Source organism: Falco peregrinus, chromosome Z, assembly GCF_023634155.1.
Source record: "Falco peregrinus isolate bFalPer1 chromosome Z, bFalPer1.pri, whole genome shotgun sequence".
Lineage (NCBI taxonomy): Eukaryota > Metazoa > Chordata > Aves > Falconiformes > Falconidae > Falco > Falco peregrinus.
The window spans coordinates 51,401,259-51,543,453 of record NC_073739.1 but is presented as its reverse complement, the minus strand read 5'-3'; the positions used below and the strand labels follow the sequence as shown (position 1 = coordinate 51,543,453).

Genomic DNA, 142,195 nt, shown 5'->3' with positions numbered 1-142,195 from the left:
TTTTCCACTGAAGTCACTTGCTGGCACTAGTATCTCCTGGCAAACACCAAAAAACCAGTGGGTGCTCCTTTTCTGTATTCTGTGAAGAGCACTGGGAGTGGGAGAGTCTGTACTGCTGCACTCCATGTGGATATAAACTTCCCATTACAGTGTTTGCCATTGGTGACATCCTGCATTCTTGAAAGCAAGAATGAAAATGATGGATCTCTCCCTCATACAGTACACCCAATGAGATTTTTCAACCTGTATATATGAATCATACAGAAGGGAGATGAAACTACTCAAGCAGAGCCCTTTTCCAGCTAACAAGGACATGCACAGTTGCACCTTGCCAACTGAAGGTTGCAGGAGATGTACTGATTCAGGGAAGTGCAGCATAACAGTCTCTTCAACCCATTTTGGAAGAAGACTGAGACAGATCATGACTATGGCTTCCACGATGACAAGCCACTTACAGGATTGTCTCAGAGAATCTCTGAGATCACAGTATCTGATCTATGAAGGCTTTTTGCAAGGCTATTCTCAATATTCTCAGTGATTTGGTATGCCCAGATTGTAAAAGGACCTAACTCCATTTGCAAGGCCAAGGCTGTCATGTCATGGCTGTCATGTCATGCAAAGCAGAGCTCGGGAGCAGAGGAACACAGGAGACACCATGATAAACATGTATGCTTGATACCCATAAATATTTATAGCTCTCTTTCCACAGTGCTGAAGTGTAGCAGCAATCCTCATCTTTCAATTTAACATGAAAACTAAAAGTGGGATGAAATTCAGCAACTGTGTATCCAAGAATACACAGGAAGCCTAAGAACTCAGATCTCAGAAGTGTTTCTGAGAGTTAGCCCAGTGACTTAAGCCTAAGCCCATCATCTGTTCAATACATCCCTTTGGTTATAGGTAGTAAGAAACAAATCTTTTTTACTCCTTATGGAAATATTTTGAAACCAACAATCTTTTTGCCTCTGGATGTCCCTTTCTTAGCAAGAACTTCTGAAAGAGGAAAGAAAGAAAAAAAGTCTTACTGACTTGGAAATGTGTGTTCTTATTTCACTTGCACATTTGTAGGAGACTACCCTGTGTATAATGGCAACATCATGACCACCGACCAGTGTATTTGTTTCTCTACCTACTGCCCTTTTTTGCCTTTTATCTTCCTTGTGATACATGATGTCATGACTTTTGATTTTTCAAAGTTTTCTTATGAATCCAGTGTACCAAAGGATTCTATTGTTCTCCCAAACAAATTCTCAGAAACACCAATAGTAGCTTAAATTAAAGAAAGAAGAACAGATGAGCATTAGTATGTATAAGCAGGAACTAACCAAATAGAACAGCTCATTCCTTAAAACTCAAAGAATAGAAGGGGTTAAGAAATTGTGTTTTCACTGACAGTCAAGTCCAGAGCACAGTAAAAGTTCTGGCAGATACTCTCTCAAAGCAAGGTGGACTTTCACAGCCCGGCTACTTTATTTCTGTGTGTGTTACCAATTAGTAGCTGCCTAAAATCATTATTCATAGATTAGAACCCAAGCATTAAGACATCTAGAGGCTGCTGCACATTTGCAGCCAAAAGGTGGTTCCAGCTGATTCCCACTACGCCACTTGAGTCACCATTGCCCCTAGAGATGGCCATTTTCTGTTGTTGTTTTGAATACACATGGTGATCTCAGCTCTTGGCTCAAAAATTTCTGCATTCTTTTGTAAGCTCCTACACAAAGGCTTTTTTTGCTTTAAAACAGATGCTGAAGGGACTGTGTCATTGTCTCAGGAGGCTGGGCTACAGAAAGCCAGATGCCTGAAGAGAGACTGATGTCCTTGTGATAAGTGTGGAAGCTGTGTCCCTGCTCTTCTGGGAGACTCTGGGGAGTGCCTCCCCATGAGCCACCATCTGTGTGGCGAGTTCACACACGGGCTGGCTCACTGACAAGAATGAGCCAAGTATGTTCTGCAGTGGAGGGCTGCTTTCATGCATGTACTTTACCAGTCTGTGACCCCACATATTAGCAAACAGAGCAAATCTTCCAAATAAGTAGTAGTAATCTGGACAAGCAAGGCCTCCAATCCTCTCAATTTTAACAAAGGAGAAAGTATTAATTTGCTTTGGATGAATACATCACATCCAGACCAGGTAGATGGATGCCAGAGGGACAGAGAAAGGGACTTCCTCAGAGATGATCCAGTATCACATTACTGCTTTTATCATAGACTTGTCACTTGTAACTACTGACATTTATTGAACCCCTTCCAGTAAAATGGTCTAAGAACAGAATATTTATCTTCAGGATGGCAGAGGAATGAAGGTCATAACCAGTTTTGAGAACTGCCAGACAGTGACAGGTTGCTCACACCATTTCTCCCTCCTCCCACCACCTCATAGTTGACATTAGGTGGGAAATCTGGTCTCCCAGCGAGATTTTAGCTACATCACCAGTTTTACCAGAATAAGGCTGGATCTGTTCTTTTAAGATTTGTTCACGTGACTAATACCAGTGTTGCCAGCAGGACCATTAATACAAATGAGCATTACTCCACACACAAGATGTACTGGATTAAGTCCTTACATGACAATACCATGGCAACTCCAGTCTGGATTTGCCCAGACAAACACACTAAGGAAGCAATAGCTAGACAGCTGGCAGTAAAATAAGAAACAAAATAGAAAAAACAAAATGCCACTCCATATTAGGTAGTGCTGGTAGGATGTTCCACGCCTGCTGTTTAACAACCCACCTTTGCCATCTCACATGTATTTGGCACCCTTCTCAAATCAAATACATACTGAATCCATACTGAACAGTTAGGGCACAAAAACCCCATCACTGGTCAACTGAGCCTATGTGTAGGTACAATTTTTACAAGTCCTAATAAAAAAGTACACCACGGTCACTGCTGGTTAACTTTATGCAACAGCTTGGCTGTCTCTTCACAATGAAGAAAGCTTCATTTTGTACTACACTTGTAGGAACAGGGAGAACCCAGAACTGTTTTTCTTCCCTCAGAATGAAGTTGTTTAATATTCTTTTCTCTCTACTTTTAAATGCACTTTAGCCTACCCAAGTTATTAAGCATGAATATACAAGATGAACACAGCTACACAGCATTCTGTCAGAAATTTTCAAAGTTTTGGAGGGTAACATCATCAGATACAGGCCAAACACAAGGTACCTGCTATTTCTTACCTTAATCGTTTTTTTATTTACCAAAAGTTAGCATTTGCCAGCATCTCCTAAACTCTGGAGAGGCTTGCAGGAGTTGTCCGGCCAGCATCTAATCCCTGCCACCAGGAGGTAGTGATAAATTGCAGAGCACTGTCACTGATAGCAACATCATCTTATCGCTACATCCAATACTGGAGAAGAATATTTGCTTGGAATACCACCTGAGATGACCAGCCATGCCATGATTTTTATCATAGTCCAGTCTGGTAATTCTTCAGCAATTTTGCTCAGTAATCATGAGTAACTGAGGAGAAAAATGTTTTCAAATACTTTTGGGTAAATACAATTCCAGCTCAAGGCAAGAAGGTTCGAGTTTTTCTCAGTTTCCATAAGGAATGATTCTCACAGTAGGAAGGGCAAACATTTGCAGCTTACCAGAATTAACATCACCTGCTTGTTATCAGTAAAATGCAAAATTAAGCATGTGCAGTGTTTTCTGCTATCGGTTTTCCAGGGCCGCTGCAGGAACAGAAAGACAGCACTGCAGTATGTGATATTTGGACATTTTTCCAAGGAACAGGAAAGGCCAGAAAAGACACCTCTTAGGCTGTGCCTAATGAGGGGAATATAAACACATACTTCAAGCACGAGACTAGCAGCAAGCCAAACAGCAGGGAAGGGCAAAGAAAAAAGCATGTTTTGCATCAGCACTGGGAAGAAACAGAACTCACTTTCCTGAGATCTCTTCTGACTCCTGAACTCTGATATCTCATTTACTCAAATTGTCCTGTGTGAAAGAGGAAGGATAACAAACGAGATCTCATCAGCTAGCTGGGTTTCAAATCATTCAGTGGCCCCACACTAATAACACACATCAACAGGATGCAGGCAAGGCCAGCACAGAAAGTAGTTCGGACTACATTCTTCTTGTGCCTCAAGCTTTGAGTCTGGCTCCCAAATGCTGGGGGCAACACACAGACACCCAAAACTGTACTGCAAAATGCAATGTGTTGAGAGATAGTCCAAGCATGGATGGCACATTTTTCTACCACAGTGCAAAGCCCCACATACATACTGCATGTTCTGGACTGAGTCTTTGCCATATTCGACCTAATCAGGAGAAAGCTCCCCAAACCTAGAGTCTCGAGCATCATCTTCTCAACAGCCCAGCCCAGAAAACAGATTGAGTTAATTTGTTTCATCACAAACTTCAAACTTTGTCCAGCCAAATATTTTCATTGGGTTATCTTTTTGTTTTGGGGGTGGGGGGTGGGGTGCACAGTGGGGAGGGGGCAGAGGGGAAGAGGAAGACTTACTTCAGTATGCAGGTATCTTACTGCACCTGCTCAGCCATAGGGAGTATAAGTGAAATGTCCAGCAAGTAGGAAGGGTGAAAGAGGCACAGCTCAAATCCATCCTGGCTGTAATCTGCAGTGACAGCTTTCTGCTATGGATTTACAATAAATTGACATTTTTTCTAATTTGCTAGTATATTTACAGGTCCAGTTTTTTAACATTCCTTATAGGAATATAGATAATTTATTTATTTATTTATTTATTTTTTAAAAAAGAGGTATTCCTGGGACATACTGGGGCGCATGGACTAGTCAATACAGCTACAGTAATTTAAGAAGATTTATTTGTTTATGCCTATGTTGTAATATATTCTACCTGCTTTTCTATTACAGGTATTTTAATTCAAACTTGGTCACTGCCATTTATATATTTTAGGAAATTTCTAAAAAAGTGACAGTGGAATGCATAGAGGTCAGCTAAAAATATTCCAGACAAATTAAAAAATCAAATGAACAGGAATGCATCATGCATTGCAACTTCATTTTAACTAAACAGATCAATGGTGTTCTGTCTGTAACCTCAGCATGGAAGGTAACTGATATACAATAACGAATCAATGTCCCTTGAATTTTCTGACAGTTTAACTGATGCTTTCAATGGGGATCATTTGCACTGGTTTAGTAGGAGACAAGAAAAGCTGTTTGCCTCAATTAATTGTAAACCAAGAAAATGGAGCATTATTCATACACCTAGACACAAGGAAGACCCTAAAGTAGCTTTGAGAAGGAAATACTATGTTCAGTTAAACAGAAGCTACAATGAAATGAATATTTCATACCACTGATACAAATTGGTGTGTATAGCTCTCCGTAATTAATTTGTCAAATATAATTTATGTGGTAGCCTTAAAGTAACGTACAACAGCCACTAGTAACATGCTTGATTCTTTAAAAAGTGCTTGTTTCATGTGAAAGATGACTTTTATTTTGGTTTGGGTTAGGGTTTTTTTTTTGGTTTGACACTTACTTAACAAATCTTCCTTTCTAAAATCCATCAAGTGTAGTACCTGCAGGAAATAAATTAATTTCCTAGAAGAACAGTACTGTCCTTGTATTGCATGTGCACGTTCACATGCCGGTATCACCGTGCTACACAGGTGATCAAACCATTTGACAAACCATGGAAAAAGTACTTCCATCAAGTTCTGAATACCTACAGACTGGTAGACTCCAGCAATAACTTTGTTGGCCCAATTCACTAGAAGAGAAAAAACTTTTCTTGTTCTAACCTGTGATATGTGACTGAACCAAAGAAGGAAAATGTGATTTCTTGATAGATACAAGCTACCAGAAAATTTAAAGTCAAATGAGAGCCCTTTTTCCTGAAAAAAAATCCCAATCCTAAACAGAAGAAAAAGATCCATGTCATGTCCCTCAGATGTCATTTGTTTCTTTAATAATGAAATACAACATGAGTAATTAGTTCAAAGAGAGGCAAATACATAGGTGTAGACAGGCATATATAGATATTTGTGTTTGTTTATGCACATGAAATAGGCATAAATCAACATTTTATGTGATTTTCATTATTCAAAAAATACCTGGTGGAGCTGAGTGGCAGTTTGACATTGAATTGAATGTTGGGGAGAATTTACTATTAATTCTGAAAGTGATCTGTGCTGTGGACAGGAAAGAAAAAAGGCAGTTAATGTAATAGAATTTTTTAAATGGACCATGCAAGGAGCCAAATAATACAAATACAATAGGGAAACCACACTGATTGCTTGAAAAATCCACGCAACCTACACTAAAATGAACAATCACTACAGCAATTAACCTACCACAACAGTATGAACAAACACTGCATAACACATGCTGTAGGACAATGCCACAAGTCTCGAAGAAAAGCAATGTCAGTGAAATAATTACCTAGTAGAAATCACTTTCAAGAATATCAGGAGTGCTTTAATGCTGAATACCTCCCTGTTCCCTGGGAAATAAAAGTTAATATGCAAAGGCCTGGGTATGTGTGGAATTTTCTGAGTGCTCCCATCTGTCTTATACTAGTAACACAGGTCGTGTTTTGAGAGCGTAAGTGTGCCACTGAATTCAAAATGATCTGAGTTACGGCCGTCATTGAAACTGTGTTTGGCAATACATCATGTTAATCGACACTTTGTTTTCACACAGCAGCGGGAAACCGCTTCTCAGAATGGGCAGGCTGCTCAAGTTAGATTGAAAGATCTGGAGCTGAACATTTACATGAACAGACTATGGTTCCACATTAAGAGTCATCTCACTAAGTTGTTCTTTAACGTCCAGAATCCAAACCCAAGACCAACAGCTCTTGTTTTCTTCTACCTCAGCCTGTAAGAATGAAAAAGGTTAAACATACAGCATTTTGAATATGTCATGTTGAATTCTGCGAAGCATGTACCAGAATTAATCCATGAGTTCCTACCTGTTAAATCCAAACGTGAAACCTTTCTTGGTGCAACAGTCTGAACTCATGAGTCTGTATGAACATAATATGTTTGTCACAGGTAACATAAATGCATCATTAGAGAACAGTTACAAATTAAGTGATGGAAAAAAATCAAGCAGTACAAAACGGAAAAAAATGGTTTTTATAGCCGCAAATCACCAGGTTTCAAAAATACCATGAGGGACTGCCAGAGTCGCACCAGCTGCTTTTAATACATGAAGCCGGGAAGACTTTGATAATAACTGGTAAGGTACTAACAACAAGAAGATAAATCTGAAGAATTAAATAACCAAAAGAGAGAAAAAGAAGGGGGACAGGGGGGCGGGGAGGGGCTGGGGGTAGAGAAAAAGAGGGGGTAGCCTATTTCCATAGAACAATTTTTAAGTAAAAATGGCAGTTATTGCCACCTGACTCGTTACAGAAACCTGCCTATTAACATGGTCAGAGATAACAACTCCTAACATATTTTTGCTGACCCTATATGTCTACTGTTGTTTCCACCCTGAACTCATGTATTACGAGCTTGCTTCAAGCAATGTGTTTTCAGCAGTCACACAGTTCAGACATTCAGTGTATTCAAGTCTGGCAAAATTTTGCAAATAAGTAACAATTCCTTAAAAAAAATGAAATCTTTATTCAAGTTGATATTTACCTTTTATAACAACGTTCTTCTGGGTGACTCTGGTTGGGCCTTCATAGCCCTATGAAAAGACCCTTCAGGCAAGACAAACCACAACTAAAAAAATATGAAACAGCTGTTTCTCAGTTGACACACACAAGAGAGGTAGGATTCAGGTCTTCTTGCCACCCTGATAAGGCACTCAAACATCCTTTGCTGGTGAGGCAAGCATTAGTGACATGGGTAGGGGAAAAGAGCCAGTGCCTGAAGCTCCCTAGGCTTGATCCTCAGTGCTGCTGAGCTGCCTCTTCCACCAGCTCCATCCACAGGTTTTACACTGATGACTTAGTCACACCAAGCAGTCCTTAGAGTGACCCTCTCTGCTTTCTTTCTTTAGACCTTACAGTTCTCATGTAGGTGCTTTCCCTCTGGCATCCTCGCACAGCTGATGATCCTGTTCCAACCACCCTCTCTCTGTCTGTAATGTTACCAACCTTATCTCTCAGTAGATATTTTTTCTGCTCATCCTTGCACCCTCTTAGTGCTCTTACTTCTCTGAGACAGGGTTGTGCAACTAGGTGGGATCAGAGCTAGACCCTTATCTACTAGGGATCCCACCTCAGCAGCAAGGGTTACTGTGAGCCAGGGATCAGTCCTCCTCTGGAATAGGCACCTATCCCCAGAACACGGCACACTTTTCTTGTGAGTGTCAGTAGATGCATACCCAGATGTTTGCTTCCAGAAATCCTATCCGGAATTTTCTTCACTAGCTCAGGGGAAGTCAGACTTGGGAGTAACCAGAGAATCCCTTGGTGAGTGAATATGAATTGACAGAAACCAGGCCAGACTGCACACTGCTCTTACTTAGACAGAAGAGTGACCCCAGGGCTTGAATTCAGGTTTTAGGAACTGTAAAATGTACGCCCCAGACAAAAGGCAAAAGTTTTTTGCATAACACAATGTTATTATTTACTTTACCTGGCAACCAAGACTGCATTAAAAGTTCAATGAGCTGTCTGTTTTAGAGAGTTCAGATCTGCAGGAACAATACACAGTCAAAATGATTACAGGTAGGAGTGGCTGTAGTTTTTTTCTGCTGACTCATTTGACTCTCTCAAATTCCTGATTCCTAATCTTCTTTTCTTATTATTTTATTGCTTACACTGTCCCTTTTCATGCATTTAATGTTCTATTCTGTAAAAAGACTCACAAGAGACCTACTTAAATAAGCCAAGAGAAGAGAAGAAAATCAGTTACCTGCTAAAGTTAAGATTTAAGAGCAATGAACTCAGCAAGGCATACCTGTGTAAACCTAAATGTGTGAATAGAGTTCAGCGAAGCTAAAGTGCTTCCATGAATTGGAGATAAATTTCCACAATCTCATGGGTTTATTTAGGCATCTTATTAACCTTGAAATTAATGGGAAATCAATTGAATTCAAAATTGCTCCATCCCTAAATCTGTACAAGGAAAGCAGGCTGGGCATAGACAACAATCTAAAATCGGTATCATGTAGATAATGGGCCCCCCATTTAGTACGATCCTAGGTGGGAGCTGCTATCTTTTGGCTATTGATACCTGTGCTGTTTTAGTATTAACTAACAAGACTTGCATAAACAAACATTCAAATCCTACACACCAAAACCATCAGACTGAGTGCATGTGCAGACTGCCTGTGAAATGACAGGCATGGTTTCCTTTCCCTGCCAGTGATGCTGCTCTGAAATGTAGTTAGAAACAGATGCATTCACAAGGTAAATTTCAGGATGATTTCTGCCTCTAAGGAAATGAGTAGGAAGCATCAATAGTTTCCTCTTCACAAGACTTTCAGATTCTTCAGTGGGAGGCACAGCAAAGCCTTGGACAAAATAAACCCAGAAAATTGATTTTCTTGGGTTGGATTGTCTCTTCTGCCCCAGTGGAGATGTCTCAGATAAAGCACCTTAAATGACACTGAATAGTTGTGTTTAAGCAGCTCAGTTCCACCTGTACCTTTTTATCACTGATTTTTAGCAGATAGGTACATTTTTCCATGATTCAGAGGAAAGAAACTTCTTTAGTTTGGACTTAAGCTAGAAATTGCCAAAGCACTGAGACCTTCAGTTGAGAAAAGGAGAACAGACTCAAGACAAAAAGTTATACTCAGTTTCATGAGTGTGGGAGAGAGACAGAGCAAATCCTTCTATGACCTCCTTTTCAAAAGCACAGTGCAGTAGCTAAGCATTAAATAACAGCTCAATAGTTTTCATCAATGCAGCAAAATAATTATCTGTGGAAAGTTATATAACCTCCAACAAACAAGGGCAGAGATCAAGATATTATTATACATGGTCTGTAAGATTCCCTCCTGCATGAAATAACTTCTTGGATAGAAAAAACCGCATCACCTCTACAGTGCTGGACACAAATTACCTATTATTTTAGCACAAATTAAGATTCCTTCATGCAGAGACTAACAGGGGAATTCGTTATACAATCCCATTGGTTATTCTATTTCTCTGCAACAGGCATATCCGTAATTCCACCCTGAACAAACAAACTGCATCCTTCTTTATTTCAGGAACCAACTTGAAAGAGCTACTTTTTGTTCTTTAGTTGAAACAAAGTACCATGGGCCTATCCCAGTCTGTTCCACTGTCTTGACTTTCCTCTGTTTCCTGGCATGTGTAATTACTGTCCTTTTTAACTGAAGAGATACCAGGGCACAGTTAATCAAACTGATTAGGATCCAGGTAGCAGTCAAAGATCCAGATATGAATAAAGGGCTGAACAATGTGTCCTTGCAACAGCAGCTGTGAGTTTCAATTATTAACCCATCACAGATACTGTATTAAATAGATCATTACTGTTCTCAGCAACCATAGCCAAGTCACCATCACATGGCAATTGTAAATGCAACTTATCTGAGGACTGCTATTTACCTGGCTCTGTATGTTACATCTTCAGGGTGGATATGGGAAAAATTCTGGCACAACTTCCTATTTCTTTGGAGTGTCTCAGCTGAAGAGGTTTTATTTTCCTCTTGCCGAGATTCTGCAGTTCTGACACTAAGCAGCGGGCTTCCCAGCTGAAATGCTGCCTCTCCTAAACCCAGCCAGAGTATCGCAATCAGGCTGAGAGCAGTCAGGATTTATTCTGCTCAGCCTGGGAATTCCCAATCAAGTGTGTGCAGAGTAGTAAGTGCTTTCGTATATTCCAGAGCTGAAGGACCTAGAACAAGGGCAGGGGTTCTGTCTTTCAGAAGGCCTCTGACAGGTTTGGGGCATCTCTGGAAGCTACATGGATAATTCCATTTTAAGCCTAAGGCTGCAAGCTGACAAAGAGAAATGTTTGGATGACACGTTTCGAATGCTGTCCTGACAGTCATTTCCCACCACCTCCCTCCCAACCTTGAGGTCCTGACAAATTGCAACTGCCTCTTAGGCTAACAGCTTGGCCACACTGGTAAAGCACAACATATGGAAAATTCCCAAAGAAATAGAAAGATTAGAGCTCCCACCACCACTCACATTTGTGTACTTACTTGAAGCATAAGGTCACAGGATTCAAGCTTAAGAACATTTACAATGGATTTTTTAGCCTATATCTGTGATTCATTTTCTATGCCAGCCATATCAAAACCAAATCCCATCTCAGTTTGTCAGGAGCTGACCCAAAGTTTTTGGGAACCCTAGATATGACCATCAATTTTTAAACTGTGCTTCAAGATTCCTTGAGTATTTTGGCACTTTTCTTGTGATGATATTCTCAAGACCAAATACAGCTTCCCTTGTCAAATCTTCATCAGATCCAGTATATTGTAACAAAGTTTTATGTTTTCCCACTTGAATGCTTTATTGAATCACATTGCTTCTCGTATTACAGTCCTTTCCAGTCCTATTTACTATTAATTTACTATTAAGGGGGAAGAACTGCATCCCATTCCTACACTGAACATCTTACAGTAGCTTATGTATTTTAGATTTGCTAAGCAATTTATATAGCTTAGTAATTCTCTCCTTAACATTAGTGATGCAATTAGTAAGCAACACAAGCAGTATCACACTATACAAGGCGCCAGCCCAAAGAAAATTTCAGTACTTTGTGCAGAGCAGGACATGATATCCTTTGTCTTTAAGGCAGCTGTGAGCTGTCCCCTGATAAGTACTCCAGTAGTGCTGTTGGTAAACAGCTTAGGGTCAGCCCTTTTCCTTACAGTGCTGGGAAGCAACGTGTTCCTGAATGAAAAGTATTGCATGTCTGCCCAGACAAAATTATTCAAGATTTTGGATCCTGAAAGGACTGAGGTTCATAAACTAAACGGGCTGAAGGGTGGGTGAGGGGTAAGATCTAAGAAAGCAATTTGGTTAACTAGTGTAGGTGGCTAATTGACCTGTAAGCAGCCTACCTGATTTTTCCCATATTTTTGCACAGAGACATTTGGTAATCTCAGTGCATGTACAGATAAGTAAGTATTTAGGCTCCTGTGAGTCAGAGCTCTTCAAAGTTAAGAAAGTGCCATTTTGAATAAAATTCCTCCTTTAAAACATCCTTTTACACATGTATATAAACACACACACACAAAATATGTATTTATATATACACACAAAAAATCTCTCAGGAAAACAATATACTCTACTAGTTTCTAGAGCTAAAATAGTTTTGCTGTTTCTTTGGTCTCTTTGGCTGAACTAATTTTATTATCTGTATTCTCCAGTGGAGAATGTGGAGCCATGTGGAAAGGATCTGCTTCTGTCGACATCTTCCTGCACATCAAGTGTGACAAGTGGCAAGTTCTCCCTTGTCCACGAGATGTGTTTTGTGGTCACTGTTGTTTTTTGAGGGGACAAGGGGAGTGGGGCCTGGGACCTCAGATCACCATAACCAACATCAGCACCTTCTTTTTAACTTTACTCACAGATCACTGCTTATTTTCAGAATGCCAGCTGTCACTGCATGGTGCCTTTCTGTGTCCCATGCCTCTGCTTCCATTGCCTCTCTGAAGGAGCTGCCCTGTCAGGTGGCAAGCCCGTGACGGTGCATGCTGCTTCTCATCTCTCCTAGTGCACTTGATCCCGCCCTGCATAGTCAGCACCACTGCCATGTGACCTGCCTTTGACCTGTTGTGCCCTGCGACGCAGAGCACCACAGGATGGGATCTCTGGTGACACCAAAAAACAACACTGCTGATGGCAAATGTGCATCAGCTGATGGGTTAGACCAGTCCTGTTTCTCCGATCCAAGGTGTAATAATGCCTTTTGAACAGAACCAAGTGGTCCACACATTTTCCCTGGCAAGTGGAGGCCGTTATCTGTTCCTCTTCATTCCCCTAAAGGAAGAAGTATATAGAATATGTTTGAAATTATCATTATAACTTTTGAGTTTTCACAGTGTGTTAAAATGGAACTCTTGCATGCAGTAAACAGTAATGATGTAACAAGACAAAAAGGAGAAAAGCTTTAATAACATGCAAATATGTATGTATGGCAGTGAACATTAAGAGAGCTCCTGAAAGCAAACACTTTGAGGGGCTTGGAATTAGGAGAAATTATTTGGAGGTTTGTGACAATTAAGTGTGTGAGGACCATCTGACTTTAAAGCACTGTGAGAGCTAACAGCCATTTTGTGCTCAAGAGACAATGAGACATTGCAATTTGCTTTATATGGTTCCATGTTTCTGTATATTGCACCCAACAGCATCCACGAGGATAAATACAATTAAATACAATTAAAAAACCCACACACACACATATAAAATAATATATGTACTATACATGCTTTTATATATACATGTAGTGTGTATGCTATTATATACTATATTTACACAGCAGTATACTATACTGTAAATATAGTACATATATATACCACCTGTACACTAAATATACACTGGATATTATATGTATTATAAATAAACATTATTGTATTCGGTTTGTGTGGGAAGCATTTGGTGAGGTGGGTGTACAGGGGTGGCTTCTGTGAGAAGCTGCTAGAAGCTTCCCCCATGTCCAATGGAGTCAATGCCAGCTGGCTCCAAGACGGACCCGACACTGGCCAAAGCTGAGCCCACCAGTGACCGTGGTAGCGCCTCTGGGATAATCCATTTAAGAAGAGGAAAAAAACCTGCACAACAAATGGCGGCGGAAGAGGGGAGTGAGACTATGTGAGAGCAACAACTGCAGACACCCAGGTCAGTGCAGGAGAGGGGCAGGGGGTGCTCCAGGTGCCAGAGCAGAGGTGCCCCTGCAGCCCATGGTGAAGACCATGGTGAGACAGGCTGTGCCCCTGCAGCCCATGGAGGTCCATGGTGCAGCAGATCTCCACGTGCAGCCCGTGAAGGACCCCACACCAGAGCAGGTGGGTGCCTGAAGGAGGCTGCGACCCCATGGGAAGCCCATGCTGGACCAAGCTCCTGGCAGGACCTGTGGATCCATGGACAGAGGAGCCCATGCTGGAGCAGGTGGCTGGCAGGACTTGGTGACCCACGAGGGACCCACACTGGAGCAGTCTGTGCCTGAAGGGCTGTGCCCTGTGGAAGGGACCCACGCTGGAGCCTGTGGGAAGGACTCATGTTAGAGAAGTTCATGGAGAACTGTCTCCCATGGGAAGGACCCCATGCTGGAGCAGGGCAAGAGTGTGAGGAGCCTCCCCTGAGGAGGAAGAAGAAGTGGCAGAGACAGCGTGTGATGAACTGACTGTAACCCCCTTCCCTGCCTGCCTTGTGCTGCTGGTGGGGAGGAGGTAGAGGGGCTGGGAACGAAGTTAAGCCTGGGAAGAAGGGAGGGGTGGGGGGAAGCTGCTTTTAAGTTTGGATTTTATTTCTCATTACACTACTCTGATTTGATTGGTAATAAATGAAATTAATTTCCCCAAGTCGAGTCTGTTTTGCCCGTGATGGTAATTGCTGAGTGGTGTCCCTGTCCTTATCCCAACCCACGCACATTTCGTTGTATTTTCTCTCCCCTGTCCAGCTGAGGAGGGGACTGACAGAGCAGCTTTGGTGGGCACCTGGTGTCCAGCCAGGGTCAACCTGCCACAACTATACACTATTACATAGTATATATATTTATATATAACTATACATATATTTATATATCCCTCACACCTCTGACTCAAAAACCTAATTCAGGATTTGCATCTTACTACCTTAGAAATACTGAAGTGAAAACACAAGGATTAACCTGTGGTTTTGTGACTACTCACAGAGAAACAGTGGAGAGGAAAATAGAAAATATACCATCTTCCTATGATGTCTCCATTAAACAAATGAAGCATAAGATGCAACATCAGAAGGTACTGATCTCAGAGGCAGCAATCTAATGAAGATTGTTCCACTTCACTAGATCTTCCCTAAACGGTTCCAGCAGTGTCTCAGTAATACCTTTACAGCTAATGAGGGCAAAGTGACACACAGAGCTAACAGCCCTTGAAAAGCTCTTGCTGCCATGATCAGCAGCTGTTGAAAAGCACAGAAACTAAGGGAAGGGTAGGAAAGCCACAATTTGTGTTAACCTAGCACAGCCCACTGGCCCTTGTCCCGTGTATCTGCAGCTACCATCTGTGAAACGCTGCCCTGCATCAGAGCACAAAGCCCATTGTCTGAGCAGGATGCGAAACCCAGTGCATGGCAAGGCCAGGCTGGAGCACGGCGCTTGGAAAGTCCTCTCACCCAAGAGTGGCATGGCACTGGTCCCTCTCAGGGAAACGCAGTTTCAGACTTTGGCAGCATTGACATCTGCACTACCTCTACCCACTGTGGGCAAAACAGTGCTGCCCACTTAATCTGTCTGAACCCTCTTGCTCATTCCTTCACCATCTCTGACATTCTGGCTAAAGCACATAGTATTATTTCAACCCACACAGCTCTAAATAAAATTCATGCTTCGCTGATTTCCCCATTGCTCCTCTCTTTAGCATTGCAGCTTTCCTGGATATAAAAGACAGGCAAGCACACCTCAGCAGCTCTACATTACAATCTTGTATGTGAACCTCATTCCCTGTACAGGCCTTTAAATAAGTTAGAATTCTTGATAGATTCAGTGTAATTGGTAATAAGTATAGGTCCTAGGTCCAGTTCAAAGAGAGGGTGATTAATCTTTGGCAAAAAGCCAGGAATGCCATGTCCCAGGTGCTCTTTATGATTCAACATAGTGGCTTAATACATTAAGTTGAGGACTGGTTTATCAAATTGCAGTGGCCAAGTAGTAACTTGGAGAGAGACTCTACATGTTGTAGAGATGTTTATTTCAGTGGCGTTTCCTAAATACCACCTAATATTTCCTCCCTAAAACATGTGCAAAGAAAAAAATACTTTTTTTTTTTTAATATCCATAAAACATGGAAACATCTGTGTTGAGGACTAAAGCACATACTTCAATCTCATCACTCAAATGCTGTTCTATCTAAAAATGCACAAGCTTTACATAAGCCACAGCTCAGTTCCTCCCTATTCGCACACAGCCTCTTACAGGCAAACACACTCACTATGTGCTTCATGTGAAACAAGTTAGACTCAGACCTCAGGTGAACACTATCTCTCTTTATCAAGGCACAGACATCGTAATAACAAATCTGTTGGTTAAAATGGTTTCCAAAACTATCAAAATTTTGAGTGCTAAAAACTACTGTGTATTGCCAAAACTTTATTGCAAGTGTATATATTTTTGTCTGGGTTTTCCTGCATTAGCACTTCAGTCTGAATCAGGAGTTTACTGCTGAAGTATGATACTGACCATACTAACTCACTTCATGTAGTGAATCACCCAAACTGGACACCTTTTGGAGGAGACTAAAGCTGAAACTGTGCCACAAGAACACATTAAATTGAGAAGAACTACACTGAAAAATAAGTATGATGGATATCTCTTCAGAAGCAACATTTCAACCCTAAGAAATTCATTTTTTTGGAAATGTGTACCTTGTAAACGTGGTCTCCAGTTTACTTGCATCTCCTGTTGGGAGTGCCTTCCCAAATCTCCTAGAATAATCAAGTCACAGCTGGACAGCATTGTGGGCACATAAATCCCAGCAAAGTCAAGCCATCGGAATAAACTCAACTGGTAGCTGTGCCTGTATTTAACTGTATGACTTCCTCAGGATGATAGCTGAAGCCTCTATCAAAACTGAAATAAATTCCTCAATACCATCACGTTGCCTGGAACAGCAGACAGTCCTTACCTTTTCTGTAAGACTTCTAACTTCTGTAAGACTTTTCTGGCAGTTTTAAATCCTATTTGTCCCAGATAAATACAAGTATTTAGTAAGGATTTCCTTTATATTCTATTGAGGTATTTGAACAAGTTTCTCCATAAAGTTCATGAATTTACACCTCTAATTGGTGTAAATGGATTCATATCAAAACTACATTTTGGCTTAAAAAATGTACATTTGGGTTCAAAATGGGCACTTGCTTTGGCCTCCTGAAAGCCAGGGAGTCCTGATGCCACCCACCAGCCTGATCATTCCATAAAGCATTTGGATAGTTTGTCAGTAATTTTTCCATAAAAGTAGTTCCAGGGGATGTTTGCAGCATGACCGCTGGGAACTTTCACTGAGAAGACAGTAAGGGGTATGTTACTTCTAGTTGGTTTGTCTACCAGGTAAGTTTATGCTTTACAAATCTAGTTCAGATCTGCCCTGCTTGATTTAACCACTAATGTAAAGACAGCTGCTTAGCGTAGTTGCCTTAACTCCAGTTACAGGTTCTATCTGCTAAAGTAGTAATTACAGGTCTGGAAAAAGCAAGGAGGGAGACAATAATTACACAGATGGAGAAGGAAGATTTTCCAGCTGAAATTCAGATTTATTTCCCCACATCACCTAGTTTAGGAGCCCGACAATAAAGCATACATATACTGCTTCTCTCTAGAAATTATTCTGGCTTGAAACATTAGCCTTCTTTCAGACTGACTGCTGCTTGCTTTCAGCTTGCCTCATCTCTGGTCTGAATGCCACAGAGTAACCTGAAGAGAGTTTTTCAGGGTGACAGCAATTTGCAAAAGGCACCTCCTGTTGTTTTATTTTGGTGGTGTCCCTGCTTAATCTTAACTGGGCTTTAGGGACCAGAATACACAAATCTGAATCTCTGGAGTGTCTGTAAGACATATGGAAGACAAAGCTTGCTGTTATAAAACAGAGAGGACATTGTTTTGCAGATCTCCCCACTGACTCTTAAGTGATAAAGCATAATTCTCCCAGCCTACCTGTTGTCAGCAGGAATACCTAGGTAGGAAATTTCTTGACCTTTTTGAGCGACACCTTACTCAGGTGCCCTGTAAGCACTAGAAAAGTGACTATAAAGCACCAGGAAAGGCAATCCCCAGCCTGCTTGTGCCTTTCCTGAGACATGATAGCATAGTGTGTGACTCCTGGAGTTTTCAGTCAGATACCTTTGCTCTTCCTCACTTACTGGGTTGTCAGCAACCACACATGCCACCACTTATGCAGTGTTTTACCACCTGTCTTTCACACACTTTCACTCAGCTTTCTTGGGAACCACATGGGTTGTTGACAACAATTCTTTCTTTTCCAGCTTCCACCTCCCTCCTGTCAAGCACATTTTCCTAATTAAATAATGCTGGGAAGTGTACACAAGCAAACAATTACCCTCACAATTTTGATGCAAGCAAGTTTCAGACCACATGCACAGTGGAGAGGAAGTTCGTTTTAATCATCACTGCTCAAATATGTGAAGTGTAGGTTTAACAATTGTTTTTGGTCAACAAACCATACGGTTTTATTGTGTGACTGGCTTTCCTGGGCTGGGTCTTGAGCATAGCTCCAGCTTTAATAAAAGGCACAGCTGCTGTGACAAAATGGTAGGCCATCTCCCTATTTCTGACACTCTTTCCCTGCTCTGATCCTTCTCCACAGATGAAGACTGTGTTGCCCGTCATTCTGACATGCTACTGCATTGAAGACAGAGCCCCAAGTAACAGCCTTAGCTGTCTTTGGGGACTGAATGCAATTAACAAGGAGGATGTGTGACTTTCCAAAGACTTGCAGCAAATAGGTTAAGGAAAATAAATTTGGCCCTCCAGCTCTTGAGGTTCTTTTGTATTGTGTTGCTTCTGATGCCTGTGCGTGTATCATTCTCACCTGGCCTTACCACTTCACCCAGCAGCTGGCCATTGCAAATCACTTGACTGAACTTTTTGCTACAGCACTGTTCCTGGGATTTTGATTAACAGTTAATTCCCATGGCAAAAAGTCAATCACCAAAAAAATTCTTCATGCTGATTTAAGAAGCAGTCTTGCATGTAAGTGAAGTCATGCCCAACACTAATGGAACAGCATGTGAAACCAAAGGGGGAACCAAATGCCCTGGGCCATTTTACCATCTGAGGCACAGAGGTGTAAATATGAAAGGTCTCTGATGTAGATTAATAGGCATCACAGGTATGTAAATGACCTCTAAGTTTGGCACACTATAGAACTTACTTGTTCTTAGACCTTAATACAACCTGAAGTGTGACTTTACAACACAGAGAAAACTAGTCTTAATTTCTTACAAAAACTCCATGTCCTTTTAAAACAGTTAATTAGAAGAGAAACTTTTAAATACTTCTAATATTAAAGATCAGAGGTTATTTACTTGGGAAAATTCTTGCTTCACGTTTCACTACAGATAAGAAATACTATCAGAAAATTAAAAAATAAAAAAAAAAGAAGAAAGTAAAAAAGGAACTAAAGCACCAGACTGTCTTCTCATTTTTCTTAGGCTGCACTGGTGCAACCCTACAGCTCTCAAGAGTGGTAGCTTGGTTTGTCTAGGCACATGTGTCTTTAATTGCTTCTCCTGCAGTAACTCCAAGTCCTTCAGAAAGAATAGCATCCATCAGCACATACTTTTAAAAACAACTACCTCGAATTGTGCATGGGCAACTCAACTAAATATTACCACCTGTAATAAGCTAAATGCATGCTGTCCTTTGCCTGAGTATATGTTGCATCCCTTTGCCCTTACTTAGGAATCCTCTCAGCTCAGGCCACATGCGGGCTTCTGGGCACAACCTCACTACTGCTCTAAACTTGCATGAACAAGATCCTCAGTGTGTTGACAGCACGTCCCCAAAACAAGGACCCTTCACCCAAAAGACCTATTAAATTACATGACTCTTAGTCTGCAAGGCACCATCCCCCCGTCCCCATGAGGAAAACCAAAACATGGCAAAGCCAAAATGCTGCAGAAAGGTTTCCATGATTCTACCCTAAAAGTTGTATATATACATATGTACAAACACATACACACAGAGGTTTGACATGTCTCTTGATCTTTTCACTTTTCAGCTGCAAGTTAATGAGTGTGAGAACAATGTCCGTATACGCTACTTTAAGAACAATCTTTTATGTAACCCAGATTAAAATTTAACTGGCCTGTTTCTCTATTCAGTACCTGTAGCCTTTTCAATGGGATCTGATAAAGATCAGTTTTGCTGGAACTTGTTTACAGAGCACTTAGAAAAACAGCTTCCCTACCACTAGCACTTGGAGCAAAACAAATCACAGAACAAATTGCAAAATCTGCATTTGAGAATGAAGTATAGCAGTACTATGGGCATGCTTAGTATAGTTTCACATGTGCAATAAATAATAAGGCCAAAAAGGGGCTGGAAGGATTTGTCATGCAATGTCAGTCACTAATCTTGCTTTAGCTGCACTATAACGCTAGTTCACCTTCCAGTCTTGTAGGCAAGTGCTTTGCTGACCTGCCAACTGCAAATAGCTGTTGACTAGTGAAGAATGCCTGAAGCAGGCTGGAAGTTCGATTGACAAACCTTACTCAGCTCTATGTTCGCATAATTGACTCTAGCCACCAGGCAAGTTCAGCCCCCCAAGCTGCAGCCGAGGGACTGGAGTGGGAGGGAAAAGGAGGGCTGCAAAAATCTTCCTTTAAATTGTGGAGAAACAGATGATCAACCTTCAGTGCTGTTAAAATCTTTTACCTTGTTTAAACATACACCTCTCACATACTGACAGGAAAAGGTGAATTGCTATAGAAAGTGGTAGGTGATGATATTCTGGATGTACTGTTAAGTGGAAGCAAGCCTCAAAGACAGCCCATGCATCTCTTGATAACAGGCTGTCACTTCAGCAAGAGACAGCTTACTGGCCGAGAGCTCACATACACATCAGCCCAGTCCACTGGGAGTTCCCGTGAACTTCTATCCATGACAGCCAAGCCTGCAGTCCTTGAAGTCCCTGTACCTAAGCTGAAGCATGCCTATAGGAAATAAAGGCCAGTACAGCTGCAAATTTTGATACAAGTCTGTTCAATGTACTTTAAGATGCAAGCCACAAGATCCAGATGCTCTGAGCTGATTATTAATCTGTCCTTAAAGAAAAGAATTTAGGTGACATTACTCCAGGATTTCAAGACCTTCTAATTTCCAATTTTACATCCCTGCCAAAACTCTTGAGACATGTTATCAAAGTAAGTTGGGCATAGAAACTATGTTAATGAATAAGAGAAGAATTTGTCATTACCTAGAGAGTATGGAACAAAACACAGGAACACAGTTTTCAGAGATCACCAAGTTTCTTACCTTACACAGCACCATGCACACCTGTGTATATTTCTCAGGACTGCCAGAAAAACTATTCATGAAAGTGCAGATCAAAAGTACATATGTGCATTACATGTATGGTTTGCAAGAAGAGTGCAAAACCTATGAAAATGCAATGCACGGCACAAGCAGCAGTAACCCATGCCTTTCTCCCAAAACCTTTTTGTGTTTTCCAGTCCCTTAGAAAAAAATTCATATGGTGCTTCTTGAAAGGCTATCAGTAAGCAAGTTGTACCCATATTGCTTTTCACAATTGAGATTAAAAACATGAGTTCTTGGCTTCTCACAGAGATGGTCAGTAATGATTTCTTCACTACCTTAAACTCTTCTTGGAAAGCTAAAAATGCCAAGTCATTTTGCAAGGGATAGAGTAAACTTCCAGGAAGTGACAGGCACAGATGACTTTTTACTCTCTCTGCAAATGAGTTCTGTTGAGGATATGTTTTTGGAGGCATAATTTTGGAAAGCATATATCCATAAGGAATTTTTTAGACGTGTATTTTTACCTCAGTTTTTAAGTGTTTATTTTGTGATGCCCAGTATGAAAAATTTTGGGTTTAATGCACAGTTTGTTGTAGCTTGTGGCCTTCAATAAAGATCAAATATTTTTTTTAGAAATAATATAGTAATAGAAAGAGGGCTGGAGCAGAGTAACCTGTTCATGCTACTTCTATGAGTGGTGGTGGGTTGTTTTTTTTTTTGCTTGGGAATACATCATTGAAGACATTTAAAGTAAACCAGAATTTAAACTAACTTTCTCCAGATCGAACAATTTCCATTAGGTCGCTGATCAGAGCTGAACATCAATGATGGACTTCATTGCTTGTTAGTTTTGGAGTGCTCGAGTTTGTTCAAATCTTTGCAACCCATGCTGTTTGAGATTTACCTTGATTCTCTAGTGCTATCTAGTGGCTAGTACTGAAAATGATCAATGCATAGAAATGCAGCTACAAAACAGTCTGCATCTACAGACAAACCTAGGTCCCTTTTCCATAGCTAGTCTGACTTCAAGGTGTGTGTGTGTGTGGCTGGGTACTAAAGACAAATAGAGTCTCCCACATAGCTTCAGCACCCCAAGCTTCCAGTCTAAGTGCCCAAGCTGAACCCAGCAGCTGACTGCATAAACATTTTTCTTGGTCTTGAAAAACCAAAGCAACACCCATGCAGGCAGTGTTACCTTTGTTGGTGGTGGCCTATTTGTACCTAAATGGGTGAGGACTTCACCTCTCCTGTTCCCATTCACTTTTGAACTGGAAATTCACACTAGGGCAGTTCCAGCCAGCTTTCACTACAGAGAAGAGCAAACAGGCAAATGCCTCTGTCTCCTTGCCGCCTGTCACCCAATATTATTTTTTTTTGTTCATCTTCTCCTTGACATTGAGAAACCAATTTAATTCCAGGTTGCTGCTTCTAGGCTTGGTGAAAGAGGTTTGCTAGCTTTGTTAACAGGTTTAAGCTCAAGTCTGAGTGTCAATAATACATACAGGTGCATGTGTTCTATCAGCTGGGTAAAACTGAGTACAGTTCCTATATATAAAAGAAGCAGTCCTATGAATGTGAGATCTTTGACATGGGCCTAAACAAAAAGCTCTGAACAGTAAGGAAGTCTGAATTGCATTCATATTTCATGAGGCACTCTTAGTCCCACAAGGACTGCATCATTATCCTAGTCCCAAACATTTCTCAACTTCAAATAGGATTTCATTGCCCTGAAAACACAAACTGGAAGGTACTTCATTCTTAAACATATCAGGCTTATAAAAGAGATGTATGCTCACATTAGGAAAAGATTTATCAGGAATCATGATAATCACAGTTTAACGGAGTTGAAACAGATAATCCCTCTGCTGCAGTTTTTCCTGACATTAAAATACATCAAATATTCACTCCCTTTTTTAAAAATCCTTTGAGACCTATGGATAAAGAAGGATTAGAGTGCTTGTTTTAATTTCTTCCATAAAAAAAAATACCATGCCTGGAAGGAAGTATCTACAGGCTAACAGTTTATACTTACACAGTACTATTCCCCAAACTACACATATATATGCATATATACACACACAAGAACACAAAAACTTTGACATCCTCCCCTCACACATAATACCCTCCCCCAACACACACATAAATTTAAAGAAATGGGAGCAAGGGTAGAGCAGACAGGAATGGTTTGGCAGCTGGCAAAATAAATCGGTCTGAAGAGTCTCTGACTTCTGAGGGTGGAAAGAACAGGATACCATATGATTGCAAAGAGTAAACTGTAAATGAGTTATTTCTACCAAATGCTAATAATCCATAAATATGCACTTAAGACAAAGGTACAGTTATATTTTTATTTCCAGCTCTAGTGACTGCAATAGGAAAAGTAAAGGCCTTTTTCCAGAGGGAGACTATATACACAGAATTCTGATGGTCAGCTGCCATTTGACACAAACAAAAGCCAAGTTGTACCTAGGGAGGTAAGGCACAGACCAAAAACAGAGCGTGCTTAGTATAATGGGAAAGTCAGCTCAGTCCAGAAGGCTCCCACCTTGTCTCAAGCAATTTTCTTTCCTGGCCAGGACAGACTAATACTTCTTGCAAAGACTTTGTTAGACATGTAATTTAACGCAAAGGCAATCACTGCTGTTGTTCAGTGTTGTGAAAGGGGTTGTAAAAACTTCGCCAGAAGACTTGCATCCACAAACATTTTTGTAAAGTAATTAACACATACATCTGATTAGAAAACCTCTGATTCTACATTAACAACAAATCTGAGTGGATTACTTCTCCTTATGTATATGCTTAAAAAGGGAAGTTACAATAGAACTGGAGTTAAACGTAGAACAAATGCAGGGCCTCTGCATAATCTTTAAATTAAAGCCAAGACATTCAAGACTAGATTTTTAAAAGGCCCCACAACCAAAGAACCGAAAAAGCCTTGACTTCTAGGACTGCAAGTCAAGTTTGTCAGATTTACGGTACTCACCTGTATGCGAACTGAGGAGAGCCAAGCATGCACTAATCCAATCAGGGAGTGACCCTGGAGCCTGCTATGCCCAGGGGTGGGCTTCTAGCCACCACATCTCTCAGAGACTAAGTCCATCAGGAACAGAATCATAGATTTTGTCTGCAGGGGACCTAAACCTCAGAATTTCTCATACAGAGAGAAAACTGCAGTTACTCTGTCAAAATGCTGCTAAACCTTATTTTCCATTAAAGCATGACTTGCAAGAGAAAGCCTTCTCTTTAGAGGAACTTCTCCAGGACACAGGAATTCAAGCAGTTAACATCTAGGTGCATGCAAAAAGCAGGAGCTGCAGATGCAGCTGGTATTATCCAGCATTTAAGATCACCATGAAACAACAAAAAATCACTACATTAAATGTGTCACTTGTCCCATTTAAATCCAACTACCAACATAAAGTCTCCGGCCCAGATACTAGGTTTGGAGTTGCCTGGATTTCCCAAGAGAATTCTAATGTTAAGAGTGACATTTTCCTTTGCTACTTGTATTTGTATGTATTCAGCAAAACCAAGAAAAATGACATAGTTGAAACAATAACTGAGCAATTTTTTTTTTTTATTCCAAGAGTATCAGAAGAGTAACAACTTATTAGCTCTTTGCAGACACTTTACACTTGGGAGAAAACATAAAATCTGGGAAAAAGAGTTGGTGTGGACTTACTAAAAAAGCAAGACAAAAATATGAACACTATCACTTGTAACCTTTTTCTGGTCTTAGTGACAGTAACAAAGGTTAATGCTTTCCCCATATGACAATCTTTATTATCACCTGAGCTCAGTGGTTCCTGTCACAAACAGGAATTTCAGTGAACATTTGCTGCTTTAACCATTAGGATTATATTCAAGCAACTCATCTGCAACACTGACCTTTCTACTCCCAACAGACATATTCACATTTAGCACTGAGTAATGAAATTTTTTTTTTTCAAGCCAAAACAAAGTATATATGTCTTTGACAGTTTTAGACAAAAAATCTCCCAAACCAGAGAATAACTAATTTCCTTCAGTCCCAAGGTGCTGCTCCCATTGTTTTTTGTAAAATCCCCAATAATGTGAAAGTCTGAAGTGCTGGATGCCGTGGCTATGGCACTCCTATGATGAGAAGGTACTTGAAAGTACTTCTTGAAAGCCTGCAAAGACCTTTAATATGCCTCAGCCTAAGCACTCATGTGAGATGCCCAACAAGAAACTCCGGCTCTCTTATCTCCATCTGGTACAGTAGTAGAAACCTGATAAAGCCTCCTGAGAATGTACCCTGCGGTCTCAGTCTTCCTAGTCCTGGTATCGTGCACTCTTCTGTGGCTATGAACAGTGAGCAGCATAAAAAAATGTAATGAAAATACAGCAAACTGTGACACTGTTGCTGACCAGTGCTGAGAGTCTCAAAAGGGTAACCCACACCCCACAGAAACACTCACTAAGAACATTCACTCCCTTTTAGCTATAATGCCTACCTTGCTCAGTCAAAAGTGTGCTCTTGCTCTCTAACTAAACTGAACTACACTTAACAACGTATAATCTAAACTAATAAACTGCCAAAGGATGAAATACCAGAAAACATTAACAAGTGCTGACAAATTAAAGGTCCCATCTAAGACAAACACCTCTCACTTTTGTCTGTCTATAGGTAAACTGGACATCTAACTGCAAGCACTTAAAAAATCCAATATAGCACTCTCAGCAAAGAACACAGCTAAAATTTATGGTACATAAGTCAAATACTCCTTTTATGTAATAATAATAGTAAAAAATGTTACTACCTACCTATCTGAAAATCAAAAAAATTGACTGACCAGAAAGCAGTATTAAGCAGGTGCTTTAAGGTTCACATAATGAGTAATGCCTTTTTTTTTATATCAAATTGTTTTGAATTAATCTTTCACAACAGAATGAACAATGCATGCATGCCATTGTAAAGCAACCAGAAACACACCTGTGACTTTATTTCTTCATCATGACAGTTTGCAATTTATTCCAAATCCTCCATTTAGACACAACAGCAGCAACAAAATATCTCTATGCTACTTCTGTTACAAATATAGATACTATTTAAGGTGACTTTACAAACTATAATGTAGGCATTTCTCACTCTAACCAAGGAATAAGTATAGAAGAGCAATTCAGTAATAACAGCATCTAGTAATGACCATCTGTTTTCTTTTGTCTTAGCCTGCCACATTGTTATCTTCTAGAATAGTTAAAAAGACAAACACAGTGAGTTTTTTTAGTAAATTCAGTTAGATGAAACTATGAATTTGTTAATAATATTTCATAGACATTCCTAATACTGTTCTGGTGTCCCACTAAAAAAAATGTTATTCTTTTGTACCTTCTCCTAATAACAGCCTGACCATTGCCTGCATTTTCAGTTCAAATTTCTCTTAAATGACAACTGACATGGTGGCCTTCTTGCTACAATTGTTTTTCCTAACTAACACAAGGGGTCTTGCTGCTAATTAGCATGCTAATTAGCTAGGTATCTTTCTCCCTCAAAAGACTTGGTAAAGTTTTCCTGCAGGAAGGTGAATCACAGGCAAGGTGTGTTTTATCTGCCAGATTCCTAAGAGCCACTTCGAAGAAGCAGAGGCAAAGGCAGGCTACAATCAGCTGAGGGTTTCAGTGGGTGCATTTTTTGGATAAAGTTTTAGTGAGGATCCCAACTTATAAAACTGAGGTTGTTGATAAATTTACAGACCACACTGCTGCCCAAAGAATAGCTCCATGGTTGCATTGTACTTACTAGTCACTGTATTTTATTTGTGCCTCTAAAATTAAAAGCCCCAAAACAATACTTGTGGCCCTCAAATCTCTTCTGCTTAATGACAGAATCACAGAATGTTCAGGGTTGGAAGTCTTAGTCCAACCCCCTTCTAAAGCAGGTTCACCTACAGCAGGTTGCACAGTCACATCCAGGTGGGTTTTGAATGTCTCCAAAGAAGGAGACCCCACAGCCTCTCTGGGCAGCCTGTTCCAGTGCTGTTACTCTCAAAGTAAAAAGGTTTTTCATTCAGGTGGAACTTCCTGTGTTACAGTTTGTGCTTGTTGCTTCACACTACTGAAAAGAGCCTGGTTGCATCCTCTTGCCACATCATCTAGCCCTTAAGATATCTGCATACCTTAATGCTGATGCAGAAAGATCTTAACTGCTGTCTTCCTATGCAACTGCACTGGGACATTTTTTCATCCTTTCACCCACCTCAGCTCCTGGTTTCAGTCCTCCTCAGTCCAACAAGGACTCTACCTTTGCGGGTAATGGCAGCAACACTGTAACATCACCTTCCACCTTGGCTTAACCAGTATCCACAAGTGTCTGTCTGCAGCTAAGTAAACCTGCCCTGAGCAGTTTGTAGCTCTGATTCAAGCAGTTCACTGAAACGTCTGCACTGAGCCTGTAGTTAATCTTGCACATGGGAGGAGGACAGCCTTCGCTTACACACGTCATGTCAGGAAGGTTGCTTTCACACCCATACAGGCTACAAAACAGTAGTACTACGTAAGTCTAGTTCTTCTAATACTGCAGTTGCTGGGCTCTCTCATTCACCAGGAGTAGTTTGCGCTAGCAAACGGATTTTGCCCTAAGCCCTGAGCACAAGTCCTCTCCCTTCAAAACAAACACACACACACACCCATTCACACACCCACTCGCCCACCCACACCCACACCCCTTGCCGCAAAAAAAACACCCCCAACCAAACCCTCAAACCTAAGCCAAACTAAACCACAGTTTTCTCTTTCTGGATATACCATGACTTAGGAAATACAAACACACAAACAGACAAGCAAAAAATGCTACTCAAGTTGCCCACCTAGCTCCTTCTACTTGGCCATTGTGAAATAATACAAAAAACCATCTGAGTTCATTAATCATCTGCCTCCAAATTACACACTTTACCTTCTTTTCCCAAAATTCCTTATTTTGTTAATACTTTATTATTTCTTCAATAACCTTATTTCTGTTTTCTGACTACTGCTGCCCATGGCAGCCCCTTGTTGACTTGGTGACTTTACCATTTTTCCAACATACTTCAAATATCCAAAGTCTCTTAGCAAAACATTCCAGTTTTGTGGCATGGTTATGAATTCAAACATTCCTTTTTCGTTTTGGTGGCTTACAAGCATTCATTATAATACTAATAGGAAAAATATCCATGTCTTTCCATAGCTGACATAACTCCATCCCAGTGGTTTGACAGTAAAAGAAATACTTCTATTGTATATAAAAATATGGTCAAACATTATTTTTCTTCAGTGTTGTGTAACGCAATCCTGTGAAGCTGGAAGCGCAAGAAGGCTATACAAACACTTCCATTCTCTTTGCTATGCGGAATGTAAATAACATAGTCTTACTGACCCTACTCCTTTGGGCACCCAGTTCATGACAAAACAGTCAAAGTGACTGTTCCTTTTGTCCTTTTCAGAATAGCCACCGCTTCCTCATGGGTCACCCCTTCTAAACTCTGCCCATTCACAGCAATGATTTGATCCCCCCTCTTCAGGCGTCCATCTTCTGCTGCTGCACCCTGAAATGATACAACATGTAACTGCAGACTCATGCATTTCTTCTCCCTGCCCCACTGTTCTTATGGTCTGAATAAGATTGGTTCAGTGCACAAAACCCCTTATATTTTTTTAATTTTCAATGATTCAAATACAGTCAATTTTAGTAGTCTGCTACTGTCGCAGTATGCCCTGCTCTGTCTACATTTCACAACATGTAGAAATCAGATCTACAGGACTTTTACGTTCTCTTAACCCTGTTTGTCCAGCTAGTGTAATATTTTAACTCTGCTATCACAGAAGTCAGATTTTCAAGATCTAAAGAAGTTTTCAGCAACTGGTATAAGAAATTCAGCAATCAAAACCCAGGTTTGTACTTGGATTTACCATAAAACTTTATGATTCTTGATTCCACTTTTCTCTGACTGTGGCCTGTTTCTTAGGACAGCCCAAACTATCAAATCCAGGTCAGTACCTGAACTTCTCCAAACATCCAGACTGAGTTCAATTATTTTATCTTGGTCTACCTTTCAAGCCCTCAGTCACAGTAAGTAAAACAGTCCCTTCTACTACCTGAGGAAAATACACTCTGAATGTAAGGCAAGGGGACTGTTTTTCTATGTATGTGCACAATTCCCATTTCGACAGTTTAAGAAGAATGTCCATAGGCAGGGTCATACACGTTTGGAAATTCTGAATCTTCCTAACACCTAAAACCTTCAAATGCTGCAAGCACATTTTGACCAGCACTTGCACTAAGGAAGAAAAGCTGTGAGAAACTGTTAACAAACCTTCAGTTTCAAACTCAGGCCATGATTTGAGATAGTGGCTGCTGTGATCTAACTCATTAATGGACTGACTGAACAAATTAACACTTACCTTTGCAAACACCGTCTTCACATAAATGGGTAAGTCTCCATGGGGACTGCCATAACCACCCACAATACTAAAACCTAGGCCATCTGGTCCTCTATCCAGAGTAATGGTCTTGTACTGAGGAGGTCTAAGAAAAAGGAAAAAAGGGTATTGAGATTCTGAACTTACAATTTAACATGTAGAATATTCAACAAAAAGCATTCTTCCTTTCAAGCTAAGTAGCACGTTCCCTTTCCACTATAACACCAATGCTTTTATTATAATGAACTTGCTATTTGAGTTTATGTAAAACACTGTAGCAGTTTCATGCCCTCTTTACTACTTAAAGGTAGTTACTTCAAACACCTCTTCCACCCATCTCGGGTCATAGTTACAGCTGCAGTGTCCCACTAACAGTGCTTATGTCCCACTTACAGTGCTTAATATTGCTCTAGCAAAATAGAGATGCAATACCAGTATCAAATCTTCACAACAAACATTTACTGTAAAAATCCTGTAACCCATCACGCCTCCTAAAAGAAATCTAAAATTAGCCCCAATAGTTTACGTTGTACGGTTTAATTGCTTCATTTATAGGTGTATTTCCCCACATATACTTTGACTGTAAGAAATTTTGAAGCTCTATCTTTCAAAGTAGACCTCTGTGGCTGGAGAACCCCACCCCTTCTTTCCCTGTTCCTAGAAGAATGTCTTGGATTCATGACACAGTTTAAGGCAAAACTTGCTTACACAGTTGTACCTTGCAGTATACTAGCAGCAGTATACTTTGTACACCAGAAAAGTTTGATGCTCCCGATAGCCCAGTGCTAGAAAGGACGTTACGGAAACACAGGTACCTCTGTGGAAAGGGCCTTGCTGTTTAATTCTGACAAAAGACATGTTGGGTCTATCAATTAACCCCAGCTACAAAGGCACAGTGAAACAAAGGTGGCTTATACTTACAAAGAAGAAATGAAATGATATTATAATTCTACAGAGGGCCAAAATAAAGCAGCACAGAAAATCACATCATGAAAAATGCAGAAAAGGACCTATGGCCTCCAAGTCTGATGTATACCAAATGTGTAAGTCATGATTACGTCAAACAATTTGTACATTATTTGCTAGAATTTTTAAGTATTTTAGGTTGAGTTCCACCTAAAATAACAGGCTACAGAGGTTGTATATTCTGCAGTTACTGACCCTAAATCATCCTGAAAAATGCCAGTTGAAGTTAGTCCCACAAAGGAAAGATTGGACGTAGGTGGATCCTGCTGCTGACCAGTTATGACAGTCACTTCTCCTCCAGCTACAACCTAGGAATAGGGTTTTTAAACAGTATAATGAGAATGCTGACACTAAAATAATTCATTGTAGCAGCTGGCAAAATAGTATTCAGAAAATATTCCCAATGTCACTGAAGATTTTTTTACCTGCAACTCAATAGTGCCTGAAGCATTTTTTAGGAGACTAACAGCTTGGGAGTGAGTCATGCCCTCAGTAGATGTTCCACAGATGCTAACAATCCTGTCTCCAACCTGCGAAAGAAAACATAGAAAACCATACAATCATAGAATGATTCTATGAATGCAAATCATCTTTGAACTACACAATGACCCTATAACAAAGGCAGAAAATTCTACATCACAATTTGCAAATTACACAGCAAATTTAATACACTAAACTGCAAGTTTAGTATATTCAGTGTAAAAAAAGTAATGATGCTTTACAGAATTGATCCTAATACTCTAGAAGACACAGCATGTGAGAAATGCATTTTGCATGTCACCTGAAGATAGGGCAGACTGAAGCAGTAAATTATCATCAGAGATTGTATGTTTGAATTAATCCTGAAATAACACTGTTCATTTTCCAAGGCTCACGAGTCAAATTCAACCACCTTTGGTAAAGACTGGATACAGTACACATGTAAGTGTAGGTAAGACCTCCCACTGTAACTCAGAACTTAAAAAGCACTGTCTCTATCCTAAGACAGGTAAATAAGAAAACATAAGAGACAGACTGCACAGACACGGTTGCAGGAATAACCACCATGTTCACCAGTGGAGCTCACACAGAATCCATCATTCTTAACCACTCTCTCTGCTTTTAACTTTCACAAACTAACTGACTACCTCTGTGATCAAAGACTGCTTTATGACTTCCTTCCCAAAGTTAGTATCTTTGCGTAATTACCTTTTACCATGCTACCAATCTGAGTTAGTTTCATCAATCCAAACAGCAAAAATTCTTGTCACAGCCAGAAGCACTTATGACTGTATCATTAAACTGCTAATTAATTGCCTACCTAGAGTAATTAATGTGCATTAACCATGCAATCTTTACGACCTTCTTATCAATTAACTTACTCTCAGTTTCTGAGTCTGAGCTGCAACTCCATTTGGATGCATCATGGCAATAAATATAGGTACATCTCCAAGAGGACTTCCTACACCTCCAGCAATGCTCACTCCTAGTGAATCTGCAGGGCCCTGTTATTGTCATGAAAAAAGATTAGACTTTTCTGGAAAGAAAAACACATACAGAGAACTGTAGACTTATATCAAAGAACTACTAAAGCCCCTGTCTTAGAAAAATCAGAATTCCTAGGTTTCAAGCCATTTTTTAAGCCAACACACTTTGCATCATTTCAGGAAAGTGAAGAGAGCACAGTATATATGATTCTTCCTATCAGTGGTAAGTGACAGTTCACTGACTTAGTTGTATGCTTTATCTTAAACAATAATTAAACACTTACAGAATTTAGTGTTAGACCCTTAATATCAGCACAGAAAGTCTGGGCAAGGAAAACTGGAGTGAAGCGATTGCCTGTCCTTAATACTGTCTGTATCAATCTCCTATTATGAACCTCCCAGAGAGCAGAATTAATCTTTATGCTCCCCCTAGTGTCCTACTCTTGAAGAAAAACTAGCTGTTCACTACTGCACAACACCCTACTATCTAACTGCAAAAACTGCTATTGTAAACTGGTATTTGCAGATTCTACTGTAAACAAAGAATATCTAAACACTATCCATGCAATCAAGTGAACTAGATGCCAGGCAAAGTAAAAAAAAACAACCAAAAAAAACAAGTATTCTGGATAATCAGCAGTCTGTTGACTCACATCTCATGCCCTCCTATAAATACGGAAGTCAAATGAATTTCACAGTTGAAAACCTAGCAGCATGTACAAGCCTACCCCTTAAAAATATGAAATACCCATCAATGGGTTTGCAACTCTGGTACAGTTCCTCTGAGTTCACCAGAACAGAGTATGGATTTAAGTGAGTCTGACAACAGTAAAAGTAGGACCCATTATCTCTCACTAATCCTGTCTCCTTTTGCTTTCAAAACAGGTCACAAAATGTGATAGCATAAATCACACTGATTTTACATAAAAATAGTCAGTGATGATCATACCGTCTTGACCTGAAAAGACAGACAAATTAACTGATTATTGCCAATGATTAACAGGGCCAAATTTCTTCCTTTCTGTAAACACACCTATTCACAACATCTACAAAGCCTGTTCCTGACACATACCACTTCATGTGTAACTTACCTTTTTTATTTCAACTGTTCTCAGTCCCTGTATTTCAGAAGCTGCTGTCGAATGAATTAGAAAAAAGAAAGTTAAACTAGCATTTTTAGGAAACTTTTCCATTAAAAGTTATCCAAACCACTATGATAACTCTGTTGGCTTATTACAGACATACATTTTAAGCAGATTTTGAAAGTGGTTGTCATTAAATTAATAGGATTGAAATACTTCTAGAATGGGTGGAAAAGTCATTCATTCACTCCATGTAAATAACTTTTGGAATAAGACCGCTAAGCATACTCAAATACAATAGAGAAAGTTATTATTTGCTATTAATACCTTGGTCAGAAGTAACTTTGTTCTACATTTGAGCATGACACAGCTTTTTCACATCTATTTTAACTACACAGTACCTGAATGAGACAGCTTGACTGAAGGTGTATTTAGATTAAATAAAAAATTATGGCTCAGCTTAGATTCTCAAAATCTAAACTGCTAGTATAACAAGCTGCTGGTTTCTTTTACAAAAAGCTATTTGAAGATATATGACGTACTGTACAATAACCACCCCTGCAGCGTTTTAATGACTAAGGAATCACTTTCACACCTACAGTACATAATGACAACATTTTATAGAAAGTGAAAGATCTCAGCTACCAGTTCACATGTATAAAATACGAAAGCACCAAAGAAATCTTACTGGTATTCTTCTTTAGACCACTTTCAAAGACTTCAGGTGCACTGGACCCAGAAACCGGGAAACTGAATGATGAGAGACTGCCGCTTCCTTCACTGACCTAAATAGTGTTAGACTGGGTTTAGAGAGCAGCTTCAGGCACCCAATTGATAAGTAAAACTGTAACTCACTGTAATCAGCAAATTCTGACATATTTTACTTTTTCTGTGCCCAGTTAAAACTTAACAGAGTGAACCTCCACGTATTTTTGCTGCATACCACATACCACGTATGAGCTGCTACCACACAAAGGATGCACTGAAATACAGAAACTGATGCAGTTTTGGAACACTCCAACATTAGACCAACAGTAATATAAATAAACTTGAGAGAAGCCTGATGGAAAGGGTGCAGGTTTCCTGCTTCTGATGACCAAGATTATGGTAAGTATGCAAGGAGTGGAGAAATTCACTAAGTTTACTGAAATAATACTCCACTGCCTGCCAAGCACTCCAAAAGTAACAGAGGTTTAAAGTCAACTACAACTTCTTCTGGTATCGATGAAAATCAGAGCTCTACCTGCTTGCCAGGCTGAAGCCATAAAAAACAGACTAGGTAGCACAGCAAAGCCATTTCTGGATTACATTTTTGGCTGGATCATGTCATCAACAGATACAATATGCTAAAGTGAACATATAAAGTGGTTACCAAAAAGCTGCAAAATAGATAAAAACTATTCTCTCATTCTTGGATCAGGTATGTGGAAAATTATTCCCATCACAAAACCAATTCTTTTTATTTGCTTTCATTACTTAACCATTGTATATTTCAAACTAAACAGTTTTACAGTTACACACCTGGCTGCTCTGGGATGTCCTCCTCTCAGAGTGGAATGGTCCAGCTTTTATTCTTCCGACCTCTAGTCTTACCATACCTAATGAACACTAAAGAACCAGTCACTTATATCTCTTCTGTCCACAACATTAAAGCCTACAACAATATTTAAGTCACTTATTAGATGGTGGAAGAAGAAAAAAAATATGGACAGAAGGGAACAACACCGCAATGAGCACTGAGCAGACAGAGCTCATGACAGCATCAAAGCCACACAAACTAAGTATACCATGGTATTAAATACTGAGCAGGGTGCTTCTTGAATTAACCAGTATTACAACACAGGTGTGAAAATTACTCAAGACAACTAATTCTATTAACTTTCACCTCACAGAGTAATTTTGGCTTCTCAGTTGTAATGTCAACATATATTTTCAAGATAGCATTTCTCAAGTAATAGTAAAACTGATTATTTTTACAATAAGCACTAAAAGATACTGTAATACCTCAAAGTATTAATCATTATTTCTGCTGATATGACTGAGAACATGGTATTTAAACAGTTAATTTTAAGAGATTTAATTTAATTGAGAGGTAAGTCCTCTCTCCCGCTCTTGAAATTGCCCTGTTACTCTGGATCCATACCAATGTAACTACAGAAATTCTGGGTAGGAAGTTTTCCAAGTATCTATCTGTATTTTAAGGGACCTTTCGGCATCTGACTCCTAAAAGGAAGCTGGTTGATATAGACTGTTTGCATATTGGAAAATCTTTCCACTACTCTGTAAACTTTTAATTATACTATTAAGTATTTACACATCTGCATAAAATGCATGTCTCAGAAAAAAAAAAATCACCCTGCAATCAAATATTCAGAAGACCACACACCAGGCTGATTTTGCAAACAGGTACGTTATTATCACAAAAACATGCAGAAAACCAGACTTCCAAAATAATACAAGTTGTGTCAAAAGAAGACCATCTCTCTGCAATGTATTCAAATACAGAAATTTCAAAGTTTTGTTGCTATTTTGCTTTTCCTTCTTTCTTCTGGGAAGTTGTCAGCATGAACTCCTGTATCCAAAGAACTCAGTATTACACAACTTTGCCTTTATTTATCATGCTTCAGCTGTTATTACTCTTAAGTGGCATCATGCTTCAGCTGTTATTACTCTTAAGTGGCATTCACGTATTTGTCAGAAAATCAGAGTAAGAAATAGACCAATACATGAAAACCAACAACAGGACTTATCCATTCAAAAAGGGTTTCCATACGTCACATCCTGTTGCTATTCTCTTAGGGGTGACATTAAAACAGATTTATTAATAAATTGCTTTTTATTTTTTAAATAATATTCACTTATCAATGTTCTGGGAAAGATGTGATCAAAGCTCAGGCAAAACCATTCTCTGCTACTTTCATGAACTGACTCATATTAAACCACACGGACAGCTCTTATCCAAATGGAAAACTGAGGAAGTAATATATGTACTTAAAATCATCACATCCTTACATAAAATGCAGACCCACAAATAAGATTTGAAAGTTTTGTGTGAAAATGGGAGGTCATACTTTCCAACTAAACTTACAAATAAATCAGCTCACACTCAGCTTTATTATAGCTTTCTCTCCTTGAAATTGCCCACTTGATAAAGCCGTAAGTCAAACTATGGGAAAAACTTATCAGCTTTTCACATTTTAGGGATATTTAAAAAGAAACACTGCAAGAACAGGCAGAATTCTCAACCTGACAACACATTCTAGTGGTCTCATGCTACTTAAAATACACAGGGATTATCCATAGATTTTAAATAATTTTCTAGCAAAATACATTTCAGGCAGTTCAACAAAACTCATTCCTAGATCTTACTCTCATGAATGAAAACAGAACTAATACCTGAACTAAAATAGCTGACTGCCTACATGTGACTGATTGTGCTTTATGCCATTTATACTATGTTAACAAAACAGAATTGTTAATATCTCTTGAGGTATTTTAAAAGCCTTATTTCTCAGGGCTAGGAAAATTAATTACAAGTACTACTGAAAGAGATTAAGTATTTAAAACATGAATGTACAAATGATAAGTGGGAATTAAGAACCATTGATAAGATACTCCAAATGCTTGCCAAAATGAAAGAAACTTTACTAAAATGGCATTTTAATTTAGAGGAGATGTAAAAGTGCAGCATATGAAGAAGAAATGTGCTGTCCTTAGGTAAAATAAAGTATCAGGTAAGAATGGAGAAGTGCTGTTACCCCAGAAGAGTGTATTAACAAGTTTACTGTCAGAGATCCAGTTCTGGCATTCTTCTTGCTTACAGGCCCGTTCTGAAATACAGAGAAAGTGCTCCGATCTCAACTTTCTAATTCCTACTTCCCATGCTCCACCCCCAGCAAAAGACACAAAAAAAAAAAAAAGCAGCCACACCTCAAGGAACCGTTCAAGAGCTGGAAAATATACCTTTGAACCTGAGTGCAAAGAAGCATGATTATGTATCTACGCATTCAAGAGTCAGCTATGAGTAGTAGCTGTTGAATTTTTTCCAGCGGAATAGTTTTCCATTGGAAAATGCTGACTCGATAGAATCCTTACCAGGCAGCAAGAATGTCTCCAAACCCTGGATGGAAAATAGGCAAGCTGGCTGACCAGCTGGACTTCCTGCCAGACCACAGGAAATGTCATATATCTGACTTCATTCTGATTTGGAAATAAGGGGAGGAATCAGAAGCACAAAATTTATTGAGACCAGAAATTCTGGTTCCAAGAGCTGCAGCTGAGAGTTTACCTCTGTTATCTTTATGATAAAGTAATTTCTTATGCTAGATGCCTTGGTCACAGGAAAATGCATTATAGTATTTAATGGATGTAAGGTGATGCTAGATATACACAGAAAAAAGAACACAACCAAGTACAAAAGTAATCACTTTTCTGGCACAACTACTCTGATGAATTCTCCATCAATTAAAGTCAGTTGTGTGTATCTTTCTAAAAATGTGAGATAGTTAAACAGTTAACAGTTTGTTGGAGAAAATACAGTGTTAAGTTTTAGGTTGTTCTAGGTAATGGTCTTCTACTGCCCTTTAAACATCCGCCACACTCTGCACCACCACTACCTCCCATCTTCATCGGGCAAACTATCAAAATCTGAATGCTCCAGACTTCAGGAAGCCTAAATTTGGACACACAGTTCATCCTCACTGACATGTCAATAATAGTCTGAACTCAGTCTGAATAAAATCAAAGGTTTCACTGAATTCTTCACTTTTTTCCACCTTCTCTTTTCCAAATACCTTTAGCAAAGCTGCAACAGCCTCCTGGTTAGCATTTCGAACATCTTCTCCATTCACCGTCAGTATCTGGTCTCCTTGCATCAACCTCCCATCTGTATCTGCTATTCCTCCTTTGACGATGTCTGACACAAACACCCCTGTATCATTTCTGCAAATACAGATATGGATTTTGCATTACAGTATTGTTTGAGGGCCATTTTTATGGCTTGCTTTTGGGAACACAATAAACATTATCTCATTTTTCTGCTGAGGTAATGTTTGGCTAGTTTCTCTAGGAATGGACAATTAGCTTAGGCACAAAAGCGTTCAAGCCCACAGGATCTGAGCATCAGATCCCAACAGAAACATAAGCATTCCCAGCAAGTCCCAGACATTGACTCTGCAGGTACTTTCATACCTTTTCCCAACAATACTCAGCCCAAGCCCCTTGCCAGGCTTTTTTTGGAGCTCTATATTGAGTACATCGTACATGTCTTCCTCTTTGTACTGGGCTTCATCTCTGTACACAGTCAGACGAACTTTCTGTGGAGTCTGTCGGAGGACATTTATCGCTTCATCATGTGTGGCATTCCTGAGGTCAATCCCATTCACCTGCAATGAAAGCATACAAAATGATCAAGTATGCAGGACTTTCCACCAGACAAACAGAAGATGCCTAGCCTAGCAAATGACAATAGAAGTGACCAAAGAAACCACACCTCTAATATCTGATCCCCAGCCCACAGTCTCCCATCTTTTGATGCTGCTCCTTCTTCATAGACTTCATGGATAATGATTGCTCCCTGTGGACAAATAAAACAAAAATAAATTGCATGCTGAAAGAACATCCCCTCACTTTAACCAAGAAGAACTGAAAATTCCTACTGTAATTCACCAGTGATAAACAAAACAGTCAGATGTATGATAAACAAATTACTAAACTGTTTAAGAAGTTCATTTATACTTCCAACCTTAAAAGTGCTTTTTAATTTATTTATTTTTTTCCTGAGCTGGTATCTTTATCTTTGGTATCTTTCTATAAATGCAACAGAAACAAATGAAGAAAAAAAATCTCTTCTATTACACATTTTAATTTCATTATTATTTCACTTGAGTGATATGCATTTTTCCAACCAACCAGCAAAGTGTCTGCTCCTCCAACAATGCTCAGGCCAAGACCCGTCCGCCCTTTGGAGATATCAATTGTTGTTTCACATCCAGGAATGATGGGACAAGTAGCTGGGTCAGAGGCTAACGTGGCTGGAGTTGAAGATCTACTTGTGTCTAAAACAACAATTAAACATGCTGGTTACTGTAAGAGGGCTCAATATTAGAGAAGTGACTTTAAAACAGCAATTTGAGGGTCCACTGACAGATCTAGAGCAACAGCTGAACAGCTGACCTGCAGAGAATGATGCTGCCAACTCTCCCTTCCCCTCAGACAAGTACTATTCTGTCATTTCAATTACAGTTGTCCCGTTCTGACACCATCGAGTATCTGGATAACAGTCTGGATAGCCAAAGAAGCTTTTGTACACAACAGATTCTATTTAGGATAGAATTTAATTAAAACATCTATACCAGCAACTATGGAATGCAGATCACAGGTAACTAAAGTGCACAGTATGTATTAAATACATGGATTCAAGATGCCAGCCTTGCATTTTTGCAATGGTTCAGGTCAACATCCATCTAACTAAATATTCTGTCTCAGACTCAGATTTGTACCACAAGAAAGAAGATTAAGTATGAAACAAATATAGTGATATTTCACAAGTCCAGCACTCCATGGTCAAATCAAAGGTTTTCTACAATTCATTGTATTTAGTGGCCCTCAAGAAAAGCTTCCTTACACCAGTTCAACTTTTAACTGGACACCAAAACAGCTTTTGGAAGCAGTAAGCTTTGTGGTGTAAATCATAGTGCAGATATATATGGCATACCTATGTAGCAATTTATCTGTAAATTTGGCATCTCTGGTATGTCAAAAATGGATCTTCAGTTCAGTATTTTAGTCAGTTCTGTATCCTTCACAGAAAAAAAAGTTACACATACTAGGAGGGTATATTATGTAGCAACTAAAGGAAAGATTCAGCAATTGAAATATCTGGAATTTTCAGATTATTTCTATTACTGATGTCCTTTGTGCTTTAAAGAAACACCAAAATTACATTCTTTCCAAAAGGTAAAAATAGGCATATAATTCCTTCTCAGGCACTTTAAAAGGGCACTGATTAAAAAAAGTTCCCCTGAAACTAACAGAAGACTTCACCATTCAGAAATATGGATTTATGTTAGACAAATACTTAGGTATAGTGTGGACAACAAGTCTCAAAACAAGAGTCTTGGTCTCTGAAGGGAACCAGAAAGGCAGTTAAAAGACTTTTTAGGGGTAAAGCTTCTATGTGAGTATAGAACAGGTTACTCTATTGCTCTGTTATGCAAATTCTTTGCGTGTATGGTGAGCAACTGCTCATGCTTACTTAGTTCAAACTAAGCAGGGGCTTCAAGGCTTAAGTATAATAATTCTGTCCAGAAGGCATAAAATGTACATGAAACACATAAACTGAAGAACTGGAAAGGAGTCTTGGTATGCAATGTTGATCTCATCTAGATAGCTGCATCAGTATCGGGCCAAAAATTGCCTACATAGCACCACTGGAAACACCAAAGTTGGGCAGAGATGTAGTAGAAATCAGACCAATAGGGAAAAATAGTTAGGGATGGGTTGCTTATTTGGAAGGAGTCTGTGCAGAGAAAACAAGGTGCAGAGGCATCAAAAAAGGTGGGCTTGGTAAAAGAAAGCAGGGGAATAAATTACAGAATCAGGTGGAGAAACAAGAGGAGGGAGAGATTCAATAGTTGAGTTGTGGATGCCTGTGAAAGGTAGTGAAGCCAAGCTGCAATCACAAATCCCCAGGATACTGGAGGGAGCACTGCTGAAATGTCCATCAGGCCTTTATCCCTAAGACTTGCTGTGGCAGCATGGAGATGGAAGGAATAGACTTGGACAACGTAAAACTAAGTGCAGATGGGAAGACGGCAGAATTATTACCCAGTAGGTCTCCTGTGTGTCTTAAAATTTCTTTATAATTGTGTATCAACACTATTGCTAGTAATAAGCAACAGAAATGTGACTCAGTAATACCTGCAGTGATGTACAGGCAAATTAACTGTGATGTGCACATTACTCAAGTTATTGTTAGCTTCTTAGTAATGTGTTGCTTAAACAATAACTATCATCAATCAGTTACATCTTGACTCTCCACTCCGAAGGAGGAAAGTCAAAATGTGGCTAGTTATAAATGGCAAGACAGTCTCAACCATTCCCCTGTTCTACAAAAGATGACATGATTTTTCTCTCTCATTTAAAAGAATGCCTCCCACTTCATTCTAGACCACCTTGACAGAGACACCTGCTGCACAGCCTTTGGGAGGGAGAAGGAAATCCCTCCATCCTACCACCTCTACAACAGGCCAGTGGGAAGGCAAGAGGTAGGTCTTTGGTGTGAGTAGTGAGCCTCACTACTTTATTTAGATGGATCTGTATCTGAAAGTACTAGAAAATGGAACTCAGAAGACAGCTGAGTTCCTACAAAAAAAGAAAACTTGTTTACAAGCTGGGTCTTCATTTTAAAGTCACAAGCTCAGTGAAGACAGACACAGAAAGAGAACCTTACTTTTGACTGCTTCTGGTTCTGGTGAGCTGGAAGAGGGGAAAGTTGCTGATGGCTGCGTATTCCTCCTCTCTGCTGGGGCAGCGCTGGAAGGGACTGGTGCTGCAGTCAGACTGTCTGTCTCTGCTGAGTTGATTGTAAGCCTCACCATAGTTTTGGATGTCTTCAGCAGACCAATAAACTGAATGACAAAGAGAAAAGCTGGTGAAAAGTGTAACCTGACGGTTTAATTGTAAAATAAAAATAAAACAAAAGAACTGTTCTCCAGTCTGGAGCTACAAGTCACAATTCTGTAGGTTTTCTTGGTAATGAACAAGGACAAATATTCATGTTTTTTATAAGAAACAGCAATAGAATTAACCTTAGGCTAGATCTGCCTGATGTTAATCAAGTAGCTTCCACAACCTTCACCAAACTATAGCAGATGAGAATGTGGCAGTCTTTTGATGGCTTCTCTGGACAAAATACTACATTTACAGCAATTATTAGAAAAATTGGAAAACCAGTATTGTCTTTTAATGCTTGGGTGGAGCCCAATTCTGATGCCACCAAAGTCAATACCAAAACATCTACTGATTTAACAAAATGTGCTACTGCCATCCTAGCTCCTTAATCAGATGAACAGCTGGGAGGAAAAATCTGAAAATACTATCTGAAGAATATATTGGAGGGAGAGAAGGACACTAAGGTGTAACACAAAATCTGGTTTGAAGGAATACTGAAAAACCTTCAAAATTAATTTCCATTCCACAGAAAAGACACCAAATCCTTCTAAGACTTGACATTTAAGTAGAATGAAATTACTTTCAGAGATTTCAGAGATTTCAATCTCTCTGTTTCTTCTTTCAAAGCTTACCCACTTCCTTGCACACTTTACTCTGTTACTCATTTACTGCTTCAGAGATAGCAGTGCATCAAAGAGTAAGATGGATCCTCTCCTAATTGTGCTTTACAAACAGAAAGTAATCTTCTTATGCCTAAAGAATCACTTTTCTTGGTACCAAGGAATGTGCTAGAAAAAAGCCCTCCTTGATTCATTACAGAATCCAAACTGAGTTTGCAGAGGTAGAAGTTAGTAGAACTAAATCTTGTTATTTAGGAATGGAGATCAGTTTCTCCAAAGGGTTGAAATACCAGACTTGGAATATAATGAGGCCGTTATTATTGACAATCCCCATGTCAAAGCACAGTTCATGACCTGATTTACCACTGACACAACTCACCTATGTAAATTTACACATATTCATTTTACTGGTTCTAATACTTTTCAAGTGCAGAAGCTACAAAGAGTCATTACTGAGCGATAGTTCATGGCTTTTATCCCACAACTGATCACCTCTCAGTCATTAGATCTGAACCACAGGGGAAAAGAAATCACATGTGTAGCACAGATACAGATGATTCATGTAGTGCATTAATATAAAATAGCAGCTAAGCTTTACATTCAGGCTTTAGCTTATTCTCAACACCTGCATCTCAATGCCTGGAGATCTCTGGTTCTATAGCCAGCTTTGAAAATCAAGTCAGAGTATAGCCACAAAAACCTCACTAGTTTGTTCAAGACACAATCACCTCCTACATTCCTGACCCTTCAGAAGTACCTTTTCTACTGGATATCCTGCAACAATTTCATCATCCACTGCCAGGATCTGATCTCCAACTTTGATTCGTCCATCCTGGAAAAAAATAGAGTAAAAAATATCAGCTCGGGATGCTATCCCAAAACACATTTTTTATTCACTATTTTGATTTTAATGTTGTCACACCTTTGCTGCTGCACCATGATCTGTTAAACTCTTAATAACTACTCCATTAATTGTGTCTTCTTCACTAATGGCAATTCCAAAGCCTCCTTGATCCTGGGGCAAACACAAAAATGCAGATGGTTAAATACTGTGTTTATCAAAATGCTAGAATACATTCACCAAACTCTAGCAAAGCTTGCAGACAAAACAAAAGTTTTGGTTTTCACAATGCATCAATATTTTTGTTTTAAACTATTTCTGAAATAGATTTTGCCAACCTACAAACAGCATATTGGCTACCAAGACAAATTTGAAACACTTCCATAACTTAAATCCACCCATTTGAAACTTACAATGTCAACTGCAATTCAGTTGTTAAATTCATACATAGGAGTAAAAACCACAAAATATTTGGAAACTACAAAACTGAGGTAAATAAAAAAAAAAAATGACATAGCTTAAATTTATTATTTGAAACTACAGCAAAAAATGCACAGGAGTGGAAAATACAGAGGATGGAAAAATGTATGCTATTTCCATGAAATCACTAAATGTTTGTGGCAAAGTGAAATTTCCCTAATGCTTTCACCTAGAATTAAACCATCTGTATATCATCTGTAACGTATTCTCCCAGTTAATAATGGAAGGCTATTTCCAAGAAGAAAAACTTACAAGAGTCTGCAAGCCTCTATCCTTATGTCCACTGAATCAACCTGTCTTCTCCATATCAGTAAGCAGAAGCAATTTTTCCACCCTCACTTGGAAGCTTCATAGTTACAGAAAACCTGGACATTTTCTCCCAGCTGTACCATTTCCACTAAATGTGTGTTTTGTTTGGGGGATTTGGTGCTTATATTCTGCTAATGCATTCACTTTGAACAACTAAGGCAATGATTTTACCTGAGGCACCACCAGCAGCTGGTTATCAAAAGTTTTGTGAATAGGACAAGAGCTGACTTCTTCCAGAGACACAAGGCGACTGGCAAATTTATATTAAGGTCGAGATTCATCAAGTTGCCAAAGACAGTCATTACATCAGTAAAACTCTGGGGTCCATTCACGAATAGGAAGAGAAGACCTCTAGAAATCTCTATTCTGACTTCCAGTAAGAAAGAGACAGTTTGTTTGCCATAAGCTAATGAACAGAAATGTGGCTGATGTGAATTTAATCTTCAGCACATACCTTAGGGAGTTCCACATATTGAATGTTTTTACATGAACTGAAGTCAGAACAAGCACTGGAGTTTGCAGCACTGATATCAATCTAACAGAAAATGAAAACATAAATGTGAGCAATTGTATTCAACATTTTGCATCACACTAAAGTAGCGCACAAACATTTAAAGTGGGCCTGATCATTTTCTGGATTAATTTAAACTGCTATAACCCTATTCACAGAAATGTTAGATTTACTTCATAGTTTAGATGCACATAAAACAGAACTGAGTGCAGCTGTACCAAATTTAGCAGCTTTACTAAACCATTTGTTTTTTCCTTGGATGATGGCTTCTTTTGTAGTATTTGCTAAGCAGACAGGGCAATCCTTTATCCAGAACAATCTTAGTATCTCAGTCAAATGAGAAAAAAACCCAGTTACTCTACCTCTTGATGTTGAAGTGTTCCTGACGTACACTGGGAAGACTCTACTGACCTCGCAGGGCAAACAGCCATCTGATTTACTGCATCTTTATTTCTACAATCGATTCAGTGAAGGAATGTAGTAAGAACGTAATAATACAGCACCACATTTCTTAGAACAAGTCTAGTAGTTTCTTTTACTTTATTTCTGGCACTCACAATGCAAATACCAAAATAGAAACAACTACCAAGAACTGAGCTGAAAAGCACATCAATCTTATCAAAATTAAAAATAAAACAGAAATACTCTGTGCAAAACTTGTGCATATTAAAAACTTTTTTAGCCAACATATACCCAGAACTTACCTGACAAAGATTATTTTTACTTTAGATGGTGCACATTTGATTATTGAGGAAGCATTCTGGTGAGTCCTTCCATAGAGTATTTGCCCGTTTATCTACATAAAGGAAGACAGCAATTATTTCTCAAAATATTTTTATTCCTTTATACTTAAGACTAAATTTTAAGCCTTAAAAGGTCCATTATCCCACATCACTGGCTAAAGCAGCAATTGTATTAAATTAATAGAAAATGTTGTGTCCTGCTTTCACTCCCTTCTTTCAGTAAAAAATTCCTTATAGTTTGATTTCAGACTAACATTGTCACAGTGCCATTCAGTGTCATTCTCTGAGTAATACTCAGTTGACTTGGCACGTCATCTATTTCCACCTGCCATTGATCACCTCATAACTGATGTGGAGATAAGCCAGGGCCATGGGAAATTCCAACCATACCAAATAAATGAATCACTTATATCCGGCAATGAGATTGCTATTATTTATCAGATTTCAGTTCTGAGCAAGGTACTTTATACACAGGAGTCTGAACACCAGTGCATTTACAACCTGAAGATTTGTCCTGACAATCAATGTATTAATTTGGCAGAGCAGACTCACTGAAACCCCTTGAAGCTTCTATGATTCAGGTATGATTGGAGGTATCAGTGTGAATGTGCCCACTACGGCCACTGTTTGCTCACAGTTTATCATTCGCATTTGTTCTTGTCATAAACTACTCACATAAAAACTACAGTGCAGAAGTCCACTCTAAGAAAGGGGAAATGATTGGAAAAGGACACCTTGGACCTACACAAAGGGAAAATAATGCAACACACACCAAGGCAGTACTAATAGAAGCAGAGAAGCACAAAAGCAGTGAACAGTGAGCAACAGACACAAAATGCTGAACTGAGGGCTGAACTTAGCAGCAACCCCTCAGCTCCCATACACTGTGTTCACCAGGCATGGTCACCGGGATACTGCGCCCTGTCATTTATAGTGGAGGTGACAATTCCGATGCAGCACTGCTTCCAGTGTTTGCCATGGGCTTGTGAAGGACCACTGTCAGGCCATCAGCTGGGGGACAGGGCATGGTCTGCCACAGCTGATTGAGAGCTACTCGGCAACATAAGGAGCAAGCTCAAATGTCTCCTCTCAGAAGAGGCTGAGACAACCTCTTAGCATTAGTTTGCAGGTTTACAGTGTGGACAGTAAGCAAGAAATCACATGAGAGCAGACTCAGACAGATGTGTTTCAATGTGTTCTAAGGATACTCAGCATCGGCAACATCAAGGTTTTAAAAAAAGATGTTTAAACTGATTCAAGAGAACTATCTAGCAGGTAACACTGGACTCTGCAAATAACAGGTCCCACCATGAGACTAGGTCCACAGTGCTACAAATCCCTTCGTTTCTCTCCTAGTCTGCAGCTGCCAATCTACATCATTTACTCTTTCAGTGTGGTCCCCAAGCTTTGTTCAGTCTCACCATTCCCCCCCTGTACCATCTCCCTAGCACATTCTCAAACACCTCCACATACAGTTTTGTAGTTACACAAGGCATTTCTGTGGGGTAACGTTACCGACCGCTATTGGAAAGAATGGGAAAAGCTATAGCAGAGAATGCATCTGCAACTATCATCAACTGAACTGTGGTAATATAAAAATATACCTTATAATCATATCAACACTGAGAATGTTAGCTGCACATTCAGTGGCTGAGTCCCCTCACAAAGCCAACAGAAAACAGTCTGAATGTGTCATGAGATAAAAGTCCATAATACAACCAGATCTGTTCCTGTTTCCCCAATTTAATTTCCATTTTATATGTTACATAACGTAAACATATAATGATATTACCACATTTCCAGTAGGCAGAGAAGAAGTAAACAGAAAGCCTGGAGCACCCCACAGACGCATGGACTAAAGGACTTCATTTGATTTCCCATGGTCTGCAATGCACTGCCCTTCCATACATCTCCATAACCCAGCAACTGCTGTCATCTCCAATTTTATCCTTTCTAAATACACACGCACCTTTACTTAGTACTACTGTAACGAGGAAAAAAAGCCACACACAGCTGCAAATATTTGGCATACACCAGAATGAAAATCTGGTAGCAGAGTGATGTCAAGTTGGATAACTTGGGTATTTCAAGGTCCACTGAAGAACATCTACATTGCTGCAAGAATGTAATACTTTAGTGCATTTCAAGTCAGTGTATTTGAGTTTCAGTATAAATTGCAAAAACTCACCTCTAGTAACTCATCTGCAATCTGTAACCTGCCATCTTTTCCAGCTGCTCCATTTGGATCAATTCCCACTATAAAGACACTCATCCTGGACCGGTCTTTGTTACCAGCAAGACTAAGTCCCAGACCTGTCCTTCCTTTTTCCAGCTCAATCATGTGTAGCTCCCCTGGTAGATTTCCATAGCGCTGCATGATCTTTTCTAAATGTAAAAGTGTAGGCAGCAGAGGTTGGATTTACATTAGAAAGTTTCATATATCACTCAGAGTCAAGATCAGTGTCCTGTGGGCAGTATCTGACAGAAGAATCCCAAAGGGATGAAAAAATTTACAGCGTGCACCTCACTTTAAGCTAAGTCTTAGATGTTTTATAACAATATTCCTATTTCCTCGTTTCCCTTCTAACTTTTGAAAACACTAAAACTTCTCTTAAAAAAAGACCTTTCATACATAAAAACAATAATCTTCCCTCCAGTAACACCTTCAGGTAACAGAAGGTATCACATCAGTCACTGCCATCAGTTACTTAGAGTACACTGAAATTCTTCAAGCAGTCCTACGCATGAAACAGTGAATTTGGACCATGGAGGAAAACAGAGATTGGAGTGCAATGAACAACTAAGAAGAATAAATTAGTTTTATATTTCTCCATGTGCATCTGACCAAGCACAACTGAAAGCTGACAGCAACACTTAACACCTAAACATCAAAGCACATGAGAACGAAGTAGTTTAAACTGGACCTCCCCATTTCTAGGGTGCTATTTCAACACTGAATATTTAAAACATTATCGCAAAGGATAAACTTACTCCAGCTGTAACCGAACTCATCCTCTTTCTCCACATCCTCTGAGACTCTGCTCGAAGATGACTGTGCAACATCACAGCTCATTCCTGAAAATGCTGACGGAGGAGGCAGAGGCAAGTTACAAAGTGAAGTCTTTTCTGGCTCTGGATCGGATGGACCAAATGCCTGTGGAGAATAAGAAAAATGCAGTGGCTAAGCAGATTCAGACTCTGTGCAGGGCAAACTAGTATACAAAAATGTTGAAAGAGCAATGACTATGGCTTTGAAGTTTAAATACCAAGCAGCTGGAATTCTAAATTAATAACACAGCACAGAAAGGCTGTAAGAGATCAAAGATAGAAACAAACACCAGGCAAGGTAAGAGGTAACATCACTCCAAAACGTATTTGGAAGCAAACAGAACTCACAATAAAAGCCCAATTCAGTAAAGTTTTATGTGCCACTTTACATTTCAGTAAAAGTTTCTTATGAAAACTCAAGTGAATTTTTTTTAAATGCCTTATTTGTAAAAGACTTCCGCTTTATTTTATTTTTAAAAGCTACTGCATATACAATTTTTTCATATCATATGGTTTGGGAGCCGAAGAGGAGGAAAAGGAAAAGAAACAAAGAACTTTGTCCTTTCAAAAATGCCTCCAGATAAAAAAGAAAATAACTGGTGTATTAACTGAAAAGACAATTTAAAAACAAAATGAAACATAGTAACTGAAGAAATCCACAGTAACTGGACTTTTTCAGTCCCATTTACTGGTTTCCTATACATTGCACAGGGGAGATCAAATAAAGGAGGATGCAGATTAAATCACCAAGGAGACAAATACTTTTCTTCTTGATGTATGTGGTCTATTCATAGTCGCAAAAATTTAAAAGTATAAACACATGACTACTGCAATATAATGGTTAAACACCCAAATCCACAATCTGGCAAGCCTCCATTCAAGAGCTTCCCTAAGAAATACAGGTTCTGATCAGGGTTTTGGCTAAGTGTATGTAGTTTCTGTCATTTTGGCTTGCCCATAGTAAACATGTAGGCAAGAAATTTGTATCTGAGAATCGTCATTCTGAAGCTTATGCATGCCCAAGAGAATTTGATACTTGGCAGATCAGCTGTTGATGTAAACAACAACAACTTTAGACGAACACCAAGTATTTTTCCAACACCAAGATTTTCAGGTGTTGCCCTAGCTTCACAGCCCTGTTCTCACCATTTCAGGTTTCATTACTGCCATTAGCAGAAGTTTGAACACAGTATCTCAGATAGTGTCTCTGGGTGCCAATAACACTGAGACAACTTCTTTATAAGAGGCAACAGTGAAATGGGTAACAATATACAACTGGGAAGACTTCAATCTGCTTTAAATCAAAGGTGTTGAAAATACTGGGATATTACCAGTTTAGTCATACTGAGGTTTAAGGAAGGTCCTATCCCTCAGGCTATGAGTTACCTTCATTCTTTGTATACACCAAAGATTAAAAGAAAATGCAAATGCCCTACTTCAGCTCCCTCATTCTGCTTCTGCTTGAACAAGATCTTCCTTTCCTTCAGGAACTTGTTCTAGGAGCTTAACTAAGAAGTCATTAAATGTCAAAAGCATGGGAAGTTTTAATATGGCACCCAAGCTAATAATTTTTATAAAAAATGCATATAAATACCATATTTTTTCTATCTTGTATCGGTCATATTGACCTGTGCTTAAAATCTAAGACAATACCATCCTGCTGAGATGATACCTTGCATCACTAACCCTCATGTAGGAATTATTTAAAATTTATGCAAATTATACTCTAACACATGCCAATAGTTACAGGGCAGACATAAACCTCAACTGAAGCAGCAAAATTCTAGCAAAGACACTGTTACCCATCACAATCAAGATCAGGGTGGAAACACTACTTAGTAACATTCAAAATGATTTTTTGTGATTAAAAATTCATGTATCCACCACGGAGAAAGTCAGTGACAGACATCTACCTCAAAGAGGGCTAAAGGGGAGAGAAGTTCTAGAAACACCTGATTTTTCAGAGTGCTTCTTAGAGTTTTAGCTAGAAAGCTACGTAACACACTGAATAAATGAGGAAATACAGTGTGAGAGCAGACCAGATCAGCAGATCTTACAGCAGTCACTGTGTTTTAAAACCAAAATTAACATATCACTTCAGTGATACTCTTGGTAAATAACAGCATCCAGTAACAGCACAAACTTAAAAACATGGCCAAAAAAAAAAAGAACAAAAAAATGCTGTCAAGGACCTCAAGAAGATCTGTATATCACTACATCTGGGCAGATTAGCACTTAGAACTGCAGCCACCATAATCTGATTGACAAAAAAATGCTTCCTTCTGTATCTCTGTGCACACCTACATAAAGTTGAACATGGTTGATGTTTAAGGAAATCTTGAAAGTAAAAGCAAGGATCCTTTGCGAGAAGGGTAAAAAGGGTGCTACAATGCCATCTGGCCAGAGGGGACCATATCCTGCCTCCAGAACTTGGCCTGTCATGCATGCACTGCCAGCAGCAGAAGCTGACCCCCACAGTTTACACACACATAAGACTTTTGCTCCCTGAATCGGGCCACACACAAAAAACCTAAAATGCTTTAACTCATGAAATACTTCCAGTGTGCCACGGCACAGTATTTCATTTAAAATGCAAAGCATCAGACAGTGCATGAACCCATTTGGCTACCAGGGTGTCTCTGAACACAGCCAAGCAAATACTAAAAAAGGCAGCAAATTTGGAGAAGGCACACGTGGAGGAAGAAGCAGTACTCCTTAACGTATCACAAGCCATGTACAAACATACAGCACACATACAGTAAGACCCACTCACTGGAATCACGACAAACCTTGAATGGTGTGGGAGCAAAAGGGTTAGTTGGGGAACAACGGAAGGTAACCCTAATTGGATTCGATACCTCCTACAGTAACACAAAACAGCAATCCACATGTTACAGCACCTTTGGCAATACAGAGCATTATTAATGAGTAACTCATTTTCAATTACAGATTCATTTTGCTAACTGCAGCAACTTTTGTTTACTCCATTTAGAAATGGACAAAAGTATTTAAAGGGTTACTAAGGACACTGATTCAGCAGTTTCTTACTGTACATGAACCTTAGTTCAGCAGAAGCAGAGAGATGACAAAAGGCTATTTTTATCTCAATGTTAAAAAAGGAATTATGCAGAAACTGCAAAAATTTTAGGTTTTTTCTACAAAGATGTGCAATGCTTTTTCAGAAATACTTTTGAAAATACAGAAAACACAAGCCATCATATATACTTCTAGTACCTTTCCTCAGAACTGTAACAGACACAAAGTGATTTCAAAAACACACATGTATATCACATCATAGATGTTCATTGTACATTCAATATATCTGACAACATGGAAAAACAGACAAAGGGCACAATCACTCTCAAGATGTAAAACCACCTAGAAATAATTTTATTAAATCAGAAATGCATGCACATAAGAATTAAGTCTTTATTTATTATTGCGTTAGAGGTTAACTCTGTTCCCAATATTAATAACATGCAGTAAGCACTAACCACAAAAAAAAGAACCTAACTTTTTTTGTATTTCCAAAGATGTCACCATCCTGTTCATGTTGCATTAAAAAAATTTCCATGAAACAAGAGGGAAAACATTTTCAGTATCATAAAACAAAAGCTGCCAATGTTGGGCTTTTTTTTCCATGCAAAATGAAAAAAAGATGTATCAAAGCTGGAAAGTTCTAATCACATAAAAAGAAAATTAAGTATGTATACCAGCAAAACACCTCACGCTGATGAGAGAGTTACAGTCAGGTGGATATTGTAACTTATATCATAGGGACTGATTTTGTAATAGAGAACTTTCTCCTTTGGTAGCTCTGATTAGACAGATTTAGTGGTTATGATTAATGGAGCTGGCCTTCTTTAACTTCTTCAAAACTTCTTCTTTATGCCTAAGTGTCTGTGTCTTTAATCCACTACACAGAATTTCCACTCTCATCAGCACAATATTTTAACCAAATTGGTGTAAAAGAATTTAAATGCAGAGACACTAATGGCAAAGAAGCACACATATGATGTTTGGTGAGTCAAAAGTAGTGTGGAATTATCCAACCTTGCTAATGTTGAACTGAGAAGAATCGGCAAACGGGTTAGTGCTGCTGAAGACAGCTGGCCTACAGAAAAGACTGTTCTGCGGGAAAGGCAGGGAAGGGTTCTAAAAGGAAAACATAATAGAAACTAAGCAAAACCATTTTAAAATGAACCCTTTGTGACTCATGAAACAGAACATAGTTATTTAGCTGTTCGTTCTAACCAAACAAGATTCACTTCCTGCACTTTGCTACAGGTATGTTAAGGTAAGCAGAACTCTATTTGCCCTGTGTTTGTATCAGCTATATTTAGCAGAGAGTAGAGGAAAAGCACTGATCCTCATAACTGTTCTAGCCCACAAAGGGCATAAAGCACAGAACTCAGAAGCACGAACAACAGAAAATTTACTTGCTGTGGTACTTGTACAATTCTGTCCCAGCATCTCAGCATAAGGGATACTCTCACAGATCAGTTAATTATAAAATTGTGGATTTCTGGATTCGAATAAACACAGTTCTTTGTAATAATGCAGTAGGTTTAGTTTTATTTTTAAAACCACAGATTAGTTCTCATAATTTATCTTTTGTGGTTACACAATCACTATGATTTTCACAAAAGAGAACGTTTAGTAATATTAGGCATCTCTAAACAGACTTTGTATCTGAACATAACTTCTACAGATCATTTTTTATGTGTGTACATGCATCCATAATTTTCTGAATTTATAGTTTAATGAAACTAATTATTCTGGTCTTCTCTTTAAACAATACAAGGTACATCCTTATCATTATTTAACACAAAAAGAGTTTTCATGTTTAGACAAAATTAAAGGATGTAATTCATGCTCCTTTTGCAGTTTTTGTACTGTATTCTATTTTGAGATCATAACTTGTTTAATAAAGAGGGAAGAGCTCTGATTTTGCATAGTTTGTTGGAAATACTGTTCAATGTATTATTAAAAGTAATTTCTACACTAGGCAATCTGGCAATCGCCTAAATTTCTTAGGGCTGTAAGCTGAACACTTCTGGAAAATAAACAGCATAGTAATTGAAAAGGACTGTGAAAGGCTTGCAGCATCAACTGATACATTTATATGACAGTAATTTAACAGATATATGTTGCTGTTTAAGAATTTTCTTTAAGCATTTTGTTTTTTTTTAAAATGCTCCTGAAAATAGAAAAAGCATCCCTAAACATTTATTCTCAGATACTATTTTGCAAAACAAAAAGTAATGCAATTTGGTAAGACAACATATGTCTTGGTTCTACAGTATCTTCAGCAACGAGAACACAGAGCTGTGCATGGACAAGGTTTCTTCACTGGCAAGTCAGTCAGAGTTAACAGGCAATTTCCCTACAGTACAAGATTTTCTGTTTACACGTGAGATTCACATTTGATTTTGTCTTTTATAAAGAGAAGTTTGGGAAAACTAATTTGCCAGTGTAATGATCCTATTACACTTTAACCATTACATCTGTCATCTGCATAAAATTTTGGATTGTATCTTGATGAAACTAAGCAACTAGAGTAAGTATCAGCCACATTTTGTATATAAACTGTGAAATCGTAGTAAAAGAGAAAACAAAAGATCAGCCACAATAATTCAAAATATGTCCTTTTGTGTTTTGTCATGATGTCACAGCACCTGAAATACTACTGCCAGCTCAAATTCTAATCTACGCAACCACACAGTATTAATATGGACTGACTACCATGATAAATACGGAGCACTTGAGTTTGCCTTAACAGTCAGGTTTAGCATGCTTTTTTGCAGAGTCTAGGACATGAAAAGCAAATACTAAAATAATGGTGGGGTTTTTTTTACTGTTTTTTTCTTCCCAAATCCAAACCCTAAAATAACAGTATTTTACCTTCTGCCCATCCCTGCTCCACTAACTTGTGTTCAGTATTCTATTAATGAGCCCAGGATGCTAAGGTATCAGAAACTAGCTAGCATTTCATATTGCACAATGCTGTAACCCTACAAATTACCTTGGACCATAACCATGGTGACAGATTAATTCTTACTCAGAAATACCCAGAGCATTATCAGCATGAAACATAGACTCGATGGATAACTGCTTACTAGCACAACTATCAACTAGCTTATCACAGCCTATTTGCATTATTTGGGTTATTCTGGAGCACATTTAGGATCTCTTTAACTACCACAGAAGCCAGAATTAAAAAAAATAGGGGGGGGGGGGGGGGGGGGGAGGCGGGGCGGAGAACAGGAAAACTGACTCGCTAGCAACATGTCACTTGAAACTGACTGCCTCGCTAAATACATAGTGGTACCATATTATATACAGCTACTGTGTGCAGGTAGCTAGGTATCTGGGTGACTGTACATGAATGAAGGCAGGAAATTTCCTTATAAGATCTTACTATAAAGTACAGATGCAAGTTTCAAAAGATGAAAACAGTAAATATAATGCCATTTACAGAGATCACAACACAATGCTTGTGTACAGGATGAGCATTTGCAATGTTTTGCTTACAGAGAAACAAGGGTTTGTTAATAAACAGTCAAGAAATAACCAACAAGCTTAATAATTGGAAAATAAAGAGAACACAGAACTACAAATAAAAATAATTCTAAATGAAAGTAAGTAGTGATAAAGTAATGGCCTCATTCCCGTCCCAAACTGGTCTAAACATTCAGCAGTGGCAATTTCATTCACATCACAGCAAATGCAAAAGCCTTACTTTAGTAGCTTGAGTGTCAATAACCAACATTCGACAGAGCTTTTTCATGCAACTTTACCTTAGATGACTGATGATAAAATGGATTAGTAGTTTTCTGCCCACAGGGAGCAGAAGCTGAAGAAGGGCTATAAAGAGACTCTGGCTGGGGAACAAGAGTTATGAGACAACTAGTAAATAAACATGGAGCTTACACAGACTCTACACAATGAGGAAGTTTAGTTTCTAGCAAGCAACTAACATTAAACCTCAGTAGCTTTTGTCTGCAATGTCCATGCAGCTTAGTGACTGAAAACTTCCGTGTACTTCTAGGTCCTTTCATTAATGTCCAATGAATTTTTTAACACGTGTTGTATTTCTGCATGCGCTTCTCAGACATGCCATCAATCTCTAAAAGTTGGGTTTAGTTAGACTCCTACTCTGCCCCCCAACAAATTATCTTTCTTGAGGCTTTTCAAAACAGTTTGAGGACGGCGTGCTGGAAGGTAATTCCAAATCCAAATCGATTTCACTCTAAATGGAAATAATACTTAAATCAAATCTTTATTCCTAAAATAGCTGAGATGGAACTTTCAGGATTAAGCATCCCATTCCCAAACACCACCACCTTGAACAATTGTTTCATCTATTACTATGTATTACATGTCTTTTCATATTCTTTATGCTTACCCTTGGTCTGCTTATAATGCTCTGTACCATAAAGACTACAGGATTGCCTGCCTTCCGTATGGCTTCCACAGCTTGTTCGTGGCTGGCATCTCTGAGGTCAATTCCATCCACCTGAAATTGGAAGGCCTCATCTTAACATTGCAAGAAGCTACAAGAATCATGAGTCTGCTCTGGGTTTTGGTTAGGGAACTTTGACAAAAGCTTAAGCCCAAACCTCTGTTACTGGCAGAAAGGTTTCTACTGACTTGGCCTGAAGTCCCTCACACACAGTTTTGAGATTTCCCAGAGCACTAAAAGGACATCAAATAAATATTCTCCATGGTTTTAAAATCAGGTTTTCCAGCATTCTTGGTTCAGGTTCTATACATTTTCCCACAGACAACGTAATAGAAGATATAGGGTAATAGGAGAGATAAAGTAATCTGAAAAGAGTGGCAATGTTTGCCAAACGCTTCTTGTAAATGCTTTCTCTTCATGAGATTTACAAACTGAAACTTGTTAGGTGTTGGAAGGTCTTTCATTATGGGATATTATGTCAGTACAGTGAACTTTTTTCCCTTTCTTTTAATTCTTTTTTTTTCTCTATTAAAAAAAAAATTTAACTACTAGGCACTTCCCCCAGAAATTAAATTTTTATGTCAGAGCTGAAAATCTTTCTTCTAGGAGAAAGTATTTACAAAGGATGGCTACGGACAAATTTTTGCCTGGTTGCTTTTCTTCATGCCTTGGTCTGTACTGAAGTGCAAAACTTTGTCTTGTGACTGAAGTAAGAACCATGTTATGGTGAAGTTAGCATCAGTAAAACATTCTCACAGTGACCATAGTAAAAGCTAGAAGCTAATGCAGAAATGTTATTTGTTAGTGGCAATTCGTGCACAAAAATTATATGTTTACCCCTACCTTTTTAATTCTCTATCTTAAATTTAAACAATCAATGTAAATAAAGAGAGCACAAACACAATCTGAGACGATTCTAAACCTATGAGGAACTGAACAGTAACACTAAGGCTCTCCAGTTCCCCATGTCTGAAATACTCTATGCACTAGTAGAGAGAAAAGCTTAGATATGCCACAACTTGAGAAACTCAAATAATCCATTCTGAAACAGTCCCATTAACACAACATTGGTTACTTAATTTCACTCACCCACTCCAATTCCTGCAAGTATCATCAGAGACAACTACTACATATTCATAAAAATCCACATATTCAGATATAATGAACGTTTTTTAACTTTGGGGCCATCAAGCAAAATTCTACCTCCCAACTTGTAATACACTGGAAACTTCTAGACTGTTGTAGGAAGTGCCACCTATATTAAGGCATTACCTCAAGATCCTTTATATGGATATCGTAGCAGATAGTAAACTGCAGTTTAAGTATTATCACGTAAAGCAAGCATAGTGTGATCCACGGGATGAATTGCCATGTCCACCATCCTGCTTTTTATGTTTGTACTGATGGACAGACAGCTAAGGGTGAAAAGGAGTTCAGCTCCTAATGGCCTGACACTGGAGACAGGGTAATACCTGACTTACTGATAATCATCACAGGAAGGATATATTCCTTTTAGCACATTCATTCTTCAATATCTTTAAGTGAGAAAGCAGAAGTAGCTGCATAAGCACAGGATTGGTAAAACAGAAGAGAAATCTACATAAACTGCCTGCAACACCGCTGGCTACCCTATGCTCAGACCTGAGCACAATGCTCTTGATCTCCTCTGTATCAAACCTAGCTTTCATCATGTTAGTAGGAAAAAAAATTGTCTCCCTTAATTCCTGCACAAGATGCACAAGAATGATGTGATTTGATTAAGATTTAAAAGGGAAATAAGCCTGGCATTTATGTGCACAATTTGCTATCCACTGGCCATTTTTGTTACTATCCAAAATGCAAAGGTAAAACCTTTTAGCTTCACCAAACTTAAGCTTTTTCCTAGACATGCTGGCTTTAAAACAGGCAGGTAAAACTGCTGGCTTTGTAAACTCCTGCTCACATAGTCATCTATACTTCAGGTTGTATATTCAACTTAAATCTGTCTACACACAAACGTCAGCAGATGGTACTACACTCTGGTATGGCTCAAGTGGTACCAGCTGCAGCAGTTACACAGCTGTCAGCCCAGGACCACATGTCCATCTCAAGTAGCTCCCAAGATGCTAATGGTATTGCCAGCAAAAGGTACTCGGCTCGTACCTCCACAATCCGATCTCCAGTTTTCAGTGTTCCATTTTTGCCGGCTGGGCTGTCTTCCAGGATGTGCTTGATAAAGATCCCTCTCATCATTTCTCCATTACTCAGGCGGCTCCCCATCCCTCGTCCTCCAACAATGCTGATCCCCAGTGACTTGCTAGGCTCTCTCCAGAGTTCAACCCTGTTGTGACAAAAAAAAAAGGACCAGAATAAATGAAAATCTGTTGTGATTATGACAGTGCTGCACACTGAAGATACTGGATTTGCACAATGGTTTAAAAATATCCAGAAATAACTCCTCCTTTGACAGTTTTGTTGTTAGGTGGGAGTTACCTGCTGAACTGCTCAGCAAGTCTGTAATTGCATCTACCAGTTTTTCACTTTATTTTGGATTCTAATCAAAACTTTGAATCCTTCTCTTCACCCCTTCTTATTAGCTCCCAGAAAGCCAGCCTATAAAGATAAATTACTAAAGCAATAAAGAAACTTCCAAATTGTGGGGATTTAGCTCAATGGCAGTTAAAAACAACAGTGAATTACTCCTGCAATGCATAATATTACATTTCTGTTCTTTTCTTATTTCTCTTAAAATATATTACAGGTTTCAAAGTTTTTGAATTTCAGATGAGATTTTATACTGTGCAACTAGATCTGCACTTACTTTCTGGGCTGGTTCCAGTTACTGAAAGCTGCATTTTGAAGTTCGCTTTCTTCTCCCTCCCCCTCTTCACGTTCTGGAAGCTCTGGGAGTTCCCTGCTGATGAACAGGAACATGCAATTCATTTTTAAAGAACGCACATAATCACTACTTTTCACTGCAAAATGTCATGTATTGGATCACCCTGCCAGCATGAGAATTTGTACACAGGGTTCGTGTAAGGAACTTCTCTTTTAGATGTCTGTTAGAATACATACTGTGCTTGGGGATTCCCTGTTCACCTGTCTCCACAATTAAGTTGCTATCAACCGACAATCACAGAATAAAGGTTCTGTGTTTTGGAACTAGAACTAAATCAGAGCTGAAGGTAACAGTTTATTGTTTCCAAAATCGAAGAAATTACAACAGCAGCATTCAAAAATAGTTACTGCTTTTGGAGAGTAATTTCAAGAAAACAAAAACTATTAGTCACTTTGAATATTCTGGCCTATAACTGTAATGCATTTTTGGAACTCAAGGAAAAGGACAGCATAATTCATTCTTTCTAGTATATGCTCTGGGAAGAACATGCTGGAGGCACTGAGTACTTGTGGCAATACATAAATCACATGGCATGGCATTTAAGAAAAGTTTAGGATGAGGCAATATTCAGTCTCCTTTTTGCATAGATCAAGCATCTATAAAACAGCCCTGCCAAAATACCAGAAAGATTTGCCAGCAAAAGCAAAATTTGTATTCTGAACAGCTTTTTATTGTAATGGCTGCCAGTCTGAAGAAACTAATCAATTTTTCATCTCTTTGAAAATAAAACTTATTTTCCTTAACTGTGCAAAGTGTATGGGAAAAGTTACTTCCAAGAACCCTATGTGAGAAAACAGTGTCTTTTGACTCACCTGACAGTATGTGAAGGAAAAAGTTCAAGTGGCACAGCTCCCTCTGTCTGTTGTCCCAAACTGGCCCTGTACTCGTCTAAATTTTCTGCTGGCACATATGTAATACTGCAATAAAATGGAACATGATTAAAGTAGCATGAGGACTGCTGGTCCTGCCTTTGGTGGGTGTGAGCAATGCATATGGGGAAGCCACCCAAAATTACTTCACGTAGTCATTGACTTCAAATGGACAATGCTGGTATGCTGGGAATAAGGAGTTACATGAATCCTTCGTGACTTTACAACAAATATGCAATTCTAGCAAATTAAGTAGCTGGCCAGCACGTAATTTTCTGAGGGCTGGCCACGCCACTTTAAGTAAATGGTGCCTGAACAGTGACAGAAGTGCCACAGAGATATCTGAGCTTCAGTCAAAACAGAGATTCCTCATGCAAAGACAAACACTGAAGAATCTGCAAGGTGTGAAGCATCATTACCATCCTAAATGCTGGCTGAAAATGCTTCTGGAAGTTGGCTTGCAGGAGGTTTTCAGCTTTCCTGGGTGGTTTTGTATCCTGTTTTATTTTTATGTGCTTTTGGTGAAAAGTACTGCATGGGTCTAGACATACAAATGTGTTACAGCACACCACCTATGAGGCAGAGAGCAATCCCCTGCTCAACTCCTTCTTCCACCCCTTCATGCACTTCCAGCCAGCTCAGGATGGTCAGCCAGTCCTGTTTCACCAGCCAAATTACATGCAGACTCCTGAAGCCCTGGTGCACCCTGATCACATTTGAACGTCAGAAGCAGAAATGGTCCAGTAGACTGGGGAGGGGGAAAAAGAAGTAAAAAAAGTTAAAGGCATGAAGAACATTTCTTAAGAAACTTCCCACTACGGGCAAAAGGACACCATGACCTGAACAGGGCTACTTAAATGGCCCTTCTTTAACAATGCTTTATCTTCTTAAAAAACTTTAGTTGTTCCATAAGCAGCTTAGCTGTCAAATCCAAGTCTGCAAGAAATAAGGCTGATGGAAAACGAACACCAGAAAACTAGCTGTCCTCCCATCCATCACATAGTTAAAACAAATATGAATGCATTTCCCCCTTAGATAGGATAAAATAAAATAAAAAAATCTTGGCCACTTCACAAGGAGATGTAAACTGCTGAGGAGAGACTCCTTCAGCTCTGAGCCTCTCACTTACTTGGAGCCCTCTCATGTCCATCATTCCCTGACTGGAGCCTTCTTCTGTCTGTTGTTCCCTGACTGCCACCAATTCCCCCTCTCATTGATTTTCTGCTGAATACAGCAAGCAGCAGAAGGCAGAGCAAATGCATTTCTACGACTAATGCCGTCTGTCCAAAACACTCTGTTAGAACTATCATAAGGATCATCTTTGTTTGTGTTCTTCATCTGTGAGCAAGCATTTTCCCCACCTCCTCTCACATCTACCATATCTAGGAAAGGGCTGAAGACTGTCATTACGGAGGTGCCTAGAGTGCTGAAAAGGAGGAACTCTCCAGTGTTTTTTGGTAATGGTTTTTATGGTAATTTCTATATCATCCATATTATCAACACTTGTTCTCTTCCTTAAATCTCCTCCCTCTTCTGCTCTGGCCTTTTTTCAGACACACAAGTGTTATGTGCTCGATACAGAGTGTTTTCATTTTGAAGTGCTGAGGATTTAACACACACCAGGGAACAAACACTCAGCACAAGGTCATTGACTCTTATCTGTCTTGCAAGAAATGCAGCAGTTATTTCATGAAGCCCTTGCAGTGAAATGGAGAGAATCAAGAAGGAAAAGGCTTTTTGAAAAAAAGTCTTTTCTCCATCACCAACTCCAAAGGCACTTAACTATAGCAAAGTGTTAGCACTAAGGTCACAGAATTCTCATGGGGTAAACGCTGCTGCAGAAGCACCACCCAGTAAGCCTGTAAGAATACCTTGCCTCTACAAAACCTAAAAGATGTGCAAGCTGCATTTCAATGAACAAAAATGTGTCATTCATCCAGTTACATTCAACAGTTTCATCCCAGTCAAATTCATCAATCTTCACCCTATAAAAATAAGCAGGAAATAATGTATTTTCCCTTGAAAGACAGCTGCAGTAAAGAAACCAGAATTGCAAGCAATCTTTTTGCTGGCTAGAACACTTGGACAACCTCCTTCATGCTAAAATGCAGCTGGAAGCTATTGTTCCAAGTATGGAAATGAGAATGGCAGGCTTCTAAAAAGGAAACATATATGCCCAGATTCAGCCTGGATGTACACAGTAAAGTGTGAGCAGAGTGTCCAACATCTTTCAACTCTGTCCAGCCCTTTTGTGCAAGCAGCACATGGCAAACAATTACGCTGCTTCCCAAGGCCCAGAGCAGTAGTAGTCCTTACCTCATACATCTGTGTAACATCAATGTTGGAGATCAGCTATGGGGGAGGCAAACCATATGCACTCCAACTTCTGGGATACCCTTGTTTTTCATTATACGAATTAATAACTGACATGGTGATGGGGCATTCAAAAGGTACAGCTCCAAGAATTCTCTCAAAACAGCCTCAGATGCTACTTACAAACATGTCCCAAAATCCCTCTTAGGTAAGCAAGCTTCCCTTTCTGTGACAGCACAGGAACTGAGAAGAAAAGAGGTTCCCTCCACCATTTTTAAAAATGCATCTAAAATTGAGCAACCAAATTACTTAATTAATTTCCACACATGGAGTCAAATTTAGATATTATCACTGGGAACTGTTACATTTTAGCTCTTTGGAAAATTACATTATTTCTATTTTAGTGCCTAACTATAGTTTAAGCACTCAAAGGAACATTCAGTATATTTTTAACTGCTCATTCCTATCTACAACTAAACTTCAACAATGCTTCAGCTACTTCATAAATATAAACCAGAACACTTACTTGCATTTTGCAAAAAAAATAGCATAGAAAACTAAGTTACATGGACGGAATGCATCAGAGTAAGAGTTCACCTTTGTTTCTTGCTCATGATTTTCAAAGTCCAGTTAACAGCAAAGGTTCCCCTAGCGACTCTTACTAGCTAAGCTGTATTACTGATGTGGCTGTCCTCCTCTCCTCTCTCCTTTGCATATTATTATTGAAATGAAAACTTACACTAAAATTGTAGCTCTGCTGTAAATTAGAGTTTTAGGAAATATTTATTTTCTAAATATGTTATTTTTCTAAAAACAGGAAGTCCTCTTTGCTAAGTGACTGTCTATCCTGCTCCTGCGTTCTGTGCCACAGAGTAAGGTCAGATTGTAGTAAAGACTTTGGATTTATATATGCCAACCTTTTTCCCTACTTAGTACTTCATGGGCAGACACCACACCATTATACTATACACCATTTGCTGGATTGCTACCATAGCTCACTTCTTAGAGGTCACAGTGAGGTCTGAAGACATCCAGCATCCTTCTGAACAGCTCAGCATGTCACTAGGATGATGAAGGGCCCAGAACAAGAAATGTGTGGGCTCCTCTGGTCAACTCCATTGACCCCTGCGCTGTAAAGTAGAAACAAAAACCTACCCAGGCACCTGAAGAGTCGATCTGCAAAAGGGACTGATAACTGCCTTAATATAGTCACAGGGAACAGAGTAAGAGAAACAAGTTGCAGGAAATAGGGATAAAGACACAGAAAACAGGAAACAAGTAAATGACTGCTCTATGACTGTGTTACATTTCTTATCTGCAAGAGAAGTTAAAATTCAGCAATATGCAGGTTTTAGTCATTCCTCTTTCACAGCTGTACAGCTTGAAGGAGAAAGTGTTCTGGTTTCCTTTCTTGAGTGCTACAATCAGCCTCCTCCCTGCAGAGATATGCACTAGCAATGAAAGCAGTGACAATGGAAACACCAAAGGGTGTACATATGAAAATATCTTGTAAACACAACACCGCATGCAGTACAGAGGAACATATAACACATGCTTGACTGAACAGCCACACAAAACCTTGAAACACTAACAAACCAAATAATGAAGTATGGAAAACGTTCAAGAACAGATTACTGTCATTAACACTTAAGGTCTAATTTAAACCTTTTTATACATGAAGGAAGTAAAATGTAAGTGCCACAGAAAATATGACACTGAGATTAATCCAGATATCAGTACATCCAGGTATCAGTACATTGTATTCATGCCAATTCTTGTAGTGAACCCCGTACACACACACCCACGTGCTCTGAGCACATCTGGGACAGCCGTCATAAATGAAATTTAAAAATATTAGCAATAATTTTTAGAATACAGGTGTTTTCATTTCAGTCTTAGGAAGTATGCACTGATCTTCCAAGTTTAAAGCCATACACACACACACTCTCATGACCTTTTTCTTTAAAAAAAAAATATATACACAAAGCCACATGTGCACGCACACACACACACAGAATATGTACCTATATCTGGATATATCCCTGACATTACTATGGATGTCATAAAAGCATGGAATGATTTTACAGACAAGTTGCAACATAGAGCCATAATGAATTTCTGAATCGCCAATACTCACACATAACAGAGGGCCTGATCATCAGCAGGTGCTGGAGAAGATCTAGAATGTGAAGCATATGATGCAGCATCTTTATACAATGGTGTTAACAAATGTCAATGTCTCATGCTGAATGTGACAGGCATACTTATGTAGTTAAAAGTGTGAGCTGCTTTTTTCTTTTTTTTTTTCCATTCCACCTTCGCTTCATCTACACCTCTCCCAGAAAGCATCTGCTCTTTATGATTATCTATTTCAGTTATTATTAACAAGCATGGAAAAAGGAATATCCCCACATTTTAGGCAGGTGAATTATAATTCAGCTCTGTAATTACCTGACAGATGTTACAAGCAGCTGCTGCTGAACACAAAACCCTGGCTATTATTACAGAAATGTAAGACCTCCTGGCAAGGTGGAGTGAGAAGTGAAACAGAATGCATTCTGGTAAGGCCACACATCTGGTTTTCCACACACAAAGGGGAAAAAAATTAAATACCTAAGCCTGAAACTCAGACTGCTGGTTCTTGAAGTATTCAAAACAAAATTTCCTTTAATAAAATAAAACAAAATAAAGCCTTCATGTGGCAAGTCAGAATAGCTTTACGTTTTCTCAACAAATACTGTTTGCCACTGAAATACAGCTTTGAAATTAAAATGCTTGTACTTAATCACTTTTGGGGCTCACGCTGCTACACAAAAAAAGGTCAGTCTAAAAATTAGAGACACCTTTGTAGCCCTGTAGGAATAAAAAGGAGTGATACCTAAATGGCCACACCTGAGTGCGCATGCACCTGTCTCCTGAAGAAGACACCAAAGAAATTCAGCTTGCTTATTTGAAATGCTTAAATTGCAAATCCTGCACGGTGGTGTATCACATTAGCTCTGAAATGACATCTATATATCTGTGTATTCCTCTTAGCAAACAGGAAAAACTATCATGGGATAATGCTCCATATCTCCAAATTTCTGACTTGGGTCATTATCCACATATTTGTATCACAGTATTTTTCCATAATTCTGTACTGCTCCTGAAAGTAAAAATCACAGAAAAAATTAATTATGCTGAATAGTTTTGTATCAAAACTATGTAGGCCCAAAAATACTGTCCTTATTCTTGCAAGACTCCTTAAGAAACTACCAAAGGATCTGGTCTTTCCATTTTTTGAAATGTAGAAGCCAGCTCTGCTTTAACCCTTATGGGAATGCACTGAAGAACATAAATACAAAATGAAAGACAAAAAAGTAAGAGTATGAATAGCAACTGTCCCTTTTCTGTGAGACCTTTCAGAAAGGGATGCATTTTTCTCTGGAAAATCTGAATAATCATGTCTAAGACAAGATTTTGGTATTTTCGACATATCTGCAAAAGCCTAACACTAAAACCCAAAACTTAGAGTTACACAGTGTAAGATGTAGCAGCTCTAAAAGGATAAGTGCAAATAATGAACACATCTGTGTTTGATCATGTAAACACAGCACTAATAAAAGACTCCTCACCGAAAAATGGTGCTGTAGCATTTGTCTATCTAAGCAGACATACACACACATGCATGCTCACATACCAACTGATTTCAGTCGTGGCAGTCAGAATTATAATAGTTTGAAAGCCTACAATAATAATCACCATATTTTACCAAACTGACTCATTCATATTAATGATAGCATTGACAATAATGCAATTCATTATATGAGCATATGCCATTATTTAAACAAGCTTGCATAGATCATAATCCTAAATGCATGACAGCTATGGGGCAGACCATTAAACCTACCACCCACAGTGTAGATACTCTGCCTACCCATTACCAAAATGCTGGGTGTCTTCAAAGATAGAATACTTCTGGGCAAGAACAGAATGCCCTGCAGTCCATTCTGAACTGACAAAAACCATAGTTACCTGCAACCACACTGGGACTGAACTGATCCCTCTCAAGGCAACCCTCTTAAAAAAGTAGAGATTTCTATTACCAACAGCTCTATTAATCCCATTTGCAGATATGACACGATCCATGTTACCATGGGCTTGAGAAAAACGGTTACCAGATTTTTGGAGCTGTAAACCCAGAACTGGTGTGTCTAGAGCACTGTCCACAAGCTCAGGAACAACCTTATTTCCAGGTGGTGCACATGGGCAAAGTAAACTCCACAATCACATCAACTAGAAAGAACTGTACTTTAAGGGAAAGTTAAAATTCTGTCAACTGAGTGAATTTGAGAAGAAACTTTCTCATCAAGCAAGCAGATTTTCCAAAACTATTAATTACTGCAAGTTTAAAGTAGTAACTCCCAAAAGCAGATATTTATGCACTAAACAACAGCTCCTTCATATGCACTAATAAAAACTTGTGATTTCACAAAACAGTCTGTTTCTCCTGTTTGTCACAGATGTACCGAAAATGTTTTAAGCATTACTTTTCTGCATTAACATCATGCATCATACTTTGTCTGGCAGTCAAAACCAAAATCCATTACAAAGATGTCCATCAAATGAAATCACTTGTGCAATGGCCAGGACAGTCCACATGTGAGAAACACAAACACTTTGAGCAAATCCTTCCTTTCTTTAGAAGAGTCATACTATGAACGCTAATCCTCTTCCTTCAGTAAAAACAGGGAGGGCAGTAATGATAATGATTACTAATGAGAGTAACAACTTTTCTAAGAACATCCAAAGCCTCTTACACAAGCGATTTTATCTTTCAAACCCATGAAGATGTAATTTGAAGGTGAATTATCCATCTGAAGCTGTAACTTAAAAGGTAAATTCATGTTGTAAAAACAAACATTTTTTTTAATTTAGAATACCTGCATAAATAACCAAATGTTTATTATTAGCCTATTCGTACCACCTAGCTTTACCTACTTTATGTCTGGTCCAATGAGCGAATGCCTCCTCAGCACAGCCCGGGCTTGTGCACTGGTTAAGTTAGTGGTTGACTCTTCATTAATGGACAGGATGCAGTCCCCTACACCAATCCGTCCATCACGGCTTATTGAGCCTCCATGGATGACACTGCGGACTATCATTCCTGAGCCATCTTTATTGGAACTTACTGTCATCCCTATAGTGGAAAACACATGAAACAGTTAATAATGTCTTCAAGGCCAAGCTCTGAGTGCCAAGAAAAGGGAATGTAACCTGGGGCAGTTAAGGTAAACGCCAGCCAGCCAATCTGCCAATGTCAGCAAGTCTACAAACATTGCTCTTATTCTCCCTTGCGTTTCCTTCTTTCCAACAGAAAACAAGAGACAGCAGTTACACATCACAACCATAGTTATCTTTACCTTGTGTTATTTCACATACCAGGCTTAATCTAAAAAAAAAAAAAGACTGTAGAAAATTATAAGCAGAAAATAAATTAAAAAAAAATGAAAATGCCTCTAAATCAGTCAGATTTACACTCTGCTGGATGGTTCACTGAGTTTATACACCACATTTCAGTTTAGTTTAAGATGGTTCTCTTTGGAAAGGAAGTGAAATGATCAAACAGTTAATTAGGAGCATAGGGCAAATAAACCCCCACACACATATTTTCAACAGAATGCCTGAATAGGATCCTACTGAGACAGTAGCTGCCTTCCTGCTCTACTAGGTGGACCATCACTTAGACCCAGAAGAGCATCCTGCTTCTGTGAATGCCTGCGCCACTACTGATGGATTCAGTCCTCTACTTGAGTTTCACCATGATCCCACCTGTGGATACAAACCACGTAACTCTACTTTCTTTTCACTAATGGAAAAAGAGAGAGAGATGCTCTTCCACCTCCACTCCCATGGGGAGCCCACAGGGACTTACATGGGGTGCTGGGCTTCACATGTCTTTGTGGCTGTTCTTACATGCATGAGTTGTCACTGTTATTTTCAAGGCAGATGGTGCTCATGAAATCAACCCAGATGACAGTTTCACGAAAAACTGTTCTTCACTGAGGCAACAGAAAGGTAGCTGAAGGGCCAGTACCCTGAAAATTCACCCACTGGACTTCCACTATCCCAATACTGCCAAACTTTGTTTAATCTTTTGTGTCACTAACATGGAAGCTCTCCTTTACTGACAAGACGAAGCCACCTTCTGTAAGCTTCTGTAAGCTGCAAGGAAGCTCTGTAAGAGCACCTTACAGAGGAGTATATATGGGAGAAGGAGGCAGTGGCTACCCTACTATGTGTTCTTCTGGTTTTGCACTTAAATATCGGGCTAGCAAGCACTAAAGTGCAGCTGTGTGTCTGCAATCCCTGACCTTATTGTCCAGACTACAAGTGGAATGAAGAAGATAAAGCAAAACAACCAAGGATACTGACCATGAAAAAATTCTAACCATTTACATACAAACATGGCTACAGAAGACAGAGACTGAACACTTTACTCGGTGACCTTAGAGCTTGGGAGACAGGCTGGCTGAATAGTTTAGAAGGCAGCTATAAGCCCCAGGCTACCCAGACTCAGCCAGCCATACAAACACCCGCCTACATATCTGTCTCAGAGAAAAGAAAAATAATACTGCAACCATTTAAAGAACGACACTAATCTAGGTATTAATCTGTGCTTTTTAGAACTCCTTCCAGAAAATAAAAATCTCAGTAGCGTTGGCTCCTCACACCCACTTGTAGTTGAGATCACCATTGTTGTCTGAAGTATGAGGAGGTGGCCCTGACTAGCAAGGAACTGCCCAATAAACGTCTTAGACACAGGAATACATGCACCTCTCCACTTTGGCATGCAGAAGTCAAGGTTCATCTTCTGGAAAAACTGCAAAACCCATCTTCATGATGATGTATTATTCTGATGAAAGACTGTGGTGTTGTGCATCGTTGATGTTGCAATATTACAATGTTGAGCGTATCACAGTTGGCATTTACAGGTGGTGTGCTGGGGTGGGTGTGCCAGCATTTACACTCATGCACTCCTTCCAACAACCACCTCTTGAACGATGAGCACACACGGGTTACTCAGTCAGATCTGAATGTAAACACAAAGCTGCAACAGAGTGGTCTCACCATAATACAAAATCAGACTGCCAAGGAAACAGATGAAATGTGGTTTGAAATTCTGAACCTAACTTTGCTGCTTGGTTAAGCCAGTAACAACCAACAGTATTGCTAAGGTTAGTGTAACAGCACTCTAGAAAAACATCACCCCCAGTACCTATGCTGACATCCTCATTACAGCAGATCTGCAAGGCTGATGTCACACTTCAGACAGCTACAGTTTCAGGTTAGAAATGCAAATGCCACTGTCAGGTTGCCAAATGAATTACACAGGACAATGGCATTTCAGCTCTTCTGGCATGTGGGTCCTCTGTCCTCTTACCTTTTAAAAATCAATTGGATTTTAAAAAATGGTTGGTTTCGAAGAGCTGTTGCAAGCTATGGGTGACACCATTTAAAAGGAAAAAAAAAGTGCCAGTTCTCAACTGAAATAATTGATGCAGCTGCAGCTTTCAACATCATTCACAGCTCTTGATTTAGCTCCTTTTGTAAAAATTGAAGTTAAAAGCAGTGCAGCCATGTGTGTAAATTGGTCACTGTGCCCAGCCAGCTTCCCAGGCCAGAGCACACACAGACTGGAAGACTACAGTCAAAAGGCAGGAGAAAGCATTATTCACATTCATATCATGTATACATGAGAGGCCAGTCCTACTTTTCATGCATGTGATGGCTGCCAATGTGCACACTGCCCCCCAGTTTGTATTTTTATGCTGCATTATGCTTATTATTATGCTGTATTAAGCTAAATTTGCTTTGTATGTTCAATGAAAACAAAACACTCATAGACACACATGAAAAAAACTGCTCAACTGAGTTAAGAGGTTATTGCAAACAAAACTTTTTTTAACAAAATCTGAATGCCTGGAACTGCACTGTGACCTGCACTTTCTACACCCTGGCAATGAGGCCAATAAAGGCAGTAGTTACCCAACAAAACTCAAAATTTATACCCACACCAACCTTGCCAACAGTTTTGTATTTTGGGGAGGCAGATTCTAAACCAGATCAGCTCCTGATCCAGTTTGGACACTGGCTGTATCACAAAGGAGAAGGTGATTTGGGGCTGACTGAGATCCAGCCATCAGAGGGCAGTTTATTCCAGGTGGAAGATTATTCCACTGAAATACAGCATCACTGTGCCGCACCTACCTCTGCAAAGCAAGGGAGTCCTGAGTGGTGCTTGTTTATGAACAGCCTGTTTCGTGGACAATCCATGTTAAAGCATTTGCAGAGCCACTGCAAACAGCCAGTGCCCACACAAACTCCTGCCCTACCAGCACCAGAAAGTCTTCAAGGATGTGCAGATGGCCGGAAGAAATGTTACCAGGAACCTAAACCAAAGCAAATGAACACACCGGCCACAAACGAGAGGGAAGCACCACTGTCTTCCACCAAAAAGCCTCCTTGGTACTGGCTTTGGGAACTGGCCTGGAAGAACGCTGTCCCCATGTTCCCCCTCACACTACCCAGGGCCACACCAGAGACCAGGAGAAGACACTGAAAAACACTTCCATCTGTTACACCTGTTTGCTCGAAAATGTATCTATAGTCAGTATGCTCACAAAGCTGCAGATCACAATCATTTAAAATTCTGAAATTCTCTACAAAATGATAATAACATTGAGCTAAAAATACTACCTAATAAATGTGTCAATGACCTGATATTCAGAAATAGAGGCACTTAAGATACAAATACAAATATGTAGCTTCTTTAGACTCTTGACTATCCTCAGAAAGCAAGATCATTTTGTGTTTACATACATTTGAAAGTCTAGTCTGCAGCTCTTTGACTCAAGAAGTCTTCTTCTACAGCATTCCTTGGCTATATCTCGTTTTCCTACTATACTGTATAAATGTATAGACATTAAAAAACGATGTATTAAAATTGTTCTGTTAATGTTTAAGAGTGACTAAACTCCTTTATGCAAAAAAAAAATCTGTAACACTGGACACTTTTATGTTCATTGTGACAGCAAATGGACCCACTGCCATTATAGCCAAACACAGGAAGAGCGGCAAAGAACGAATATCCTGTTATACTTTCCCCAATAAAATGTCAATATTTAGTCTTTACTAATAAAACAGGAAACATATGAGAAAAACAGAAAGCCACGTTCTTGAATAGGTTACAAAAAACATTAGCTACCTTACCTAGACTTGAATTGCCTTTTGCAATAGTGATGGTCATCTCATACATGTTTTTGACTGGATTTAGGGTTGTGGAACTTCCCTCCAAAGATACTGGGCATTTCTTCTCCATTAAAAGCATTTGATCCTAACACACAGGAAAGTATCAGATCAGAAGACGAAGAGATTGGACATACTGACCTAAACTCATCTTCCCTTACAGACATTGGAAAGGTCAGTCCATCAAAGATCAAACCGACATACATAAGATTTCTGTTTTCTTTCAGGTAACATAGCAAATCTATCACAAAGTATGCTTTTAATTTAGGGACATCAGTTACACTCTTAACATTAATGCAATGAATTCAAGGGCTCTCAGAGTCATTCACCACAGATGTTTGACAATCTGCCAGCGCTAAAGTAATAAATCTTCTAAGAAACTGGAGGTCTTTTAAGAATTTCTGGATAAATCACTGAACAGAAGAAAAAAGAAACACATGACACAGTGACTGTCATATACAGGAATATAATGTCTGCATACTGTGGCATCACAGCCCAGTTTGTGAGCTAAACCGTGCAGGTTTGTGTGAACATCAGGATGCAACTTTCAAACTGCTCCCCCTGGGCTTCCTATGCCTAGCTACCAGCTGTGCACCTCCTCCTTACGCTCATGCCTCTGTGGAGTTTAACAGGGGATATGAAAAGCCCCTTGGCCTGCCCAGTGACTAAACTGTGGTCCAGCAGTATCTACTGCTGTGAGGCACAAACAGACTTTCATATAACCCTGTATCACCAGTCTCTCGGAAATTACTACCTTGACGCCAGAAATTACCTCCTGTTTTGTAGAGTTCTAAATCCCTAAGTTTTGATGTGAGCTGCCACATCTGACAGACATTTACCATCAAAGAACCCTACATGGCTGCTGGCCAGTGTCAGTTTCTGCAAGAGATTCTACAGTGTAGTATGTCCTTTCCATAGGTTTTTTAAATTATTATTAAAAAAAAAAAGAAACATTTTACTTTTCCAGTGGGATCAAGTTGCATGGTAGTGGCAAGGCTTGCACTTAGTGGAATTTCTGCTGTTGTCTGAGATCCAGTCCATGTTGCTGTGTTTTCACTTTCATTTTGGTTGATATCCGGAACACTCAGAGACAGAAGATCCTTTTGGGTAAAACCAGTTGCAGTTTCCAGGCTACTGCCCGCTACGGACTTTTGTTCTCTCCCTCTCTGATTCAGATCCATGTTGTACAGATTCTTGTCAGACACATCGTAATCAGCTGCAGCATTTGAACACTCCTCTCCAACAGACTGTTAAAACACAGAAGACAATGAACAATCAACAATATTTTAAGTATAACTGAAAAGTACGTTTCATGCTAAAATCTTAAACAGAAACTAATCTCACAGCATTTAAACATATCTGCTGTAACATATGTGTCTTCCGTAGATCCCTACAGGCATTTTACTGTAAAATTTACTTGATTCCTCAGACTATTTCTTCTGTTTTAAAATACCAGAAATCAATGAAAATAAGCTACTTCTGAAGGTCAAATTCTAATTTGGCACTCATCAATAACTCTTCACTAACTTCAGCAAAGTAATGCCCACTCACACATTCTCAAACTACACATAACTCCAGCAAACTACTAAAATTAAAGCATCCAATTGTCTTTCTCAAGTGGAAGAACTTCACAAGACCAAGGTCTTCACTCTCAGAACACTTAGCAAGCAACGAGCAATTTCAAGCAGCTCACACAATAAGCATGCAATCTTATCATCCATTTGACTGACTAGAAACATATTGAGGTATCACTTCCTAAGTAAAAACATACTTAGGTATTGCTTCCATGCAAAGAGGGAAAAGTAAATACTCGGTCAAATCTCAGCAAAAAATGAGCATGGAAGTTTTGAAGCGTGACAACAATGAAATACAATGATACAGTTACAGAACCTTAGCAGTTAGTATTTATTGCAAGTGTATCGACTACGGCTGCAGCACTAGGATTAAGTTCTCTCCACAAAATTTATTTAGACTTTCAAGATTCCAAGGTCCTGTATTTCAAATATTTTAATGTATTTCAATAATCACAACCTTCCCCCCCCCAAAAAACCCCCAACAATAAATCCATCCACCTTCAAGTATTCTCTATATGAGCTTTCAAAATAAGTAACTCTAAAAACATGCAGGTCTTTGCTATTATAAAGATGTATCAATAAATTAAGAGGTTGGACTTAGAGGCTCTGTAGCAGTATTAGGGATTTTTCTCTGAAATGCAGCAAATGCAGTCGTAAGAACATCTTCCCCTAGCTATCATTGCTGTTATCCACTGGTCCTATTAAATCTTCTATTCTTTTTCCAAATAATGGGGAAAATATGTTTCCCAGGATTTTGAGATATTTTGCAACGTTTTGTATCAAGGGCCTTAGTGCATACAAGCTTGCTCCGTCCCCAGATAATCATCAAAAAAGGTTCATCTGTAAATAAGGGGCTTAAGTAACATCTGAGAAGATAATTGAGCAAAGCCTAAATACAACTAATCTGCATGATATAATCAATGAAATAATTTACCACCTTTTGGAGAACAGAACACCAGGACTATAACCTACTTAAATTCTTTCATGAGGATTCAGTGACAGCTGGGACACCTACTTTTACAGTATGTTTTGTATCCATTTCTGCATCAGTGAAAACAAGATCCACATCATACTGAATATTTATTCCATATGCCATATTACATATTAAGAGTTGCAGCATATGACTAATGCTGTAATTTTTCAAGAAAAATATGATTTCAGGAATTTGTAACTACAGCAGCATGTGGCCTCTTTAGATCATTTGTAAGTGTTTTTTTTCATCACCTGTTTTAAGTGACACCAAAGGCATTCAGAAACTGTCAACTGTCCTGTAGTCAGAAATAGCTCCTCATAGCATTGAATAATCCTACTACATTTCACTTGTTTCAGAAGTCTTTTATGAACAGATTTTTTCACTATGTTTACTTCGTGAAATCACTCATAACTGCACAGTATAACGTGTTATTTGATGAAAACTTAGTATCACTTCATACCAGTGCACAGAGAGGAGCACTGAAAAGTCAGGACCATAATCTTTAAAAAAACATGTAAACCAAAGACATCTTTAAGCCAATGCTGAAAATAACATAAGACTTTCTAGAACCTCAACGTGATATATGATGTAAATCCAGCCTCTATCTCACAGAATACTTTTCAGCATGCAAAATGCATAATCCGTTTAACAATTACAGAGTTAAACAATGCAATCTGTCCCACTGGCACAGCAGAGATGTGCTCTTCTGTGGATTAGAAGAAACCATTAGAAGATGAATTTAGCTTTCCAACCAGTGCCTCATAAGGCTGAACATATTCCAGAAGGGATAAAGGGAATTACCGCAGCTCAGGTGAGGAGGAAAAAGCAGCAGCTACTCTATTCAAGATCACAGACTGCAAACCCTGGAAAAAATCCCTACAATGTTGCTTTCAAAGATGACTGCTAGGAGAAATTACTTGGAAGAGTCTGGATTAGCAAAATAAATCTACAGATTGCCAAGAAAAAAAGAGAATGAAAAAAAATGGAGAGAAACAGGACACCAAGTCTGATACACACAATCAAGTCATTATGGGTATGTGACCAGTAAGAAAAAAATACTGTTCTTTGTAATACCTTTAAAGAACTTATCTTTATTTACTGACTTTAAATAGAAATTATTAGCAATAAGAGGTTTGATATGTACAGATTTACTTTTAATTACAGTATCATTATGAACATTTTATGCAAGAACACAGTAAATGAATTAGCAAACATACTAAGAAGCATAAAAGCAAAGCTTAGGATGAAAACTTACTCTTGCTTTTCATACCTAAAATATTCTAGAATAATGCAGTTACTTTGTGCTACCACTCCCTACTATGCTCTGAAGTAACAATTAAGTTTTTTTTGTAGCAGGCTGCTCACCACTGCTTTAATACTGCAAACATCTCATCATACTTTATCTGGCTATACAATACACAAATCCAAGCTTTCAATGTTCTAGCTACCTCTCTCTTCAACACAGGTATCTGAAAGACACCAGCACCACCCTAAATAAAACTGCACTTCAATCTGGTAACAAATAGTGACATTTGAACCAGGATGACATACAACATTTATATTTAATAATACAGCCTTTTCACACTTATAATCAAAGTTTGTCATCAATAAAACCATCCTCCTTTTTACCTTGGGAGTTGACAACGGAAGAGAGAAGCTGTAGTTCAGCTCACCGCTACAGGCACTGCCATGCAGAGCTATCATTGAAGCCTGGAAGACGTCACTCTCTAGAGAATACTGCGATTCAAAGGTGGACTCATCCACTAGATCTGCCTCGCTGGAGTCCACCTAACAACAAAAGCAATTCAATCAGCCAGGCTGTTACCTTCATACCACATAAGCCCCGAACACATGCACCTCAGCCACTACATACTGACTGACACTTTCCTCTTCCCCCCCCGCCCCTCCATGCTTTACATTGAAGTTATATTTGCACAGCACAGTAGGAAAATTTTCTGCTTCCAGTTACAATTAATGTTACTACATCTTCAGAGGTTTTAAAAAAGTAGCTGAAGTGAAAGTCTCAACTGGAATGAGTTGCAGGGCTGAGGCAGGCTTTTAACAGGAGTATGAGGTGTTGGGAGAATTCTGCTATACTCCCTGCTGTCAGTATTTTGATTTTTGTAGGGCTTTATTCTTTGCTTGTTAACTTTCTTTTACAAGAATCAGCACTGAAAAAAACATAAGCTTCACTCAGTGCCACCTGTCTGGAATGTTTTGTTCACCCAGCTTCATAGGTTTGGCTGTTCTTAAAAGCATATAGAAAATAATCTTCTGGAAACAGCAATGCTTTCCAATGTATTTATAAGAAAAAATTATAACATTTTTTCTAATTTCTAAAATACTTAACATTTGACAACAAGATTAATACGGATAATTCTCCTGTCTTACACAAGAAATAAAGTTTTGAAGAGTTCCAGACATGGACATGGGCAGTACTTTTTGCCTTTTTTAAAAAACAATTAAATACGTTTTTTTTTTTCCCCAAGACTCATATACTTTCAGAAACTAGAATAAAACTAAGACCTAAAAGACTTAATTTGTGATGCTTCATATTCTACACTTTGATTATAATTTCATCTCCCCTGGCACAGCTCAAGCAAGCAGTGCATGCTAACAAAAATGATCAGCAAGTTCAGAGCCACGACCACAACATAAACTTTTATGAAACAGCCAAGTGCACCCATCTGCAGAGATGGAACCTAACTGTTGCTTTTCAGCCTCTGTGATTCATCGTACTATGTATTCATTATGTCAGATTCACAACAGCAATAGCAACAATCTGCAGTGATTCAACATAATGATTCCTTTTTGGGGTAAAAAGGATCTATTTTTTTATTATCTCAACCCTAAACACTTCACAGCTAATTCAAACTGCTCCTTTGGTGTAAGTTGCTCTCAGTCCATCTTCTGGAAAATGCAGACTAGTGTTACTAAACCTACGCCCTAAGAAAAGGATTGTGAAAAACAGGGACAGACCTGTAGAATCTGAATGTAGATTTATCTATGAAAAACAGTATCTCATGAGTGCCCTCTACAAACACATCCTCAGCGGGAGACTGCACATTCAATTTCATATTTTGCACATTTAATTAGACAGTTGACAGAGTTGACAATTTAACCGTATTATTATCTGTCATGTATTTTCATTGTTCTTTCACAATTTATTTTTCTTATATGAATCACAGACAGAAGTCAAATTTTTAATCTGATCTTTTCAACACATCTGTAATTAATGGATATCTGTAATATATAACTTGGCTTCTTCATACTTCTTCCCAATGAACAGAATAAGGCAAATACTATTATCTAACTACCATACCAAGTTAACAAACTGCAGAAGAAAATACAGGCAGTCTTGTTTAAAAGTTATCAAAACCAGCTTGTCATTTGCAAACATTTGAAAAATAGTAAACATACTGGAATCAGTAATTCAGAGACTTTTTGCCTTGAAATCATCTATTTCAGGGTTTTGGTTTGGTTAATTCTTTTTTCTAATGAATTACATTCTGGTATTCAGTAAAAACTGCTCCTCTACTCATGTCCCAGAAAATGAGGGCCAAATAACTTCAGTATCAGACCCAGATCAGTACATATAACCACAAGAAGACACACTCAGAATACATGTATATTCTGGGGTTTGGGTTTTTTTTTTTGGTTGTGGGTTGTTTGGTTTTTTCCCAGAGTATTATTTCCTTTGTCTTTTTTATCTGAGTTCTTATTGGTAACTTCTGGGTTATGTAAGGCACTAAATGCTCCACTAAGCCCCATCGTTTATACAAGTGAACACCTTTTGACCTTGCAAATCTCATAATCACTGGTTGATGCTGAAGTCTAAAGAATACTATTAGGAGGAAGCATTGGCAGCTTTTGAAGACAGACAGCATTCCTTGTAAGGCTGGATTACATGCAAAAAGAGAGTCCCAAAAAACTGTAAGATAGATCAGTGATATGACATATAGGCAGAGATTTATTTACAAAATAAACACATGAACCTTTCTCTACACAAGGTAAGATTTTCAAAGGGATACTCTGTACATGCAAGCAGAAATGGGTAGTCATACATTTTTGAAAATCTCAGAATAGTTCCCTTCTTTTCCGGCAACTAACATATCATAGGCCAGATTCACAGTTCATGCAACAGCCAAAATCTCCAGACCCCAGTTTCTACCACATGGGGATCTATCCCAGCTATGGTGGATAAGTAATGTAGTGACAGTAAACACTAAAAAAAATCAGTATGAACAGCAACAAAGTAACTCCTTTCATTACAAAATGCAAAGACTTAAGAAATCTTTGGTAAATTGGGCCACTAACCAGAGCCAGCTCAGCATGGAAGAGGGCTGCATCAGCTGGCCCCTCCTCCTCAAGGGACTGGGCAGTGTAGAAAAAGCAATCTTCCTTAGCAGAGACACAGCCCTCCTCTGGTGAAAGCTGCAGAAAGAATGAAGCTCTGAGTTGGATGAGTGGCCAGGACACAGGGCATGGACCGTGTGTTGGGGGGGGTTTACAGAGGCAAATGAATTCCAAATGCAGCAAAGAGTTCATTTCAATCATAGTCACAGTGTTGGGTAGGTAGAGAGAATTTTTTTTTTTATTTATTTACCTGAACTGATTCAGCTTCACATGTCATTTACATCTACAAGTAATGAAAAAGGCCTACCCAGCTATACCACAGAGCCCACAGCTTAGTCTAAACTGATTTTCAATTTCTGCTCTTTATTAAACATATACTAAAACTGCCATCAGAGTGCCACCAGGGGAACAGCATAACAGCAGAGGCCTTCACAACCTTGCCTGCCACACAGCGATCTTGTTAGTAGGCAGAAGACTGCACTCACTGTGTTTTAGGATTATATCTACTAGGTGGAACGGTCTCAAGAGGACAAAAGATTAATTCTGACTATAAACCAATAGCTTTTTCCAACACAATTTGATGCTAGGTGCATTCATCCAGTACTGCAAAGAAACCAGTGATTATTCACAATGTTCAATTAATTGACATGCATAATATGTGAAATATTACAGTGCAACTGCTGAATATTTACAAACTGCTGGGAACAGAAACAAAACCCCCATGCATGTTCTCTTTTAGAGTGGCATCTTCTTAAGCATGAAAAGGTTGACTTGCAAGATATTTTAGTGTGTAACACAGAGTCCCCACTACAAAAAACTAATTTAACAGAGCAAGTTTTAAAAGTACCCTCTTACAGAGAACAAAAAAGTTTCTAGTAACTTAAACATTAGCCATTCTCTCCCACCCTCTCCACAAAGTTCTACTAAGAATTAAAATTCAGTATCTGCATCCACAAAGACTACAAGATTATAATTTCATAAGAAGCACAAATGAACCCCAAAAACTGCACTTGCACTTATAAACATAGTGAAAGGTATCTTCTTTGTATGTATGAACTGGTGCCATTCTACTAATCCAAACTTAACACATCAGGGACACTAATCCACTAGCATCCTTACTGATACACTATCTTAGTAACCCTAGGTCTCCTTCAACCTCATTCTTCTAATTGTTACATGCTACCTTCTGAAATCAAGCCTGAAATTGTTTATAGCTATATTAAAATAACCAGTTTGAGGTATATGAATTGAAGACTACTCACCACTGTTTAAACATGAAGTGTGCAGTCTAAATAGGAAGACTGCATATGTACTATACCTTGCAAAGCAAAGGAACAGGTGAATTCCAGGCAAACCACATCAAACTGACTTAATGTCACCATCTCACACATCCAGAGAATATTGCAAAGTGTATAAAATTATGCCTGGCAACTTGCATCCCTGAAAGACTGTGTTGGCTGCAAGACGCTTCGCTGTTTCAACAGCTGCGAGACAGGTATGCTAGGTCCTGCAATCACTACACCAGTCATACACTACACAGGCCACTCCTACATGCAAGGAGATACAGGAATCTGTTAAAGACAGCTTCTGGGTGTTTTGAGCCACCCAACTATACCCCAAAGCACACCAAGTGTATGCAGAAGTCAGGATCATCATGTACCAGCTTAAATGACATGAAAAGTACCCATCAAATTCCCAAATCCTTACAGGCAGTGGTTTGGCAACTCCTATTTTAACTGTTCCTGGTGGGGCTCCTTTCAGTGCTTGTACTGCTTCCTCCAGGCTCCCATTTTCCAAGTTGATATCGTTGACAAACATAAGCCGATCTCCAGGAAGAAGTCTGCCATCTTGCTCAGCCACACCCCCAGGAACTAATGAGCGAATCACAATTACAGTGTTTGCTGGATCAACTGGATCCTAATTAAACAAATAAAAAAAAATCATTAAGCAACATCTTAAAAATTTAGGTCTTAGGTGAGTTTTTACATTGGTTATGTTGTGTGCTGCCTTATGTCTTGAGAGACTAACTTTTATGCATGAGCTGTTACTAAGCCAACAGAATTGGGTTATTGGAGCTCTGCTCCAGATGAACGCTCATCAGCAACTTACCCTTCTGTCCATACTGTTCATATGTTAGAATTCCACCTGTTTTTAATTCTTATATGTGAAAATTGTTACTTCTTTCTACGTGATGTCCCATGATACACCTCCAGCACAAAATACTGGTAAACTGCAGAGTGCTGTTCATACCGTAATGTGTAAATACACACCAGAAATTCAAATACTTCCTACTGCAATGACAGTGTTGCAGACTTCATCTTCCCTTACATCCAGTGGTTTGGGAATACAGCTGGGCAGTGCAGACTGGGGCAAAGTTAATATGTGCATTCTAGTGCAACAAAGGGCTTATTTTCAGTAACTCTCTTATGCTTCATGGCACCAGATCTTGGTGAGCTGAGAAAGCGCTTTTTAAGAGGCAAATCTTTGTGCATGCCCTATTAAGACATTTTATGGGAGACAGGAACACACCAGAACAGCACTAATCAACAACACACAACAAAGTGGTGTTTACTTCAAGGACAACTGGTTTGTAGTCCCCATCCTCCCAATGCACTGATTTTTATAAAAACACTAGCATCAAAAACTAGTAACAGGAACATATGACTCTATTATAACAATCACCACAGGTGCACACATTCTTATACACACAGGTGCATGATTCTTATACAATTACATTCACAAGGAACACTATTATATGTCAAAACTTCCAACACATGGCAATTCACTTGAATATACACAGAAAAAAACCCAATAAATGTAGTAATGTACCAGCAAAAGGAAGAGAAAAGCAAACATCTACAAACTGGCACGCAATTGTAACAAGTTTCCATGCCAAGATGCACATCTGAAAGCACACACATCATCAAAGTGGCACCCAAAACCACAGGAATTGGACACTGCTCAAAGCTAGTGTGAGAGGTGCTCAGGAGGGTAGGGCACCCAGAAGACCCTTAACACTTCATGGCAGTTAACGCTGTAAGAAGAATACCGTGGAGCAATAAAACACAACTGGAAATGTAACTAGCATTGCTGGGCATAGTGCTTGAATCTGAACACTGACACCTCCCTCACTATTTTAATCAATATTTACACTGCCACTTTAGGTGACCCTGCATGAGATATTTATTTTTTTTTTTTCCAAAAATCACTTCTTTCATCGTATGTAATAGTCTTCCCTAGGTAAGAAATCATGTAGACTTTCTTACAGGCCTGCCACTGCATAAAACATGAGGAACATGTTAGTAGGAACATAACTGTCCTTAACTTTAGTCACTGTTCATTGAAAATTAATGGAAAATTTGATGGAAACAACAAAATACAAAGATAAATCTCACTGTAAACTTATTGTTCACAGTCTTAGATGAAAGCAGAAACTTCAGTGACGAACTGAAATGTTTTAACCACATGTCAAAGGAGAGAACATAGGACAAATCACGTATGTTATACTAAAATGTAAATTTCAGAAAGCTGACTAGAGCTGTAGGATATAATCAAACTCACATTTGCAAAATATACAAAATAATTTAAGGTACCTCCAGCAACCCTTCAGTATTACCACCCACAATCAAAATCCAGTAACTAACCTCACAGGCAACAATAGTTTGTACCAATGCTTCAGAAGAGCCTGAAGTAAAAATACGCTTTTCTTTGGGCTGATGTGTCTCACTGCAGAGCATCATGAGCAACACACTAGAGAGTAATCACTGTTTCACAAAACAGACATTGGACTATGGCTTTACCCTTCCAATTAATTACTAAACTACACTGCTCTTCACCTTTATCAGTGTGCAAATGCAAAATACTACTGAGGCATAGATTAATTCTAAGCAGTGCACTGCGGGCGTAATTTCCACCTGGAATGACCTCCAGATGCAACTGCATATACTCTTAGGGACAAGATCTAGCAGTGACCTTGGAGGAGACAGGATGCTGCAGCCTCATCAAATAGATGGGCAAGAGCCTAAGCTGTCTGCAGGGACAAATTACTTGAAGTCAGATTAAAAATCATCCACTGTGACAACTGAGAACAGGAAGAAAACTTGTTCTGGGATTCTGACCAACTGCAGAGAGGGCGCTGCGCTGTGTGTCATCAGGACACACCAAGAATCACAGCTTAAGTTACCCAGGAATTTTGAAGTCAAAACACAAAACGAATTGGGGGCATTTAGGCACATCCTGGACAGAGAGCTGCTAAGCAATGGATCTCAGAATTACAGTTCTGGATTTTAGTAAAACCTGCTTTAAGTACCTGAGTCCTTTATTGGATTTTGCCCTAAGCACTTCACTGCAGGTGCAAAATACAAGGCTAAATGCCTGAATATCCTGACTACATCACTCATTGCCCCTGGCATACTAGCAGATGAGCTTTCTGAAGATCCTAGTACTATTACAGATTATCTATTTTTCTGGACTAGTATTATCATTATCGTTGGAACTTGTATAATTAATCACCTTAGTTATAACCTTAATAATAACATTAATACAGGAAGAAGAATAAGTAACGTAGCTAGTGGGATGCCTACCAGTAGTTTTACTGGTAGCTTTACTGTATTGCTTTGTTTCCATTAACGTTTACCCTTAAAATACATATTTAGACCATATTGTGAGATCCAAACAATAAAATGTATTTTCTCCTCTACTCACAAGATCGGAGTGCAGAAGTTACCTGGTAGTCCAGTATGCTAAATCCAAGTCCCATACTCCCCTTCTCCAGCTCAATGTGCTGTACTTCTGTTTCCCACATTGCCAAAGACGAGCTTTGCACCTCTTCCGTACTCTGACCCTCGTCAGCTGTTTCCAAAGCTGTTCCCTCTGTGTCTGAGGAGCCAATGAATCCAAGTTCTATGTGAGCCTGAGAAAAACAGTGGATGTTCACCAACAGAATGTCCATGTTTCTGAATTTGCAGACACAAAACTCCATTCATGAAGAACAAGATAAAAACCAAGTGATGTGCCTCTTAAGAGAAAGTGCAAGCACTCAGCAGAGTTAACAAGTCTGATAAACCTAGAACAGAATTCACATATCGTTTTAACAATATAGCTATGCTTCAAATAAAAGAAAGTACTCACTGGAGAAAATACTTAGAAAATGGAATCTGTCAAACTAAAAACTCCAGAAAACTTCTTTAGTATATGTATTCAAATATACAGGAAATACCTATTATTAAACAGTATGTCTAAAAATATGCCTCGATCTAAACATAGTAGCACTGACAGGAGTCAGAACATTTAAAAAAAGAAAACACACACACATACATACACACACACACGCACACATGTTCTTCATTTGGTTTCATAGAAAAGCTGAGCAACTATAAACTGAATCTGGTGCCTTGCCCAGAACTCCAAATTAACTGTGTCTCTTTTCATTTAAATGCTATTGCTTTGTATACTGTACTGCAGGCCATTTCCACATGTTTACTACATCAGGCTGCCCAGAGCTTTGCACTCACAAAAGACAGAAGCGTGTCTGCCAGTGAATGCACATGTAGTTCTGCAAAACACAAACCCAGAAAACAAAGTTCAAATCCAGATTAAATATGCTCAGATTCTAAAGAACACACAGCTCGGTTTGCCATAGCCCCACAGTCCACCTGATGAATGGAAATACTTGGGTGGACTAACCTGCATGCCACAATATTTCTGCTAATATTCTGCTACAACCTACCAGGACTGACATCTTCTGGTGGCCAGAAGTACAGCTGATGAACTAACATGCTTTTTTCTATTCATTTAGTTCCAAGTCCTAAAATATGAAAATGTATCTCTGATCTTGTACAAGAACTTTGTATGTTTTTTCTCAAGGAAGCAATCATTTTCTCAGTGTTTTTTTAAAAGAAAATACCTTTTCTGTGAGCTGAACCTCGGACGGACTTAGCCTCTCCAGTACTTCTGGGTGAGTGACAGGGGGAGGTACTGGACGACAGCACACCATTATCACCTTAATAGGCAGCTCTTTCAAGATACTGACCACATCCTTGTGGTTTTCTCCAAGCAAAGAGATCTCATTCACCTCAAAAAATAAAGAATACCTGGTGTTTATAAGTACAGACATTGTTTATAAGTATAATGAACAAAATTTTTTTTAAAAAACACGAACTGAGTAATCACCCAATTCAAAAAGCAAAACAAAACAAAAATAACATGCTCATGTATGCTGTTAACCCTTAATTTCTACTCAATTCAGTGCTCAATTCAGCACCAAGGTAAGTTTTGAACTGAATGAATAGTCTCATAAATTGCACAACAGCACCCTACAAACACCACATACTCTGCCACCTTATGTTTCTTGCGTTCATGTGAACCAAATTCACATGGTAATTCTAAGAGAATTATTTAGAAAAGTAAACACATGTTTAGTCCCTTCACTGTGTAGGAATATTTTAATTAAATCTTAATGCTTATTACTAGGTATTCTTTTTCAGTGACCTTGAACTGTGTTTAAAAAATCAGCTATCAGCTGAGAAACACATGTAAGCATATGCATTCACACAAATATGCCTATGTACATACGAAGAGACTGCTCAAGCACTTCTGGTTATGGCTGGTATGCAGTTACATATGCTACATTCTAAAAGTCATAACCTGTGAGAAGCAACTCACTGCTCAAAAATCTTACTGAATGCAGACTTTAGGTAAAGTAGTATTTTTTCTTACTTCCAGCAGCTCATCTCCACTGAACAGCTTGCCACTTCGTCCAACTGGCCCCTCTGGCAAGACAGATCTGATGAAATGATGTCCCACTGTAGCTTCAAGGCTTATCCCTAACCCACTGCTTTCACTAAACTTGTTAACTACAGCCACCTAAAATAAGATTAAGAAATTGTTAATTTTGACATATTTACAGCCATGACTGTTACTTTATTTAAATTTACATACAATGAGGTGACTATTCCAGGAGTGAGAAACCAGAAATACTGTCATGTGTAAAGAGAGAGCCAGGTAAAAAGTGAAATTTTTATCATATACCACATCAGCATAAACCAGTGGGAACTGTATATGACACAAATATATCTAATAACACCTAATTTTGCAGACACTACAGTTCTGGCACAAAAATTTCAAATCAAGTCCTACAGTCAGGTACTGCTTTTCAACTGTACCTACAGTAAATGTCCTATTCTTTACCTGAGATCATTACATGAAACAATTCATTCAGTATGCAGCAAGGGTAGGATGTTTCAAATTCTGGCTAATGAAGGGAGCTTTGAAGTTCACCTTAAATATTTTTTTTTTTCCTCTAATACACATTTATCCTCTTGAAGCTAGGCCCCATAACTTAAGACCATGATTATTTTGCTAAAATCAATATAGGTAAATATACCTATATTCAAAATCTATAATCAAAACAAAATAATCTCAACAGTTCAAGGAGCATACATACGATTTTTATAAATAAAGGAACAAACACAATACAAACATATTTCTATCTGTATGTTAGCAAAATAATAGGTGGACACATCAAAGGGCATTTAATAATAGTAATCAAAGTTTACATACCACTATTTCATAATTCGAACCCATAATCGTTTGCCACTTTGCCTTCACAGCTGCTTCTTCTGTAGTGGTTAGCTGGAAACCTAAAAGTTACGTCTGAGATTACTGAGACAAAAAGTAGAACATCCTCTCTGATCCTATAACTAATGAAATATATGGACCACACAAGACTATACAAACATTCTCAAAATGCCAGAATTCTCCTAAATATAACTGAAAACATGGCATGCTTTGTTTCACCACGTGTCCTGGTTTCAGCTGGGATAGAGTTATTTTTTCTTTTCAGTAGCTGGCACAACACTGTTCTGGATGTAGTGTGAGAACTATGTTGATTAACACACCGGTATTTTAGTTGTTGCTAAGCAGCGTTTATACCAAGTCAAGGACCTTCCAGTTTCTTGGGCCCTGCCAGTGAGAGGGCTGGGGGGGCACAAGAAATTGGGAGGGGACACAGCCAGGACAGGTGACCTGAACCAGCAAAAGGGATATTCCCTAACACAGAATGTCATGCTGTATGTATATAAATATATAAAGCTGGGGGGAAGAAGGAGGAAGCAGGGGGGGCATTCAAAGTGATGGCATTTGCCTTCCCATTAGCTGTTACGCGCGGTGGAGCCCAGCTTTCCTGGAGATGACTGAGCACTTGCCTGCCCAAGGGAAGTGGTGAACGAATTGCTTGCTTTGCCTGCATTTGCAGCTTTTGCTTTACCTATTAAACTGTCTTTCTCTCAACCCAGGAGTCTTCTCACTCTTACTCTTCCAATGATCTTCCCCATCCCACAAGGGGGGAGTGAGCAAATGGTTGTGTGGGGCTTAGCTGCTGGCCAGGGTTAAACCATGATACCAGGCTTGTGTTCACCAGAGTTAAAACTGGCAGAATAGTATTAGATTCAAAACTTATAAAAGTAACTGTGTATTTTGAAAGACAGGAAGTTCAGTCACAAATTCTGGTGTGCTTAAACTAGCCTCAGTGTCAACTGAACATAATGCAACTTCACAAGATAATGCACACAAAGCAAATGAAAAATTTACATGCATGCCCTGGGCATCTGTTAAACCAGAGTGCACGCTGGCTGAGCAGGCTGATTCAGGGGGATGGCTGATAACACTTACATATATGATACTACATACTGATCCTATTGAACTGACCCTGCATTTTACAGTGAGTCCAAGGAAAGTTTTCAAACAAAATGTGGAGGTTTGGTATTTTCAAAACTATGAGCACAACTATAAAAGATTTTTTTGAAACTGTAGGCCCTAGAGGGCAGTGAAAGAACACAAGTCCTGGCTCTTTTTTTTTTTTTTGGTTGTTGTTGGGTTTACATACATGCACACATACAATAAGAAATAATTCTAATAGCTGAAGAGTAGCAACAGAATTGGAAGGGAAGGCAGGTAGAAAAGTAATATGCTGTGAAAAATATTATGATGGGATAGGCAGCAAACTGCAGCAACTCTTAAATTGATTGAAAGTTTATCTCCAGGCAGAAAAAACAGAGAAATGCTGTTCTACTCATTTCTTCCTCATTAGCGCTGTTTAGATTTCAGCGCAGGAACCAATAAAAATCAGTATTTAGAATCAACAGCCAGCAAACACAGTAGATTTAATAGGACCCTACATATAGAAGGTCCGTAGTCTGTATACAGTAATTATCAAAATAAACTCTTCAGATCTGAATGCTTATCACAGGTGAAGAACAGAATCTTCACAAGATTAAGTTCCCAACTCCCACTGATATTAGTAACAATCTGAAGTGACTAATAGCCTCAGACTGTTTTAAATCTAGTAATTGCTCAGAAACATTACTAAAAATAAAGCCAGGTGTTGTGTGGCATTCAAATATGACAATACTTTCCCCAAAGCAGAGACCCTACACTGTCTGAAGGAAAGGTGTTAAAAAGAAAATTCTTCAGCTATCCAGAATAATGGAAAGCATGAGTTATGAAAAGATAAATTAGAGAACTCATACAGGTGATGCTTTTCAGTTCCCCTCCAGCTCTGGAAGCAAGAAGATGTTAGAAAACACAAGTGATGGCTCAATGTAGAAAACATATCATCACATACGACTTTGGAAATGCAGCACAGTGCCTTAACAGCTCAAGACAGAAAGGAAAATACTCGTTAGAAAGTATGAATTTCCACGAAGAGTATGGGAAAAGTCAGAGCACATCAGTGCACCAGAACTGACTGAATTTCAAACATTATCAGAGAACAGAGATTGAAATGAATGCAAACTCAAGAATTTGTGGAAAGGAATTTTATCAGAAGATGCAAAAGTCCCGGAACTGCAGCTGGACAGCTGCAGGCAGTTGGAAAGATAAGGCAGGCTTGTCTCCAGCCTGAGGGAAAAAGTCTAATACACAACTAGACTAAAAAGAGTAGAAATACAAAACCATAAAAAGAGGGCTGAGCATGTAGCAGACTGCTTCGTATGACATCTTCAACACATAATTATCTTCAGACACATACAGTAGTCAATGATTTCGCAGCACTCAAGGGTACATGCTTACATGTATGATTACTTTCACTTTCTAGCTGTACTCCAGCCACACAGCACACAGGAGATGAAAGGCATGCAAAACACCTGATCTTCGTGTAAGCACATCCAAGTGCATTTTCACACAATAAAAAATTACAAGTTAATAACCTGTTTCCTGTTGTTTCATGTCCTCTCCAGTATTTACCACACTGGCACTGCACGGCAGTGATGGGGATCCCTGTTCTGTTTCACTGTTATCTGGAAAAAGATAAAGAAGCCTCTTCAGCTATGTTACGTGTTGCAATATTTATCAAGCTCACAAGCATGTCTCAGAGCACTGACTATCTCTTGCACTGGACTTCAGAAGATCCGTATTTGGCAAACGGAATCTGGCATGAGGGGCCCAGAAGAAACACCACATTTTTAAGACATTTTGTCTTCTGTAAATCCTTTGCTTTCTCCAGTGAATTTTTCAATGAAACAAGACAAAAAAAAGAGTACAACTATTAGTAGCTGCACCTCTGTGATTGAAAGAAAAGTTACTGGCAGACATATAAATATAATATTCTTTAGCACTCTTGTATTACATTTTTTTTTTCTTCCTCTTCCTTCCTTTGTGCAATTCAGAAAGCTTGACACAGAAAACCAAAAATTTTCAAAGTCCACAAACTTTGAAACCTGCATACCTGACAAATGTTTCACTTGTAGAAAGCCTCACCTACCACAGAGTTCTGTTAGGCATGTTGCTGGGGGTTAGCTGTCTCAAACACCTCTAGGCTGGAGAAACAGCACCTTCTGAACGTTCCCTCTGTAATTTTTGCTCAAGCTGGGAATGAGAGGATGCCACATAGATAACAGACTACTGGTCTTTCAAAATTTTGTGCGAAGTGGGGATTATGCCTCAGTCTATGAGTTTTGATGTACTGCTGACATCAACCTACAGCACAAGCAGCTGACAAAAATCCATTTGTGCATCCAGCCTCTGTGCAGATCTTCTGTTCAAACACACTGATTTTCAAGACGTGCACAGTATAAGATTAAGCTTTACTAATCTCAGCAGCAGCAAATTAATACTGGCCACTGGCTTCTGAACTTTGTACACATAAATAGATAATGCCCTATCAGGTTATCCTTCTGAATATGAGGAAGAACAACTCTGCCTTGAGGGTGACAGCGCATGAACAGGCTGTCCAGAGAGGCTGTGGAGTCTCCTTCGCTGGAGACATTCAACACGCCTGGGTGCAACTCTGCGCAAGCTGTTCTAAGTGAACCTGCTTTAGTATAGGGGTTGGACTAGACGGATCTCCAGAGGTCCCTTTTAACTCTGACCATTCTGTATTAAGAATCTCTAGATAAAGGCCACTCCTCTCATACCTCAAGCTCATGATACTGACAAGAGTGAAAGGAACTGAGACTTGCTTTTGCTTATTATGGAGGGTATCTCTTTGCCTGTTCTTGAATGCAGCTCTAACCCTTGAGCACGAATAAAACATTCACTGCATTCTTACCATTTGAAGATTTGCAGGATCAAAGTCTTGAAGCAATTCAGCCAGAAGCACAATGCAGTGTAAAGCTTTCAACATTCACTTTGAAAATGTAGCAAATAATACCACTCTGTCTAAAAGATTAATCAAACTATAGTAGACCAAATTCTTCCCTCATGTACTGCCATCAGTAATAGCTACCCAGAATGAATCTCGCCCATTTAATTTCCAGTTTGCAATTGAGAAGCAAAATGTTTCAAGCCAACTTTAAAGCAAACCCAGTTTCAAATACCTTTGTCTGTGCTACTATCCATTGTTTGGAACAGTAAGTCCTTTTCAACAGCAGTACTGAAGTCCTCCTGGGGCTGAATACGATTTTCCTGCTTAACCCCTCTTCTGATCAAAGTGAGCCGAACTGTTTGTCCCGTGTGCCGCAAAACATCAACCGCTTGCTGATTAGTAAAACCCTGAAGATTTGTTCCATCCACCTGCAGCATTAAGCAGCCTTTCAGCCCACAAAACACCACCCAGAAAAAAATAAAAATGTCCAGTGCAAAATAACATGGCAAGCTCTCAGCATCTGTTAGCTTGAGCACAAAGCAAGTGGAGGGACAAGAACACAAACCTGGATGACTTAGTAAGACCGGATACATTAAGCACTTTCACTGGAGTACCCCACAGCTAGGTAACAAGTACTGTGGTACTTGGGGGGGGGAGGGGTGTGTGTGTGTGTTTGTTTGTTGGTTGGTTGGTTGATTGGTTGGTTGGTTGGTATGGCAAAGTGGGGAGAAGTGCTTTGGGTGTCCACCACAGTTGGGCCATGCAGATCTGCTCTGCAAAGTGTAGGTGACACAGCACGTGCTGTGTGGGGCGTGTTGTGCAGCCCTCCTGCTCAGCCCCTTCTGCCATCTGTACCTCCAAGGAGAAAATACTGTTGTGAATGAACCAACACAGGCATGGCTGGGAGAGCTGGCAAAAGGAGGATAGAGACATCCACTCATTGTGGTAGGAAGAACTACAGAGAGCAGCCATTCTGAGGCCAAGTAACCTTAGGCACAGTGAAGTCCACTACTGAACACCATGAAGTCCAGTTTCCCAATCAAACGCTGTCCCAGCCATCCCAATGTTACCTCTGGTCCATCATTTTAACATTTTAAAGAACAAGATTTTGGCCTCTTCTGTTTGAACCAACTCCATTATCTCCTTAACTCGAAGAGTTTTTTTCTGAAACTCAAGACTTTGGCATTGCTCAATTTCACCCCATTATCCCTAGTACATGCCACTTTTTATTCTCCTACTTCCTGCAGACTTCCTACTACACTATTCTTTCTCTGTCTCACCCCTCAGTGCCTTGAAATTTCTGAAATACTTCTAACAAAACTATATTCCTTGACTCCTGTAGCTTTTTCAGTCTACCTATACAACACACACACTCCATTATTTCAGTTCCTCCTGCATGAAAATTTACTCCCCCTGGACCCTTAATCATTTTGTTGCCCTTCTCTTGAACTTTTTCCAAGTCTGGTGCTCTTCTAAATAGAAAGTAATGAGATGAGGTTATTTAATTTTTCCTCCACACTTAACCAAAACGTATCTTTAAAGAGTTTATTATCCTTTTGTCTGAGGTCAGTGAAATCTTTTTCTCCTTCTGCATCTGCAGTAGAAGAAGAAATCAAACTTTGGAATAATCAATTTTAGCCATTTGTAGTCAGCATTTAAATCATTATAAAAACCACAGACTATAGTTTGCTCAGTGTTGCCTTCCACAAATCCAAAAACAGATCAAAATTATTCATGAACTGATTTTCACCACACAACTAACATTTTATGCATGAAAATATTTTATTCTTTCTCTGAGCATCTAAAACTTTAATGACATACTTTTAAAAATCATTCTGAAAACAGCTGCTGAATTTGAATCAAACTTCAAAACGCTAACTTTACTAAGCAGTCTCAAAACTCCTACAGATAAGGTACACACATATAATATAGGTTTTCTTAAGAAACTCAAATTACACACAGACAGCATCATCAGAAAGATAATGTGATCGAATAGTCAGTCAAAAAAAGGAGTCACCATTTCAACACCAATCTGAAACATTTTAAACCAGTACTATATGAGTATTTCTTTACAACATAAAGAAGTAGAGTTTTGCAGACAAGTGATCACCATTTCTTTCTGTGTTTACTTACAACTATGATTTGATCTCCCACATGGATTCTGCCATCATGTTCAACCGCACTGCCTTTTGTAATGCTTTTCACAAAAATACCAGAAGGTTCTGGGATGAAAAAACAGAAAATTGTATTAACCAATTTATTAAGAAACAACTTTATGCAACAATCTCCAACTAATGCCACCAGTCAAAGGAAGAAAAAGAAAGAAATGGGCAGGTAAGACAAGGAAAGAATCATCAAGAAAGTTATCTGCTTTAAGTAAAACATCTATATACTATTTTTCTAAAGGATGAGCCTGATTCATGTCAGCTTGCATTGAACCAGATTTCATTCAAAATCTTACAATGCCAAATTCCCAATTGTTGCTGCAGAAGAAGAAATAATCTAATTTATTATAATCTAAATGTTGAAACCAACATTGACAAAAACCATATCTCTGACTCTTGGTCAGATTTAAAACAGGACAGAAAATTAAGTCTGAGTACACCAATCTGGCAAATTCTGTATTTATCTAAGAAAATGCAAGCTTAGATAACCAAGTGCAGAAAACTGTAAGCAATCAGGACTACAACTTGCATTTAAACCAGCTTTTAACTGCAGCTGTAAGTATTTCATCCAACATAAAAAAAGAAGACACAAAAGAAAGTAAAAAAAAAGAACCCAGAAGGGAACCATTTTAGACAGTTACCAATTATGAATCAGAAGGAAAAGTCATATATATATATATATAAATATATAAATGACCTACAGGATGGGAATTTCACTAAAAGAAAGCCATTTCAGGAAAAACACACTGGAATTTGAAACAACTTTAACAGCTCAGTTCCCACATGCACATTTTGCATAGTATACATAACATCAAGAAAACAGTAGCATGAACTGGCATGAAATCAAGTCTGAGAGTCACAGGCCTGTTAACACTGGTATCAGAAATCTTAACAGAATCCACTTTCCCATAATAAATGTTCCAATTCTGTTAAATGGATACATTTGATGGGAAGATAATCCACTATAAAATTGGTTTTAACAGCTGTCGAGATACACCAGTGCCTCTGCAGACCTGAAACAATATGACAAATGTTACTGGGAAGGAAGGATTTTGTAATAAAACTGATTACTTCTAACCTGAACGTCCTTCTCACAAAAGAAAAAAAATTATTTTTTCTTTACAAACCTTAAAAAGATTTTAGATGCTCAAGGATTACTTTAGAGATACTATACTAAAAAATAAAATTAAGTCTTTGATGCACATGCATGATAGTACGCCACAGATTGTACAGTAAACTGCAGGAACTGATCATTACCTGACGTTTTGTCTCCAATGTAACCAGCAATAGTTATTCCTAATCCCTGATTGTTTTTAGTAAGCTCAACATTAAATTTCTCTCCATCTTCACAGCTATCAACCGAAGCATCTGCCTAATAAGAAAAGCATAATTAGAAAGGAAGCTTTTTTCCCTTTAAAGATCAACCACATTATGTGATGTCATTAACATGTAAAATTATAGACACAAATGTAAGAACAAAAGTAGGAACAAAAGTACCAGCTTTGCTTCTGCTCTTACTTGGTGCTCAGCAGAGAAACTAAACATAGGTTAACATTCCTCAATATAAAGCAATGCAGGTCATGAGCAATGCAGGTCATGCCCTCCCCACACTGCTACCCCTGGGATATCACCCTCTAACCTACAAAGACATTATTTGATGACTAAAATGACTGGTGAGACTTGTATAAATTGAACAATGAACCTCTTGTACAGTAAGTTACACAAACCATGCTTGAACAATATGTAGCTTGCTGCCCTTCTGGGACCTCCTCAGAACCAGCTTTAGACTGCTGTGTTATTAAAAAGAAAAAAAGATCAACATTATATTTTGTGTCATATTTGTTTAAATTCCTGTTCAATAACTACAGCTATTTTTCCTATGAATGCCAATTTTAAAGCATAATAAAAGCCATTACTAGCGAGGCAATTACATTTCTTGTTTTTGAAAGACATAAAAATTCTGGAGTGGAATGTAGCAATTACATTTCCAGCTAGTCAAATAATGACAATCTCTGCTAATAACTACTACAACCCTCTGAATTTCAGTAACAAAGAATTTTTGGGGTAACAAATTCATTTATTTATTGTTAATGAAAGTACAATACCTATTAAAATCCCACTTTAACAGTATTGCTTTCATGTCAAAAGAAAAAATCAACTTATGAAACTTGATTTCAACTTTAAAAAAGTTATTTTAAATTTTTTTCATCTTTCAGCTATCTAAACCAGAAAATTACTAGCCAATTCCATAGCCAATATGTATCAGGATAAGGCTTCAATTTCACTGTATTTATATGGACATCAGTTTTTATGCACATATTTAAAATGGGAATTCATAAATATGGTACAAATCTATCAAGATCCCACTATACTCCTATTTTTTATTCTGTCTCTTCTGCATGACAAATAGCAGCCAATATTTTTTAAAGTGCCAATACAGCAATCAGGCGGATACTAACTACATCCAGTTTGACTAGAAGAATATGCATGTGCCAAAATAAAAAAAAAAAAGACTTCAGAAGAGCTATGATGCTACTTGACAAAAGAGAATCCGAACAGTTCTTTATCTGAAGAACTCCACCCAAAACCATATTCAAACACAGGGGAAATAAACTTCTACTGTTTTAACCACCTCCCTAATTGATAATACAGGATTAGTTTGGCCACAGGTAATGCGACTAAAAACCTCATCCGATTTCTACAACCCCATAAATTTTTACAGGATAGACATCTACAGGGGACATGATGAGAAGTGCCCATTTCAGAAAGCCATTCTCCTCTCACTAATAGCTTTAAAAGCATCATGAAGTCTTCACGCACCCTGTATTCACCAGGAAGAAATTAACAAACCAAGCTGTCTCCATCATCACCTTCACTCCAGACTCAAATTAATGAGGTTTGCAGCATCATTAACTGGGTGCTCCCTCCAAGAACAAGACTTTGTGCAGGCAGAAACAGTTTAAAAATAGCCTGCCTCCTGCCAGGAGACATGTACCAGGAACAAGGGATTAAAAAGGGCAGAAATGGAGAGGAAGGTGGTAAAAAAGTCAGATGTTGCCACTTGGTGGCTTTGAGCTATTTCTTCCATACTAGAAATCTTACACATCCTGCAGCTGCAGATACAGTCTTCAACATTGCATCATATAACCTCAGGAAGGCAAATACTGAAGAAATATACACAGATGAAATTACCAAATTCAGCTCCTCTTTGAAGACTGCTCCTTTTCACAGAAACAATAATTTGGGCTAAATATTGATCCCTTTATCTAAAATACAGCTGGGTTTTCATGCCTCCGAGTGCTGTAGAGACAAAAGTACCAGTCTGTCTCTCCTCTTAGATGCTCAGAAGACTCCACATTAAGATTAATTTTCTTTGCCTTACAGCCGCAAAGGAAGGGATGAATATATGGGGTTTTTTTTCCACAGATACAACTACAATGGAAAGAGGCAAAATTATGGTATTCACATAAAAATTGCTGGGGCTTTTTTCTTCCAAAGTGACCTATCCAAAACATAAATTGCAACTGGGATGAAAATGTCTAGAAAAAAACAACAGGAAAGAGTAAACCAAAAATTATATCTAGTTGTAGGCTCAAAACCAAGCTCCTCCTTCTTCTCTCACTCACTTCCTCCACTTATACAGATTTAAATGTATCTGGTCATAAGCGTATGTTACACTACTGGTCCTGGCTCCCATGAAACCAGGCTTTGCTGCAAACATGAAAGTGACCTATTCTGTAGAGGTTTTGAGCTGACAGGATATGATAATATTTACAGCATTTTTTAAGTGGCTGACAGCTGCAAAAAAGTTAACAGTACAGAGAGTACAACCATCAGCAGGGGAATAAGGGTAGCAGCTGGCTGACTTTTTTTGGAAGATGTCTAGCAAATGAGCAATGGCAGGTGATGTAGGAAAGAAACAGCATCTGTGTGCTGGTTGGCACAGGGAGGAACTGTCTGATGGATAGCTGTGATTATATGGAAATAAGAAATGTTCCTGGAGAAGAAAAGGACAGGTGGACAGAGAAACGCTACAGAGCCAGCTTGCTCTGTCTGCAGAAAAGATTGCACGGCTTCAGCTATTTTCAATGTATTACTGCACAATCACAAGCAACCCAGAACCAAATGATATTTGGATCACACTTATGGAAGTCCTACGCCTTGATCCCAAAATGCTTCAAGCATGTAGTTCCTTGCGTTGGGGACTCCTGACATTTACATTCTCCCAGACTGTCAGCTGAGAACAACACTACTGGGAAAGAAAACCCTGTCTTTTTGAGAACTTAAGTGTGGAAGACATTCAATAAGCAGTTAAAAGAAAATCTGAAATAAAAGTTTGCCATGAGTTAAGTGTATGCACTGTTGCTTACCTGCTTCCCTGGCATGGAGATGGGTACTGGCGTCCCTGGAGGGACTGCTGGTAGAGGTGGCTCCTCAATAGGACCTCTTGCAATTACCAGTTTCACTCGATTTCCACACTGTCTCAGAACTTGTGCCACCTGCTCACTGCTCATTCCAGCAAGGTCTGTATCACCGATTTTCAAGATGTGGTCACCACTACACAATCTCCCATGCTGGAGGAAGAATAATAAGGAAAAAAGAAATCTATTAACATCCTGCCATTCCTCCCACATACATACAATTAGGAAAACACCACATAGCTTTAGTCACTTCTGAGACATATAAACCAGGTGTATTTTTTTGGGTGCCAAGTCAGTATCTTGATAATATGGAGAATGGCACACTAATTTTACTAGGAATTTCCACAGAAATATCCAGGGCATCCTTTATGAATCAGTCAGTCACCCAAACACAGAAAAAAAATGCATATAGTTATGGTTACTACCTACTGCTATTTCACAAGTGCATGTAAATTACAGAACTTCAGGTTTCATTTCCAAACACACTTCCAAAAGACGCCATAATCTTCAGTTTTGCACTTGTATTTAAAAACTGGTCCTCAGGATTAAATATGACTTCAAAATAAAACACATTTCTCCCTTACTGCAGCCCTGTTATCTGGCGACCACCACTTCTGTGCTTAGGAGACTGACCAGTCTCTGTGCCTGTTCAATCCCCAGCCATCATTAACACTGCCCCAATACTTGTCCAATGTACAAGCTTGAAATGAGCCATGATTATAAAATTAAATTCGCATGAGCCCTTCCGGAAGGAGCAGAGCCTGTGTCCTGAAGCAGAGGCATGAAGCCACATGCCTGCTCCAAGCTTCAGTAAGCCCAGCAGAGAGAAGCAGATGCTCTTAGCTGTCCAGACACAGCAGATAAGTGTTTGGTGTGTTCCCTCATCCGTGGATTATAACCAGTATATTCATGAAAGAATTAGGAGTCTAAATGCATCCACAGCAAACATGTATCATGTAATAGGTTTGAAAATGTGATTTAGAGCCTAATCCAGCTTTTACATTCAAATGCACAGGTCCCCTGCACTAAACACACCTTTACTGAGGATAAATTTCACCACTTGCTCTCTTTTTTACACTCGTGAGGAGAAAATATTTAGTATGATTATAAAACAGTAACTTCACACCTTACTGAAAGGTAAACAGAAGAGTAGGTTGAATTTACCTGATCAGCCACCCCTCCTGGGAGGATGGTTTTAACAATCACTCCAGTTGACTTCCCTCCCACTATCCCAAATCCCAGACCTGAGCCATCGTTCACCAACTCAATGGTCTCCACGTGCTGCCAGTGAACCTAAAAGGAATAAATATGAGCTTGCAAACGATTGAAATAAGGACATACTTGCAAAATAGATTCTCTTTTATTTCTTGGGTATGTGTTTGAATAAGGGAAGGTGGGTAGAAGGTGGAAATATGGGACCTTTCTAACAATTACTACTAAGGGTAAGATTACATAATATTTAAGCACTAAAACGCTCGTTCCATGACAGTTTGGATTTCTCAGGTACAAAACAGAGCTGGGTAGTGGGTCACAACTTTCAAGCACTTGCTGAATTAATTTAAGCAGCAACCTAGGACTGTCCATCTCCATGTCCCTTTGCAGTCAGTGAGAAAAATACTACTGCTAGGAAATCTCACAGGTCTGGAAATTGAAATCTTCAGGTAAGTGCATGTTCACATCAGCCACTATAACAAAGCACAGGAGAAAGCATAAACCCAGTTCAGAGATTAAGGCCAAAAGCAGCACCAGGTATTGCGAGGTAGCCATTAGCAGAATTGTCCCCTGTGTAACAAACAAAGATATCTGGGTTGTCTGATGTAAACAGCGCTGGAATGAAGTAGCTGTGATGGCAGGCTTCATGTTCTGACAGGAGTAAAACTGCTCTGAAAAAGACAAATGCTAGCTTGTTTGTGTGGGGTGGTACTGAAGGGATGACTGGAAGCTTCTGGTATTGTTTCTCCTGAAGAACAAACCACATCATAAACTCATCCGAAATTTAAAGTTACAGCTGGTGCTCCATCAGGTAGGATCCTGAAAACAAGACCTGATTTTGGAATAATTAAGGTACTGCAAATTCAAAGCCTTATAGTACCTGTTTGGGAATCTGCAGTCTTAACATAAACTAACAATGATCAAGCAAAGCCTGAAGGAAAAAGGACAGCTCCAGATAAGCTGCTTTCCCCCAGCAGCTGAAGGCAAAGGGAACACAAGGACTGGGAAAGGCATGGATAAAAACAGGAAGGAGCCATGGCAGGTTTGAAAGGAACATTCTTACAAGCAAGGGAAGCTGTTCAGAGAATACGGAAGCAATCACATAAAGAAAGAAGTGTGTCACAAGAATACTGGAAGAGAGTGAGCCTCTCCTATGTGCTGACAGGGAAAGTTAGGTCAATCAGCTTTACTCCTGCACACAGAAGAAAAAAATAATTCTGAAATTTCTTCACCAAAGGTTTTACACTAATTATTAAAATAAACACTAGAATAGCTGCTTTTTCCAGACTGATTGTTCTATATACTCCCTATTATTGACTCTCTTAAAGAAGAGCCACAGGCAACTAAATAGCAAAACCCACAGAAACCAAAGAGAGGCCACTTCATCCCAGGGTAAGCCCTTACATGAGTAAGACACCAGGAAGGGAAAGTGCAGTTAGTATTACCATGTTTCTGAGCTATGTTCTCTACACATGGATTGCAAAAGCTTTCAAAAGAAATGAAAGGTAGCACAGCTGTTTTCTGGGTGTCCTGAAGTATGTCCTTACACAAGGCATTTGGCAATTCCCCCACTGAGCCCCACTGCTGACAGATGACAGAGAAACAAACAGAGAAGCACCCATCCAGCTGGTGGTGCAGACCATACAGCAACATCTATAACACTTTTGTTTGCCCAAGCAGAAGGCAAAGAGAAAAAAGATCCTGTTTACTGCAACCTCAACATAAAGCTTCATGAGTTTGCATGGGTGTATACACAGAATTTGGCAGACAGGAAGAAGGAATATGTCCAAGATCAAGATCCCCCCAGGCAAATCTGAGTATTTTCCACTCTTATGGGGAAAAGCTATGACAAAGACAAAAAGAAGAAAAACCTCAAGAAATGTGAAGGAAATGTACATACAAGTTACAATTAAAAGTCTCAAAATACTGGATGCACTAAGCATTTACATGCCCAGAACTAAACACATAGATGTTTGGGGTTTACTCACCGGGTTGGAATGGGCTGAAACTGTGCTAGCAGCAGATGGAGACCGGGAAACTACAGGACTGATGAGCTGAGGGAAAGTGCCCCTGGCCACAACTAGCTGGACATTATCTTTTGCTTTCTGTAGGATGCTGATAGCCTGTTGATGTGTAATTGTCTGATCAAGGGCTTGTCCGTTAATAGCAAGGATTTGATCTGCTTCCTTCAGCTTTCCATCTCTGTCACGCATGTGTAAACAGGGAAGGTGGATGACAAAATAAAGAAAAAAGAAAAACCAAAGAAGTGTTGCCACAGAAATTACAGTATTTTGACAATTTTCCAGTTTTTTTAATAACCTGGTCTCTATTCCCCCCACTTTTTAATCTCTCCCTGCAGTTTTGCTGAAAGGAGCTGATGCGGCATCCTGGTGATCGTTTCCTTTGAAGCTAATCCCGCTGCCACTCTCCCCGGCTACTACCCCCCAGCCAGCTTTCTTCTCCCTGTACCCCCATGCAAGACTAAGCATATTAGATCTCAGTCACTCCCAGCCTAGCCTGGGAACTTATGTTTATCCTTGACTTTGAGCCTCCTGCTTAACAGACCAAGTGCTCCACTTTGTTCAGTGTGCTCCTTCTGAATATTCATCAAACCATGGAGTGGAACACACTTTCATCAAGATGTTACGGAAACAAATTTTGTTTTGCAAAAAACCAAGGGGGGCCAGGGGGCGGGGGGGGCGGGGGTGGTGAGTGGGGCTGGGGAAGAAAAAAGAAGGAAAGGCAGAGACAGAAACAGAAAGAAAATGATAAAACGGACCCCTGTTAAATGAGGGGGGGAAAGCCCTGAACAAATTAAAAAGTAACTCTTCACTTTCTGACAAAGGAAGCATTACTGCTAAATTACACACCAAGCCCTTCCTCAGACCTACTTCAAAGGAAATGTACAAAGCATACACAGATGAGTTACCCTCTGCCTCCTCTACCACTTCTATTGCTTCTGCAACAAACCAGCAAAAACTCTGGAGTCTTGTCTTCAACATCCCAAAGTGGCAATGCTTTGAAATCAAAGGGCAGTAACAAAACGAAGGATGCCTATTACACCAGCTTTTGTAAGCACCTACAATGTAGAAGCCAAGGTACCCAACAGTATTCAGGAAAAATGCTATTTAGCTTCAACCCATAATTTCTGTGCTTTTGAATTTGAACTGTTTTTCAGAGTGCTCTCAAAGACTCATTACTGCCAGGGCTTTTCTGATTTATGAGCCCTGTAATAGTTGTTTAATTTTTCTCTTCTTGCCAGGGAATCAGGCCCTGCCTGATTCAGTAAAGATATGTCTCAACTCCATGGAATAAGAAAAGTAAAAGTGAACACATCTTGAAGGGGAAGAAAAAAGAAGTGGAAAAGTGAAATCTAGGCAGGTTAAAAAATATTGTCATGAATAGAGCATGCCACTTTTCATAACTGAATTAACTCTGTAGGCCACGCTCTGCCCTCTGTTAAAGGACAGTGTTCAGACCACAAATAATCAGAAATTTTCTCCCTACAGCACAGTGAGAAAGAGCAGTGAGATGACTCAGACATCCCACACAACATACAGAGTGCACCACAAACCAGCTCTGGCAGGGATGCTGATCAGCAAATCCACACAGAGTGATACACTCCACCATTCTGCAGTGAACCAGTGCTGCTGCCATTCACTACTGCATTAATTTGCTCCCTTGGGCTGTTCTTACAGCAGAAACCCATTTCTCTCAACACTATTTCTGGAATCAGAATTAAAGTCTAAAGCATACTTAGAGCAAGCTGTTGTCACTGCTGAGTTTCTGGTAATATCAACTAAGTATCTCTTTAAGAGTTCAACAACTCTTAAAAGACTTGCTTGACTTAAAAGCTAGGTTTCACACTTGCTCAATGGAACCCTACCTAACAAACAGCGCTGCTAGCTACAACTGGGGTTTTTGCACCAAACTGTTTTTCACTGCATTCAAGGATGGCAAAATCTATATTTCAGCTTCAAAACCCATGGCAGAGAAGAGTAACTTTCCCGTTTTCCCTGTTGGAAAGGTGATACTATAAACAAACCACAGAGGAACTACATCTGTAGTTTCTAGAAATTCGGAACAGATCGTACACTGCCCTGTTCCAACGTTACATAAACTGTAGTGATCAGTAATTTTAAATCTACTACGATGTATGGCTTAGAATGCCAGAGAAATGTGCCCTTGTACCACAAAAACAGCAATAACACAACCAAATTGCAGTGCCATATTAGCACTTGATACAGTAAAATATTCCAGTAGCAATCTTACCTATGTGCCACACTTCCTTCCTGGATTTCTTGCACAAATATTCCTAGTTCACCCCTGTTTTCGCTCTTGAGTCCCACGACACTGAAGCCCAGACCACCACTTATAGGTTTAACAAGCTCAATAGTCTCAACAAGCCGACCCTGTTCAGTAGAAGGAAAAAAAGGGTACAAATGTTTAAAATGTTGAAAAGCAGTATTAACGAATGTGGTGAACAACTTGGGAATAATTTCCTAATTTGACAGCTACAGCTGGACAAGGCTATAACAACTGGAACAGTTGTTCAGTTCAAACTTCTTGCTATCACACAGGAAAGTGACAATTACGAAAGGTCTGAGAAATAAAGATTATTACAGCCCAGGAGAGGAAATCAGGAAACAACAACTAAATATACAGAGTTTAGACTTAGCAGAGACTGAACTACGATATGTGTCTATAAAATTTTAGAGGGCACAGACAAACTCTCAAGCAGAACTAGAAAAAGAGGATGGATTTCAGCAAGACAGAAAACAGGACTGTGCAAAAGGCTTTTCAGAACAGCAGAACACTTCTTCTACCTGGCTCTATTACAGGTTAATTAGAAAAATGCTAGAATATATGCCTGGCCATTCTCAGCTCCAGCCACTGAAGGGACTTGTACACCATTTTTGCCTACCACGGGAAAGCAGCTAAGACTACAGAACAATGAGTAGCCAGGCCAAAAAGGAATTTTCCATCTTATTTCCAAGCAAGTCACAGAACTAGCTTTCATTAGTTATGCATACAAGAGCATGCTCTGACAAAGCATCTCCCTCATGCACAGATATAGCAGCACGGAAAGATAATGGCATGCTGATCTGCAAGAGGCACACTGCCCAGCTACGGACAGTAGTAACTCAGCAGTGATAATGTCAAGGCTACTTTTCCAACTGTTTTCTCACTTACCGACTGTTGCTCAAATTAAAAGGTTATTTTTAGTTTATATAGCAAGTGAGCTCCGGTTTGCTTAATAACCCAATTGCTTTTAAATAAAAATACAAGCATTTCAATCTTCCAGATCATTAGGGACCCACATTTCATGGTTACGAGGCAACATGCTTACCTGGGACATATTTCTGATCAGCTGCTCAAAGTCATCACTTGAGGACTTCCCATTAATCTGAGGTGTAACAGATCTCATTGATGCTTCTAGCACTTTAGCTGAGCTGCCATTCTGCTGAGCCAACAAATACGACTCATTATGGGGCAAGGACCCCAAATTCACACCATGATGGAGAAGCTGGGGGAATTCACCAGTGGAATGTATGGAAGGTGTAATATTTACCTGTAAAAGATTGATGTCAACATAGATTTATAGACAGAGCAGAAACCTCCTGTGGTGGTGTGCCCTGCCCCATGCCACCCACACCACCCCTCCTGACACAACAATGAACACTGTATTCAGCTTAAAATGGAGTCAGGAAATTGGCTTGAGCAGCATGTCTCTCTTGCAAAACAGATAACGAACAAAGTCTAACAAGCAAAGCAACTGAGTGAAATCCAGGGTGAAGTGGGGTCCTCACAGCCTGGTGCTGCTTCAGTGAAGGCCAGGAAGACCCTCGCATATCTGTGACAGTGAATCTCTACCTGTACTGAACCCTCCCGCTCCATGCTGAACCATCGCACCCAGACGACCTTCCCAAACTGACACCTTGTTAAGGGCCAATCAGCGCACAGTAACTGACTTAGTCCCACCTTGCCCCGAGTATAAGATCTGGCATTTTAGTATCTTTTTTTTTTTTTTCCAACAATGAGAACTCTTAACTACAGGACAGGTCAAGGGGCCTGGATCTCTCTCTCCCCAGGAAGGGACGTCTCTTTGGTAAGACTTGCGGCTCCAACTACATTGGATGTTACCCGGGGCAATATCACTAACAAAAGCCCTTGAGTTTTGCAGTAAGTGTATTTATCAATGTCAATTCCAATCTTGTTATATCTGTCACCCTAATAAATCATCTCTAAATAATTTCTATTTTTTCAACTTTGCAAAACTGTTTCAGTGAAAGTCCTTAAACTGGGCTCTGACAAGTAAAGGTTAACTCTAGTAAGAGGCTGTACACATAATCCTTTAGACTCAAAACCGCTGACCAAATCTGAGACTAGGATTGCATCTAGCCACAACTAGACTCCTCTCTGAGAAGGAGTTCAGAAAGCAGGGGGATCCTTTCCAAATCTCATGACCCAACGGGAGGGCTGTCCTCCCACTCCCCCAGCCACTCGTCAGACTCTAACATGGCATCTCTTCCCTATCCAAGAGCACCAAAACAGGTCAATTGCTTGTTAAAAATATCTGAAATCCCCATTTGCAATTTTAAAAACATAATTTTTAGAAGGGAAATTATCTTTTAATACTTACAACTGATGTAAAGTCGTGAATTATCAAACATTAAAGAAACTGATGAGAATAACCTAAATTATTTTCCATAATCTGTCTAGAATTCTTTTTGTTCATATCAGCATAGCAGCCTGAAGTACTCCAACAGAATGGTAGACGTAAACAAATACGACTAAGCTTTCCCTACTGTACTAGTAGTTTTAAAGCAAATTTATCAATTATTTTACAATTAAAAAAAAAAAAAGTGTATTTTGATGGAAAAAAGAAAGAAGTCTCACCAGCTACACAGGGAGCAAATCTCACCTGTCAGGGTTTCTGCATTACTATGCACTACAGCTGCCAATGCGACTCTCTACATGAGCTAGAATTAAACACAAAATTACTGAACGAGTCTACAATCACCGGGCTGATCCAAAAACCACAGTCCTACCCTTACACTGACAACCTTGACAATATACTTCTCTTAGAGCAGAAAACAAAGTAAGAGACTTCTTCACTTCGCCCAGCCATACTAAAAAAATTATTTTCAAGCAGATGTCTGCCAACCATTCTAACAAATGGCTGGTGGTGGTACAAAGCTCAGGTGAATTCAGCAGAAGCCCTCATATGGCTGTTGTCCCACTTGCCTGTTGACTGTCAACAGGCACTGGTTTACCCTGCGTTGACCTGTTTTATACTTGCCTGGCACACTAACCACAATTTAGGACCACAATATCGCAGCCTCAAATACTTCTTATAGTTTTACAGCACAAATTTTCTAGCATTCCCCACCACAATACAAAAGACTGGGATTCCCCTTCACTGAAGCCTTATTTTTAAACTGCAAGTATCAACAAAAATTTCAAAACTGTCAATGTATTCTAAAATGTCTACTGCACCAGTCTCAACTGTTTAAGCACACTACTTCCACTAGGTTTATCACATGATTCTCCCAACCATCCAGTCATTACAATATCAGTACCGTTCTCCATCACACAATTCCTTCTCATCCGCATGCTTTAGGAAAATACAAGAGAATGAATGTCATTTCTTGAACACCTATGGCTGGGAAGACCCTTAAGTTACACAAAAAATACCACAAGACAGCACTGGAAAGAAAAGTCCTCAACAGCACCTAGCCTGGTCTGCCATAAAAAACTGGAAAGAGGAAAACCAGGATGTTTGGAACTCGGTGATTTCTATCTTACAGTGTTTACACTCTGTTGTCCATATGTATGAGGTATCACTTGTGTTATGTTTCAGACGAATCATAATGCCTAATATGTGCACACATGCACTTTCTTTATCACATACAGTCATTTCAGCAAGCCTGTAAGGCACACATAGATAAGCCTAGTTTCACAGTTCATTACATGTAGCAACACCCAGAGACATAATCAAATTCTGCCCTTTCCATGAACACAAGATTTCCCCTTACATTATATGCATGGATTTGAAACTAGTAAGTCTATGTCATACTGTGTTTCGTATGTGCTTGACTCCATATAATAGGTTAATTCACTTCCACCTTCCCAATGTCATCCATTTCAATGTATAAAAGTATATCATTGAACTTGGTCAATTAAAGTGCTTCACTTCTTGTTCTCCTACCTTCAAATCTTCTTACGCATCCTGCTGTCACATTCCTTTCCACAAAAAATTGTCATGGGTCAAACTGTAATTTGCAAGAATAACTAATACTACTGTACCTAGCCAGTCTTGCATTGTTTCTGTTTTAAAACATTCTTACATTTCTACAGCAAGATGAAGCAGCCTAAATGATATAAATCCAAACTACTTCTGATGCATACTCAAAGGCCATAGTATATGCGTCTGGTATCACAAATGTTCCTAAGTAACATGTATACATTCATCTTCTAATTTGCACTGCTTATTGTAGAAAACAGCACCAAACTGCCCTTCCTGCTGAAGGTTACCATCCTCAGAGCTCACTTGCTGAAAGGAGTCACTAGAGAATTCATCACCTGCTCAGGCAAAGCCAGCAAGATTACCCTAAACAAGCAACAGGGTACTATAAGCAAAACCTACTGTTTTTTCTGCATATAGATTAGTGAGAGCTCACACAACCTCTTCAGTGCAGCCTCTGGAGTGGTAACCTCAAACTAAGTATGCAAGCCGCAGCAGCTGAGAGCAGTAATGACTCCAGTCAACAAGACTAAACCTAGAGAAAAACCTGAAATGCCTTCAATTTCATTTAGCACCATTCTAAGCATAGCATTACTCTGTCATGGGACCCTTTTAATGTGGCAGGAGCTTCCTGAGGTTTCATCTTCAGGATGGCGGAAGGGGAAGAGTCACCAGTATTACTGATCGCCCTGTAAAACTCAACTGTGTGTGAATTCCCCCACTTCGAATGAAGTCTGCAGTCATCTTCTAAGACAAAAACGTGAAAAGAAGAAGGAAAATCCTACAATAATGCTAAGAGCAAAATCTGAGGCTACATACAGAAAGCCAGAAAGCCTTCTGCTTTTCAAAGAACAAGCCATGTAGGCAAAAAAGGATAGAAACAGAATTTTAAGGCACAGAAACTGACTGTAGCTGAGAAACTGTTGCTGTGCCCACCTCACCCTCTATTTCCCTTCCATCTTCCTTCACAAATTTCACTTTACATTTTTTTCCATGCTACCACATGGTGTGCAGACTGCTAACCCAGAGACAATCCCAGTCTGTGAAATCTCCCTCTGGATAAAAAGTCAATGTTTTGCTGTATCTACAACACTCCTTTACACAAAAACACATAGGGAGCAAGTTGCAACACTGGAAAAATCATTCAGTGCACAAAATGTAGATCAACCAAGCCACAATAATCCTAAAATACAATATTTTTAGATTAGTATGAATGATAAAAATGGTGTTTTCATCATGATATTGTTTCTCTCTAATATACAATAAAACACTTTCTTGTATGCACAAACAGCAAAGAAAAAAATGGAGCTACACATCAGAAATAAATGGTTACTGAGTATGACATATTGCCCTTATAATTAATTGAATTATATACCTTCTCTGAATCTGAAAAACTTCTTGCACCACTCAATACCCCGTACAGTACAACCTTCAGTATGCAGAGGAGCTCTGTGTTCATCCCATACTATGTTCTGTATACGTTCTGCTAGTACTGCTTAACAGAGGCTTGCTTTAGGCAGTTCATTTCACTGTTTGTGAATGCAGGCTAGCCACGATGGACACATTAACTTGCAGCTGAACATGTGCCCAGTATCACCACTTTCTTCTTTAGGCAAGTTTTAAGTTCTTCAATTAAGATATGACAGTCTCCTCAGGGATTTATGTTTCTCTCTCTGGTAGAAAACTCATACATCCCCACGCTAAAACAGAAGTAGCACCAGCACCAGTAACACCTCCTATTTTGGTTTAGCATTGTTTGTTTTCATTGACAGAATCCTGTTCAAACTAGCAATATAGTGCCCACCTTCTCAATCTGACATTTCATGCTTTCTGCATACTTGCATGAGCTGGGACACCACTGCAAACATTTAGGAATTGACTGGCCTGTCCCATTTCTTCTGCCCTCCAAACCAGGAGATGGAAGATTTTTATGTTTTTCTAAGACATTTTCCAAAACTAATTATTAACTGCATCATTCTAAAGACACAGGATGGTTTTTATTTGTGTGATGGTTGAAATATCACTGAAAAGAAGTGCTGCATACTAAACATGCAGTAAAAGACAAAAATCACCCTCCAATCCACACCAGTTTAACCAGAACTTTACAAAGCTTCACCTCAAATCTTCAGTAAAACTGTTGTTACAGCACAGCCACAATGCGGTATCGAACACCACCTCTTCAACACCAATTGATAGAAACACCTCATTTTCATCACACCTTTTTTAAACAAACACAGCTAACACCTTCAGTGGAGGAACTGCTTGACACTGTAAGCCTACTTCATATACAGTGGCAGCTGACTTGTGAAAGTTCAAGAAGAAAATGAAACCTTAAAAAAAATGTCAAACTGTTAACAGAATGAAGTTTCGTGTATGCATAGGATTTTAGAATGTCTCCTCTCTGGAAACGCGCACACACACCCCCCTTAAAAACATCTCTGTTTTATAATCACATTTATAATTACCCTAAAGGTAGAAGTTCAGAATCCACAGACAAATTACAAGCAAAAACCTGACAACCATACTTTTCCCTGTCCCCCTCAAATACAGGCTTATAGCATGTAAAAGTTGGGAAGAACTGGTGTATATTCTTGCTAAGCACAGAGGTGTAGGTCCAGTATAAGCAACAAGGAAGGCTAAGGTCCGTTTGGATTTAAATCTGGTAAGGAAGGTTAAGGACAAGAAGGGCTTCTTCAAGTACATCAGCAGGAAAAGGATGACTACGGAAAATGTGGGCCTGCTGTTGAACGAGGTGGGTGCCCTGGTGACAAATGACACAGAGCAGGCGGAGTTACTGCATGACTTTTTCACTTCAGTCATCACTACCAAGGCTGGCCCTCCAACTTCCCAGACCCTGGAGGTAAGAGAAAAGTCTGGAGAAAGGATGACTTTCCCTTGGTCAAGAAGGATCACATCAGCCATCACTTAAGCAAACCTGACACCCACAAATCCATATGTGCTGATGAGATGCACCCCCAAGTGCTGAGGAAGCTGGCAGATGTTATTGCTAAGCCGCTCTCCATCACCTTTGAAAGGTCATGGAGGGCAGGAGAGGTGCCTGAGGAGGAAAGCCAATGTCACTCCAGTCTTCAAAAAGGACGAGAAGGAGGACCCAGGAAACTACAGGCCAGTCAGCCTCACCTCCACCCCTGGAAAGGGGATGGAACAGCTCATCCTGGAGGCCATCTCAAAGCACTTGAAGGAAAAGAATGTTACCAGGAGTAGTCAACATGGATTCACCAAGGGGAAATCATGTCTGAACAGCCTGAGTAAGTTCTGTGATGGAATGACTAGCTGGATAGACAAGGGGGGAGCTGTGGATGTTGTCTGCCTTGACTTCAGCAAACCTTCTGACACTGTCTCCCGTACACATCCTCACATGTAAATTCAGGAAGCATGGACTAGATGAGAAGTGATATGGACTGAGAAGTGGCAGGATGGCAGAGCTCAGAGGGCTGTGATCAGTGGCACAGTCCAGCTTGAGGCCTGTAGCTAGCAGCGCTCCCCAGGGATAGGTACAGGGTCATAGCCTTGTTCAATTTATCCACCAGTGACCTGGATGAAGGGACAGACTGTCCCCTCAGCATGGTTGCTGATGACACAAAACTGGGAGGAGTGGCTGGCACACCAGTAGGCTGTGCTGCTGTTCAGCAAGACCTGGACAGGCTGGAGAGTTGGGCACAGTGGAACTTATTAATAAAGTTCAACAAAGGCAAGTGTAGGGTCCTGCACCTGGGGAGCAGAACGACCCCCCGCACACCAGCACGGGCTGGGGCTGACCTGCTGGGAGGCAGCTCTGCGGGAAAGGGCCTGGGAGTCCTGAAGGACAGCAAGCTGCCCCTGAGCCAGCAGGGGGGCCTGGTGGCCAAGAAGGCCAGCGGGATCCTGGGGTGTGTTAGGAGTGTGGCCAAAGGTCAAGGGAGGTGATCATCCCCCCTACTCTGCCCTGGTGAGGCCTCACCTGGAGTGCTGCGTCCAGTTCTGGGCTCCCCAGTTCAAGGGAGACAGGGAACTGCTGGAGAGGGTTCAGTGGAGGGTTATGAAGGTGATGAGGGTACTGCAGCATCTTCCTTGTGAGGAAGGGCTGAGAGAGCTGGGCCTGTTTAGCCTGGAGAAGAGAAGGCTGGGGGATCTTACCAATGTCTACAAATATCTTAAGGGTGAGCACTGGAACTGGCTGCCCACAAAGGTTGTGATGTATCCTTCTATGAAGACATTCAAAACCTGTCTGGACGCGATTCTGTGCAGCTTGCTCCAGGAGAACCTCCTTTAGTAGGGGGCTGACCTAGCTGATCTCCAAGAGGTCCCTTCCAACCTGATCACTCTGTGATTCCAGGGGGAGCAATAAACCACCAGTGAAAATCTTGGAAAGACAATACTCTTATGGTTGCATTAAATATTTTTCGTAACATACAGGCTGCGCTACTTTGCAGTAGTAAAATCACCATACTTCAAGAAGTAGCTTTATAGCACTCTGATTTTGTAAGTACCATATGGAAGAATATTGCTTTTTTTATCATTTGGCTTATGCTAATTTTCCTTGGTTGGCTTTCTTCTTACTGTATGTAACATCTGCAATGTGGTCATATTTTGGCATAAGACAAAAAGAAAATCTCACAAATGTCACCAAGTATGATAAAACTTACGTTACAGTCACACAGACAGACATTAAATGCAATCAAATAGTGCCTACATGCAGTTCCTCAAAATACTTTTTTAACAAAAAAAAGTTACCCAAGCCATGTCTGCGGTGCATCAAAACTTAAAGTAACATAATCCGCATTGCTAGATCTCAACTTGGACAAGAGCAAACTTTTGCACTTTTGGCGGTTCTGCACTCCAGCCACTGAGTCCCAGCCCTTGGAGACCACACAGAAGCACAGGGCAGCACTTCAGCTTGCTGCAGGTGCTCCAAGTAACAAAAATGTTGGCTGCAACAGCAATCGCACTGGAAGCAAGGAAGCACAAGCCAGCCGCTGTGCGAGGCCTCCAGAGAGGCAGCAGCAAGGACAGAGTTGCAGGTGTCCTGCCCTGCCCAGCAATCCCCGCAGGCACACTGCCTCCCCCACAGCAAAAGCCCCAGGCTCCCCAGGAACAGGCACTGGCACTGGCATCCACACTGCTCCGGCACCATCCTGCTGGCTGCTCCCTGTTGTCTCCATCCTCAGGGTGGTGAAGCAGGTCCCACATTAGCATTTCTTATAAGCATTTTGTTTCGAAGCACAGAGCAAACAGCACTGTTGCAGAAAGGGGGGTCAGGATAGGACTTAAAGGCCTCCTCTAGTACAGCAAGCCACAGAGTTAAGCAAGTGTCCACAGGCAATATGAAAAGACAGTTTCTCCACTTCTTCCCTAAATCCTCTTCCACCCTCACACCCAGCTATCCCATAGAACCCAGTATATGCTGCACCGCAAGGGAACTCTTTCTCACTACTGACTGCATTGAGAATGAAAAAATATGGTCAAACTCTCAAGCAAAAAAAACATCTGAGGAATGTAGCCCTGCCAAGGGAAGGGTGTTTTTTTCTGGCAGAGCCCTGACTGGAGCGGAGACGGGAGAAGGAGAAGAGGAAGGGGTAGACAAGGAGAGACAAAGGAAAGGAAGAGAAGCTGGAGAGAACTGCCAGCATGGTCTGGTATTTTCTTTAAAATATTTTATAAAGAAAATATTACTGAAAAGTTCAAAACATCACAATGTCCCAGTTTTTTCTTTTCTGTCACTCCTTTATCTTCTAACAAGGAGACTGCTCTTCATCAGGACAATAAACACTTGAAAAGGCCGGGGAAAAAAAATGGTTCCTTCAGTGCTCCTCAACTCAAGTGACTAGTGAAGTCAGGACAGTAATTCTCAAAAAATCATACCTTTGCTGTGTCCAGACTTTTCCCACTCCGGTTCCTCACTTCACAATGACATATATGCACTGCAAACAAAACCTGCTTGCTCAATTAATTAAAAAAACCTTTTAAAGCACCGACAAATAAGCACCAAAACATCAGCTTTGCTGACTTTAGTTAGCCTCACCAACACCCAGATGAAGCAACACAGCACTCGGCCCACACCACTGCACATAACACAAATGCAAACTCAAGAGGCTCTTCTGAAGCACATGTCAACAATGAAGTAGATCAATTTCCAATTAACATGCAGAAGCTTTAATAAAATAGGACAGCAAATATGAAACACCTCCATGCACGGAGAAACACACACTTTCTCAAATCTTCTTTTGGTGCTTAAAAGATCAGTTATCCTCAGGGAGAAAAAAAGAAAAGGAAGTCCACTATTTTAGACTGTAAAAAATAGTAGCAACTTTCAATGGAATGCAAGGCATGTCTGTCTGCTAAAACTGTGTATTTGCATCCTATTTTTTGCTAGGGAAACATGACAGATGTTTACAGGATTTGCCAGCTCACTTTCCAGACTCACTGCACAAATAGAAGACAGGGCTCTTGCCTGTCATTTCTGTGCCTTCCTGTCTTGGTTTTTCCTGGGATAGAGGTATTTGGGGGTTTTTTCTTAGTAGCTGGTACAGTGCTATGGTTTGGATTTACTGTGAGAATGATGTTGAACACACGGATGTCTTATATGTAGCTACATAGTGCTTGGTCTAAATCAAGGACTTTTCAGTTTCCCACACTCTGCTAGTGAGCAAGTGCACAAGAAAAAGCTGGGAGGGAGCAGAGCCAGGACAGCTGACCCAAACTAGCCAGAGGGATATTCCATACCATAGAACATCATGCTCAGTATATAAACTTGGGGGAAGAAGGAGGGGGAGGACATTTGGAAGGATGGCATTTGTTTTCCCAAGTAACCATTAAACATGATGGAGCCCAGCTTTCCTGGGGATGGCTGAACACCTGCCTGCCCATGGGAAGTGGTGAATGAATTCCTCATTTTGCTTCGCTTGCATGTGCGGCTTTTGCTTTACCTGTTAAACTGCACTTATCTCAACCCACAGATTTTATCTTTTTACTGATTTTCCTATCCCATTCCACTGAGGGAGAGCAGGTGGTGAGCGAGTGGCTGTGTGGTGCTTCGTTGCCAGCTGGGGTTAAACCAAGACACTTCCAGATACAGTGCCTCAAGACACTTCCTACCCTCAAATTTATTAAGGCCTACAGGCCCATAAGTAGGTCTCACTTTCTGACCTACATTTGCTGGGATGCTTGCATCATGAACATGCACAGATCACTAAAGTTACCTCACAGATAAACCCGCAGGGTTAGGGCAGAAAGTAAAATTATTTGCTTTTTAAAAAATACACATCTGAAATTGCCCACGTGTAGTATCAGCTTCTTAATACTACTAATTTATGTGACTGTATTTAACCTTTAGGTGACATCCTTTAACCTCACAGCTAATGTCTCAAAGTGAAAATTTAATTTGCCTTTTCACTGAATTCCCATTCATGCTTCAGGCACACTCATTCACCTTACACGTTCCCCAAGTCATCACTACATCATTCACATAATTTCTAGATGTCACTGCTAAATTCTTCTTTTCAAACAGCAAAGCAACCAAACCCTCAGAACAGCTTTTTTTCTTCCTAGACTTTTTAAAATCACTTTATTATCATCACATCTCTAAACACTAAACATGCGAACTCTGAAAAACACGGTCATGTATAGCACTGTAGACACCATTCTAACTTATTTCTTGTCTCTGCAAAATGGCATCAAGATGATCCACAAGAAGTAATAAAGGGTGAGACTGTTTTGTCACACAACTGAAGTGGCATCAAAATTGTGAGGACTCCTCACCAGCTGCACACCAGTCAAGAGACCACTGCACACCAGTCAGAGATGTGGCTCCACAGTGACCATAAGGTCAGTGTACAAGGGCTGCATCTTCCCACTTCAGCATTACTGCATACCAGCCACAAAGTCGCCCATCTTGCAGAAGTCACAGGAACAAGTATTTGCAAAACCAGATACACATGTTAGTCCTAATTCAGTTACTGGACTACTTTTTAAATTCTTCAAGTTCTTACTCTGCTGACAAAGCAATTAAATTATAGCAATAAATAATCAAGTCAATAAAGTAGACTTGCTGCCCTTTTTCTCCTCCTCACTGAAGACATGCAGAAAAGTAGTACTTCTACATAAAGTCCTGACTAAGGAAAAAGGAGGTAGGAGCTCTTGCTTCTCTTTGATCTTTTATTCCTATACCAAAAAGAAAAAGATCTTCATGTCCTTCTGAAATCAACATTCCACAGCTTCCCTCATATATTCTCATTGTAATAGGGTAAGACACACGAGAGAAATAAAAGGCTCCTAGGAAAACAATTCTAAGACCTCATACAAAACGTGTTTCTTTTTAAGAACAGAGACAGAAAGCCTTATGTTAACTCCCCACCCAGTATCACCATTCCCCTACCATGCACATTGCAAGCAACATGCATATACGTAAAACCCACATAAAAAACTATGGCCCTTAACAAAGCACAGAAAAGTCCACGGGTATGTTCCCCCCAGCACCCTGAAGCTTTGTATGAGACATTTAATTCAGGCTATTTGATTTCACCATTCAACATACAAAGACACACACATTTTTGCACCTTCTTGACAATTTTTCCTCTTACACTTCGGAGGGTGTTTTTCCTACCTGATCTCTCAGTTGTTGAACAGAAGTCTGAAGGTTGAGAATTTGGTTAAAGAGAGGACTCTGCAGCACTGATTTTAATAAGCTCAGTTTCTCTTCATTTGCAATGTCACCTCGATCCCGAAGTTTTGCCTGTAAGCGTTCCATGGCCTGAAGGGCCCGATATGTATCTGTAGCAATAATCATTCCTAGTCAGTAGCAGTTTAGAAACAGCCTCATACAAGCAGATAACAGGTTTAAATGTATCCTTCTCTACTGTTCAAACCACAGAGGACTTGAATGGTTCCATTCTGGACAAAAACCCCAGCCCAAACACATCTTTCAAACATTGGAACAGTCTGCCCAGGGAGGTCATGGAATCACCATCCCTGGAAATGTTTAAAAAATGCATAGATGCAGCGCTTAGTGACATGGTTTAGTGGTGGACTTGGCAACCCTAGGTTAGAAGTTGGACTTGATCTCCAAGGTCCTTTCCAACCTAAATGATTCTATGTTTCTATGATAATCAATCAGGAAGTCAGAGGCAGAGCACAAAACTGAAGCCAACAAAAACTACATTTTTGTCCATCAAGAACTAGGTTACAGAAGTGAAAAAGCCTCCATTAAAATTCAGTTACAGGACCTGTGGCTACAGACTACTTAAATAAGTAGTGACAAAACCAGCCATAACAGAAAACATTTGTCTTTTTCATACAAACTTCTTTTAATTTTTGTAAAGATTAAAACAATGAAATCAAGACAACAGGCTCAAAATTAAGTATGCTGAACAAATGATGGTGCCTCTTTTGTTTGCAAATACAAAATACAAAAACACAAATACATCATGTATTTCTAAGCACAGCAGGTATTTCTTACAGAACCTCTCTTTAGCAGTATGTACCAATGCCCTAAATCTATCATGCACACTTCATTTCGCCACAAAAATATAGTGATACAAATAAAAAAAAAAAATTACCAATTGTTTCCAACATGTTTTCTGCTTCTCAGCTTGTATTCCAATAATGGTAAGAAATACAGTATTTCTCTGAAAAAGAACAGAAAGGGAAAAGGGTCACATTTATAGAAACACTAAGCTCTGAAGAAGAAAAAAGCTTGACGTCTAACAAGAAGAAACAGCCCTGCAAAATAACAATCCACAAAAACTGCATCTCCTTGGATAATTAATGTAACCTCAACAGTGACCATATCCTAAGTCACTTCGGAGCTTCAAACCTGCCTGAAATTTTTTTTAGGAATATACTTTGTAATATTTTTTCATTTCCATATCAAAGCTGCTGTCTGCATGCTGTTGCACAACATGCCTTCCTGCAATGCTTTAATCAGAAGCTATGAATCATAGCTGTTACTGATACTTTACACAGTTTCATTGCTTTCCTTTCCAGTGAATCATAAAAAACATCCCCTGAGGGATCATTTTCAAGCTCTGTGTTAACAATTTCAGGTGCATGAGCCATAGCATATTTTTTAAAGTCACCTTTTAAAAAGAAAAGTCACGTAAGTCACAAGTCCTCATGCTACACAGCTCTGCAGGACCCTCCCACTACAGCCTCCACTATTGGTGCCTACTGGAACTGATCAGATCTGGATGATGGCAGGTCTTTTGCCAGCGTGGGTTTCCAGGCTGGAAATCGTCCACTGGGAAAAAGGAATTGTGAAATTGCTTTGTTATTCCTTTTTGTTACTTTTTGGGGGTTATTTTCTTTTTCAACAGTGTGTCTGCAATTTCTCAGGAATTTGTAGTGACGGAGTATGTTTGACAGAGATGGATAGCTGAGGAGTTCAAATATCATTGCAGGTGTATGAACTAAGCTCTGCATTTTATCATCTTATCTTTCACAACGGTGCCTTTGTTTTCTTGATAATAGGAAAGCACTTCAGTACAGCATCCTGACTTGAATCTGGTGAGCAGTGATCCTGACACACTCAGGGAAAAGGTTTTTTTCTTGAAAAATAGGGAAAGGAATGGTGCTGACAGATCTCTGGGTAAGAGAGCCTAACTAAAATTCAACAAGACCATTAGTTATAGAACCTAAGCAGGACCAGCATTAATTAATCCTCGCAATAAAAAAAAAAACAACCAGCTGTTAACATAGATTCACTTACAAGGAACAGAAGCCAGGATGAACAGTTTGACAAGCACGTATCATTTGCAGTTTGTGCAGAAAACCCACATCAAGTGGGTTTAGAATGGTTTCATGTTCCATCTCCAAGGCTTCTCTAGATTCAGTATGCCTGGGGCTTCATATCAGTTTACAGTATTGCATTTGAATTTGCCAATACATCAGTATAGAATCACTAATCATTCTTTCTAGTACAACATACTACTTAGGGACAAACATTCAAATCCTTTGAATCTGACTTTGTCAAAGTAACCTTACTGCATGATCCAAATTACACGTTTCAGTAATAAATAAAAATAAGCCTTTATGAATTTGTTTTCTCACTTGGCATGGCAAATCCCAGCACATTATTACCAGGTCTGAAAACCAAACTCAGTATCTTGTGTTTTCACTTTGACACTCTTCAAAAACAAGACAAAAAAAAGTCTATTTTACATGGGGAAAGTCTGGATGAGATTATTTATACATTATGAAGGAAGATGGCTTCTCCAAACCTTAATAGCTTATAGTTTTTCCTTCTAGATTAACAAACTACTGTCACATCTTCTATCCAGAGCCCCTATTTACAAACAGAGGTATTTAAGTGATGTTCAAAATTGTTTTTCTCAGTGGCAATGCCAACCAAAGCAGTTCTTTCCTGTTTCACTGTTCCAGTTCTTCCTCTATAGCTACTCTTGGGGCTGTGTTGTCAATGCAACCAGAAAACTGTGCAAAAAAAAAGGATGTCGAGTATTTTTCAGTCATTTCAGTGCCATGATCCTGTTTATCATAGTACTATACACACAAGCACACAGCACCGTACATTCAATACCCACCTTCTGAGGAAATTAATAAGGGAAAATACAGGGTTATTGTTCTTCTGCTTTAGCTCCCTGAGAACTCAAGAACAGATGCAGCTGTAAAAAGTACGTATCTTTTGGAGCAGCTTAATATTGCTTTACATTATGATTAAACTTGCCTAAAGCCGCATTCTTGGTGTCCTGCGAAAGGCATGTTTTACAAGTGACAGAATGGACAAGGTCACCACTGTCTTCATGCAATCACACAGGTACGAACTCTGATGATTTATAACGGAAGCTTTCTAAAAGCAGACACGAGTCCTAAACATACTCTATAAATGATGATGCTACCTAATTTGCAATGAAACTAATTCCTTAGCTCTGTTAAGACACTCATTATATACTTTCTATTTACCTCATGCTTCAGAGGTAGGAACACTGCTCTAGAGCTACCCTAACATCAGCAAATCCATTTTTAACTCTCAGTTTAATTTTCCTTATTTTGTATTTATATTAGCAGGAAAATCCTCCTCAGCTCATCAGCTTAAAGCTTTCATCAACTGCAGCACTAAGTGGGAGCAAGAACAAAACTGCAGTCAGGATGTTTTCCTTCAGGACACTTCCTCTGATGCAGATGCAAGGCACTGAGACACACCAGCATTTCTACATGTTGCAGTCCAAGATGACCTCTGTTCGCTCTGCCTGCACTCTGAAATGGCGAAAAGCCACGTGACTGTACTCCTGCTGTGCCACATCCATGCTAACAAGTGGGATCTGTCAGCACCAGCTTAGGGGCGCATTAACATAGCTGAAGTACAGGCAAAGCAAGCACACATCTGTCCAAAACGCACCACAGAGACATACCCATAACCATCAACAACCACTACAGCTGCAACTCCTGGCCTTTAAACCAGCTTGCTTCCAGGTATTCTAACAATAATGTGCTGGGGAGAAGTATGGAGGCATGAATGATTATCTGTTGAAAGGCATAAGCCTATCATTTGCTATAGTGACTATTTTTATAATTCCATCACAGACTTCTAGATGCACAAATGGGAAGTTTAGTTCTGATTCTCTCATGTTGCTAACTCCAGGCAGCCTGTATCACAGCAGTTTGAAGCCAGAACAAGCCCTTCTATACATCATACAAATACTGGTCACGCCACAAAGAGCTTACTAGCTTAGCCTAAAGTAGATTTAACTATTTTTGCATTTCAGTGTCGAAGTTCATTAATCACACAGTAATAAGAATATAGACCAACTGTGTTAGTCATTTTTATTAGCAACTTGAAGAAACACTACTAAATGAATAGCAAGTTAAATTAACTTTAAAGTTTTTAAAGGCACAGGTATGTGAAAGATGTGGCTAAAAAAAAAAAAAAGGCATCTTTTCTTTTTCCTCCTGTTTTATAACAGGAAAGTAGAAAACAAGTCATTTTAGACAGGTAAATGGTGAGACACACGCCATAGTCTACTAAGCATGCACAGAAGTTAAATACAATTCCTTCCAAACTTGCACTTCTGAAATGTGACACTTCCTATGCTAACAAACAAACATGGTATATGCACATTTCTCCACTTTATCCTGCCCTTCTTCTATAAGGTCAGTTCCCAAAAAATAGTTGCTGTGCTGCAGCTCTGGTTTCTTTGTGCCCACACCTAAAACACTAAAATCCACAGGTCTCAGAATTTTAAAAATCAGACATGAAATTTATGTTGATCACTTCCTTTCCCCTGCACCATCCAAGCCACTTAGCTAAACAGCCAAAAGATTCATGGAAACGGAAAGATGACCCACTTCCAGTGACTACTCTTTCACGTCTGATCATGTAATTTCTACAAGGAAACTTACTCTGATTGACTAACAGGTAGTCCAGCTACTATTTCACAAAGCCATTTCAGGTAATACCCTGGAAACTAATGCTCATAGCACTGGATTAGCAAATATGCAATGCCAAAGATAGAAAACACAGTAATGGGCTTTGCTCTGTAGCTCCTGCATTACTTGATGGGGTCTGAGGATACAGAGGAAATGCCTATCTTAAGAGTGATCTCTAGGCTCAAACTTTGGCTAGGAGTTGCTCAAGACTAAAATTAAATTATTTCAATTAAGCAGCATGGTAATCACAACATGCATTCTATAGCTGCTAAAAAGAGTATTTCAAATCTTCTAATCTAAATTTCAACACCTGGGCCTGGATTTGGCTGAGCTAGAGATATCCTTTTGTACTTGATTTCTATCCCATATCATTTCCCTCCCCTAGTTTCTGTCCATCACTCAGACAGGCATGTTGTGCTAGCACTGCCTGGCGTGGGAATGGACATCAAACTGCAGAGGAAGTGGAAGATACTAATCACTGTTAAACCTTCTGCTTTGCCTGCAATTTCCAGAAGCTCTTCCATTGCACTCAGTTACCTCCTGCATGCTGGCTGCTATCCCCGGGAAGGAAATAAAGGTGATCCCCAGCATCTTTGGGGGCGGTCTTGTCAACAGAAAGGCAGTGGAAACCATTCATGGTGAACTGAAAGACCTCACATTTTTCTATGTATTCTTCTACTGTCACAAAGGCAATTTTGCCGTTGCATACAGCACTTTCCAGGATTATGAGCAATATTACAAGGACTTGACAACTGTAGCCTGACTGGTATAGCCTTCACTATTGTAATGAAAGAAACACACATGCTTAAACATAGTGGGAAAGGGCATGGAAGTAAATGCAGGAGAGCAGACACCAACAGGGAAAGGAGGATAAACAAAAACAAGTGGAAAGGAAGAGAGAAGGGGAAAAGAGGCTAGCCTACTGTTTTACTGACAGGACGTAAGCTTGCCAAATTAACATCAACCACTTGGTTTCATCAGCCAAAAGACCCCAGACTGCATGCTTCTGGCTAACAGAAGAGAGAACTAATTCAAATCAAGGACTTAATACAAACAAAATTACCATGCACTGCTCACAAGGAACAAAGCAGATTTCCATTGACTACCTGGAATGTAACAGGCAAGCACAAGATGCCTGACATTTATATTTAAGACCTATGCTAATGAAAATTGTTCTGAAGCACTCAAAACAGAAATAAAAAGGCAGTTCAGGAACTAATGCACAGCCTATATTAAGACTATAAGCAGTTTTGTTTGAGAAGTGACGTTACTAGCCTGAAATTTAGAAGAATACTGAATGCATCAAAAAGATGTTAAAAGATTATAGTAGTGCTCTGTATGTGAAAGAACTGTGGTAGAGCTGAACAGGATTATCTATTTTGAAACAACTACGAAAACAGAATTTTGAACATTCAACTATTTCTAAGCTTCTGTACACATCACACATGAAGGAAACTTACAATGCTTTTCGATGAACAAGCAATCTGCTGTGTTTAATTAATAATCTTCTGTAACACTGTAAGGAGCCCTATATGAGACTAAGACCCATGTTAGCTGATGAGCAAGTTATAATTGCAACTGGGAAACGAGCCTAAATTATACTTAACGCTTTCACATACTGATAAATGTGTGACACAGGGTATTCAAAAGTAATTTGTAAAGAGTATTGCAAAAACAACAACACCGAAGAGGAAATTCTTCTGGTGGGGTTTTTTGGTTTTGGGGTTTTTTTTTCAGTTAAGGAAACTAACATCATCTGTTTAAAAAAAAATAAATAAAATCACTGAATATTTTAAATTGAGATTAATTGGAATCACTTTCCTCTAACTTTTGAAATACAGTATTAGCTTCAGAAACTGAAAAGCAACTTTTTAGTATATGCAGAATATATGCAACATTACATATACTGAATTCATGTACGAAACCCAGGCATGGTTAATATTTCTTCTTTGTTTTCAGCATAAGCAATTGATAATTGATATCAATTGATATTGAAAATGATATTCATTCAATTCAGTAAAACCTGATGAAGCACAATTCCTACAACAGTTGCACCTCTTATATTAGAATCTTCACAGAGGTGAGAACAGCATACATAAATGAATGACTAAGGAGCCCCACTGAACAGCTGCCAGTAAGCTTCAATGAAGAGTCGCCATTTTCCTTACAAACTGAAAACACAAACTTCTCCTTGTATATTGTGATAGTAACAAGAGAGTAATGCAGGAGAGCATTACAGTGTGTAACAGCCACCGTGCAGGGTCTCGTATGCAAGGATGGGGTCTTTCTTCGAAAGCAAAAAAATTCCCAGTACTGTCTTGGCAAAAATGGCAGATTTATATATTGGCTTGTTGGGAATTCCATGAGTGAAACAGAGGTGTCCTTACCAATGATGATACAGTATACTGCCAGCACGGCATTGCATTAGCTTAAACTGCTTCAGAAGAATGCTCAAATTAGAAAATCTACTGAATAACTCCACAGAATTTTAAATTTTCTTACGTGAAACATGCAGCACACAATTCAGAAGGTCTTTATAATCATTCTCAATGCACTGATTAAAGTGTTACCTACTAAAGCAAAACCATTTGCAGCAATCTGTGTGACTGAGAAGTTGTATGGGCATTGTCTGTTAAGTCTTCAGAGGGAACAGAGCCAGATGTAATATAAAGATCATCCATTAGCATGTAAGTAGTGCAGGTCTTTTTCACTAGTGCTGATACCAATCTAACTTTCCTAGTGCACTTTTGTGTGAAGAGAGGGGAGAATGTATCCTGTTCCTGATGGAAAAGCTTCCTGAAAGCCAAAGGAAGCCATTTGAAACACCAGAGCTAATCAGTAAATGTTACATGCATGTTACTGTTCACAAGATACAGAAAGATAAAAAGCATGTATATTAAAAATAGTAATGATTTTGAAAAGAAAAAAAAATGTGATGTTCTCTGTTATAAAAAATGTTGCCATTAAGGTGGATGTGCCCTTAAGACACTTTGATTCTGCCTTCTTTTCTTCTAATGTTCCATTGCTTTTCACTTACGTAGATGCATCAAACAACATTTCCACAAAATACATTTTACCACTTTCCCTTTTCCCAATTTATTTTCCTCCCAGCACGCTCCTGCTACCTTGGAAAACATAGTGCCGACAGGGAAACAACAAGGCATTATACAACAGACTCCTGCAAGACCAGAATTCAGACCTGTCAGCTTGATTACAGTAAATCACTGCTCTGCTCTGGCAAGAGACTCCTGCTACCCTTTCTGGCACCAAAGCCAGTAAGGACGTTTTCTCTTCAACAGCTTACACTAACAAAATCATCTCCATGTGTTAAGAAGGAAAAAGATAAAAGCATGAGGCAGTGCTTAAAAAAACAAAAGAAAAAAAAACCAAAACAAAACAATGTAACACTGTTCAGCCAAATGGCAAATCAAATCTGTTAAATGTGGTACACAGAGTTCAAACAGTTGGCTTCGCGAGAGCTTTTCTTTAACGTTGTTCCTTCCAATTGCTCCTTCCAGTAACGCAGTGAGGTACGGGCAGCAGGGGATGACACCACACAAGAAACAACAAGCCATCCCAAAAAGCAGACTCTTACTTTTCGCACCCAGACCCACCAAAGCACACAACTCGGGACTGCGCCTCGCCCCCCCACTTCCACTCCGCCAAAACGGTCACGTTTACATGCAGTCCCGGGGGGGATGCTGGAGAGCCACAGCGGGGCCCGGACCTGCGGGAAGCACCAACACCGGCACGGCAACAGGTACCGGCGCCCGAGGTCCGCCGCTCCGCCGGGAGCCAGCACGCCCGCGGCGGAGGAAACCGCCGGTCTTGCCCGGGCCTCTGGGCCGGCTCCGGCTTCCTGCGAGCCTCAACACCGCCCACCGCCAAGCGCTGGGCGAGGGCCGCCGCGCCCTGGACACCCCCTCCCCGGGCCGCGGCCGCTCAGTGGCGGCAGCAGGTGAGGCGACACCCCCCCGGGCACGGCACACTCCCGCAGAGTTTACAACGAGAAAAGCTGTGGAGAGAGGGCGAGCACAGCAGCGCTCCCCGCAGCAGCCGAGAGGAGCTCGGCTTTTGTTTACGTGAGGACGGCTCCCCGCCAGGCCTCCACGGACCGCCCGCCTGCCGCAGGCCGGAGCCGCGGCCCGGCCCCCAGCGCCGCTCCCAGCCGCTCGCCGGCAGTCTGGCCCGGGGGGGGGGGGCGGGGGGCGGCAGCAACAAGCTCAGCCCCCCCCGTGGCTCCCCGGACTCTCTCCTCCACCCGCTCTCCCCCCGGCCCCGGCAAAACGCGGCGCATCAACAGAACAGTAATAAACAAAACTTCGCGCGATAAATACGTTTCGAAAGGCCGCTCACAACTCCGGCGACACGGTGGGTCCCTCCCCGCCCTGCCCGCGCCCCCGGCAGACGACGGGCGGGCTCACCCTGCTCCGCCGCCCGGCACGGCCCAGCGCCCCGCTTACCCCGGCAGCTCGGCGGGTCTCCCTGCCCGGCCCCGCTCTCCGCCTTCGTCCTTCTCGCCCCCAAGTAACGGCGCCGAGTCGCGCCGCGGGGGAAGCGCGCTCAGGCACGCCCCGGCGGTCTGAAACCTAATCCTGCCCCGCAGCCCCCCCGGCCCGGCCCGGGCGCGGACCCCCCCGCGGTGGGTCTCCGGGAGCGGCGCCCCCCGGGGCTGGCTGGGGCGGGCGGGGCTGCAGCCGCATCCCGGCAGCGGGGGGCGGAGGTGTCGAGGGGGGGCACGTTTGGGGGCTTCCCCGGCCCGCGCCCTCCCCGCCGCGGCGCGGCGGCTCGCAGCTCTTCCAGCGAAGTTTCTCTCTCCCCGGCTGCAGGCACGGCGGCGGAGGGGCTGGGCGGCGGAGCGCACGCCTCGCCGGGGAGGACGCCGAGGAGCTGGGCCGCCCTGGCTTTGCCTCACCGGCCTCCGAGGCAGGCGGTTTGCCCGTGAGGTGAGGGCGGCAGCGGCGGGCCGCCTCTGCCGGGGGTGCCGTGCCTCCTGCGGCGGGGCTGCCCCGCCGGCCGGCCGCCGGCCCTCCTGCCCCGGCAAGGGGCGCCTGCACTGCAGCGGAAGAGGGTGGGAGACGCCTGGAAATGTTTAAAAGAAAACCTACAGCCCACGGTGACGTTAGGCAAAATGATGACCGAGGGCGTAGGGGTGATGAACATGAACGGGGCTTTGCTCCTAAGCACCAGGTAGTTAAGTCTCTTACCTAAAAGCAAAGATGCTGCGTACCTTTCACGTATGCACATCTTGAGATTATAACACGGAGTGTTTGCAATGACCATACAAAATAAAAAATAAAAAAAAAAAAAGTTCTTCAGAAGGTGGAAGTATTTTGCTGTTTTTTAACTTTGCTTCACCCAGCAAACGTCAGCAGGATCACAGTGTCCCCTTCTCCTTGCCAGGGGACAACTCTGTTGTAGATGACGCTCGGGCAGCTGCCCTGAGGTGACACCCCGCACAGGGGAAATGTTCCGGGCTGTTCGGCTGGGCACGCCAGCGATGTGAGCTTCCTCTGCTTGCCTTCTGACTTGGTTTGGTTCTTTCTCCAAATGGATTAGAACCCTATTCAAGTGGTAGTTGTTTGGGGTAGTTGTTTTGTCCCACAAACAAAGTTACTGTTTTGGAGATAGAATGGAATACTGCCCTGTTTGTTTGAAAGGATCGATAAATGCAGTCTTGGTACACACACTTTCACAAGAAGAACATGCATCATGTAACTTTTAAGAAATACATCTTTTTGTATTTTATTTTTTTTTATTTGGAAGGTTAACTTCTGAAAAAAGTTGGCCCTCCAAACAATCTCTTGCTTATTACAGTTGGCAGACTGAAGAACTCCAAATGATTAGCTACCTTTTTCCTCTGCTGTATATTAAAATACGCATGTAATTACCCCTGTATAACAATCATTCTTCTGCTTCTTAACTTAGGAAAAATAATTTCCAAGCTTTTATTCACAGGCTACGTTGTTCAATCCAGTGTATGCTGGTGAACATACTGCTTTTTTAAATCAAATCTAGAGGCTTTGTTTGCTATAGCTAGGACATTCAATGCTCTATAAACTGTCCCAGCGGCTTTCTGTGTTACATGAGCCTTTATTGAATCCAGAACAAAATCTTAAAAATAAAGTACTGTTGGCATGTATCTTTGTTCACTAAATAAGCCACAGTATATTAGGTAAGTGCAAAACCAGACAGCTATTGTTCTTTTCTCTATTGCTCTGGCTTTAACTGTGGCACTCTACTGAAATAAAGTATGGTGACTCTAGTAAGTTCATTTGGAGCTAAAAGCCAGTCAAAATTAGGCTAAATGGTATTTTGCTCCTCATGTAGAAAAACATCACTGTGTAATAGTTCTTTCCAGTGCAATTTGTGTTTATATGGGATGTACCTTTCAGATACTTTTTTAACATGCAAACTGCTATTATCAAGTAGAAATGCATTTTCAATTATATCCAGATTTTGTCTAGTCCCTTGATGTATATATTAACTAGATTATACCTACAGAAGTTCAAGACATGACACTACCTTAGACATTGCCTGTATTGAAAATATTTGCATGCGTATAATTATGCTAACACAGCTGTACCCACAAAGTAAACATACAGCACATCTGTAAGGGGAATTAGCATCGCATGAGCTCTCGTATATGGTACCTGATGACTCTGATGAAGAGCTATGCAGGCACAGATCTAGGCAATAGCAAAGCAAACTGTTAGGGGTTGGAGTACCCTAGTGGTCTTGGGGGTATACCTGCTAACAGGTTTAGAAAGATAACTAGAAAGACATAAGCAATTAGTATTTACTCATTTCTTTGCCAGACACGTTATAAAGTAGTTATTAAAAAGATAATCATTTCACTGATTCCACAGTGAGGAAACCATGTTACTTCTCCATCCCCTTCCCAGAAAAAGAGGGTCTCAAAAGTATTAAGGATTCCCCAGGATGGGTTAAGTGATGCACAGTGACACATAATGTTTAAGCTGCGTGATGGCTTTGTTAGTGTGAGTAGTGTGGCCTTCAATGTTGTATAATTTTGCGAGACGCTGCCCTTAAAATGTCCTTAAAATTTGAGGAAAGCCAATCTACTCTGTATTTCAAGTCTAAACATGTTTACAAACTAAAAAAATAAATTACATATCTACATACATTTCTCCATGTGATTTTAAGTAAGAACTGCAAGCACTTTTTTTAAAACATAAACTTTCTTCAAAAGACCATTATGACCACAAAAGCCATGATATAATATTCTGTCAGAAAGGATTCTTAAGGAGAAGATGAAGGGGAAGTGAAAAAAACCCCAACATTTTATGTTCTCCAGTATTAATCTCCAGTAATATTTAATTTCTCAAGCCAATTTACAATATACTCATGGTGTAAGTATCAATATTGGATGAGATGTCTGTCTTCCTGATTTACATACTGCTGGTAAAATAGCACCAATTAATAATAAAGTACTGCTTAGATTTATTAGAAAACATGAAGAAGTAAACTCAGAGTAAAAAGTCTACAGAAATAACAGGGGCACCAAAAACAAGGCTGCGTGTCTATTAAATCATTCATCAGACCACTGTTGGGAATGCAGTCTTTTAAAATAGTAATGGGAACAGGATCTCACAAGTGCAATGGGAGCGAGAGTCTGATCCTGCTCTGAGTCACAAACATTGACTTCACTGTGAGAAGGATATTGCTTATGAAACACATTTGACAACATTTACGGCATGTGTCAATTTATTTCCTAACCAAAAAAAAAAAAAAGTTGTATTTATGACAGAAATTGTTTCATCACTCTGGGTATTATATTTTGGTATGGGCGTTGGTGTTGCATGCACCACTGCAGAATGGGTAGGATATATATTTTAGGGACCTAGAAGAATTCTGAGAGGAAGGACTCAGAAATATTTATATATTTTATATTTATGCTTGAACAATTCCATCTCTAAACTAGAATAAAACATAAAAAGAGACCAGTAAACCCTTTTCATAAACTCTACCTTAATTAAAAATTTAATACATTTCTGCTTTTATAGCCTTACTCTTCAGTATTACAGCATCATTTTTTAATGTATATTCATGTGTATTTACGCATGCACTGACACAATATTACACTTTTCAGCAGAGCATTTACTCAAATTTTAGGTTAAACTCAACTAATAACAATCTGCCTTGTTAGAAAATGGCAATGAATGTAGATCATATGTTATTCCCAGATGTGTAAACCAAGAGTAATCCGTTGCATAAATGGAATTAAACTGTAGAAAACCAATCTGACATCAAAGGTAACTATGATCGTAATTGCTATAGCTGCTAATCTAAATATGCTAAGTATGTGGTTATGCATTCTATCCTTATCTATCCAAATAAGGCTGAATTGCTATCTTTCTTTTTCGTGGAGCTCTTTAGAATACAATAGTTTTGTACTGCATTTTTCAGAATTTATACTATGTGTATGTATACTATGTATGCAAAAGCATACAATCAAATTAAATACAACACTCTTCTCCATCACCTCAACATAGAAGTTACGCTTCAAAAGTCATATGGCAATAAGTACCTATGCAGTTGGAGGTAACACCATGCATGTTGTTATGCAGAGTTTAAATTAGGAACTTTCTCTTAACTTTGGTGCTTGGAATTTATTCAATTTTTGGATTATTATGCTGGCAAGTACAGAATATTATCTCACTTACTGGAGCATACGTGTTGGCAAGAATGGTGCATAGATTTACATTTTAAAGCTTTTTAGGGAAATTGCCTCTCCTGGGGACATACTTCATAACTGTTAGTATTGCTATTGGAGGTTACACATGTGCATAGAAGAGAAAGTATGCCCCGTAAGGTTAAAAAAAATCATAAAAGGTATGTTAATTATTTGTAACTACAAAACAAAATACTTGAAATTATAGCAAATTAAAAGGGCATTTATTTACACACAAACAGGATTGTTTAAAACCACAGGCCTTGCCCATAGCAGAGATGTGAAGCCAAATAAGTGACAAAGATTATTAACCTTATTGTAGATTTTACAGACACTTAATATCTACAAGGAGAGTCTGGTCTCGTCAGATTAAGGCTTTTTTTTTTTTTTTCCCCCAAATGTTGTGTTTTGCCAAAGGTGGCCACATATTTGATAGACCCCCACTCTCAGATGATCTAATTGACTTTTCGGAAGTGCCTCAAGGGACACAGTCCAGAGCAACATATGATCTGGGGTACTTGTCAATGCAACAGTTGTTCCAGTGTTGAAAAGGCGAGACAATATCTCATTAATAGATTTTGTGTTAGAAAAATTGTTAGGTCCTCCATGAGATTTCCTTGAGTTTTAAAAAAATCAGAATGGGAGGAGCTGACCTGACGAGGTCAGGAGTTTGTATGCAGCTGATCATGTTAACATTACGTATTGAAAATGGTATCACCTCTTCCCTAAGTGTTAGAATATCAGAACAGAGATATAAATTTATCTGAACAAATGCCATGTAATTAACCAGTTTTAAAGCCAGGTAAACTGCAGTACATTAGATGGGAGGGAGCCATATTTATAGGAGGGAAGGGAAATATTTCTCTGGCAGGTTGATTTAGTTTCAGAACAAATCCTCTTGAAGATGAGTTGGTGAAACTGAAGTAAAGCAGAGCAGACATACTGCTAGATCAACTTGTCATATGGCTCTGCAGTTTATCACTGTCCAAATAGCTCGTATTTTCCTCTGTATACACTGTTTAGCTACTCAGTGTGTCTGAGATCCTGCCCTATACAGTGTATGATGCAGATTTAAGAATACACATCATTCTTCAATTCTTTCCTTCTGATCCAAACTGTGAAACTGGAGGGGTGCTTCTGGTTTCGGTGTGTTTCAGAGTTAAAAACTTTGGGGAAATACAGCTCTGCATTTGCAGCCTTTTGTTCCCCAAAACAGTCATGATATTACCCATTTCGGATAAACAGTTCCCTACCTATTGGACCATCAAAATGCTATCTCCCAGTCCCAGACAAGGACCAGCTTCAGAGCTGTGGTGTGTTTGAAAGGGCAATGAATAGTTACAGATCGCTTTGCCAAGTCATTGTGTGGACAGAGGTCTTGCAAACAACCATCCTTTATGACCTTCCACAGATGCTCTTCCAAAAGGGCTGTTTCCACATGGCTCTGTGTGATCTCTCTCAATTTTAAGTGTAGAAAAGAGGCCCAAGTGTACATGTGTCCTCTTGCACCTTACTTATGTTGTAGCTGTGCTTTGGTTTAGGACTAAGGCTGTGCATATTACTGGTATTATCAACTGCAATTAATACCATTAATACATAGCTGATTTGAATATCTGATTATTACAGACTAGGTATTACCAACACAGTGTTGGTGTTGGTGTCAGTATGGAGATTTTGAGTCTAAATTCCAAACATGCCAAGTACATGTCCCTCTGCCTAGGAACTTGAAAACTACATATTGCTCATTCGCATCCACCCAGTCATTTGTGGATGGCAGGTGACATATCTGAAGGAATAGCTCTGATCTCTTGAAGAGGCTACCCAGGAAAAAATCTTTATTAGCCATTATCCCTGTTATCCTATACCAATGCTATTTGTCTAGCAAGATCAGCACCTGTAAAAACAGGACGAGTAGGGGGACCATTTCCCATATTGAGAATACCTCCTATTCAGTGAACTGGGTGAAAGGAGGAAGCTTCTGGTGCTTTGTGCTACAGACTGTTGGCCCAGCTCTGAATGAGCATGTCTGTAACTGGACAAGTTTTTAAGGTCTCAGGCAGGTTCACTGATGTAAAAATCTTTACAGTGTGCTTTGATTGCTGATGGACTTGCCTTCCACTGTACGTGCTCAGCCACTGCAAAGGACTTCACTGTTCCTACACACCACCAAGAAAGTACTAAGAAAAACTGAAAACCACCATGAGGAAAAAGGTTTGAACTGACTAAAATACTTAAAAGGTTGGTGTTTCTGGAATAAGCCCAGTTCTGCAAGTATATGATAACTGAAAGGTCCATTTTACTTCATTCTTAGGAATTTCATTCATAGGAATTTAGTACTAAGAAAAAACATCTTTAGCAAATGAAGTGATTATAAATTTAGTTCAACTGCACTCTCACCAACTTTAAAAAAGCTGTGGTAAAGCTGGAAGCTAATTCAGTAAATCCTTTCTTTCTATTACAGTGCACTTTTAGATAAGGGTTCCTTCTCACAGTGATATTTCCATGAGAAGCTCTTAAACACCTTGATATTAAATGTGGAAATATGCCCTTAGCTATTCAGTAAGTGCCAGAATCTTCCATTGTAAGAATAGGAACAGATATTCCATATAAAGCCACGCAACTGTAGTAAGATGAACTCCTCACTTTCAGGAGTAAAATGGTTGCCCATCTGTACTTAGAACTTTGCAGAAAACAGTTTAGTTTCTAGCTAGCTGGTGTCGCCACTGTCATTCACAAAGTCGCCATTTTTTCCCCAGCCTTTTAAGGTTTCATGCAGTGTGCAGAGCACAGGACAGGATCTCAAGGCACTCATAAACTTCCTCCAGTTTTTTGGATTGAGCAAACATCAAGTCTACAACCAGTCAGAATCTCAAAATGTGTTATGCAAAGACAGGCTCAGATGAGCTGCGTTATTTTTTTCATCACACGATTGCCTTTTAATTTTTGTTGCCAAGGGGACAAACCAAGAGGAAATGGATTTAACAACTGCAAAGTGATGAATTTTAAAGCTGCTGTTAATAATATTTGAACTCTGAATCTAATTTGTATGCAGGACAAATGAAGAATACTAATATCATTTCAGAAAATAAACTAAACCCAACTAAAGAAAAATCACCCTTTCCCTCCTATGCTTTCTGTCTCATGTCTGTATCAATGAGAACTTGAGCTTTGAATAACAGAACTCTAAATGCCCAGGCAGCTTCTGAAACATGAAAGGTAAACGACATAAAAATATTAAGCTTATTATATCTTATAACCTTGTATTGCCTTAACATACACAGACATTCTTGAACATTAAGAAGATCCAAAATGCACATCTGGTTTGTAAAATGCTGCTTTTAACAGCCGAAAGGAGCTGCTGCAGACAGCAAGAGACATGGTTCTACACCTCCTTGAGTGCTTTTCAATAGGGAAGACTTGACAAGAGAGACAGGAGGGAAGCTGGTGGCAGGAGGAAAATCTGTGTAGTTTTTAGGACTGCTCTTTTCCTAAACTAGCTGGAAGTACCTGTATCCAAACTTAGACCACTAGTTTGCATACAGCCCCCTGCCCCACAGTGCAGAAACCATCATCCTACTCATAGGGCTACAAGCAGTGTTTCTCCTTCCCTCTCCCAGGTTACTCTGTGTGTTCTCCTTTTCTGGAACCTAATGAATGACAACTCATGTGGACTGCATTGCAGGAACGTTGCTGGTGCCTTCAGAAATCTATGCTTGCAAGGTCATCTGCACTGCAGATGTCTTCTTCAGATGCTTTTCCTAATACTGCCACTGCCCATTCCTTTTTAGCAAAATAAATGTTGGACCTGGATATTGAAACTATCCTCAGAAACAGAGAAATAGTTCTTAGAGAATTTACTCAAGCTGAAGAGATCAAAGAGCCTTTTTCCAGATATGTATAAGCTACCAGTGTCACTACACGCAACACAGCCCCATCCAAGTCTGCTGTCTGGGTCTACACAACTTGAGATCTGTCAGCATTATGTTTGTGACATTGAATTTACCCAGATGACTCCATCTTTGTTTCCTGATATGCTTTTGGTCTACTCTCAGGTAAGCCCTGCTGGAATTCATAAACCAGACATTTTTCTACCTGATTTTGAGGTCTGTACCCAGACTTCTCGGTTAGAAACTTTCCTGCACCGGTACACAATGACCAAAGGGCATCCTGCTTCTTCACCATTTTTAAAGAATAATTTGACACTCAGACAAATTAATTGAAAACCCTGTTGGAAGGGTTTTAAACTCACATTTCTTGCAAAAATAACCTAGACTATTCTAGCAAATGGTATGCTGAGCTGGGCATAGTCCCTGCATTTGACACAGACAGTGTTCCATCTCACAGTCCTCATAAATTAAAACATGGCATTATTGGCATTTAAAAACAAGTCTTTAACTTAGCTCAATCCAGGAATGTGATGGTAGATCAAGAGACCCCTCAGTCCAAACAAAGGGAGGAATGAAAATTGAATCAGTGTCTGCTACACTCCAGGTGGGGAATCTGCCCACCAAACTACTCTGTGTACATGTGGACATCTGTATTCTGCATGAAAAGGAGCAGGCTTTTGTTTCAGGTATCAACTGGCCCAAGAACTTCATGATTCATAAACTTCACGTGATAGGAGATGCCTCAGTCTAAGGAGGGGGAGAGATTTGTCTATGTTCTTCTTTGTTAAGGCAGCTTTTGGCCCAGCATCATTTTATTAAGACAACAAATGCTTTCTGCCCATATTTCAGTACTTCAACCAAGGCCCTGAAAGGCATAGCAAGGAGTAGCATCTAATGTATTTAAAAGCGTATACCAAGTTGGACTAAGCACGTTTCCTTCAGATCCAGCTCCAGATTCATTACCTTCTACTTTTTGTCTCAGGAAAGCATCCAAACAGGTCTTTTACTCTGTATAATGCTCTCAACTTTGGAGTAACTTTATTTGAATCCTTTTATATGAATTTTAAAGGAAATGTTTGAAATACTTTAACCAGGCAAATATATCTTTTGAATAGTGTGCTAAGACTTAAATTGCCTTTGTAACTTCATTCAGGAACAGTATGTTTACACCCAGTTATAAACAGTTTTGAGAAAAAAAAATATATACCAGTTTCGCCTTCCGACTTTCAGCTGCTTCAAGCTTTCATTAAGCCATAAGCATCAGCAGTCTGAGAGGGGAGTGTGTACCAAGTACAGCGGTGACAGTCATGCATTGCTCACAAGGGTATTTTCCTTACAAGCATGGCAGGGGATAAGTGATTTTTCAACCTTGATGGGAGATTTGAGAAATCAAATGTTCTGTGGGAACATAAATGCCTTGTAACCTAGAGGTACTGAAGACAGCCATTAAGACCAGGGGGAATTGCAAACCCGGGAAATTAAGTAATTTGAACATCTGTTAAAACTCAATAAGCATTTCTCCAATGAGTGAAATCATAAACCTGATAGACTTTCAGCATAGAAGCTTGGAGAGAATCAACAAAAGAGATTTATACTTCAAATTAATTTGGCAGATGGCTCAAAAGAGGGTTTCTTAATTTCTTTTCAAAATTGTAAATAAATCAGTTGAACACACAAGAGAAACTAAGAGAAATTTAAGGACTATATTTACAAGTGTCAGATGAAGAGAGGCATGTAGTGTAATTGAGTATCAGTCACTGCAACTTGGTGAACCTGTTACAAGCTCATAAAGCAAGAAAGGCATCAGGTCCCTCATAATTTCTCTGCAGAAATGGTCCCTAGGGTGGTTCAAGCTGCTGCTGGGACTAGTGCTGGCTTCTTGTTGCTACCTAGCACTTCAGATATGCCTATGTGGCATGATGCACTGCTGTGCAGATAGGCAACCCAGTTTCAGGTGTTCAGAGATGGCTTAGGTACCAGAAACACTAGATCCACATTAGTACAGGACCTTGACTCAGCTAATTAGTTCTGGGCAACAGGGTGTTTTAGCTAGGTGGACACTGAGCTAATGTAACCATTCTGCTCCTGGTACCATTGTGGTTGCATCATGTAGACACACATGATTATCAAATATACACTACAGGTAATGAACAATCCACAGTGCATGCAGACAATTAACATACTATCACTGTTTTACAAAAATAAAAAAAATGTTTTTAGTGAAAATGATTTAAATTGAAGATGTACATATTAGTTGACTGATGCAACATCAAACATTTTTGCCCAACAGATACCATAATAGCTGCTACAGTCCTTGGGTACAGAAAGCTAACATTGATTGAGGGACGCTGTAGAGCAGAAAATGGGAGAAAAAGGGAAAATGCAAAAAAAAAGTTCATTGTCTTTTCCACTGCAAGTATTAAGAGAACTCAAATTAAATTATAAGTTACTTATTAAAGCAGAAGGGAATGATTCTTTGTGCAACATGTGGAGCTTCTTGCCACAGGACAGAAGTTTACATGTGATCAATAAAAATTTAAGAAAAAAATATGGAAGAAAACCTATTAGAGACTTAAATATGAAGACATTAAAAACAATGAGACAGAGAAAAATATGATCATAATTTTCTCATACTCTTTTCTAGAAACAGTCAAGAGGGTCCCTGAATGCCTTACTGGGTGCCTGGATGCCTTACTGGAAGAAGTGCAGTAGCTAACTGGAAGTATATTCTATTAAAATAGGTATCAATCATCTTTGCAAAAGAAGATACTAGGTAAAGTCATAGAATTGTGGAATGGTTTTGTTTGGAAGAGAACTTTGAAGGTCATCTAGTCCATATCACCTACCATGGGTAGGGACACCTTTCATTAGACCAGGTTGCTCAAAGCCCCATCCAACCTGGCCTTGAATATTTCCAATGATGCGAGCATTCACGAATTCCCTGGGCAACTTGTTCCAGTGTCTTACCATCCTCATCATAAATAATTTCTTCCTTACGTCCAATCTAAACTGAACCTCTTTCAGTTTGAACAGTTGTCCCTTGTCCTGTCTACAGGCCCCAGTAAAAAGACTCTCTACATCTTTCTTATAAACCCAACTTTAAGTAGTAGAAGGCTGCAATAAGAGAATTCTCCAGGCTCAAAAACTGCAAATCTCTCAGCCTGTCTTCACAGGAGAGGTTCCAGCCCTCTGATCAATTTTGTGGCCCCCCTCTGAACCTGCTCTGACAGATCTAAACTGTGGTGCCCCTGACTACAGAGGAAGTCAGGCTGGCTTGCCTGAAGTCACTTTCATGGTTACAGCTTCGGTGAATTGACAAGTTTATGCTGGAACCCTTGTTGGGTTTAGCAACAGTCCTTCAAAGGTAGGTGTCTAGCCTAATGGCATAAAGTTGTAGATTTGACCATTGGTGGCAAAATTTTACCATATGTACGGCAAATGATGGAAAATTTAGTCATATAGGCATTTAAGTATGATATCTAATCATACAAATATTTTCTAAAACCATCTGTAACAACTTACTAGTATCCCCACCTTTGTCTTCTTTTTAAAAGAGCAAGTTCTATCACATTATTCTCACAGCTGGAAGATAAAAGGTAAGCTCTAAGCTTGTTCAGGAGTGCTAAATTATCATTGTCAAATATTCAGGTTTTTAAGTTACAGCAGCACTTCTGTAGTATCTTAAATAAATCCATTATTTGCAGCCCTGCATGTCAGTTTAGATTTTCCATTACCACAGCCTTAGGAATTCTTAAATGATATTCAAGTACTATTTTGTATTGAAAAATATAAAAATAATGTAATTCTCATAAATTAACACTGCCAAAGAACTATGGTTTTTAATTAATATTTGTGCAATACTTAGTTATAGGGCTCCAACTAAAAGCTGCTTGTCATATTATTACTATCTATAGTAACAATAAATTAGTCTTTTAAATATCTTTTCAATAGTCTTAAATATTTTAAAAGTAATAACCATTTATTATAAATTAGTTAATATTCCTAAAGTCTTGCTTTAATGCCACACTGAGATCATGTCATGACAAAATAGTTAGATTGGGCCAGATTACTTGTGATTTGTTGTAGTTCTAGAAAACTACATGTCAGTAAGTAAAGGGAAAGCATTTAAGAGGTTTATTATCAGCAGTTTGAGCAAACTGTAGTGGGTCATGTATCCTCATAATGACTGAAGCATAAAAGAATTTGTCTAATGTAATTGTGATGTTTAATTTACAAAGAATATATGTTCACATGTATAAGATATCCTCATCATCCAAAGTTACAGGTAATCAAGACATCTGTCAGTATTTTCACCTTCCCAAATTAAGTGTTTAATCACTTGTCAGGCCTACTGCTCCTCCATCTAAAACTTTGAAATATCTTACTGTTTTGATGAAGTCCAAAACCTGAGATAAAAAATATAATCACATGTAAGAAATGTGTAAAAATGTAGTTCCTGTCTGACTGCAGTGTCCTGGTTTCAGCTGGGATAGAGTTAATTTTCTTCTTAGTAGCCGGTACAATGATTTAGTATGAGAATAATGTTGATAACACATGGATGTTACAGTTTTTGCTAAGTAGTGCTTACTCTAAGTCATGGACTTTTCAGTTTCCCATGGTCTGCCAGAGAGCAAGTGCACAAGAAGCTGGGAGGGAGCAGAGCCAGGACAGCGGACCTGAACTAGCCAAAGGGATATTCCGTACTATAGAATGTCATGTTCAGTATATAAACTTGGGGCGGGGGGGGGGATGTTGGCTGGGGCCTGCTGATTGCTGCCTGGGGACTGGCTGGGCATGAGTCAACAGGTGGTGAGCAATTGTGTTGTGCACCACCGTTTTGGGTTTTTTTCCCCTTGTGTTTTATTCCACTCTCTTTCTCCTTTACTTTACAATTGTTGTTATTGTATTTTATTTCAGTTATTAATTTGTTCTTATCTGAACCGACAATTTTTTTTCCAATTCTCCTCCTCATCCCACCGGTGGTGGAGAGGGGGTGTGCGGGGAGGAGGGAGTGAGCAGTTGTGTGGTACTTTGTTGCCGCCTGAAGTTAGACCATGATGCGTGGTTTAAGCACTAAGAAGTGTGTAAAACTGTAGTTGCTGTCAGACTACAGGTAAAACATAAATCAACCATTTCAAGGGTTGCTCCATTCAACGTAGCACAGTCCTATAATGTGTTATGTTGGTGTTTTGCTCATATTGTTAATAGATTTAATGATGAGCATAGACAGAAATCAAACAACAGCTGCTATACATACACTGCAACTTTTGTAATTAAATGGGCTATTCCACAAACCATTTCAAAGATCCTTTGAATGACAAGGCATAAAAATGCCTTATTACATTTCAGGGGATCTCATTTCTTAGTCTTTTTCCATTTCTGAACTGGCGTAGTACCCATTGTGTCCCCCTCCTCTAGTCACAATAAAAATCTTGCTCGGCAACCAGGGAACTCAACCAAGATAACGTTCCCAATGTTGGACTTCCCATGAAATGTGGCTTGAAATGTAGCAATGAAACATTATTTAAAAGGTGGTATTTAGCATACTTTTTCTTCCTCAGGTTTTGAGGAAAAACATCTAAAAGTTATCTATTAGAATGTTACAGACTGATGTTTGAAAAAAGGCTCACATAACCTCCTGCTTGTGTTAAATGGCTGAGGGCACATTCTGTTGGAAGTTTTATTACATTTAAAAGTTATGGTTTGTGTGTCTTCTTGTGTTTTAAACTCATGATTTATGATGAGCAATAATTCCCGTGTACTGTTTCCCGGCCATCAGCCTTTTAGCTTGTTCATTTCTAATGGGATTGCATTCCATTTCATGACATGCTTGGCCAGCTATAAATTAAAAACTCCTCCAAGAAGTGTCAAAATAACTTCAGTCAGAGGCGATTGCAGGAGAGTTGGGTGCTTTTCTATTCTCATGCAAAGACTGTGTTGCAGGGCGTCTGTGCTGTCAGAGTGATAACACAGCAGCTCTGACATAATATTTAAACTTTGACTCGGAAAACTTGTGCCTACCATTAAATTTTTCTATCTCTTGTATGTCATTGCAATGACTTTTCTTTAGGACCACTTTAGCCTGTAGTATCCCCAGTCCCTTTCAAAGCATGACTAGGGAGTGCTAAAAAACCAACTAAAATTTGTTGATACACCAACCAACAAAAACACCAGCCAAAATACTCAAATTGCAACCCTGGTGATCGTATTTTTCATTATGATGAAAATGCCACTCCTGAAGATGTATTCCATTATTAGCAAAATGTGAGCACAATAGTATAGTTGGTTGTTTTAATGCAAAAAGAAAAGTAAAATAAGTACTTGCAGGGAGCGATGTTTTCTTATACCACAACTAACAAGCTTGTTATTTTTTTACCTCATATATCACACCTAATAGTTAAAAGTATTACTATGCCAGTAGATGTCAGTACAATCATGGAACTAAACTACATTACAGCGGAGTATATTCTTCATATTGACTGGTGCAGACAAATGAAAGTACAGTGATGAAAGTTAATATATCGTTAAACAGTCTGACAGTTTTTGAAATGTTTGAGTCTGTACTTTTTAAATGGATTCATTTATAGTGTCAAGAGCTTGAAGAGATTTTCAGTGCTAAAAATGTCAAAAGTATTTTCTAGGCATCTTCTTTACTTGCTGAACAGGAGCTCTAATATTCCATTTTCTTTCCAAAACCACTTGTTCATACAGTAAAGAATTCGTAGCACTTGCAGAAGTAGGTATTGGGATTTGGCTTCTTCCAACCAGAACCTGGGATTATGAATCCATCCAAAGGGACAACTACAATTTACGAAAGATAACTGTAGTTTTCTCTGACCTTTCCAGGACAAGTCCAGAGCTGAGAGGACTGCAACTGATGTTCCATTAAGTCTATATCACAAAATGTTTCTCTTGAATTTCAAGGACATGAAGTTTGAATAAAGCTTGAGGTAGTCAATAGGCAGAGACCTTGGAATTGGTTAACCCTCAAAGTAAAGAGGAGGTAGGAATAGCATGACAATAGCCTTAACAAGTGCAGAGCTATTGCTACCTCATACCTCTGCACAGGGGCATAGCAAACTCACATTTATCAGCTCTGGTCTGGAAGGTTTATTTTCCTACGGTACTGCCATACTGTTTCACCTCCTTTTATTCTCTTTCTAATATCTTGCTCCTTGGGTTGAAATCCTGATTAACCCCTATCCTGAAGGAATCCCAAAGAGCTGCAAAACTAGCGCCATGAGTAGCACCAATATAACTACAAATCTGTATTTGGGGCAATGTATTATACTCACCCCACCAGTTCTGATAGTCTAATAGCTACAACAACATACCACACACCACAAGTGTCTTTTCCTCGGTAAACGATGCACACACATTTGATGATACATGACTGTGCTGTTTAAAAAAGCCTGGATCCTGGATGCAAACATTTTTAAGTGTCAATACTCTGAACACTGAATCCTTAACACACCTTTGTTTTGCTTACCTCAGGCCAAAACAGATCAGTAGCATCCATCAAAATAAAGAATCAAAAATGAGATGTACCTTCTCAGTCAGCTGCTTTGGCTGCCACAAACAGATGATCCTTTTCCAAGGCCTTCAAATGCCACCTAGGCAAACTGGTCACTGATAAGAAACGGTAGATACTAACTCACACTATGTCAAATTCCAGCTTACTTTTATGTCTCTGACATTTTCCTATTACATTCAAGATGCTTATCCTCACCATCCTCCACAGAGATTCTGAAATAAGCCCAAGGAAATGAGAGTCACAGCTAAGCAGACTTCCAGGCACCTGGATGTTGCTTGCTTCGTTACGTTCCTGTGAGCATGCTGACATTTCCTTGCCCTGGATATAAGGGAGAGGAGATGTGGGGAGGTGGGGGGAGCATGGTGGGTGCCTGGGTCTCCCTGGTAGAGCACTCTGGGGCAGAGTCAGGATGTGAACCCCCATGTAGACTGACCCTAAGACAAGAAAGCCAAAGGGGTAGTGCAGCATCTCATTTCCATGCTGGTGCTAGCCTTCATCCCTACTGAGGAATATTAATTGAGCAGTGTTGTAATGTACTTCTCATTCTTGTGTCAGTTTGGCTATTTTTAATGTATATGTTTTTAACTGTCCTGCTGTGGGACTTCTGTATCATTTTCATGTTTGTTTTGAGGCACCTTGGGATGACTGTTGAGAAGAGCACTTGCACTTAAAGTGTGGCTGTGACAGGCTTCTCACTCTGCTCCTCCATGTACAGTGGATATGCTTTTCTCGATTCTTCAGCTGTCCTTGCATAGATGACAAATTGATCCACAGGACACAAGACTGGAAATACAAAGGCCTGGCTTCTGTCTCTGGATTTGAACCGCTCTGACAGCTATCTGCTCTCCTGCAACTTTGACATGTGAAGATAGCAAAATGTTTACAAACTGGAGGTTAAAACGACAAATGCTACAAGAGGCTTGATTAAGTCCTGTTTTGTCTCAGGAAGGAATTTTCAAAGAAATTTTATTCACGCAAATGATGAGATCCAAGCTAAGCAGAAAGAATTTTCTTTAGTTTGAACCCCACATACATATTTCACATTCCTGTTATACTCCTATACACACCTATCTTTTGTTCCACAAATATGCTTGTGTATGGTGTCTTATGTAGGTGGTTAAGTTGGTGGAACCAAATAAGTTGAATTGGTAGATTTCTAATCACATTAAAAAGTAAAATAGCTGATGATGGTGTTCTTTCTTATTTTAAGTTTTCATATGCCAAAGCTGTGATTATTTATTTTAGCCTGCAATAGTGATGATACTTCTTACACCTAAAGCAGAACACAAAATTAGATTCTTCATGATGATTGATGTGTTAGCAATGTCATTAACTATTGACAGAGGAACAGAAAACTCACTCCAAAACCCAAAGTCCATGGCCATCATGCAGAATGAAATCGGTTGAGGTGTTTACCTGAAAACTAAGAAGGAGAAGCAGAGAGAAGAAAAAAATGACTATTAAATGACACATTTTAAAGAAACTTGGACATACTACTATCAAGTTACAACAAAGTCATTATGCACAAATGGCTCTACTTCTTTAGGATTTTAGAAACTCATATAAGAACCCTCAAGGTGGAATGCAGATCAGAGTGCATTGAAATGGAGGAATTTCACCAAGACACAGGCTCCTGTCTCCTCCCTCTGACTCCTGTTATCTGAGTCTTGGCTGTGCACAAATATGGGTTTTCTACAATGAGGTGGAATCTTTAATTAATAATTTGTCATTTGTATGCAGGCTGTTCTCTAAAGATGCCAAGGTAATAAGGAACAGGTCTGTTCTTGACTAAAATCCTTCTTAGCTTCATGAATCGTAGAAAGTTTAACATCTCTTTGTCAAACTTAACAGACTGTATTATTTACAATCTCCACAGTTCTCCTGAAAGTCAATAATCAGTCCCAGATTACTGATTATTACCAGACAGCTGGCATTAAGATGTATGAAGTACATAATATCCAGTACAGGAAGGTGGTTACAGAGCTTGGGATGAACATGTTTCAGCGATACTAAATTCTCTGACCAGATACATCAGATCAGGCACTCAGGAGACTGTAGTTAATATACAGCCTGGGAAATGTGGTTAGGATCAAAGATGGAGAAGAATAGATATTCTTTATTAAGGGATGGACTAGCCTTTTAAAATCAACAGACCCCTGTAGGCAAATGGAAAGTAATATTTAACACTGCAAAGCCTGTCGCCTGTTTCTCCAGTACTTCTCTCTGTCACACAGCAATAGGTACTACATGAGGAGTGCTCGTCACTATGAAAGAGAGAAAAACTTTACACATATTTCTCTCTGAAGAGCTAAACATCTAAAATTAGTCATTGATACTTTGACAAAATGCAAGGGATACTTGGTCCCCTCAGTAAAAAAAGTTGAAAAGAGAGATGAAGGTTTGTAACCATCAGACAGAAAATAAATTTTATATAATAAAACATAGCAAGTACAGACTTTCTGAGAGAGAGGGTTGTATTTAATGAAGTGCTATTATATTTTACTTAAACTTAAAAATAATTTTAAAAAGTGATAGGAGAGTGCCTGTCTTGAATTGCCAAGCTGCATAATCATTCAGACTTTGCCAATATTTCCTGCCTGAGTGTTCACTTTGTCATGCCTTCACCATATAAGATCTTCATGCTTACTGCATCTGCAAGAGCTTTCGGTGCTTTAATAACCCTTAGGTGTCTTGGCCTCACCAGTAGGTCACAAAATTCACCCCAGTAGGGAAATCACAAAGTGCATACCCAGCTAGGATCTCACTGTCACACATCTCTGCTCATTGCTGAAGTGCCTGCTTTCCTTCACAACCTTGACTGACCCTGAAAAACTGTCCTCACCCTGGTCCCTAGAGGGGCATCTGTCCAAACGCAGGTGAGCTGTGCTCACACCATAACCTTTGGAATGACTGCTCAGCTGGTGGAGGGTCTCATGACAATCTGCCGTGAAAAATGGTAGCTCACCAGATGGTGGCATCACTTAACAACATATGCAACTTGGCTAAACCCTCCTTCATCCTGGCTTTGTCTTCCCAGGACTCAGCAAGTACCAATTGTGCGCCAACATACTAATTCTGCGCTGCCATGAGAGAGCAAGATGCTCAAATTCCTATAGCTTTG

At 39.6% G+C, this 142,195-nt stretch overlaps 1 protein-coding gene across 20 annotated transcripts; it reads right to left on the bottom strand.

Moving 5' to 3' along the window:
- Positions 1-24,628: 24,628 nt before the first annotated feature.
- Positions 24,629-123,986, bottom strand: MPDZ (multiple PDZ domain crumbs cell polarity complex component). 20 transcript variants are annotated; one of them, XM_055790799.1, is made up of 50 exons: positions 123,422-123,986; positions 115,136-115,204; positions 114,184-114,350; positions 102,684-102,905; positions 101,606-101,745; positions 99,322-99,535; positions 97,286-97,414; positions 96,071-96,274; positions 92,958-93,072; positions 91,669-91,757; positions 89,768-89,963; positions 88,160-88,249; positions 85,515-85,594; positions 84,672-84,818; positions 83,860-84,027; positions 82,681-82,866; positions 79,662-79,871; positions 77,916-78,032; positions 75,228-75,386; positions 72,011-72,298; positions 71,016-71,139; positions 66,744-66,942; positions 63,901-63,942; positions 59,394-59,498; positions 58,504-58,599; positions 57,846-58,023; positions 55,647-55,757; positions 55,039-55,122; positions 52,292-52,393; positions 51,028-51,099; positions 48,182-48,344; positions 47,379-47,575; positions 45,152-45,243; positions 44,810-44,900; positions 44,391-44,471; positions 43,229-43,321; positions 43,064-43,138; positions 41,466-41,643; positions 38,924-39,069; positions 38,505-38,588; positions 38,204-38,397; positions 37,807-37,954; positions 34,535-34,621; positions 33,702-33,798; positions 33,023-33,066; positions 31,827-31,949; positions 30,891-30,995; positions 30,661-30,773; positions 29,482-29,605; positions 24,629-28,625 (listed from the first exon to the last, which is right to left on the bottom strand). In XM_055790799.1, exons 2-50 carry the CDS (start codon positions 115,149-115,151, stop codon positions 28,479-28,481), a joined length of 6,432 nt encoding a protein of 2,143 aa, XP_055646774.1. In that variant the 5' UTR covers positions 115,152-115,204; positions 123,422-123,986; the 3' UTR covers positions 24,629-28,478. The 20 variants fall into 20 exon arrangements, with proteins under 20 accessions (XP_055646774.1, XP_055646776.1, XP_055646780.1 ...); XM_055790801.1 differs by having other exon boundaries at positions 33,023-33,063; XM_055790805.1 differs by having other exon boundaries at positions 38,276-38,397.
- Between the last annotated feature and the right edge of the window lie 18,209 nt (positions 123,987-142,195).

Excerpts from the sequence above, each read along its gene's own strand:
- MPDZ (XM_055790799.1), bottom strand. Across the intron at positions 30,996-31,826 it reads CTCAGACTCAGAAACTGAGA|GTTGGAGACAGGATTGTTAG; the intron begins GTAAGTTAATTG and ends TTTCTTTCGCAG. Across the intron at positions 30,774-30,890 it reads CAGGCACTATTGAGTTGCAG|GTTGTAGCTGGAGGAGAAGT; the intron begins GTAAAAAAATCT and ends CCCTATTCCTAG.